The 144179-nt window shown below is 40.2% G+C and overlaps 1 protein-coding gene across 3 annotated transcripts; it reads left to right on the forward strand.

Moving 5' to 3' along the window:
• The first annotated feature begins 36459 nt into the window (after positions 1–36459).
• On the forward strand, positions 36460–102424 carry RNF145 (ring finger protein 145). 3 transcript variants are annotated; one of them, XM_060008442.1, is made up of 12 exons: positions 43515–43528; positions 52092–52200; positions 65981–66142; positions 66574–66685; positions 72292–72383; positions 80044–80279; positions 82752–82927; positions 86314–86454; positions 88974–89156; positions 96378–96525; positions 97424–97780; positions 100090–102424. In XM_060008442.1, the coding sequence occupies exons 5-12, from the start codon at positions 72335–72337 to the stop codon at positions 100471–100473; spliced, it is 1674 nt and encodes a 557-aa protein (XP_059864425.1). In that variant the 5' UTR covers positions 43515–43528; positions 52092–52200; positions 65981–66142; positions 66574–66685; positions 72292–72334; the 3' UTR covers positions 100474–102424. The 3 variants fall into 3 exon arrangements, with proteins under 3 accessions (XP_059864424.1, XP_059864426.1, XP_059864425.1); XM_060008441.1 differs by lacking the exons at positions 65981–66142; positions 66574–66685 and adding an exon at positions 36460–36778 and having other exon boundaries at positions 43325–43528; XM_060008443.1 differs by lacking the exons at positions 65981–66142; positions 66574–66685 and adding an exon at positions 38236–38299 and having other exon boundaries at positions 43325–43528.
• The last annotated feature ends 41755 nt before the right edge of the window (positions 102425–144179 follow it).

Raw genomic sequence — 144179 nt, forward strand, 5'->3', positions numbered from 1 at the left:
TCAGTTTCTGATCCCTCAACAAGGCTGGAGAATGCAAACTTAGGACTCCAATAAACAGTCACAGACATATCATTAGCACTGCTTTTTAGTCGTATTGATTATTATTTCTAATCAATGGTCAGCACATCTGATATCTGGTACTATTCTCTCCAGATGTCTTCTGTATCAACTGATTTGGACATGGTGCTTTTATGATCATGAGAAATGGAACTTCAGACATTACTTAATTAGGTGCCTCTTTGCTTTCGGTTTTTGTTTGTTTGTTTCAATAAGCTGCTCCAGTGATCCTTCCATTTCTGAGTTATATCCCACTTCCAATTGTGTTTTCTGAACTGCTCACCCTTTGATCATTCTGCTGGTTCCCTTATTATTAAGTTACTAACCGCTGACACCTGTGCATATCAGCATGTCTAAGAAATGCCTCTAACAGGTTAAGTATTATCATTACACCCATTGTGCAGATAAGGAAACCGAGACATAGTGAAGTGCTTAAGTCATACCAAGGAGTTAGTGGAAGATTTGCACCCAGATAGTTTGACTGCACAGCAAAATTATCCAATAGAAACATAATTTGAACCACATATGTATAATTTTTAATTTTCCAGTAGTCACATAAAACAAGTAAAGACAGGAAATATCCATTTTAATACAATTTTTATTCAACCCAATATATCCAAAATATTATAATTTCAACATGTAATTAATATAAAAAATTAATGAGATATTTCATCTGCTTTTCTTCATACTAAGTCTTTGAAATCCATTGTGTCTTTTCATTTCTCCAAAGAAGACATACAGATGGCCAACAAATGCATGAAAAGATACTCAACATCACTAATCATTAGAGAAATGCAAATCAAAACCACAATGAGGTATCGCCTCACACAGGTAAGAATGGCCATCATCAAAAAGTCTACAAATGATAAATGCTGGAGAGGGTGAGGAGAAAAGGGAGCCCTCCTGCACTGTTGGTGGGAATGTAAATTGATACAGCCACTGTGGAGAACAGTATGGAGGTTCCTTAAAAAACTAAAAATAGAACTACCATATAACCCAGCAATCCCACTACTGGACATATACCCTGAGAAAGCCATAATTGAAAAAGATACATGTACCGCAATATTCATCGCAACATTATTTACAATAGCCAGGACATGGAAGCAAACTAAACGTCCATCAACAGATGATTGGATAAAGAAGATGTGGCACATATATACAATGGAATATTACTCTGCCATATAACGGAATGAAATTGAGTTATTTGTAGTGAGGTGGATGGACCTAGAATCTGTCATACAGAATGAAGTAAGTCAGAAAGAGAAAAACAAACACTATATACTAACGCATATATATGGAATTTTTAAAAATGGTACTGATGAACCTAGAGGCAGGGCAGGAATAAAGACACAGACATAGAGAACAGACTTGAGGACACCGGGTGGGGGAAGGGGAAGCTGGGATGAAGTGAGAGAGTAGCATTGACATATATATACTACCAAATGTAAAATGGATGGCTAGTGGGAAGCTGCTGCATAGCACAGGGAGGTCAGCTCAGTGCTTTGTGACCACCTAGAGGGGTGGGAGGGACGCTCAAGAGGGAGGGGTTATGGGGATATATGTATACATATAGTTGATTCACTTTGTTGTATAGCAGAAACTAACACAACATTGTAAAGCATTTATACTCCAGTAAAGATGTGGGAAAAAAAAGAACTCCATTGTATCTTTTCTACTCAGAGCACATCTCAGTTCATACTAGCCATATTTCAAGTGCTCAGTAACCACAAGTGGCTGGTGGCTACTGTACTGGGTAACGTAGCTTTAGAGTATGCCTTTTCAACCCTTTATTCTGCCTCTCCCAGTACTTCTCTGTACTATTATATCTTCGTTATGATTTTGTAAAAGTTTCTTTGCCTTTCCCCATATTTTATTGTATTGGAATTGAAATAATCCATAACTTGGGCATGGAAATTTTTACAATCACACCACTCAAAAGGAAAAATTTAAACACCCCTTCCAAATACTTAGAATGCTATTATTGCATTCATAATTCATTTGTGGGGGAAAATGAAGTTGTTGGTATTCTTTAGTCTTTAAAACATCATAAAAAATAACTATAATTAGTATCTGTGGGTTCAAACTGGAATTTAACTCACTCAACATTTGTTGTGCACCTGCAGTATCACAAACTACCAGCTGGCAGAAGGAAGAAAAAATGCCCTGAAGGAGGGCAAGTATATGGGAGAGATGAGATCTGAGTGTAAACACATCTGTTACCTGCTTTTCCCGTCTCCTCCCTAGGGAAATTGCAGTCTTAATTGTCAGTGTGCACTGTAAGTCTTTTTTTTTTTCTTTTTATGTTTTACATCTAATTTCTCATATAACAATAGTGTTATATACTGAATTTACTTATACTACCAAGACAATCTTGGCATTTTGTAAATACTTTCTTTTTTAAAAAATTTTCTAGGGCTTCCCTGGTGGTACAGTGGTTGAGACCCCACCTGCTGATGCAGGGGACACAGGTTCTTGCCCCGGTCCGGGAAGATCCCACATGCCGCGGAGCGGCTGGGCCCGTGAGCCGTGGCCACTGGGCCTGCGCGTCCGGAGCCTGTGCTCCGCAACGGGAGAGGCCACAGCGGTGAGAGGCCCGCGTACCGCAAAAAAAAAAAAAAAAAATTTTTTTCTAATTTTATTTTATTTTATTTTTATACAGCAGGTTCTTATTAGTCATGAACTTTACACACATCAGTGTATACATGTCAATCCCAATTGTCCAATTCATCACACCACCACCCCCAACCCCCCGTGGCTTTCCCGCCTTGGTGTCCATACGTTTGTTCTCTACACCTGTGTCTCAATTTCTGCCCTGCAAACCGGTTCATCTGTACCATTTTTATAGGTTCCACATATATGCATTAATATACAATATTTGTTTTTCTCTTTCTGACTTACTTCACTCTGTATGACAATCTCTAGATCCACAAATGTCTCAACAAATGACCCAATTTCATTCCTTTTTATGGCTGAGTAATATTCCTTTGTATGTATGTACCACATCTTCTTTATCAATTCGTCTGTTGATGGGCATTTAGGTTGCTTCCATGACCTGGCCATTGTAAATAGTGCTACAATGAACATTGGGGTGCATGTGTCTTTTTGAATTATGGTTTTCTCAGGGTATATGCCCTGTAGTGGGATTGCTGTATCATATGGTAATTCTATTTTTAGTTTTATAAGGGACCTCCATACTGTTATCCATAGTGGCTGTATCAATTTACTTTCCCACCAACAGTGCAAAAGGGTTCCCTTTTCTGCACACCCTTTCCAGCATTTATTGTTTGTAAAATTTTGATGACGGCCATTCTGACCAGTGTGAGGTGATACCTCACTGTAGTTTTGATTTGTATTTCTCTAATGTTTAGTGATGTTGAACATCCTTTCATGTGTTTCTTAGCAATCTGTATATCTGCTTTGGAGAAATGTCTATTTAGGTCTTCTGCCCATTTTTGGATTGGGTTGTTTGTTTTTTTGATATTGAGCTGCATGAGCTGCTTGTATATTTTGGAGATTAATCCTTTGTCAGTTGCTTCATTTGTAAATATTTTCTCCCATTCTGAGAGTTGTCTTTTCGTCTTGCTTATGGTTTCCTTTGTTGTGCAAAAGCTTTGAAGTTTCATTAGGTCCCATTTGTTTATTTTTGTTTTTATTTCCATTACTCTAGGAGGTGGATCAAAAAAGATCTTGCTGTGATTTATGTCAAAGGGTATTCTTCCTATGTTTTCCTCTAACCGTTTTATAGTATCTGGTCTTACATTTAGGTCTCTAATCCATTTTGAATTTATTTTTGTATATGGTATTAGGGTGTCTTCTAATTTCATTCTTTTACGTGTAGCTGTCCAGTTTTCCCAGTACCACTTATTGAAGAGACTGTTTTTCTCCATTTTATATCCTTGCCTCCTTTGTCATAGATTAGTTAACCATAGATGCATGGGTTTATCTCTGGGCTTTCTATCTTGTTCCATTGATCTATGTTTCTGTTTTTGTGCCAGTACCATATTGTCTTGATTACTGCAACTTTGTAGTATAGTCTGAAGTCAGGGAGTTTGATTCCTCCAGCTCAGTTTTTTTCCCTCAAGACTGCTTTGGCTCTTTGGGGTCTTTTGTGTCTCCATACAAATATTAAGATTTTTGTTCTAGTTCTGTAAAAAATGCCATTGGTAATTTGATGGTGATTGCATTGAATCTGTAGATTGCTTTGGATAGTAGAGTCATTTTCACAATATTGATTCTTCCAATCCAAGAACATGGTATATCTACCCACCTGTTGGTATCATCTTTAATTTCTTACACCAGCGTCTTATAGTTTTCTGCATACAGGTCTTTTGTCTCCCTAGGTAGGTTTATTCCAAGATATTTTATACTTTTTGTTGCAATGGTAAATGGGAACGTTTCCTTCATTTCTCTTTCAAATATTTCATCATTAGTGTATAGGAATGCAAGAGATTTCTGTGCATTAATTTTGTATCCTGCAACTTTACCAAATTCATCGATTAGCTCTAGTAGTTTTCTGCTGGCATCTTTAGGATTCTCTATGTATAGTATCATGTCATCTGTAAACAGAGACAGTTTTACTTCTTTTCCAATTTGTATTCCTTTTATTCCTTTTCCTTCTCTGATTGCCATGACTAGGACTTCCATAACTATCTTGAATAATAGTGGTGAGAGTGGACATTCTTGTCTTATTCCTGATCTTAGAGGAAATGCTTTCAGTTTTTCACCATTGAGAATGATGTTTGCTGTGGGTTTGTCGTATATGGCCTTTATTATGTTGAGGTAGGTTCCCTCTATTCCCACTTTTTGGAGAGTTTTTGTCATAAATGGGTGTTGAATTTTGTCAAAAGCTTTTTCTGCATCTATTGAGATGATCATATGGTGGTTTTTTTTATGTTTGTTTTGTTTTTGCGGCACGCAGGCCTCTCACTGCTGTGGTCTCTCCCACCGTGGAGCACAGGCTCCGGACGCGCAGGTTCAGTGGCCATGGCTCACGGGCCCAGCCGCTCCGCAGCATGTGGGATCATCCCGGACCGGGGCACAAACCCATGTCCCCTGCATCAGCAGGCGGACTCTCAACCACTGTGCCACCAGGGAAGCCCTATCATATGGTTTTTATTCTTCAATATGTTAATATGGTGTATCACATTGATTGATTTGCACATACTGAAGAATCCTTGCATTCCTGGGATAAATCCCACTTCATCACGGTGTGTGATTCTTTTAATGTGTTGTTGGATTCTGTTTGCTAGTATTTTGAAGATTTTTGCATCTATATTCATCAGTGATATTGGTCTGTAATTTTCTTTTTTTGTAGTATCTTTGTCTGGTTTTGGTATCAGTGTGATGGGGGCCTCATAGAATGAGTTTGGGAGTGTTCCTTCCTCTGTAATTTTTTGGAAGAGTTTGAGAAGGATGGGTGTTAGCTCTTCTCTAAATGTTTGATAGAATTCACCTGTGAAGACATCTGGTCCTGGACTTTTGTTTGTTGGAAGTTTTTCTTTTTTCTTTTTTTTTTGCGGTATGTGGGCCTCTCACTGTTGTGGCCTCTCCCGTTGCGGAGCACAGGCTCCAGATGCACAGGCTCAATGGCCATGTCTCACGGGCCCAGCCGCTCTGCGGCATGTAGGATCTTCCCAGACCGGGGCACGAACCTGTGTCCCCTGCATCGGCAGGCGGACTCTCAACCACTGAGCCACCAGGGAAGCCCTGTTGGAAGCTTTTTAATCACAGTTTCAATTTCATTACTTGTGATTGATCTGTTCCCATTTTCTATTTCTTCCTGGTTGAGTCTTGGAAGGTTCTACCTTTCTAAGAATGTGTCCATTTCTTCCAGGTTGTCCATTTTATTGGCATAGAGTTGCTTGTAGTAGTCTCTTAGGATGCTTTGTATTTCTTTGGCGTCTGTTGTAACTTCTCCTTTTTCATTTCTAATTTTATTGATTTCAGTCCTCTCCCTCTTTCCCTTGATGAGTCTGGCTAATGGTTTATCAATTTTGTTTATCTTCTCAAAGAACCAGGTTTTAGTTTTATTGATCTTTGCTATTGTTTTCTTTGTTGCTATTTCCTTTATTTTTGCTCTGGTCTTTATGATTTCTTTCCTTCTGCTAACTTTGGGTTTTGTTTGTTCTTCTTTCTCTAGTTCCTTTAGGTGTAAGGTTAGATTGTTTATTTGAGATTTTTCTTGTTTCTTGAGGTAGGCTTGTATAGCTATAAACTTCCCTCTTAGAACTGCTTTTGCTGCATCCCATAGGTTTTTGGATTGTCGTGTTTTCATTGTAATTTGTCTCTAGGTAGTCTTTAATTTCCTCTGATTTCTTCAGTGATCTCTTGGTTATTTAGTAACGTATTGTTTAGCCTCCATGTGTTTGTGTTGTTTACGTTGTTTTCCCTGTAATTCATTTCTAATCTCATAATATTGTGGTCCGAAAAGATGTTTGATATGATTTCAATTTTCTTAAATTTACTGTGGCTTGATTTGTGACCCTAGATGTGATCTATCCTGGAGAATGTTCCATGCGCACTTGAGAAGAAAGTGTAATCTGCTGTTTTTGGATGGAATGTCCTATAAATGTCAATTAAATCTATCTGGTCTATTGTGTCATTTAAAGCTTCTGTTTCCTTATTTGTTTTAATTTTGGATGATCTTTACATTGGTGTAAGTGAGGTGTTAAAGTCCCCCACTATTATTGTGTTACTGTCGATTTCCTCTTTTATAGCTGTTAGCAGTTGCCTTATGTATTGAGGTGCTCTTATGTTGGGTGCATATATATTTATAATTGTAATATCTTCTTCTTGGATTGATCCCTTGATCATTATGTAGTGTCCTTCCTTGTCTCTTGTAACATTCTTTATTTTAAATTCTATTTTACCTGATATGAGTATTGCTATTCCAGCTTTCTTTTGATTTCCATTTGCATGCAATATCTTTTTCCATCCCCTCACTTTCAGTCCGTATGTGTCCCTAGGTCTGAAGTGGGTCTCTTGTAGACAACATATATATGGGTCTTGTTTTTGTATCCATTCAGCAATCCTGTGTCTTTTGGTTGGAGCATTTAATCCTTTCACGTTTAAGGTAATTATCGATATGTATGTTCCTGTGACCATTTTCTATTTTTTCTTTTTTTTTTTTTAAGCGGTACGCAGGCCTCTCACTGTTGTGGCCTCTCCCGTTGCAGAACACATGCTCCAGACGCTCAGGCTCAGCGGTCATTGCTCACGGACCCAGCCGCTCCGTGGCGTGTGAGTTCTTCCCGGACCGGGGCACGAAACCGTGTCCGCTGCATCGGCAGGCAGACTCTCAACCACTGCGCCACCAGGGAAGACCCCTATGACCATTTTCTTAATTGTTTTGGGTTTGTTTTTATAAGTCCTTTTCTTCTCTTGTGATTCCCCCTTAGAGAAGTTCCTTTATCATTTGTTGTAGAGCTGGTTTGGTGGTGCTGAATTCTCTTAGTTTTTGCTTGTCTGTAAAGCTTTTGATTTCTCTGTCAAATCTGAATGAGATCCTTGCCAGGTAGAGTAATCTTGGTTGTAGGTTCTTACCTTTCATCACTTTAAGTATATCATGCCACTCCCTTCTGGCTTGTAGAGTTTCTGTTGAGAAATCAGCCGTTAACCTAATGGGAGTTCCCTTGCTTGTATGTTGTCATTTTTCCCTTGTTGCTTTCAATAATTTTTCTTTGTCTTTAATTTTTGCCAATTTCATTACTAAGTGTCTCGGCATGTTTCTCCTTGGGTTTTTCCTGTTTGGGACTCGCTGAGCTTCCTTGACTTGGGTGGCTATTTCCTTTCCCATGTTAGGGAAGTTTTCAACTATATTCTCTTCAAATATTTTCTCAGGTCCTTTCTCTCTCTCTTCTCCTTCTGGGACCCCTATAATGTGAATGTTGTTGTGTTTAATGTTGTCCCAGTGGTATCTTAGGCTGTCTCCATTACTTTTCATTCTTTTTTCTTTACTCTGTTCTGCAGCAGTGAATTCCACCATTCTGTCTTCCAGGTCACTTATCCGTTCTTCTGTCTCAGTTATTCTGCTATTGATTCCTTTTAGTGTATTTTTCATTTCAGTTATTGTATTGTTCATCTCTGTTTGTTTTTAATTCTTCTAGGTCTTTGTTAAACATTTCTTGCAACTTCTCGATCTTTGCCTCCATTCTTTTTTTGTTTGTTTGTTTGTTTAATTAATTTATTTATTTTTGGCTGTGTTGGGTCTTCGTTTCTGTGCACAGGCTGTCTCTAGTTGTGGCGAGCAGGGGCCACTCTTCATTGCAGTGCACGGGCGTCTCACTGTAGCAGCCTCTCCCGTTGCTAAGCACAGGCTCCAGACGCGCAGGCTCAGTAGTTGTGGCTCTCAGGCCTAGCTGCTCCGCAGCATGTGGGATCTTCCCAGACCAGGGCTCGAACCCATGTCCCCTGCATTGGCAGGCGGATTCTCAACCACTGCGCCACCAGGGAAGCCCCTGCCTCCATTCTTTTTCCGAGGTCCTGGATCATCTTCACTATCATTATTCTAAATTCTTTTTCTGGAAGGTGCCTATCTCCACTTCATTTAGTTGTTTTTCTGGGGTTTTATCTTGTTCCTTCATCTGGTACATAGCCCTCTGCCTTTTCATCTTGTCTATCTTTCTGTGAATGTGGTTTCTGTTCCACAGGATGCAGGATTGAAGTTCTTCTTGCTTCTGCTGTCTCTGTAAGTCTCTAAAGTACATTATAGGCAGACTTTTTTCCTTTATTTTAAAGATATATTTTGTCTTTAATTGGTATAAGGTTGTAATGGTAAAAGAAAACCCAGATCCCCAAGAATCCATATAGCATGATTGACATAAGAAAATTGAGAATGTACCTTTTTCCTAGATTGCCTCTTATAAGTCATACAGAAGAGGAAATTTTTTTAACACAGCTTTTTTTTTTAGCTAAAATTTGTTTTGATAAAGACATTAGTCTTTAATTAGAGTAAATTCAGCCTCTGGTATAAAGAACTAGACTTTGAATTTCAAATGTCTCTATGTGTTATAATTGCTCATGTAAAACTCTTACTACAACTACAGTTCATGTTATTGAGGACTTTAAAGTAAACAACAAGAGTTGAAATACTGTTTTCATACTGTCTACAGATAGAAGAAGATGGCATTCACTTTTACATAAATTTATAAACACTATTTTTAAAATTACAGTTCCATTGATTTTCCATTTGAGCAATTGTGTAATCACATAACTACAGCAGAAAAACTAAAGAAGAGAACGCTGAGAAATACTTTAAGAGAAAAAATTATTGTGTTTTGCTCAACCAATAGAAGAGACTTGTTAAATAGCAACATCAAAAAATAGTATATGTAGATATTGAATAAAATGGAAGCAATTTACTAATAAAACTCCCATTCATATAATGTATGTGTGTAAAACATCCTGAGAATATTTCTATCATGCTTCCATTTGAGCACTTTTATATCAGTTAACTAATAGCAATGAAACTAAAAGAGAATATAATCAAAATTATTTTAGAAGACAAAATTCTTACTGTGTTTCTGGATTATTTTAGTGGATGTGTCAACAACAAAAATACTGTAATTACTCTACCTACAAATATAATAAAATGGAAGCAATTTACTTTTAAGATTCACATTTAAATAGTCTACAGTTGTAAGACAGTATCTTAAGAATTATAATTCTATCTTCCATTTGAGGCTTGGAATGATCGTTTAATAGGAATGAAGCCAAGAGAGAAAATATCCAAATTACTTTAGGAGAAAGCAAAGATGCATTTTTCCTATGATTCTGATCTTCAGAAATAGGCTCATTAGAAGCTGCATCACTTCTGTTTTCAAGTTGTGTGGACAAAAACCAAAATCCAGCACTTGTCTAGAGATGTTTATTGTTGAAGTGAAGGATGTGCTGGGCCATGCTGTGAATGTAGTAAAAGACATTGAGCTGGGCTTCCCTGGTGGCGCAGTGGTCGGGAGTCCGCCTGCCGATGCAGGGGACGCGGGTTCGTGCCCTGGTCCGGGAGGATCCCACATGGTGCGGAGCGGCTGGGCCCGTGAGCCATGGCCGCTGAGCCTGCGTGTCTGGAGCCTGTGCTCCGCAACGGGAGAGGCCGCAATAGTGAGAGGCCCGCGTACCGCAAAAAAAAAAAAAAAAAAAAAAAAGACATTGAACTGTAAACTTTAAAATGATTAATATGGTGAATTTTATGTTATTTGAATTTCACCTCAATAAAAAATTTTGTTAATATTCTATGAAATCTCCACTGTCTGAAACATTCATTATATCCAATTCCAAGATCCCATCCATGTTCCTTTCTCCAATGACAGCAGCCCATTCTCCCATCTTCTCCAACCTTTTCTGTTTATTAAGTTCACTCATTCTTTCCTTCTAGGATTCTGTCCTTGGTCCTCTTTCTATCTCATGTTACTGGGTGACTTTAGTGGGTGATTTCATGACTTTCAACGTCCCCTTAAGTAGTGATGATTCACAAATTTGTGTCTTTCCTAAACTCCAGACCAGTGCTGGTGTCTTTCCTAAAGTCTGAATATAGCTATTCATTAGACCTTTCCACTTGTTGATTCTGTAATGCCTCAGATTCAGTTTACCTAAAACGTAACTCATCACCAACCAGATTCACTCTCCCAGTATATTTTTCCTGAATTTTACTCAGTTGCTCATGGACAGTATTTAGAAATCACCCAATACATTCCTTTCCTCTGATCTCTTTCCCAATTATAATAAGTCACCCCAAGTCCTGTCAGTGCTACCGCATTTACATCTCTCAAAGAGGCACTCTAAAATTTTATTAAACGTATATAAAAAGTATTAAAGATATGATATGAGTTGAATTGTGTCCCCTCAATTTGTACGTGGGAGTCCTCACATCTAGTACCTCGATGTCACCTTCTTTGGAAACAGGGTCATTATAGATGAGGTCATACTGGAGTAGCATGGCCCCCTAATCCAATATGACTTGTGACCTTATAAAAAGGGGAAATTTGGACCTGAACAGGCACACAGGGAGAGTGCCATGCGGAGAGTAAGGCTGAGATCGGGGTGATGCAGCAGAAGGCAAGGAACGCCAAAGATTGCCAGCAAACCACCAGAAGCTAGGAGAGAGGCATGGAGCAGATTCTCCTTACGGTCCCCAGGAGAAATCAACCCTGCCAACAGGTTCATCTTGGATTTCAGGCCTCCAGAACTATGAGACAATAAATTCCTCTTGTTTAAACCACCCAGGTGTGATACTTTGTTTCATCAGCCCTAGAAAATTAATGTAGTATGTGTGCTCTTTGACCAGAGTATTCACACCTAGTAATTAATCATATGAACATAATTGCACAACTGAATAAAGGACAACAACAGTGTTTATAATTGTATAACAGAGGAAACAACCTAAGTGTCTTACAGTGGAGACAAAGTTCATAAATTATGGCATATTCAAACAATGGAATGTCATGTAGCTCTTAAAATTGATGATGTGCATATAAAGCGTAAGACAGAAAGAAATTCATAATATAGTTAAGTTGCTTGAATGGGGCTACAGAAGTATATATATTACGAAGCTATTTTTTGTCATTTATATTTTGTGTGTTATAAATAGGAAAAAGTCTGAAAGTATATCAATGTGTTTACAGTAGTAGAATTTCAGGTAATTTAGTTTCCTCTTTTGCTTATCCATATTTTCTTAAGAGATGTGGTTAAGAAATTAACCTTTAAGTTTTTCTAGTTTTCTCTTTCCCCACTATCCTCTTATAAAGGTGCTGCTCTCTTTGCCTGAGTAGATTCACAATTCTTCTCTACCTTGGGAGGGAGGAAGGAAGAAAAAGAGAAAGAGGAGGAGGAGGGGAAGAAGGAAAGGGAAGTTAAATCGATCTACTAAAAAACTAAGAAAGAAAGATTAGGGAATTTAGAAAGCAAAATATCAGTGCAAACTGTAGGTATGAGGAGAATGTGGAAGAGAGAAAAGCACAGAGGAAGAATGTTCCTGGAGGGTTAGAAGATTTTTGAGCAGTGCAAGCTAAAGCTCAGAATTTCATTTGCATTGTTCTTAGCTGTTTGGATTGTACTTCTTTGAACACAATGTCATATAGTGAAAAGAGCCAATGAGTCTCAGATTTACAAAGTTTACGCTGTTTTTTTTTCTATAATAATAAACATATGGATTCCAGTGCACAAACTTAAATATGTAAGAAATGTGACTTTATTTTTCTATATTTGGACCTTAATTTTATTTTTTGTTATTATTCCACCCAGGGACAAAAACTTATCCTTAGATAATGTGAGTTTTTCTGAGATAATATTTAAGTGGAGGCAGGGTGGGGGGCACAAGCTGAAGTAATGTTGAGTCACATGTGGGGAACATCTGGGCCCCAGCTCTTAGAAAAATGGCATCTTCTGAGAGTGCCTCATCCCACCTTGCCTTTGGTCATCCGTCCACCTAGGATCCTGACTTTTCTGGTCTGGTGAGTCTCTTTGGTGGGCACACGCTGTTTTTAAGGCAAGGGAGACACTCACCGGGCTCCTGAGCCATACTGGGCCATGTCCACTTTATTCCCTTACACCCTGGCCTGTGGGTAAACTCTGGGATCTTGTCACCTCCTGGGCTCAATATGGGACTTGGGTAGGGAAACCATAGATCCACTTAAGCCATATAATGAGAGTCTGTAATTCTCAAATGCTTCTAGGGTTTTTGCCATTGTATTCCCAACCTTCTAGCCACCTCCCAATACAGATACCGCGAGTTTGACCTCTTTCCTCAAGGACACTTACTGATATTTAACTCTCTGGAATTATCTTAGATTCTCTCTCTCCCCTTGGTCCTGGGAAGTCTTGCCACAGTTTTGTGCTATCCAGATTCTTCTTAGGTCTTTGAGCATCCCTTCACTGTCTCTTTCTTGGACTTTTGTTCCATCTTTTGCCCATGAAATTTTCAGCTTCTCAGTGTTCCTTCTTTGGCCCACTGTCTCTCTCAGTTTTTCCAGGTTACCTCTTCCATTCCCAAAGATTTAACCACCACCTCTAGGTTAATGACTCCTGAATCTACAGTTCCAGTGCAAAATCTATGTCCAGTTGCTATATATCTCCTCTTGATCTCCCACAAGCCAATAACAACTCAACTAATCCCGAACTCTATGTATCTTCTGGAAACCTTTCTCCTGCATTTTCTTTCTCTCTCCTTCATTTGGTAGATACGATTATAAACTGCTAAAGTTACTAAGGAAAAGTGTTTAGTGCTCTGAGGATGTTCACTGGAGGTGCTCTTCATCTGTCTGGGATGGTGAGTAGGGATAAAACAAAAGGTTCTCTCACTGACATGTTACTGCCACCAGGATCTCTGTATCTGCATGGGTCAGGAAGCTGATTATGTCACTTCCTTGCCCCAGATCTTCAGGAAAAACATGCAGTGGTGCATTCAGTGGGGTGGCCACCTTGAAAGAGAGGAGTGTGTTTTATTATTGTTTAGAATTGTTGGCAATTTAATCATTATTGCTTTCAAATACCCCACAGATAGTGCACCCCCTTTTTGCCTGCACCTGGGGCAAACCACTCCAGTTGCCCTCTCCTTGATATACCATTGAAAATTTGAAAGTCTCCAACCTCCTCACTTATTTCATCTGCCTTTCAGGTAAGGATCTAAAGCTGCATCACTCTGTCATTTCTCACTTCTGTGTCTTTTGGCATGCTCTCCTCTCTGCCTGGAATTTCCTCACTCCATACACACATTTCACCTGGTTAAGATGAAGTTTAAGATTCAGATTAACATCATCTCCCCAAGAAGCCGCCTCTGTTCTTCCAACACTGAGTTGTGTGCACTGCTTGGGTTTCCGTAGTATCTTCTAAATACTGAATTCCTTCATTGTCCACATTGTACTCTAGTCTGTTTATGACTCTATCTTCCCCAATTAGTGTGCCCAAATTATTCATTTTCCTATCTCCATGATCTAGGGAACTACTTGTCACATGGAAGCCTTCAACAAAGTTTTGCTGAAAGAATTAAGAAATAACAAAATCATTATCACTTTATTTCTTTATTTTGGTTTTTTTCCAGTTCTATTGAGATATAATTGAAATACAGTACTGTATAAGTTTAAGGTGTACAGCATGATGATTTGACGTACATACATCATGAAAAGATGACCATAATAAGTTTAGTGAACATCCATCAACTAAAATAGATACAAAATAAAAGAAAAAAACATTTTTCCTTGTGATGGGAACTCAGGATTTACTCTCTTATCAACTTTCATATATAACATACAGCAGTGTTAATTATATTAATCACCTTCTACATTATATCCCTAGTACTTATTTCTCTTATAACTGGAAGTTTGTACCTTTTGACCACCTTCATCCAATTTCCCCTCACCCCCACCTCTGGTAACCACAAACTTGATCTCTTTTTCTGAGTTTGTTTCTTTGTTTTTGAAGTATACTTGATCCACAGCACTATGTTAGTTCCTGATGTACAACATAGTGATTTGATATTTCTATACATTACAAAATGATCACCGTGATAAGTCTTGTTACCATCTGTCACCATACAAAGATAGTACATTATTATTGACTATATTTCCCATGCTGTACATTTCATCCCTGTGACTCATTTTTGAAACTGGAAGTTTGTATCTCTTAATTTCCCTCACCTATTTCCCTAGTTCCCCTCATTCCCCTCTCCTCTGGCTACTACCTGTTTGTTCTCTGTATCAATGACTGTTCATTTGTTTTGTAGACTCCACATATAAGTGAAATAATATGATATGTGCTTTCTCCGTCTGACTTATTTTACTTAGCATAATATCCTCTAGATCCATCCTTATTTTTCCAAATGACAAGATTTCATTCTTTTTTAAAGCTGAGTAATATTCCTTTGTGTATATATTATATGTGTATATATATTATATATTATATATATGTATAAAATATCACATCTTATTTAACCATGCATCTGTTGATGGGCAGTTAGCTTGCTTCCATATCTTGGCTATTGTGAATAATTGTGCAATGAACACAGGGGTGCATATATCTTTTAGAATTAGTGTTTTTATTTTCTTTGGATAAATACCCAGGACTGGAATTGCTAGATTGTATAGTAGTTCTATTTTTAATGTTTTGAGGAACCTCCAAATGTTTTCCATACTGGCTGCACCAATTTACATTCTTATCAACAGTGTAAGAGGATTTCCTTTTCTCCACATCCTCACCAACACTTATTTGTTGTCTTTTTTTTTTTTTTTTTTGCGATACGCGGGTCTCTCACTGTTGTGGCCTCTCCCATTGCGGAGCACAGGCTCCGGACGTGCAGGCTCAGCGGCCATGGCTCATGGGCCCAGCCGCTCCGTGGCACGTGGGATTCCCCTGGACTGGGGCACGAACCCACGTCCCCTGCACCGGCAGGCGGACTCCCAACCACTGCGCCACCAGGGAAGGCCATTTGTTGTCTTTTTGATAATAGCCATTCTTACAGGTATAAGGTGATATTCATTGTGGTTTTGATTTGCATTTCCTTGATGATGAATGATGTTGAGCATCTGTTGGTCATCTGTATGTCTTCTTTGGCAAAATGTCTCTTCAGGTCCTTTGCCCATTTTTTAATTGGGTTGTTTGGTTTTTTTGGTGTGTTGTATGAGTTCTTTATATGTTTTAGATATTAACCCCCTTTATGAGTTATATCATTTGCAAATATCTTCTCCCATTCAGTAGGCTGCTTTTTCATTCTGTGGATAGCTGCCTTCACTGTGTAAAAGCTTTTCAGTTTGATGCAGTCCCATATGTTTATTTTTGCTTTTGTTGCCCTTTTCTGAGAAGACATACCCCGAAAAAGTATTGATAAGACTGATACTGAAGAATGTACTGCCTATGTTTTCTTTTAGTTTTATGGCTTCGGGTTTTACATTTAAAGTCTTTAATCCATTTTGAATTTGTTTTTTAATGTATTTTATATATTTATATGTTTTTATGTAATTATATTTTTAATATTAATTAGGAGTTAACACATTTAGTACCTCTGAAACGCTGGATGTATGAGTTTATGATAAAGGGTGTTTAGTATTATTCTTGGGACATAAGTTTTCAATTCTACAGAATACTTATTTTCATGTAAAAAAATGTTTGGAGCAATCCCTTAGTATCTCCTTCTACTTCCTTGGCTGATGCCCTTTAGAAGCCCTTATGTGAACTTTCCACACATCTATTTAAAGCCAGGGTTTGTCTCCACCCATGCTGCCTTGATTCTGAGACATCACAAAGTGGAAGATGTTTTTGAGTTTTAAAGAATGTTCTTCTCCAGATCTCTGCAGAGCTTTTGTTTTGGCAAGACAGTTACACTCAGTGACTCAAAGTTTGGGATTCAATTATTATTCCATTCATTTAATTCCACCAGTAAATGGTGATAGAATTCAGAACTCTGAGCTACAATAATGTGGAATTTTAAAAAGGTACTTAAAATCCTTGACAGCTGAAGCAGGAACATTTAAAATACATATGACAGGGAACCAAACTGTGTAATGTTCTCTCTGTCATCTTCACCAGATATGGAAATGATTCCTTATTCCAGGTGATAAAATACAATCTGTTCCTCTCTTCCCATTGCTGCCATTTATAAACCATCAAATCTTACAGAATTTTTTCTTCCCAGTGTCTCTCATAATTATCTCTTTCATTTTAACTATAGCAGCCTTGTGACTGTTCCATAACTTCAAACCATATCTTATGCACTGATTCTATAAATAGTATTCTAGTGCTGAAATATCAAAAAGAGCTGGAAGGAGTGGTATGCTGGTAAATGTATCACAACCAATTCTTTGGAGAAAGAAGCTCCATTTGTAGCACTTGCCAATTTCCATGGTTTAAATATCCCGACCAAGACAGATTTCAGACTATTAACTTGGTGTCACTGAATGAGGAATTAAGGAGAAGTGTACACAATTAGCTTTAATGAGCCAGTGTGTGCTGCTACAGATCAGCTCTGGCCTGCCACTGGCTGGAAGACTAATTTTTCTGAAGCACATTTAAAACAGGTTGCTCTCAAATTTAGGAATCTACCTGAGCTTCTACTGCCTACCATGGAAACAGCAAATATGATCTGTCCAATTTTCCTTATCACAAATATTATGCTAGACCACTTGATTGAAGACTGCATTAGTCATTTAAATGAGCTCCCTGCTTCCACTCTGGCCCTATAATTCTTTTCCACACAGTACCCAGAGTGTTCTTTTAAAAACCCTAATTTTACTGTGTCACCTTCAGGGAGGCAATGTGCCACACTAGGGACTTTTTCAGCAGTGTCCCATGGAGTGGTACAGTGCCCATACTCAGCACCTATGGCCTCTCTTTAAAATCCTCAGTGGTTTTCCGTTACATTTAGGAATTTGTATAGTATTTGTATTTGTATAATAGATTACTTAACATGACCTCCGAAGGTCTGTATGACCAGGCCCAAACTCCCTCTCCATCCAGCCCCATCTGTGTTTCTTTCCCTCTGATTCATTTTGCTCCAGGTACACTGGACTTGTTCAGTTCCTCCACCCCACAAAACTCTTTCCAGGATCCCACCTGGAACTCCCCTCTCCTTGTTCTTCTTTCCCTGGTAAGCCCTTTTTCTGAGGTTTCTGCTCACGACACATTTTCTTAGAGAAGCCTTCCTTGAACCCCTAATCTAAATTAAACTCCTTCAATTACTCTCTTTCATGGCATCATACTCTTTGTCTTCAAGGCACTATAGTGGGTTGTGTCAGTGTAAGATTTTTGGTGGCAGTTTTTGTGTCTAGAAAAGATTAGCAATGATTAGTTTGATTTTAAAATTTAATACTCCACCTAAGGTTATAATATCAAAAATCTCAAATAGCTCATAAAACTTAAGGGAGGAACCAGGATATATAGGAGTTCTGGCTGAAAAAAAAAATAGCTGTCAAACATGAAAAGATTGTTGCTAATCTTAAAAAAAACAGACATTTCAAGTTAATGATTTTAGTGCTTCTCTAAGTATGGGAAGATGCAAAAGTCTGAGCTAACTGAAATCATTCCTTAGATATGCATCTTAATTATCTAGGGCCGGCATCCTGTTTTCTCCATCATGAATTCCCGTCAGGGTGTACCGTTGGAGACACCTGCAGTGGCTGATGGCTTGATTGTGGGCAACATTCGTAGTTTACTGGAATGGCAGTCAACATTCTTTGTTTACTGAAATAGCTGGCAATATTTTTTGTCCACAAGCCTCTGAATTCAAAATAAAAATACATTTCTCTATTTATAAGTAGACAAGACTTTTTTTTTCCCCATAAATAAATTTATTTATTTTTGTCTGTGTTGGGTGTTCATTGCTGCGCGCGGGCTTTCTCTCGTTGTGGTGAGCATGGGCTACTCTTTGTTGTGGTGCCAGCTTCTCATTGCAGTGGCTTCTCTAGTTATGGAGCACGGACCCTAGGCGCACAGGCTTCAGTAGTCGTGGCACGTGGGCTCGGTAGTTATGGCTCCTGGGCTCTAGAGCGCAGGCTCAGTAGTTGTGGTGCACGGGCTTAGCTGCTCTGCGGCGTGTGGGATCTTCCCGGACCAAGGCTCAAACCGGTATCCCCTGCGTTGGCAGGTGGATTCTTAACCACTGTGCCACCAGGGAAGCCACTAGACAAGACTTTTTGCATTTACTTTTAAGGAGACCTTCATTAATGTGTGAGGTCATTTACAAACTTAATTTTAGCTTCTCAAACATTTTAAATTACATTTATAAATTTAGTGTAATTGTTATTTTGTCATTCAATTGTCTAACAAAAATAATTTAAGTAACTAATATATTAAACACATAAATATGGTGAATATTAGATTCCCTTAAGTATTTCAATACTGTCTTTAAATTTAGTAAAATGTTCTTATTAACTGAACTTAAAATCACAAATCAAATGATTGTTCAATTTATACTACAATTTGAAATCACAGGCAATTCTGTTTGATTTGCTAATATACAAAATTCTCCAAAACACTACAAGTATTCTAAACAGCAAGCATACCCCTATTACTCCTCTACTTACCACAATATATCAATATAATAAGTTTGAATTAATCAGTTATCATCATTTACTCCATTATCTCTAATTGCAATTCTAAACCTTCCTGGAATTACTTAGAGAACGAACTTACGGTTACCAGGGGCAAAGTGTGGCAGGGAAGGATAGTTAGGGAATTTGGGATTGACATGTACACACTGATATATTTAAAATGGATAACCAACAAGGACATACTGTATAGCACAGGGAACTCTGCTCAATATTCTGTAACAACCTACAAAGTCTTTTGAGAAAAGAATTTGAAAAAGAATAGATACATGTATATGTATAACTGAATCACTTTGTTGTACACCTGAAACTTAACACAACAATGTTAACCAACTATACTCTAATATAAAGTAAAAAGTTTAAAAAATATATATGACAGTTCAGAATGCACCCATACTTTTATAAATATAAGACAGTCATAGGACTTTCCTGGTGGCGCAGTGGTTGAGAGTCCACCTGCCGATGCAGGGGACACTGGTTCGTGCCCCGGTCCGGGAGGATCCCACATGCTGCGGAGCGGCTGGGCCCGTGAGCCATGGCCGCTGAGCCGCGCGTCCAGAGCCTGTGCTCCGCGGCGGTAGGGGCCACGGCGGTGGGAGGCCCGCGTATCGCAAAAAAAAAAAAAAAAAAAAAAAAAAAAAAAAAAAAATCTTCCTGGAATTAAAATGGGCAGATGGATGAAGCAGACAATTACACTAAACCAAGCAATTTGGGGTTATCTTTCAGGCAGGATGGCAATTAGGATACAAATTGACCCATGATTTGTCTGGGACTTAGGCTTTTGTGTTCTCCCAGCACACTGAGGCCTGTTTGTTCATTATAACAGGGATTCCGTAGCCAGAAAGGGTCCCATATCCACTTCCTTAATTCTAACCAAATTTGAGTCTATAGTCCCTCACCTAGGTTGTTTCACTTTATAATTGAACTTATTTAACCTCTTAAACTATCTTCTAAGTTAAATTATTTCTAAATTACCTTATTCTTCCTAGCTGGTCCAGCTCATCTCTTATTGATATTTAAATAGCATCCAATTGGATTTTCACATATCTCGTACAGTTTCTACAGCCCTGTTTAATGACAGAGATGGATCTCCATCTACAAACTCAGTTCTGAAAAAACTCTTACTTTTTAAAAATATAACTGACCTTAATTAATAATATGAGCCTCCATTCAACCAGAAATTAAAAACAATATTAGAATCATTACTCACCCTCCTTTTCTTCCTGGGGTCCCAGGGACTTACTTAGCACCACGACATTAGGGGAGGGGGAATATGGTCCTTGATTGTCATTCATTCAAGCTGATGACTGCTGTGAAGTCCCTTGTCACCTCAATTTCTCAGTAACAGCCTACACTGGCCTCTTCTGTCACCTTCTGGCTCCCACCTATAGGACCCTCCAGGTACAGCTCTGCCTGTCTTCTTCCATTTATCCCTTAGGTGTGGGGCAATCCATTCTGCTGCTCCTGCACCACGCTAAGTTATGGAAAATTCTCTGTGTGTATTATAATAAAAAAATATATATATATATATATATTTGGTTTTTGTTCCTGGTTCCTGGCAGAGAACTCCTAAAACCCTGGGAATTTCTGATAGGAATGTCTTTTGTTATTCATAACAAGCCCCTTTCCTGCATACCTGAAATTATGCTCATGAGGTGATTCTTGGCTTCTAGATAGCTTCAGGATGGGGGCTGGTCACTAGAGGAACCAACCACATGATTAGAAGGTTGGAACTTTCAGCCTCACCTCCAACCTTGGGGAGGGAAGAGGGGCTATATAGATTGAGTTCAGTCACCAGTGGTCAGTGACTTTATCAATCATGCCTATGTAATGAAGCTTTAATAAAATCTTCGGAGCAACAAGGTTTGGGGATCTTCCAGGTTGGTGAACAAACACATCCATGTGCTGGGAGGATGGTGCACCCAAGGAGGACATAGAAGCTCTCTATGTACGCCTCACACCACCCCCACCCCTTGCCTCATACCTCTGTTCCATTTGGCTGTTTCTGAGTTGTATGTTTATAATAAAACTGTAATGGTAGGTATAGAGCTTTCCTTAGTTTTATGAGTTGTTCTAGTGAGTTACTGAACCTGGGGAAAGGGGAAGAGTGGGAATGCCCAAATGTGTAATCAGCTGGGCAGTTGTGAGTAGCTTGGGGATCCCATTTGTGGCTGGCATGCAAAGTAGGGGCATTTTTGTTGGACTGAGCCACAAACTCCCTTAACTTATGTGTAGGCACTAATTCCACATAGTTAGGATCAGAATTGAATTGAATTGTTGGACACCCTGTTGGTATCAGAGAATTAGAGAATTGGTTGTTGTTGGAAAATGACAGGCTTGCTGTCAGCAAAACAATACTAAGCTTTTTTTGAGTTTTATTCCTCCGTGCCCTTGGATCACTTTGCTTTTCTGCACCAAAGAGAAGCACTGGCGACTAAGTGAGGCTTCAAAAGTCAAGTGCCTAGACCTATCACAAAGCCATTTCTACTCTGAGGTTGGTCGGCTTGCTGGGCTCCATGTGAGAAGGGGACCACCATTCTCTTCTGGTTTCATGCACCACAAACATACCTTGGATTTCTGTCATTCACCAGATCATGGGCTGGCAATGAGAGAGGATAGAGGCTCCTTTGCCCAGAGATCCAGCAACATCTAAGCTCTAATCACTTCCCATCTGATTCTCCTCTTCTCCAACCTGGAAATGTGCTAGTCTTTGGGCCAGGAAGATTTGCTTTGACTCATCAAGTATTTTCCAAAATCACTCTTCATGCCAGAGTTATATTCTGTGCCTCCTGAAGACTGGAATTTTAAAGACAAAAGCTGGGACAAGATTACTGTTAGTTATATATTGGGTTCTGCTGTGTCATACCTTTTCTGAGTCATTACATACAGAATACTAAGCTGAGTGAATGAGTAAGGACCAAAGGGGAACAGAAAATACTGGGAACAGAAACCACATTGATTAATGTTATCAAAATATTAACCCAGCATACACTTTCATGGTTTATTTGGCAATTGCAAATGTTTATGGAATATTATTATTTGATGTCAATCTTCCACTAGACTGTAAACACCATGAGGACAGAGATTATATCTCTCTTGCTCATGATTGTATAAAAAGCACCTAGATGGTACCTAGCACCCAGCAGAAACTCAATAAATATCTGTTGAAGGCATAAATGAATTTAAACTCCTTAAGTTGACGTTCAGTATGATTAACCAAATGATGATGACTTCCTGCTCTGATAAACTAATTTTACTTGGGTATTGACCAACTTTCCACATCACCTGAGTTAGTATGGTTACTAGCCTCTGTTTGTCACTTATTCAAGACTGGATCACTTCTTTGAATATCTTCTTTGCTAAAAATGTCCTTTCTCCACTCTAATAATTCATCATCTTCCCTACTTTCAGACTATGATTTAAAACTGACCTCCAAACAGCCTTCCGTGATTGACCTCACTCATATATTCACTCATTTTCATTCATTCATCCATTTAAAAATATATACAGAACAGTTGCTATGCCTTGGACACCATTCTAGGCATTGTGGATATAACTGTAATTAAGACAGAGGATGTGTCTATTCAAATAAACAAATATATAAATAAGGTATTTTCAAATAGTTATAAATGCTATTAAAACACAAACATAGGGCGGTGTGATAGAGAGTGACTGGGGAACAAAATTAAACAAGGGTTCAGAAAAGGACTCTGAGCTGAGACCTGCATAGTGGGAAGACGATATTAGGGTAGAGCATTTATGACAGCATTTCCAGCTTGAAGATGAACAGGTAAAAAGGACCTGGTACAGGCACAAGGTTAAGGTGTTCTGGAAAAGCAGGGGTGAGGGCGTGCCTGGAGCTGCATGAGCAAAAAAGAGAGTGGTAGGATTGAGGGCAGAGTGGTGAGCAGGGCCAGATCAAGCAGGGACTTGTAGGCTAAGAATAAGAGTGTGCATTTTATTCTAAATGTAAGCAGGTACTTTGGAGGCTTTGAAACTTGGGTGTGTCATTCTGATTTATGTTTCAAAAAACTAATTTAGCTGCTGGATTACAGATAGACTACAAAAGTGAAAGCAGAAAGACCAGGTAGAAGGTAATTGCAGTAACTCGAGAGATGATGATAACTCAGTGTGAGCTGGAATGGTAGTGAAAATGTAGAGAAATGGACAGATCAGGGATTTATTGATTGATTGATTGGCTCACTGATGGATTTGTTGGGGGTGGTAATGGAGGAAAGGGTGGATGGGGAAAGAGCAGAATCAAATTTGATTTCTACACATTTTAATTTGAGCAACTGGGTGTTGGTGGTGCCATATACTGAGATGGGGAAACAGGGAAGGAAAGATTAAGCTGGTAGTTTAAGATTAAGGGACATTCTATTTAGTTCATGTCTAAGATGTCTATTATAGACATCTAGGCGCAGATGTCAAGTGTATAGTTGAATATGTGAGCCTGGAGCCCAGTAGAAAGCCAGAGTATATAGTGGTCAAGAGAGAAGACTTTGGACCCAATTTACCTAGCTTCAAATCCTGGCTTCTCCTTGCTATGTGGGCTTGAACAATTTACTTAACCCCTTTGTGCTTCAGTTTCTTCATCTATGAATTAGGGATAAAAAGAGTACTCAACCCATAAGTTTGTTTTAAGGATTAAATGAATTAATACATATAAAGCACTTACTATAGGACCTGGCACATGGTAAGTATTCAATAAATGTTAACTACTATTATCAATATGTGGCTGGGATTTGAGTATAGGTGAGGGCTGGAGCATAAATTTGGGAGTCATCAGTGGAATTTCAAAATCATGGTATTAGATAATATTGCCTCAGGAGAGAGTGCATTTAGAGAAGGCAAGGAGACCCTGGGCCAAGACTTGGGTGGTTGCAACATTTTGAGCTGAGGCAGGGGAAACAAAGTTGCTACCAAAGAAGAGCAAGAAGGAGCCAGCCAGGAAGTAGGAGGAAAGCCAGCAGACTGCACAGTCACAGAACATGTACTGGGTTGAATAGTGTGTGTGTGTGTGTGTGTCCCTGTCCCCCCACCCCCCGCAGAATTCATGTCTATCTGGAATCTCAGAATGTGACCATATTTGGAAATAAAGTTTTTGTACGTATAGTTAGTTAAGTTCAGATGAGCTTTTTACTAGATTATGGTGTGCCCTGGATCTAAAGACTGATGTCCTGTATGAAGGCCACGTGATGATGGATACATCATCTATAAGCCAAGGGACACCAAGGATTTCTAGGGGCTGCCAGAAGCTAGAAAGAGGCAAGGCGTGAGTCTTCCCTAGAGCCTTCAGAGGGAGCATGGCGCTGTCAATACCTTGATTTTGGACTCTCAGCCTCCAAAACTGTTAGGAAATAAATTTCTGTTGTTTTAAGGCACCCATTGGTGGTAATATGTTACAGCAGCCCTGGAAATTCAATGCAGAAATCAAGAAATGGAAGTGTTTTCCAAAGAAGGATTGATGGACCCATGGGATGCTGCTGAGAAGTAGAATAAGATGAGGTCTGACAAGGGACCATTGGATATGACAACGGGGAAGTCTTTGATGCCCTTGCTTGGAACAGTTTCAGCTGAATATTTGGGATGGAATTCTGATTGGAGCTGATTGAGGGGAGAATGGGGGGTAAGGAAGTTGAGACAGTAGCTATAGACAGCTTTTCAGAATATGTTCACTGTGGGGATGATGGTAGTGGGGCGTGAAGTCAGGAAAACGTTTTTCTAAAGATTGCCAACCTAAGTATGTTTATATTGCTAGTGGCAATCATCCAGTAGGGAGAAAAGTTGACGGTACAGAGGAGAAAGGGAATTACTGCAGATTTTTAAGTCCTTAGAAAGCCAGGGAGGCTGAGATTCAGATCACTGGTAGAGAGCTGGTCTTTGATAGGAGCAGGGAACTTTCTCCCACTGTAGGAAGAAGGAAGGCCCAGAATATCATTCTAAAGCTGGTAGATTCCCAGTGGAAGGATGAGGAGTTTGATAGATTGTTTCTATTTTCTCAGCTACTCACTCAGCTGAAAGTGAGTGGAGGAGACAGAGGGTGGGTGGTATTGGAGGTTTGAGTAGAAAGTAGAGTGAGCCACTCTGGGGAATGAAGAATAACTTATCAGAATAATGCAGTGGGCTTGTGGAGCAGTGCTGAGGGCTAAGCTTTGAGATTAGTGATCGGTTGTGCAGTTTATCCAGCAATATCAGCTTCTCAGGTGCAGAGCTGATAGAGGGGAGAGAAAGTTAAGAACATTTACAGGCAAGAATTTAAATGGTAGACTATAGAATTTATGGTGGGTAAAGAGAGATGTAAAGACCTAAGAGGGGTATATAAAGAGTTGGTCTGCTCAGTGGATTGGAAGCTTGATGCTGAGAAGAACACGAGTGTAAGCACTATAAAAAACAGAATCAGAATGTTTGTAGGAGTGACCAGAGAGAAAGATGCTTGAAATAAAGGTTTTGGAAGTTGATGTTAAAGACAATTTGAGAGGTAACTATGGATGTAGGTGGGTTGGAGAAAAAGATCATTTAAGTGGGAGGGTTAAACTAGGAGATTGGGAAGGGGAGAATGGGAAACAATTGTTTAATAAGTATGGGGTTTCCTTTTGGGGTGATGAAAATGTTTTGGAACTAGGTAGAGGTGGTAGTTGTACAACATTGTAAATGTCACTCAATTTTTCACTTTAAAATGGTTGATTTCATCATATGTAAATTTCACCTCAATAATAATTAAAAAAAGAATAAAAAACACATGGATTATCTGTGTGGTTGTTGAAGTCACCAAGAATGAGGACATAAGCAGAGACAGAGAGGGACTCAGTGAGCCAGGTGTAAAGTTATCAGTGAATGGGGGAGAGAGACTAAGCATGAAGTCATTCCATTTACACTGTCCCAACGGTGTGTAACCCTATAAATTTGTTCCTCATTTGCTTCATGTTCACTCAACCAGATTTTAAAAGACTTAGCTATATACAATATCCTAAGCGGAAGGGAGAGAAGGTGAGAGATTCAAAAGAAAAATAAACATTGGTTCATACCTTGAAAGAGTTTATAATCAAGCAAAGGAGAAAATACACACAAAGTAAATTTAATACAAGGCATCATAAGTAGTCCATCCATCTAACATCAATAAGAGGCTTGAAGGCAGGAAGTATCTGTTTCATTTATATCATACTTAACATCTGCAGGAATTGTGTGTTCTGATTCATTTATATCCTATCTACCATCTAACAAATGGCTATGAATGTGCTTAATAAATACTGACTGACATTTCGTATCTTTATATCTTTGAATAGTGAAGTTATTAGCAAGATGAGCCAAAATAGAAACAACAATAATAACAATAACAATAGTTACTGCTGCTTTTCTTGTGCTAGGCCTTGTTCTAAGCAATATATGTATAGTGCATGTGTGTGTGTATAAAATTTAATCTACAAGGTAGGTGTTATTACATGGGAAATTAGGCACAGGAAGGTTGAATAACTTGCTCAAACTCACACAACTGGGAAGTGGCAGAACCAGGCTGTGAATCCAGGTGGAATAACTCCCGACTCCACTCTCTTAACCACCATCTCTATTTCCTATTTAAGAAAAGGCAATTTTCCACACTGTACTCTGAAGTCTATGGCCCAAGGCAAACTTTCTCAATTTGTGCAACCTTGTACAGACATCAAAGAGTGCTCACGGGGAATACTCCTGAAGTGTTACTCTCCTTCCGGTTTATATAGATAGTTTAGGGAAAACTAATACCAATGTATTCATTACCAAAGGGAGACCAGCGGAGTTTGTGTTCTAGACTCTGAGATGTGCCTCGTGAACAAACTCAATTAGCTCTCTGGTACAGTCAGTCCAACAGAGGTCAGGGTACAGTGTGGTCAGGGACACAACACAACCAACCCAGATGTGTCTGCGTTGAATCTGAGCTCTGTTCTTTTTTTTAACATCTTTATTGGAGTATAATTGCTTTACAATGGTGTGTTAGTTTCTGCTTTATAACAAAGTGAATCAGTTATACATATACATATGTTCCCATATCTCTTCCCTCTTGCGTCTCCCTCCCTCCCACCCTCCCTATCCCACCCCTCTAGGTGGTCACAAAGCACCACTGAGCTCTGCTCTTGACTACTTAGTTGTGTGACATCAGGCAAGTTACCTGACCTCTCTCTACCTCAGTTCCCTCACTTTAAGGATGGAGATAATTATCCTATCTACTTCCTAGGGTTTTTGTGAGATTAAGTGTGATAATTCATGTAAACCACCTAGTACAGAACCTAGAGCAGAGTGAATGCCCAATACAAACTACTCTCCTGCACAAACTCCTCAGCGGTGCTCCATTTCCTGTTAAAGTCCAAACTCCATAGTATGGCTTGGAAAGTCTTTCCTTAACTCCCAAATAGACCCCAGTTTACCTTATCTCTCCCCACTTTCCCTCTGTAAATCTGAGATCCTGTCATAATTGTATGCTTGTCATTTCTTGCATGTACTTCACTTTCTGGGCATACCTAGCAATATTCGTGATGTAGTCAAAGCACAACCCAATTTTGTCACCCACTAGCCCTTAGCATTTTTATTCAGAAGAGCTAATTTTGCCCTGCCCTCCAATGCAAACTTGGGCAAATCCCAAGACATCTTAATTAATGGACAGTGCTACTCATTTTAGGTCACAAATAACAGTCTTGATTTGTAATTAGAATGTGTCTAGTTAAGAGATTAGTTAAATACCTCCATCTCTGTTCAAAAAGTGAGAGTTCTCTCCATGTGTGAAGGCCTGTGGTCAACCAGCAGCTACATCAGACCCCACCTGGGTGGAGGCCACCTGAAGCTTTTTATTGAAAAGGATATATGGACATATAACAGAAAGTGATATAATTGATAGAAGAGGACTCACAGTATCACTGATTCTCTAATCGCTCTGGGAAACTACTGCATACAGTGACTAGAATAGGGCCCTGGCTGCAGAGTGCGCAGGCTTCTTCCACACTGGTTACTAGTTATTTTGTAGAATCTGAACAATCAGCACCCTACTGCTACTGCTACTTCAAGTAGAGGAAGCTAGCTGGCTTTTTTCGTTTTGTTTTGTTTTTTAACTGACTTATAGTTGATTTACAATGTCATGTTAGTTTCAGGTGTACAGCAAAGTGATTCAAATATGTATATAGATTCCATATATATGTGTTAGCGTATAGTATTGGTTTTTCTCTTTCTCACTTACTTCACTCTGTATGACAGACTCTAGGTCCATCCACCTCACTACAAATAACTCAGTTTCGTTTCTTTTTATGACTAAGTAATATTCCATTGTATATATGTGCCACATCTTTATTCATTTATCTGTTGCTGGACACTTAGGCTGCTTCCATGTCCTGGCTATTGTAAATAGAGCTGCAATGAACATTGTGGTACATGACTCATTTTGAATTATGGTTTTCTCAGGGTATATGCCCAGTAGTGGGATTGCTGTGTCATATGGTAGCTCTATTTTTAGTTTTTTCAGGAACCTCCATACTGTTCTCCATAGTAGCTGTATCAATTTACATTCCCACCAACAGTGCAAGAGGGTTCCCTTTTCTCCACACCCTCTCCAGCATTTATTGTTTGTAGATTTTTTGATGATGGCCAGTCTGACTGGTGTGAGGTGATACCTCATTGTAGTTTTGATTTGCATTTCTCTAATGATTAGTGATGTTGAGCATTGGAGAGTCTTGGAACTAGTTGACTCACATTCCTTTTATAAATTATGGCCATGGGGGAATTTGCCTTATACTTATGCTAGTCTCTGAATCTGTTGTTTTGGCACCTCATTTGTCACTGAGGTAGGAAGTGTTCCATCTTACCATTCTGAAATGTGTGTGTGAAGTATGTTCTCTCCTCCCCCTCTGTTTGCCTTACCTTTTACTCACCTATCTGACCCTTGTCTATTTTCAACACTTAGAATGTCTCTCCCTTCCTCTCACCCCATGACCCCATAGAATGGGCTAATCTCTTTTATTTGTATTTCCATGGTAACCTTTGCCTACCTGTCATAACCAATGCAGTCCACTTCGTATTAAAGCCATTTCTGTGTTTGTCCTTAACCTCATGAGACTGGAAGTTCTGGAAGGCAGGGACTCTTGAGATGTACTGTTATATCCTCAAAGTCTAACAAAATACAATTTAAATTATCATTAGTGATAGCATAAAAATCCTCAAATATCTTAGGAATTTATGTAATAAAAGATATGCAAGACCTCTATGCTGAAAACTTAAAATCTCAGTGGTGTCTTGGAAAACTCAACAAGCCAAAATTCCAAATTTGACTCCAAAATTGATAAGAAAATGCAAAGAGCCAAGATCCTCTTGAAGAAAACAAAACAGAAGAAAGGAAACCTGGTGCGAAGACTTGTTCTACCACATATCAAGACTTCTTCTTTAGCCAGAGTAATTGAAACTGTTGGTATTGGCACAAGCATAGACAAACAAATCAGTTGTTTGGAACAGAAAGTTCAGAAACAGAGCTCCTCAGATATGTACACTTGATTTATGACAGGGAAGGCTCTATGGAGAAGGAGGAAAACACGCTTAAAACAAGTATTAAACATAAAAATATTAAATTTAAATGAATAAATTATGTTCATCAAAAAAAAATACCACTTAGAGAATGAAAAGGGAAGCTACAGAACAAAAGAAGATTTTTGCAGCATATATAATTAACAAGGGGTTTGCATTCAGAATATACAAAGGATTACGAAACAAAAAGCAAAAGATAAATAACCCAGGAGAAAATTGGGTAACAGACTTGAACAATTCACAAAAGAGGAAATATAAAAGGCCACCAAATATATGAAAACATACTTGACCTCATCAGCAATTAGGGAAATGCAAGCTAAAAACTCCCCTGGAATGGCTAAAATTAACAGGACTGACAATCTTTTTTTTTTTTTTTTTTTTTTTTTTTTGCGGTACGCGGGCCTCTCACTGTTGTGGTGGCCTCTCCCGTTGCGGAGCACAGGCTCCGGACGCACAGGCTCCGGACGCACAGGCTCAGCGGCCACGGCTCACGGGCCCAGCCGGTCCGCGGCATGTGGGATCCTCCCGGACCGGGGCACGAACCCGTGTCCCCTGCATCAGCAGGCGGACTCTCAACCACTGCGCCACCAGGGAAGCCCAGGACTGACAATCTTAATTGCAGTCTAGAATATAGAGTAATAGGAACCCTGACAGAGTGCTGTTGAGAGTGTAAATTGGTGCAAACATCTTGGAAGACAGTTTGGAGTTATCTAAGAAAGTTGAACACCTGCGGACCCTTGGGCCAGCAGTTCTCTTCAAGAGAAATGTGTGCACATGTGCACCAGGAGACAACTGCAGAAGTGTTGATATCAGCATCATTCATAGTAGCATCAAACTGGAATTTGGGTGTTCCTGAATCCAAATGTTCATAAATAGAAGAATAAATAAATAATAGTGTTATACTCATAAGATAGAATTCTATACTGAAGTGAAAATGAATGAACTGCAGTTTCACCCAAGAATATAACTGAATCTCAAACACAATGTAAAGCAGAAAAAGCTTGACACAAAACAACAGTTACCATATTATTTCATGTATAAAAAATTCACCAACAGGCAAAGGAAACAACAGTATTTAGGGATTCATACTTAGGTGGTCAAACAAAGAAGAGAAAGTCACTATATTACATCAGAAAAATGGTTACCTTTGTGGTTACTGAGACAGTTTTGAATAGGAAAGACTACATGGAAGACTTCTGAGTATTAGCAAGGTTCTATTTCTGGATAGTAGTTAAATGGCTGTGTTTCTCAATAACTTGTTCAGTTGTACAATTGTGTTTCTTTGTACTTATCATCATCATTTTTTGTAGTTACTTCCTTATCTTCATAACAGCATATTATACTGATCAGCAAATTAAAAGGATTGAAGGCCTTGGGACTTTTTTCACTGCAGATAACAGAAAACACAACCCAAACTGGTTTAAGCAAAAAAGATAATTTATTGACTAATATAATTAAAGAATAGGGGGTGGACATGCTGGCTGCAGATGAGGCTTAGATCAGTGCTTATACACTGTGACCAGGTCCTGGTTTCTTTTTACGCCTCGGGTTCTTTTACTTCCTCTGGAAAATTTTCAGACTGGCTCTTCCCTTTTGGATCCAGGATGGCTGCCTGTAGTCCATGAAATTATAGGATTCCTTCTTTAGGTCTAGCAGGAAAGAGAAACTTTACTCTCTCAATAGTTCAGTCATAAGCCCTATTGTGTCTTCCCTGTTTGGCTTGACTTGGGTCATGGATCCTTCCCTGGACTAATCACTATGGGAGATAGGATAAACTGATGGATCCATCCATGGCCAATAACCAATAGGCTACATGGCTAGAACATTCAAGGTAGTATTAAAAAAAGAGAGAGAGAGAGAGAAATAGATATTGAGGAGGCAAAATAAGTAATGTCTATGACAATCAATATCCATTCTGTTTAGTTGGATATTATCATGCTTCAAAAGTAACACACAGTTTTATACTATTAACCATCTCAGGCTTACTCAGAATCAAGACAAAGAAGGTGGCTGGGTAGGATAGAGGTACACCAGCTGAGCTTAAATCTTAAAACAACAACAAAACATTTTTTTTCTCTGCTGATGTTAGAGATTCAAAATAGCCACAAGCGCTCAGACTGATTAAAAGCAAAGCTGGCTTGTAAGACATAACAATAAGGCAATGAGTGAAACTTGATTGGATCTAGGTTAGAAAAGATCTTGACTGGATCTTTGTTCTAGTTATCTGTAAAAGATATTTCAAGGAGAACTTGGAAAAACGGAGTATTGGCTGGACAGTAAAAGATTTAGGGACTTATACCTCATCTTCTTAAGTGTGGTAATGGCATTTGGTAATATTGGAAAAAGCTCTTATTTTTAGAACAGGCAGGCTAGAGCATTTAGGGGTGCAATGTGTTGATGTATGCAACTTATTCTCAAATAGCTTAACAAAAGACACACACATATAGATAAAGCAAATGCTCAAAACTTTAACAATTGTTGATTCTAGATGGTGAGTGTGTGAGCGATGATTGTAATATTCTTTTAATTTTTCTGTATATTTGAAACACTTCAAAATAAAAAGTTGGGGAAATAAAAAAAAAATGTTTGAGGGAAAATCTAAAAAATCTTGACCAAACAAAAAGCTGATGTGTTTCTATGCTTTTTCCTCCTGTAGTCTAGGTCTTAGTTCCACAAGAGGTAGAAAAAAATAAATTTATTTTGGTATTAAAACAATATACAGGGCTTCCCTGGTGGCGCAGTGGTTGAGAGTCCGCCTGCCAATGCAGGGGATACGGGTTCGTGCCTCAGTCTGGAAGGATCCCACATGCTGCGGAGTGGCTAGGCCCGTGAGCCATGACCGCTGAGCCTACGCATCTGGAGCCTGTGCTCCGCAACGGGAGAGGCCACAACAGTGAGATGCCCGGGTACTGCAAAAAAAAAAACAAACAAAAAAAACAATATACAAGTGCTATTGCTTTTCCAACTATCCATGAAAAATATTTACTCAGCACCAACTATGTGTATGCATCGCATTGTTAATAGGGAGTTATAATTTTATCTCTATCTGACTTTATTACAGAATAAATGTTGCCAACCAAATACCAAAGGCAGAAGGAAGGGAACTAATAACATTTACTGAGGGCTTACTTTGTACCAGGAATATTAGCATACATCGTTTCATTTATTTTTCATTATAACTCTGTGAAGTAGATACTATCATTATTCCTGTTTACAGATGACAAATGGAGGCGTTTGTATACTTGGCGCAGGGTCCCACATCTAACAAATAGGGGGCATCTGAATCTAAGAGTAAATCTTTCCTTGTCACTGCTGGTGGGAATGTAAAAATGGAGCAGCCACTTTGAAAAACAGTCTGGCAGTTCCTCAGAAAGTTAAACATTGAGTTACCATATAACCCAGCAATTTAATTCTACTCCTAAGTATATACCCAAGGCAAATGAAGATTTGTTCACACAAAAGCTTATAGTACATGAATGTTTATAGCAGCTCTATTTCTGAGTCAAGAAGTGGAAACAACCCAAATGTCCATCAGCTGACGAATGGATAGATGGAATGTGGTATACTCAAACAATAGAATTTTATTTGGCAATAAAAAGAAATGAAGTACCTATATATGCTACAACATGGATGGACCTTGAAAACATCATGCTAAGTGAAATAAGCCAGATGTGAAAGGCCACATCTTATATTACTTCATTTATACGAAATGCCTAGAATAGGCAAATCTGTAGAGACAGAAGGATTAGTGGTTGCCTAAGGCTAGGGGGAAGGGAGAGTGACCTCCTAATGGATGCAGGGATTTTTTCAGAAGGGAGATAGTGATGAAAATGTTCCAAGATTGATGGCAGTGATGGCTGCACAACTCTGTAAATATACTAAAACCCACTGAATTTTACAATTTAAAATAGGTGTAATGTATGGTATGTGAATTATATCTCAATTATATCTCAAAAAGAGTGACTCTCCCCTTTACTGACCCATGTTACCGGAGAAAACTATAGTTTTTCTCTTAGAATTGGCTTTCAAAATCAAACTGTGGAGGTGCCAGGTTGAATGAGATTTTATATATCAAGACTCTTCTATTCTAGAGAGTTAACTCTTTGAATTGGACAGAGAAAACCCTTGAAGTTCCCAGAAACCATCAGGAATGAATAAAATGAGTGAATAAGTGAATTCATGAAAGTTTTCCTTTCCCCGTATTTCCAATGTTGGCTATCCAAGTTCTTTGGATTTTGGCCCCATTATGTGAAGTCTGGTATATGAGCTTTTATCTCTGGATCTAAAAGGCAGGGCATAACTGGCCACCGCTTATCTGCAGGTTGGAACCAAAGGAGTATTTCTATGTGATTATTAGCAAGAGTTGGTTCTATAAGGAATTCAGAGACTTGCCTTTTGGAATGGCTTCAGCTGTAAAAAATATGCGCTCTTCCAAACTTGGAACTGACTTCCTCCTCCATGTTGAATACAGTTAGTGAACAGTAAGATAACCTTTAGAAACCTGAACTGTTTATGACTATTCCATAGTCATTAACATTCCACTTCTTTCCTTCTAGCACATGAAGCTAATTCCTTCTATGACTAAGCTGTGGCATTTGGGTATTTCCTTAAGCTTGGTTCCAGGTACTTACCATGTTTTTCTCCTGACCTTTCCTGATTGTGTGGGTTTGGGTGCCTCTAGAAAGTACTTACTCTGCACTGTGATTGCTTTCTTTTATTTGAGCAGTCCTCTCTAATACCCCACCCCCCTGTTCTTTTTCCCTCTGCTTTTCTCTTTAGTTTGATTTGGTTACCTGTTTCTGGCTATGTGGAGCTTTCCCGAAACTGGATTAGCAGCAATAACAGCAGTAACCCTTTAATTACCAGAGTAATTTTCTTTGCTTGTTTTGAGCTCCAGCGTTTTACAGGAAGCTGCTGTAAAAATCAAATGTGAAAAAGACACGTGACTTTTTCCTGCTTTTACCAGTCCAGAGAACTTACAGTGAGGGTTATAGGGCTTCGCACCAATGTGTTTTTCCCTTTAAAAAAGGAAAGGTGAGAGCTGAGGTAGGCGTCTCCTCCATTTAAACAAAACACACAAATCCAGTAACAATGCTAAAATAATACTGTCAAGGTTCTGTAATTCACCCTAGTAGAATAAATAAATCCAGTTCGAATCTGTTTATATAGGTTTTGACTTCATTGTAATCTTGTTTCTGGCCTTATGTTTTCTTGACTGAGTCAGTAGTAAAATTGTTAAAACAGGGAGGAAATCAAAGGAAAGGCCTTGCTATCTTGGGCAGTTTCCTACTCCAGTCATTAGTCATGTGGCCTCTGTAATTTCTCATTTACCAGGCTATATAAAGAGACTCATAAAACTGCCTCCTGGCAATGTAGCAGGCTTCACGATTAATCTTAAGTAGTCTAAGGCACCAGGATGAAAGGGGGCTATAAAGAGTTAACGCAATTCCCAGGAATTTTAAAAACTTGTTTTCTATAGAGATATCAAACTGGTGGAAGGGAAATTACTCTGAATTTGATTGATTGATGCCTACAGGAATTACATCTGCTAAATGTTGAGTTTGCATTTACAATTTTAGCCAGATACAAAGGTTGCTCAGGATTGGGGATTTATCATTTAGAGTACAGAAGCCAGAGGCTTGAATTTCCAAGGAGAGCCGGCAACACGAATCTAGGTTGAAGGATGTTAATTTCTTTTCTAACACACAGAAGTTGAGGCTTTACAATTTCAAGATGCTCCAATCTAGTGGCAACATTTTATCCACTATTAGGTGTGTATCTTCTGTGTATGTAGGCATTGCCAACCTCAAAGGCCAGACTGGTTTCTGGTAGCAACTGGCTCTCTAGGAACTAACCAAAGACAAAGCAAGGAACAGTGTAGGGGTATTTTTGGGAAGGGGCCGAGGGAGAGGGCATTTGTGGAGGGTCGTGGTGAGGCAGGAAAGTAGAAAAACTGGAGAATAAGGAGTCCTGCCAAAGCCCAGAAGACCAGCAACATCCTTGATTCATTCTGTGCACAACGTGTTTCAGGCTTTGTATCCTGGGTAAGTGTGGAACAGTTCCTGCTGCACAAGGTGTGTTCACATTTAAATTAAGGTACGAATGCTGGTCAGTGCTAGGGACTTGGACAGAACAAATGGATTTCCTAACCTTGGGAAGGGGGTGTGTACACTAATCTGTTTTTAACTGTGGACTAAAAGACAAACACATACTACTTGATTTCATACTACAGTAAAATTCTTTGAACAAATTCTTTAAACCAAGGGGTCGGAATACAGATAGTGAATAGGTCTAATTCATTTATTCATACATCCACTCACTTATTCAACAGAAGTTTATTGAGCGCCTATTCTGTGCTAGGCACTGCTGAGCCATCACAGATGTGGTCTCTGACGCTAAGGAGTTGACAGTCTAGGCCAGTCAGTAAGGGGGTTAAAAAAAATTCTGGCATCATTGCTACTCTGCGGCTGCATCGGGTGAGGATCAACCCTTCTAACTAACTCTCCCACGTGGTCCTGTCAGGTAAGTATAGGTGTGAGCGCGTGTGGCTCCTGATGTTTGGGGAGTGTGAAAGAGCACGTGTCAGAATGGCGCGTGTCACAGTGCGCGTGCAGATGTCGGCGTGGTACGCGTCTCCATTGCGGCGGGAGCCCGCCTGTGTGGGCTGCGGGAGGCTTGTGTCTCCCGCCCACTTACCGGAGGCGGCGCGGGAACCACCCGGCCAGAGAGACTGCGAGTGACCGCGTGTGCGCGCGCGCGCCCGTGCGGGGGAGGGGCGCGCCGCGCTGGCAGCGCCGCGCGCAGGCGCAGAGCGCGAGAGCCCGGCCACAGCCGCCGCAGAGCGCCGGGGGCTGGAGGAGTGAACGAAAGAGGCTATGGCCGCCGCCGGCTGCTGAAGAGCTCGGCCCGCGAGCGCCTGCCGCCGCGTACGATGGTGACCGCACGGGTCGGGCCGCTGCCGCCGCCGCTGCCACCGCCTCCCAAGACGCTGCATCCAAGGCCTGGCGCGGAGGAGCCGCCGCTGTGAGCCCCGCCGTCCCGGCCCCCGCCGCCGCCGCCCGAGGAGAAGAGGAGGGCAGGCGAGAGAGCCGGGGAGTTGCGGAGTCCGTCTGTCCGCCGGCGGCGCTGCCCCGCGGGGAAGGAGGCCGCAGCCTGAGGTGACCGAGCCGTCCGCCCCGGCCGGCCCATTCCTATCCCGGTGCCCGGTCCGCATGCCACATCCTCTCTTACCCCGCTTCCCCTTCCCTCCTCCCTTCCCCCATCCAGTCGCCCGCTCTGTCCTCTTCTCCCCCTTCTCCCCTTCCCCCGTTCGCCTCCCTCCTCTTCTCCCAAGCTTCGGCGGCGTCCACATCCCCTCTTCACCCGCAGCGCCCCTCTCTCCCTCCCAACCGCCAGTCCCTCCCGCCGTCCTCCTGGCCCCCCCTTAGGCTGTCTCCGACTCTGCCCTCCCCTCCCGGGGCCCAGCTTAGAGCCCCCTTTCCCGGCTCCCGGGCCTTGTCTGCCGCGTTTCCACCCTCCACCCTCCTGGAGCTATCTCTCATCTCCCCCGGCATTCCTAAGATGCCCTCACTCCGAGCGCTCCCCCATCGCCTCTCCAGTACCCCATTTCGGGGCCTTTTGTAAGCCCCTTCCTGAGCTGCCCCTTTCCTAGCTGCTCTTTTCTAGCTCCTTTCTTCCAGTTCCCACTTCCAACTTTCCTTCTTTTTCGTTTTTGTCCACTTTGCTCACAAGCTTCCCTCCCTCTTTTATTTCACCCTAGTCTTCTTCGGTTTACGCAGCCCCAAACTCAGCTTCTCCCCTTTCATTCGGTTTGAGGTTGTTTGGGGGTGCGGAAAGGCCTGCCAAGTCATTCTTCAATTGGGGACCCATTTGCTCTGCATCGCGTCTGTCAGTCCTTTTTTTTACAGTAAAAGGGGTCCTCATCCCTTTTTGTCCCCATCGCTTACTCTCTCGTTTGCCATCCTTTCTGCATCCCCCTCCACTTATGCTTTTACCAACCAAGGACCCCGAGACCCTTGCCCTCCTCCATCAATGGGTCCCCTTTCTGTTCAGGGATGAAGAACTTCGCCCGTGTCTTTCTTCAGAATCTTTTTGGTGCGTGGCGCGGCGGAGCCAGCACCCTTGGCCAGACAGGAGGGGAGCTCCCTGGCACGGGCCTCTCTCCTGGCAGAGTTTTTGTGGACGTAATCCCTTAGCCCCGCGGCAGCGCCTGCTTTGCAGCGAGCTGGGTTGGGGTTACTATAGTTCAAACGCAACTGAGATCAGCAGGCGTGGGGGGCGGGGGAGGAGGTGCGGGGAGAGAGGAAGGGGGCTTTGCAGTGAGAAGGCATCAAAGATTAATGGATGGCTTTGCATCTCAGTCTGCAGTAAACAGGAAACTAGTTTGAAAGGAAAGGAGAGGGACTGTGTGTCTTTTTATTTTTTAAAATACGGACTGTGCAGTTCTGGTGAATCTTGAATCCTGCCCAAAGGATGAGCTGTCGGTGCTGCAGTCATGACCCAGGCTGAGTGCCCAATGACAGAGATAGCAGTTTTTATTTCCTCTGTCTGGCTGCTTAAGTTGAAGGATGGCCCTTGTATTCAGAGTGGACTCCCTATCTTTGTCGATTTGGAGATGACCAGAAACCACAGAATTGCTAGTAGTTTATGTGGAAATCAGGTACATACAAAGTTAGCTAGCAATGAGTGGGAGTGGGGAGGACCAGCTATATTTAAAACGTGTGCCAATGCTTATGTAAGAAGTGCGTTCTTCTCCCTGGTATCTAAGTTTTTGGCTGAGTTTACTTATGATTTTAGGTTTTTGCTCTGCCCTCTGACATTTTCAGGGATATGGACAGCCAGAAAATCTGTCTTTCTGAAGATTGGCTTTAGCTGATGGTAGAATTTTGTTTTGTTTTTCAAATTGGATTGGACAAAGAAAGGGGATTGATGATGAATGATAGTTTTTCTTCTGTGCTGAGGGAAAAAGGTGTAAAAACTTTTGGCATTAAATTATCTAATACTCTACTGAATAATTTTAAATTGGATTATATGGCATTCTTTGTTTTGTCCAGGAGATGTGAATTCTGTTCATTTTTTGGGTAAGATAACATTTTCATTTCTTATTTAACATAATTCTTCAGCAGATGAGAAGAGCTATGACTTTAAAAACTTAGGTTTTTTTCATATTGTTGATGATTTGTTTGATTTCTTCATATTCAAAACCAAAATGTAGTGTTTTCAGGGAAGTGTAGAATGAGGCCCCCTGTGTTTCCTAACACAAACATGAAGGATGAACTGTGCAATGTTATACTTGTACAGGGCATTCTTGTGTTTGTAAGTAGCAATTTGCTGCTTCCAAGCCTGGGAATGTCATTTAATGAAATCGTTTGGTCCTCTTTTTGGTTAGCTTTTGTTGAGCCTTTTTTTTTTTGCCGTTATTGGAAAGAAAGGATGGATTTTTTTCTTTAAAGCTGTTTTACTGTGTAAAGTATCTATGAGTCGCATTTAGTTTTCATTACTTTCTGAGATGGTGTGGTGGAGTGTTACTTTCCCAGTTCTTTCCACATTTCAAGGAGGAAATTTAAAAATCATGCACATTTGTGACCTCCTAGAGGGGTGGGATAGGGAGGGTGGGACAGAGACGAAAGAGGGAGGAGATATGGGGATATGCCTATACGTATAACTGATTCACTTTGATATAAAGCAGAAACTGGTGCACCATTGTGGAGCACTTATACTCCAATAAAGATGTTAAAAAAAAATCATGCACAGAAAGCAAAATGTACGTAACTGCACAAGGCAGGAAGTATCTTATATATTTGGCTTTAGAGAGTGTCAGGCCTTTGAATTTTCTTTGCCTTCAGCTCTTGTGCTTATTTTTGAGGCTTATTTGGTATTGTTTTGGTTTTAAGAGAATTTTGAGCTCCCTCTGACTTAGAATATGCTCATTAGCACTAACAAATCTAAGAAAAAGATAAATTAGGCTTGAACCAAACATCTTAGTGGTATAATAATCTCTTTACCCCAGTAGAGAAGGCTCCATTTTTATTTCATGTTTTTAAGTTAGTCATTTGGCACGTGTGAGTGATTTCAGGTATCTGCAAGTAAGATATATTTCAACATTTTGTTTAGGTGTTGGTTTAGTGTGTGGTGCTGGAGTGTGGTGTATGGTATTTATCTGTGATGGTCACCACCCTATCATGTGGCACTTCTGCTGTAGAAAGGTTCAAAATGTGTTTTTTTTTCCCCCCTCTTTTGTTTCCACAGCTCTTGTGGGTAACATTTTAGATTTGGTTTTCTATGTGTTAAATTTGTTTCCTCCATGTCCCTCCCTATACATGGCCAGTTTGCCAGCGATGTACTGAAATATCACTCATATACAGAAATAAATGAAACATTTAGTAAGCAATATATTTGTTATTAAAGGGGATATTTCGTTCTCTGCAGGCAGTAGAGTTTAGGGATCTGTCTTGGACGTTCTTCTGTATCAATAGCTTTAGGAACCCAAGATTTTCTTTTTATTCTTCCGTTTGTGAGGCAGAAGTAGTGGTAATTAAGAGGGAATGTATACCATTCTGATAATGGCCTTTTGTAATAGAAATATGGTCCTCTGTAAGAACTGGGAGATTTTTTCCTTAGCATTTCAAATTTTGATTTCTAATGCAAGATTGGTTTAAATTTTTTCTTTACCCCTGTAAGAGCTACAATAAATAGTGAAGTGGGCACAGTTAAAAATAACGAAAACATTAAAAACGTACAAAGGCTCTAAGTCAGATGAAATACATATGGACCACGAATATTTAAAATTTATGTATGTATGTATGTATGTATTTATGGCTGCGTTGGCTCTTCGTTGCTGCGCGCGGGCTTTCTCTAGTTGCAATGAGTGGGGTCTACTCTTTGTTGCGGTGTGCAGGCTTCTCATTGCGGTGGCTTCTCTTGTTGCGGAGCATGGTCTCTAGGGCTGCGGGCTTCAGCAGTTGTGGCTTGCGGGCTCTAGAGCGCAGGCTCAGTAGTTGTGGCACGTGGGCTTAGTTGCTCCGTGGCATGTGGGATCTTCCCAGACTAGGGCTCAAACCTGTGTCCCCTGCATTGGCAGGTGGATTCTTAACCACTGCGCCACCAGCAAAGTCCTGGACCACAAATATTAACTCAGTAATTGTCTCTTTTTGTTGTTGTTGTTACTTACAAAAGCAGTAGTGATTTATATTGGATTCTAGAATATGGAAAAATACTTTTCCATTATAGAATAAAGCCTGTCAGTGATATTTTTACCTAGGTCCAGTCACACTGGTGACTGGTGGTTTATGAGAAAAATCTATCATTTGTGTATTTTGTTTTTGTTTTTTGCGGTACGCGGGCTTCTCACCGCTGTGGCCTCTCCCGTTGTGGAGCACAGGCTCCGGACGCACAGGCTCAGCAGCCACGGCTCACAGGCCCAGCCGCTCCGTGGCATGTGGGATCTTCCCAGACCGGGGCACGAACCTGTGTCCCCTGCATCGGCAGGCGGACTCTCAACCACCGCGCCACCAGGGAAGCCCCATTTGTGTACTTTGAAATGAACTCCAAGAGTGCATTCAGTTATCAGTTTGACCACCAGAGTAAGTAGTTACTTTCTGTGTATTTCCTTAAGTCATCTAGTTAGCTTAGGCACATTACATTACACTTTTTACCAAGAATTTATTTTTTCAAGTTGGCTGCTCCCCACCAAATAATACATGGGTATACTGAAACATTTGGCAAACAGAAAAAGATAGAGGGAAATAAAAACCACGCCAGGGCCACTGTTGGAAGGCTGTTAATGTGAATATTTTGGTGTATTTCTTCCCAGAATATATATTTTTTTCTTTATGATATCATGAGCTTTGAGAAATTTAGGTTCCTAAATGGCATAATTTGTAATAAATGTTGATTAGAGATTTTATTTCTCAGTGCTTTTTTCTCCTTAGGACACAGCTATTTGGTTGTGATTCTCTCACAATATTATCTTTTTCTTATGTAGGAAAATTATTAAAGCAGTTTTGTTCTTTTAAAGTAATCAGAATTATAGTTCTTATTTATAAAAATGTTAATTCTACATTATTGATAGGATATACATAACATTTGGGTAGTGGGAATGATATATAATAAATCAGTTTTTAAGTGATTGAAAAACTTATATTAATCGTTTGCTAAGTTGAGCTGCCTTTTTTTCCCCCAGCTATCTGAGCTAGGAAGCTATGAAAATTAGAGGGTGAAATGGAAATACTGACAAATATTTAACCATAGCATAGCAATCTGTCACTATAATTTTCTTCAGAAATCAATGTTTTCATTTGTCCTGTAATGTCTGAAATTACTGCCAAAGCTAGAAGTGTGTTTTGCTTTCTCAGCAAAGTTCTTAAAAGAATATTGTCAGAGCCAACAATCTAGAATTATCATTAGTCCTAAAATTGTCCTTTACCACTTTAGTTTGTTCTGTTCTCTTGTCTATAATTCCTTGGATTAATTTGCATCTGTATCATATAAAGCAGTATTACGCCAAATTGTCCTTTTAAATAGTAGATTGTCTGGGAGATCCTTCATTTCCTTTCTTTTTTTTTCTTCTCCCCATTCCACCACTAGTAATCAACAGCTAAGCAAAGACACAGGCTGCAGACTCACAATGCCTGACTTCTTCCATGTGCCAGCATGTTGGTGTGTCAGGGGAAGAATTTAATGAGCTTTTTCCTACTTTGAAGGCAGATTGTGGGAATTTCAGACTAAGAATTTAATTTTAATGATTCAAGGAAACAATGTTGCAAATAATGTTATCTTTACCTATATCATGAGTTCTCTGAACTGTATCTATATCACGTAAATTCAGTACTTCAGTTTTGATTTTAAGTAATAAGGAAAAGGATAGACTACGAGAAGCTGTGTGCTAAATGTGCAATCATGAAATGCTTGTTGAGTAACTTAGGCTTTTTCATGTAATAACTATTTAAAATTTGCCCTCTTTTTTAAAAGCTGCATAAATCTCAAAGATCTTTATAGGAGTGAATTTTTCTTTTCAAGGTAATTGGACAAAGGTTACAGTATTCTTATAGGGTGTTTTGTTAAATGCCTAAATTTGGAATTAGGAGCTTTTTTTTGACCATGCCGCGCAGCTTATGGGATTTATTTATTTATTTATTTATTTTTGGCTGTGTTGGGTCTTCGTTGCTGTGTGCAGTCTTTCTCTAGTTGCGGCGAGCGAGGGCTGCTCTTTGTTGTGGCGCGCGGGCTTCTCGCTGTGGTGGCTTCTCTTGTTATGGAGCACGGGCTCTAGGAGCACTGGCTTCAGTAGTTGTGGCACGCAGGGTCAGGAGTTGTGGTGCGCAAGGTCAGGAGTTATGGCGCACGGGCTTAGTTGCTCTGCGGCATGTGGGATCTTCCTGGACCAGGGCTCAAACCCATGTCCCCTGCATTGGCAGATGGATTCTTAACCACTGCGCCACCAGGGAAGCCCAGGAGCTTTTTATGATGAACGTCTGAACATTTCATCAGTCTTAAAGTTGAGCAGACCTGAGAGAGTCCATGTGAAAACACAATACAAAGCTTATTTCCTAAATATCTAGAAGTAGTAGATGTGTCTAAGGAGCTTTTTTTACATTGTAACATAGTTTTTGTGTAGTATGTGAGAATCCATTAGATTGATAAGAGGATATCTGAAAGCTATTTGAGGTGACTTATTTTTATATATTGTATCTCCTGAATTTTAGGTCTGCTCCAAGAAAAAAACATGGCTGCAAAGGAGAAACTGGAGGCAGTGTTAAATGTGGCCCTGCGGGTGCCAAGCATCATGCTGTTGGATGTCCTGTACAGATGGGATGTCAGCTCCTTCTTCCAGCAGATCCAGAGGAGTAGCCTCAATAACAATCCTCTTTTCCAGTATAAGTATTTGGCTCTTAATATGCATTATGTAGGTAAGTGTCTACAGCATCTTTCTTAAGCTTCTAGTGAGCATTCTGATTTATTTTATGTCTTTGAATATTCTTAAATTTGGGTAAAATGAAGTCCTTTTACATTGAGATGACAGTAATATAGTCGATGAGTATGAATCTTGTTTATAGTCTTATTTGTCTTACAACTGCACATGAATTATTAGGGGTAGAGGAAAACAGATAGTGTTGGATTTTACTGTATGAAACTAGAAGGCAGAAGAAAACATTTTATTTTTTAATTTATTTTTTTCTTCTAGGTTTATAAGATATAATTGATGTACATAGAAGAAAACATTTTAGATTTTAATATGAATAAAATAAATAACAGGAAATACCTTTCCAGGCATTTGGCCTGTTCTAATTTGTCATTATTTTGGGGTTTGGTAGTAATTCAGAAAGTAAGCTTTTTAAAATGCAGTATTTTTATTGTTCTAAAACATTAGTATCATTTGAAGATAAAGTATTCATTTCAGTTAAATGAAATACGGAAAATGATATTATAATATTAAAGTACTCCTTGAAATATAATTGATATGATTTGGAGTTAGTGGTAGAAATAATGTGGAAAGAAATTAGAGTTAAAGGTTAAAGAAATTAAAGTCAAGAGATAGAGGCAGGAAGCAGATAAAATCCATCTAGAATAAAAGTCATGATTCTTAATTTTTAGGTTAGTTTTTGTTTTATATGTAATGATAGTAACAATATATTTTCATTTAACATTGCTGTTTTATAATTCAAGATGTGGTGTGAATGATGTACTGTAGTGGTTTTATTAATATTTTTATTATTAGAATTGTCAGCAAGTATATCTTTTTAAAATTTGTGAAGGTTATCTTTATAAAATTGTTAAGGGTTGTCCTGTCTCTATGAGACTTATTTTAATCTATAAAAGAACTTTCTGCGTTTCAGAGCTTAGCCCTGAGAACCCCTTACAGCTCTAAGAGATTACCAAGTAAGCCATTGTGGGAAGGAGTATGGTATAGTAGAAAAGACAGTGCACGAGAGGCAGAACATCTGGGTACAATAACCTCATCTCTGTTAGTTGGCACTACCTTGGGAAAGTCTCTGAAATGAGAAGGTTGTTTTATGCTGCAAAACACTAATTCTCAGCCCTTTATTCAAGGCTTGTATGTTAGCCAATATATGGAAAATAATTCCAGTCTGTAGTAGAACAGTTGGGTACTTGGCTTAGAGTTTTAGCTTGATCAGCTAAAGTAATTCGTACTGTGGTTTTAAAAATGTGGTTATCGGGGCTTCCCTGGTGGCGCAGTGGTTGAGAGTCCGCCTGCCAATGCAGGAGACACGGGTTCGTGCCCCGGTCCGGGAGGATCCCATATGCCACGGGGCGGCTGGGCCCGTGAGCCATGGCCGCTGAGGTTGTGCGTCCGGAGCCTGTACTCCACAATGGGAGAGGCCACAACAGTGAGAGGCTCGCGTACCGCAAAAAAAAAAAAAAAAAAAAAATGTGGTTATCATATGTATTATTTCTGAATAGATTGAAATATTTATTATAAAAACAGCTGCCTAATAACCAGAAACATCAATTGCAGAAATTGTATGGGTCCTAGTACAGTTGTAGTTCATACTCACCAGCTTATAACTTTGGGAACTCAACTGAGCCTTCTTTTTTTTTTTAAGAATTTATTATTTATTTATTTATTTAAAAATACAGTTTTATGCAAATAAAAACAAAGGACAGATCATTGGAATTTCTGCCCTCCTTAAGGAAAGGCATCAATACTTTTACAAGCTTAGCCTCATTCAGATAGAATTTGGAGGCTTTCAGTCGTCTTTTATTCTTATTTATTTATTTATTTTTCGTTGCTGCCCGTGGGGTTTCCCTAATTGCGGAGAGCAGGGGCTACTCTTCCCTTGCGATGCGCGGGCTTCTCATTGAGGTGGCTTCTCCTGTTGCGGAGCACGGGCTCTAGGTGCACAGGCTCAGTAGTTGTGACACACGGGCTTAGTTGCTCCACGGCATGTGGGGTCTTCCTGGACCAGGGCTCAAACCCGTGTCCCCTGCATTGGCAGGCGGATTCTTAACCACTGCACCACCAGGGACGCCCCAATTGAGCCTCCTTAAATACATTTAATTACATGGTATGGTGGAGTAAGCTCAGTGATTACATGAGTAGATATTTTCAGCTTGAACAGTTTTTTGGTTAGAGTAACCTCTGTGTCAGTATTATGTAGTGTTTATGTAATGTTCCAGTTTACAGAATTTCACCCTTAAATAAATTTTTTAAATTGGTAGTTTATGGTTCATAAACCAAAAAGCATAAAAGGTACACAGTGAAAAGTGCCTTCCTCCTATCTCTGTTCCTCATCCACTAAGTTCTCACTTTGAGTCCCAACAAGTAGCTCTTTTTATTTCCTTGTGTATAATTCTATGGATATTTTTATGCATGTATAAGTAAATATAAAGATATATTGGTATATAAATGTAAGTATAATATAGAAGTACAAATGTATATATTTCCCTTTTTAGTACAGATGATAGCATAATACTACTCTTCTGAAACTTTTAACTTAATGATGTATCATAGAGCCATAACTGCTGTTTTTAGATATTTACTGTTTTTTTACGTTGACACTATCTGTTCTGCCAAATCTTAAGATTCTGATTAACTGTTGAGGCCTCACTCTCCCCCCAGCCCTCCAATTCTGTTTCATAGTGGCATAATACCCTTGTATGGCTGTACCGTAATTTATTGCACGAATTACTTCATTGGAGGACGTTTTAGATAGCTTCTGTCTTCTGCTGTTTCATTCAGTGTTGTACTAAATAATTTTGTATAGCCATCATTTCAACAGGTGCAAATATAGCCTTGGGATAAGTTATTAGAAGTGAAACTGCCGGGTTAAAGAGTATATATACATTTGTACTATTGACTGATACTGCTCTCCATAGGATTTTACTATTTTGTACCTCCACAAATGGTGGATGAGAGTTCCTGAAATCCTACATCCTTATCAAAACAGAGTTATCAAACTTTAGTATTTGGCTGCTCAGTAAGTGAAAAATGGTTGTTTTTTAATGTAGTATTAATTTGTATTTCTCTTATGAGTGAGATTGAATTTATTCACGTGTTTTAAAAAAACGTATTTCCTCCTCTGAGAGTTGTCAGTACATGTCCCTTGCTCACTTTTCTATGGGTTTGTTAGCCTTTTCTTACCAATTTATGGGAGTTTGGTATAAGGGAAATAAACCCTGTGTGATGAGTTGGAATTATATTTTCCAATTTCAGTTCTCTTGATTTTGCTTAAGATTTTTTTGACATGCAGAATTTATTTTATGTGATTGAATTTATCATTTTTTTTCTGTAGCTTTAGGATTTTGAATCAATTTAAAAAAGCCTTTTCTGTTTTTGAGTTTATAAAGAATTGTCATGTTTTATTGCATTATTTTTGTTTTTACATTTAAGTCTTTTGCTCCATTTAGAATTTATCTGCTTGTACAGTGTGTTTTATTCCATTTCTAAACATGTTTCTGTTTTTTTAGTTTCTTATTATTGAGGATTTAGATTATATTTTACTGTCTGATAGAATTAGTCTCTTCATTTTTCTTAATTTCCCTCTCTGAGTTTTTTTGTTATTATTAGTTTTCTATATAAACTTCAGAATTATCTAATCTTGTTCCAAAAACAACCCTGTTGACCTCTTTGCTGAGATTGCAAACTATTAAAATTTTAAGTTAGGATGAAGAGAGAACTTAAGGATGCTAACTCTTCCTTAACACTTGCTATCTTCAGATTTCTTCTGAGTCCTTCTGCGGTGTTTTAAAGTTTCCTTTATATAGGTCTTAGGCTTATCGTTAAGTTTGTTCCTAGGTATTTTATCTTTTTTATTACTATTATAAGTTTTTTTCCCCTTTATAGCCTCTAATTGTTTGTTATTAAGAGCTTAAAAATCAAGGTGAGCAGTGTTAATGTTTGTGCTTATGGAGTATAATTGTACCTTTGAACTTAGAAGCTTTCCAGTGTTGGTTCTGTCTGAGAACAACAAAGAAAAGTGACTGTCCAGATGTAATTGGTGGAATGTTAATTATAGAACTGTTTTGCAGCATATGAGATATAAAAAGGGGAATAGAAATAATATTGAAAAGGAAGAATGGGGCCATTTGTGAAAAGCCCTGAATACAGATGTTAGGTATTGTGCTTAATCTGGTAGCTAATGATGGGTCAGTAAGGAATTTAGAGCAGGTGAGCTGCATCTTAAAAATGTTGTATAGGGTAATGGGTTGGGGAGGGGAGAAACTGGAGGTAAGAAGACCAATTAGGATTTTAGGCAAGAGGTAATGAGAGCCAGAGCTAGCATGGTAGCAATAGCAAAGGAAAGAGTGGATGTGAGAATAGTTCTGTTGTAACTGCAGTCACTAAAATCATTAGTGACCTAACATGTAAAACTCAGACTTCATTTATATCCCTATTCTGCAGACCTTTCCATGTTTGTGAAGCTGTTGACCACTTTCTCTTTCTTAAAAATATTTCTGGATTCTTCTAACTTATTGACCATTCCTTCTGACTCTTTTGCTGTATTTTTTTCTTTGGACTTCTTTAGTCTTGATATTCCAGAATTTGTGTTTAATTTTCATCTTCTGTTGTTTGGGTGATTTCACATAGTTTTGGCTACAAATCTCTATCTACATTTTTCACAGCTTTTTTGAGCACCTTAGTCTATGGTAGTGTTCCTCCTCTTTGATGCCACGGTATCCAGTTCGTACCTCCACCATAGCACTTATTGTGCTGAATTCTAAGGGTCCATATGCTCATCTATCTTCCTAACTAGATTGTTAACTCCTTTAAGGTAGGATTGGGGTTGTCTGTTATCTCAGTATTCCCAGTACTGAGCTAGTGCCTGATGCTGAATAAATGAATTTCTAACTACCGTTAGATATCTCCACCTAAATATTCTACAGACACCTCAACTTATTACTGAACTCATCATCTTTACTTCAACTCAATCCTCTTCCTTCTTGTGTATTTCCTGTCTTAATAGCAAAGCCATCCTCTCAATTATCTAAGCTAAAAACATCAGAACCATCTTCACTTCCTTGTTCTCAACCACTCACCAGTAGATCACCACTAAGACCTATTTGAATATGTATCTCATAGCTGACCCTGCCAACTCTATATTCAAAGCTACTGTTTTATTCCATGTCCTCATTTTTTCCCCCACTGCTAAAATAATCCTTTAAATAGCAGAAATTTCTATATTTTGTTAGGAAGATTCATCAATGTTATTTTAAGCAGGTCATCATTTTTAAATACTGCCAGTCTTGCTTTTTAAATATGCATTACTGTTGGGTTAGCTTCATCATTATCAATTTAGTTTGTTGTGTTCTGTTTGGATAATCCTGTAGCATGAATAGTGATGCATATTTGCATCAGCAGTAGTTTTGTATTTTTCAAATAATTAGATTATGTATACAGTTGACCCTTGAACTGTGCAGGTCCACTTATATGTGGATTTTTTCAATAGATACGTACTACAGTACTACATGATCCACAGTTGGTTAAATCCGTGGGTGTGGAACTGTGGATACGGTGGGCCAACTGTAAAGTTACACTCAGGTTTTCTACTGAAGAGGAGGGGGAGGGGTTGGTGCTCCTAACCCCGGCATTGTTCAAGGATCAACTGTTTATTGTAGTTCAGATGATTTATTCCTACTGCTCTTATATCAGCATAAGTATTCATAATCTCTCAAAAATCTTCTTGTGTGATATATTTTATTATCACAGAATTATTTTTTCACTGGATTGTGAAAATGGGGGTATAGGTGAGCCATAGGGTTTTTGTTGTTTTTTGTTTTCTTACCTCACCAAAATGGTATCTAAAGGATCTGAGAACATTAGCCCAGGCTAAGCTCCTTATTATCATATTTTAGTCTTTATACTGAGGCTTTAGCCACCAGTTCTATCAGCATCATCTCCCAGTACCCTCCCAATACTCTTTCTGTTTACACCAGAATTTAGTCTAGCCTATAGAATTTACTGTCTCCTGAAAATATCCTTCGTGCTTTCATGGCTTTTGGACCTGCTGTGTTCTTTTTTCTTAGAATGTTTCCCCCTTTTCTTAGCCTAGTAAAGATCCTTTCATTCTTTGAGGTCCAGGTCAAACTTAATCACTTAACCATAGCCCTTCTAATTTTTGTTTAATAGAGCACCAGTAATGTATCATACTTTTGTTCTTGTTTGTTTTTTCACTAGACTGTGAATCTTTTTATTTTTTCTTTGGATTTTCCATGTCTAGGAATGCATATGGATCATACTTTACACATAATAATGTTGGTTGAATGACTGAATAATTGAAAGAATGAATGAAATGAGTATGTTCGATCTAGATGATCTAGAGTTCATTTTATGAGAGGTGCTGGAGAAGGGAAAGATAATATATGGAAAGGAAAATGATAGTTCATTAAAAGTCAAGAATTTAAGGAAACGTTTCATGCAATAGACTGATTAGAAAATCCTTCAGCCACAAACAGTAAAAATGCTTGCTAGATATAATAAATATCCTTTTAAATACTTCTAAGGTCCTGTGAGATAGGGATTAACATAATTATTTTGGGGAAATTATTTTAAGAAGTGAAAAGCAAATAGAAATATATATCTCTGGCTTCTGCTGGGTTGTTCTTGAAGTTAGGATGTGTGGGAAGTCTGTAGTCTCTAGCACCACTCCTGTTTGTTTAGCTTTAAGTATGATCGATTCAGCCTGAGCGAGACATTAGGTGCTAAGAAGGGACATCTGTGCCCTAATAAAGACTCATTCATAAGGGGAAAATAAACTAGGATCAGATTTTTGCAAGACATAGAATGTTACACTGAGAGGTTCAATACTTTTGAAGGTTTTAGAGCAAGAGGGTTGTGTCAATGAAAGTGATAGTTTTGGGAATATTACCCTGGTAACAAAGCATAGGATGGATAAGGATGGGAAGAGACAAAGAAAAATAGCAATTAGTATCAATAAATTATGACATTACAGAGCGGATTAAGATGGGGCATAGGGTCTGGAAAGGAGGGGTAACGTAAGAGATCTGTTGAGGAAGACTCAGTGGGACTGGGTGATAACAGGGGACTCAGGTTTGAGTCAGAGTGAATGGGATTTAGGAGAGTGAAAGAGGGTGAGGTGAGCTAGCTTGTTGAGGGAGGAGGATTTGTACTCATTGTATATGAGGACATTTAAGTGGAGTATATCTCAGGCATCATGAGCTACGAGATGTCTACTTAGAATAGGAAATGATTAAAGGTTTTTTGCTTATGTAGTGGGTTCTCAGAACTATCGTGTCATCTGGAATGGTATATTTGAAACAAGAAAATAGATTCTTTGAGCTAGATACTTTATATAGAGAATAGAAGTTGTTCAGGAACTAAATTTTCTATGTTCACTTGAGAGGGTGAAAAGAAAGTAGAGAGAAGGATTTAGAGAGTAAAAGGAAATCCACGTCACAGAGCCAGAGAATAAGTTTTTTGTTTTGTTTTTTTAAAAATGAAAGCTTATTTATTTATTTATGGCTGTGTTGGGTCTTCGTTTCTGTGCGAGGGCTTTCTCTAGTTTTGGCAAGCGGGGGCCACTCTTCATCGCGGTGAGTGGGCCTCTCACTGTCGCCGCCTCTCATGTTTCAGAGCACAAGCTCCAGACGCGCCGGCTCAGTAGTTGTGGCTCACAGGCCCAGTTGCTCCGCAGCATTTGGGATCTTCCCAGACCAGGGCTCGAACCCGTGTCCCCTGCTTTGGCAGGCAGATTCTCAACCACTGCGCCACCAGGGAAGCCCTAGAGAATAAGTTTTGAGGTCAGTTGCTTCAGATGCTGGGACAAGGATTAAACTTGAGTCTTAGATTTGTCAAGTAGGTAATTGTTGACTTTCAAGTTTCTTTAGAGAAAAGAAAAGGGGATTTGTAGAGGATCTAAGATTGTAAATGGTAAAGAGGGAATAATAGTTAGAAAATAGAGGCTTTGGTACAGATAATTTATAACATTTGTCAGTGGAATGAGAAAAATAGGTAACAGGAAAAGGAGAAATCTGTGGAGAGAAGTTTTTCTTTAAGACTAGGGAGAAGAGCCCTGCACATCCTTTGAAAAGAGAGGTGAGGATGGTGTCAGGGGAATGATTGAAGATATAGGAGGTAGAGGGTCCTTCGGAGTTGGAAAAATAAAATCTGAGTCACAGAAGGCGCAGTCATAGAGAGGGACAGTAAGACACTCAGTTCTTCTTGGACTAGAGAATGAGAGAAATGGCATAGAAGAAATAAGGAGACAAGGAAAGGTAGATGATGGAGTAATCCTCTTGTACCTTTGGGTGATATATATGATTATAAAGTAGAAAAATCTACAAAGGAAGTGAAAAATGCTTTATATTTTTAATAGAAAAATCCATACTGATTTTGCTGTCCTAAACTTGCTTTGGTAGTGAAGTAAAAAAGCTCAAAGTTGTTGAAACCTAATTGGGAAGTAATTTACTTCAAGCTCTTTTTATTATTGTAATTAACTGGAAGACTAAATTAGAATCGAATTTTATTTGTATTTCTCTTAACTTCTACTACAGGTTATATCTTAAGTGTTGTGCTACTAACCTTGCCCAGGCAGCATCTGGTTCAGCTTTACTTATATGTTTTGACTGCCCTGCTCCTCTATGCTGGACATCAAATCTCCAGGTAAGAATGTGAGCCATTTTTGAAATGTATGACTGAATTTAAAGTTTTCCTTTACCAGTAAAATACTTTTCATGAACACTGTTAAGAAACTGAGGCTTTGGTAGGTATCCAAAACAGATTTTTATTTTTGATACTTGTTTTCTAAATGAATATTATCATACAGGATTAATAGCTGGGGTTATGTCTCAAAATTTTTTTCTGCTTTTACAAACAGTCTTACTATGAAATGGACCTTAAGGGTATGTTTACAAAGATACCCATGAGCTTTTCTTTATTACCTGAGAAAAGAATATCCAAAGACAGGCTATAGGAACTATTTAACAATTATGGACTTCATTACTGTCATCATTTTAGGAAGTCGGTTTATGATGCATGAGTTATCAGCGTAAGGTGCAACCATGTATATAGTGGATGATTGATATAAATTATTTCATGAGGTTAATTGTATAGCTCAGAACTTCTGCCTCTTTAGAAGTATTGTCTGTTTGTCTTGGTCTGCTGGTCCTAAATTTTAAGACTCTGGTCTGCCAATGAATATGAGCTTCTTACTTTGAAACAATATTAAAATTGTTAATATTGTTAACAGTAAATGTAATGGGGTAGAATAAGTTTTGTGGGTACAATACTTCTTTTGTTTTGATTGAAATGTATAACTGTAACAAAATGTACTCCCAGTTCTAAGAAGAGTGGCAGTTACTTTGCATATATAACAAGATATAATTTTCTAGAGGTTTGAAACACAGATTTTGGTGTACGTTTGAAATTTAATCTTAGAAATAGCATTTTTGTATTACTAGAATTGAATGGTTGACTTTTAAAAAACCTTTTTCCCCCTGATTATAAAATTATACTGTTCGCTGTAGGCAGTTTTTGGGAAATATAGAAAATTTAAAGGCAGTAGCAATCACCTGAAATTATGCCACCCTGAGATAGACCTGTTAAGATTCTGTTATTTCCTTCCAGTTTTTTAATACCTTCTACTTTTCACCACTTCATTGGTGTCCCCCAAATATTTCCCAGAAACTCAGTCTTCTCAGATTCCTCTCCTCTGTTCCTATCTGGTTGATTTCCTCTGCTCAAAATGGTACCTGGAGGGTGGCATCTTACTCTTTAACTTCTGCGGCTATCCTTGCCCAGGTTATGTTCTTGGATGTCAGAATTGCAAAATATGGAGCTGCAAGAGCAGTGCTGCGTGTTTGTAATTGTCACAGTGTTTCAAATCAAGCTGCTTTACTCTCGGCTTTTCTAATTTCGTGTCACACAAGTATGTCCCTGTTTCTTAGCCTCCTTCACAGGACCAACTTGAGCCTTTTCCTGCAGCATCTTTCTCCATAGAGCCTAGACTAGGAGTCCAAGGGCCAGCACTGATTCAGACAACAGGATATCCTTCCCATTCCAGGACCACCAGCCCCAAACCCTGACACAGTCTGTTCCTGTGGCCTTACCCAGACACTTCTGAATCTCAGCTCAAGCTGGAGACACTAACCTATCTTAACTTATTCATTTTTAAATAAAAATGGTATCTACGGAGTATAATGCAGTAGTTAGAGTATGGGCTCCTTAGTCACCATTTTAGTGTGTAAAATGAGTGTTTGGGCACCTAAGAATGACATATCTTTTGGAAGAACGGATGGGGATTGGATAGGTTCAAATCCATGTTTCTCATTTACTGCTCTGTAACCTTAGTGTCACTTATCAGAAAGGTACATCCCAGTTTCTTCACCTGTAAAATGCTGATAATATTTTAAGGGGCTATTATAAAGATTCATTAAGATTAAGCATGTAGGGCTTCCCTGGTGGCGCAGTGGTTGAGAGTCCGCCTGCCGATGCAGGGGACATGGGTTCGTGCCCCGGTCTGGGAAGATCCCACATGTTGCGGAGCGGCTGGGCCCGCGAGCCATGGCCGCTGAGCCTGCGTGTCCGGAGCCTGTGCTCCACAACAGGAGAGGCCACAACAGTGAGAGGCCCGCATACCGCAAAAAAAAAATTTCTGACGCATCATAGTGCTCAGTGAATTTTAACTTCCTTATGTCTTGCTTTTATTATGCGGCGATGTTTTGTGAGCATTTTCCTGTGTTGTTAGTCTTTAAAAAATGATTTTTTTTCATGGCAGGGTATTCCATGGTATAGCTATATAATGCTAGCTTTTTAGAGTTGATAGGATTTTGATGATTAATCAAAGAAATCTGAAAGTTGAAGGTAGAGCTATTAAAATTGTTATTTTTATATGTTATTATAATTCCTGGTGAAAGAACAGTGAACCAGCACTTTCCCCTTATGTTTTTTTTGTTTCCATGAGGTTTAGTGATGTAGTGATGGCTAAAACCTTGTAGCTCTATTTTTATCTGCAGTATTATCATCCAGGCTTTTCTAGAGAGATCAAAATTCTGTTATGTAGGGATAAAGGGGACCCTAACAGTGTCAGAGATAAAGAAAGCCTTTTTCTAACCATTTTTCTTTGCCAATTTCAACGTTTTACTTTTAGTTTATAGGAATGTTTTTTCCAATATTTAAAGTTTGTTTTCATTATCAGAAAATTTATATTTATTTTAAACAGTAAAAAGAATTGTAATAAAATTTTACAGTGTGCAAAAATATTTCTTGTTTTTTATTTCATTTTGATCCTTCTTATAATCCTTTGAGATTTACAGATGAAAAAATTGAAATTGGCCAACATCTAGGAAGGCATGATCCCAGACTTTAACTTGAATCCAGGTTTTCGGATTCCTAGTTCTGTCCTGTTAGGGAAATAGCATGGTTAGTGGAAAGAAAATTAGTTTTACAATCAGTAGGATATGAAGTAGTTTCCCTACTTAGTAAATATGTTACCCTGGCAAGTTGATTCTTCGAAACTGTAAAGTAAGACAATGCCTATCTTATGGAGTTAGTTTTGATGTTAAACTAACAAATTTCAAGTTATGGAATATTTTAGTATTTCTCTTTTTAGTATAATTTACACTACATGGTACTATCTCAAAAAGATTAGCAAAGATGTGTTAATCCTTGAATTATTAATAAAATGTCACGTTTAATAAATTTTGTGTCTTGAAGGTGTCTCATTTATAGACTATTAAGGCTGAATTTTTTAGTTTAAAAAGCATAAAGGTTCATATTTCATGTGGCAGCTTCCTGAACAAGTATCTTTTTTAAAAAGTAACAGCTTTATTAAGATATAATTCACATTCCTGTTTCAAGTGTACAGCTCAGTGGTTTTGAATGTGTTCACAGAACTGTGTAAATCATCACCCCAAACAATTTTAGAACATTTTTATCACTCCAGAAAGGAACCCTGTATCCATCGGCAGTCACTTCCAATTTCCTACCAATCCCCTTCCCCTAGCCCTGTGCATGTCAGTCTTTTTTCTGTCTTTATGGATTGGCTTATTCTGGACATTTCGTATACATTGAATTGTATAGTATGTGATCCTTTGTGCCTAGCTTCTTTCACTTAGCATGTTTTCAAGGTTCATCCATGTTGTAGCATGTATCATTACTTCATTTTACTGTCCAGATCATATTTTGTTGTATGAATATAACACATTTTGTTTATCCATTCATCCATTGATGGACATTTGAGTTGTTTCTGCTACTTGGCTGATACGAATGAACATTTGTGGGTTTTGTGTAGGTGTCCTTTTTGTGTGGGGGGTGCATATACCTTGGAGTGGAATTGCTGGATCATATAGTATCTATGTTTAAACTTTTGGGGAACTACCAGACTATTTTCTAAAGTGGCTGCACTATTACATTTCCACCAGCAGTGTATGAGTGTTCCAGTTTCACCACATCCTTGCTAATACTTGTTGATATCTGTCTTTTTCAGTATAGCCATCATAGTAAGCGTGGAGAGATATTTCATTGAGCTTTTGATTTGCATTTCTCTGATGGCTAGTGATGTTGAGCATGTTTTCACGTGTTCATTAACCATTTGTAAGTTTTCCTTGGAGAAATGTTTATTCAGATCCTTTGCCCATTATTTAATTGGGTTGTCTTTTTTAAAAAATTGAGTTGTAGGAATTCTTTATATATTCTAGATACAAGTGCCTTCTCAGTTAAATGATTTGCAAATATTTTCCAGCAGTCACTCCAGTCTAGTTATATCAAGGTAGAGTGTAGTATGATCCTGAGAAGGAAAATCAATACTTGGATAATTTAAATAATTAATTTGATACGTCAAAAATTGGCTGTAGAAAAAGACATTTGCAAGTATTCCTTATATTGAAAGTTTCATAAACTCTTGAAAAGCTGGGTCTCTCTTTGCTTTAATTCATGTACAGGCGTACCTTGTTTTATTGGGGTTCGCTTTGATTTGCAGATATTGCAGTTTTTTTTACAAATTGAAGGTTTGTGGCAACCCTGCATCAAACAAGTCCATCAGTACCATTTTTCTTTCTTTATTTTTTTTTAAGAAGATGTTGGGGGTAGGAGTTTATTAATTAATTAATTTATTTTTGCTGTGTTGGGTCTTCGTTTCTGTGCGAGGGCTTTCTCTAGTTGCGGCAAGCGGAGGCCACTCTTCATCGCAGTGCGTGGGCCTCTCACTATTCGTGGCCTCTCTTGTTGTGGAGCACGGGCTCCAGACGCACAGGCTCAGTTAGTTGTGGCTCACGGGCCTAGTTGCTCCGTGGCATGTGGGATCCTCTCAGACCAGGGCTCGAGCCCATGTCCCCTGCATTAGCAGGCAGATTCTCAACCACTGCACCACCAGGGAAGCCCCAGTGCCAATTTTCTAACAGCATTTGCTCATGCTTCATGATTCTGTCACATTTTGGTAATTCTTGCAGTGTTTCAAACCTTTTCATTATTATATTTGTTATGGTGATCTATGATCAGTGACCTTTGATGTTACTATTGTAATTATTTTAGGTCACCACAAACTGCACCCGTATAAGATGGCAAACTTAAGAAAATGCTCTGTGTTCTGACTGCTCCACTGACTGACCTTTTCCCATCTCTCTCCCTCTTCTTGGTCCTCCCTATTCCCTGAGACACAATAATATTGAAATTAGGCCAGTTAATAACCCTACAGTGGTCTCTTAAGTGTTCAAGTAAAGGAAGCGTCATGTGTCTCACTTTAAATCAAAAGCTAGAAATTATTAAACTTAATGAGGAAGGCATGTCGAAAGCTGAGATAGGCTGAAAGCTAGGCCTCTTGTGCCAAACACTTAGCCCAGTTGTGAATATAAAGGAAGGGTTTTTGAGGGAAATTAAAGTGCTACTTCAGTGAACACATGAATGATAAGAAAGCTAAACAGCTTTATTGCTGATATGGAGAAAGTTTTAGTGGTCTGGAGAGAAGATCAAACCAGCCACAACATTCCCTTAAACCAAAGCCTAATCCAGAGCACGGCCCTAATTCTCTTCAATTCCCTGAAGGCTGAGAGAGGTGAGGAAGCTGCCCAAGAAAAGTTTGAGGCTAGCAGATGTTGGTTCATGAGGTTTAAGGAAAGAAACCATCTTCATCACATAAAAGTACAAGGTTAAGCAGCAAGTACTGATGTAGAAGCTGCAAAAAGTTATCCAGAAGATCTAGCTAAGATCATTAATGAAGGTGGCTACACTTAACAGATTTTCAGTGTAGACAACGCAGTGTTATATTTATAAGGAAGAAGATGCAGTCTAGAACTTTTATACCTAGAGAGGTCAGTGGCTTCAAAGCTTCAAGTGACAGGCTGACTCTATTAGGGGCTAATGCAGCTGGTGACTTTAAGTTGAAGCCGATGCTCATTGACCATTATGAAAACCCTAGGACCCTTAAGAATTATGCTAAAATCTACTCTGCCAGTGTTCTATAAATGGAATAACAAAACCTGGATGACAGCATGGTTTACTGAATATTTTAAGCCCACTGTTGAGACCTACTGCTCAGAAAAAGATTCCTTTCAAAATATTACTGATCATTGGCAATGCATTTGGTTGCCTAAGAGCTCTGTCAGAGATATATAACAAAATTGAATGTTTTCATGCCTGCTGATATAACATCCTTTCTGCAGCCCATGGATCAAGGAGTAATTTTGATTTTGATCTTCAAGACTTATTTAAGAAATATATTTCATAAGGCTGTAGCTGCTGAAGATAGTGATTCCTCTGATGGATCTGGGCAAAGTAAATTGAAAACCTTTTGGAAGGAATTCACCATTCTACATGCCAGTAAGAACATTTGTGATTCATGGGAAGAAGTCAAAATATCAACATTAACAAGAGTTTGGAGGATGATTCCAGCCTCATGGATGACTTTGAGGGATTTAAGTCTTCAGTGGATGTAGTCACTACAGCTGTGGTAGAAATAGCAAGATAACTAGAATTAGAAGTTGAGCCTACAGATGTGACTGAATTGCTGGAATCTAACAACAAAAACTGAAGCACTGTAGCTTCCTATGAATGAGCAAAGAAAGTGGTTTCTTGAGACGGAATCTACTCCTGGTGAAGATGCTGTGAAGAGTATTGAAATGACAACAAAGGATTTAGAATATTATATATTACATAAACTTAATTGATAAAGCAGCAACAGGGTTTGAGAGAATTGATTTTAATTTTGAAAGAAGTTCTACAGGCTTCCCTGGTGGCACAGTGGTTGGGAGTCCGCCTGCCGATGCAGGGGACGCGGGTTCGTGCCCCGGTCCGAGAGGATCCCGCATGCTGCGGAGCGGCTGGGCCCGTGAGCCATGGCCGCTGGGCCTGCGCGTCCGGAGCCTGTGCTCCGCAACAGGGGAGGCCGCGGCAGTGAGAGGTCCGCGTACCGAAAAAAAAAAAGTTCTACTGCCGGTAAAATGCTATCAAACAGCATTGCATGCTACAGAGAAATCCTTCATGAAAGGAAGACTCAGTGTGGAACACTTCATTCTTGTCTTTTTTTTTTTAACATCTTTATTGGAGTATAATTGCTTTACAATGTTGGGTTAGTTTCTGCTGTATAACAAAGTGAATCAGCTATACATATATGTGTATCCCCATATCCCCTCCCTCTTGCTCTCCCTCCCACCCTGCCAATCCCACCGCTCTAGGTGGTCACAAAGCACGGAGCTGGTCTCCCTGTGCTATGCGTCTGCTTCCCACTAGCTATCTATTTTACATTTGGTAGTGTATGTATGTCAGTGCTACTCTCTCACTTCATCCCAGCTTCCCCTTCCCCCACCCAGTGCCCTCAAGGCTGTTCTCTACATCTGCGTCTTTATTCCTGCCCTGCCATTAGATTGATCAGTAGCACTTTCTGAAATTCCATACATATGCGTTAGCATGCAGTATTTGTTTTTCTCTTTCTGACTTCATTCTGTGACAGATTCTAGGTCCATCCACCTCACTACAAATAACTCAATTTCATTTCATTTTATGGCTAAGTAATATTCCATTGTATATATGTGCCATGTCTTCTTTATCCAGTCATCTATTGATGGACACTTACGTTGCTTCCATGTCCTGGCTATTGTAAGTAGAGCTGCAGTGAACATTGTGGTACATGACTCTTTTTGAATTATGGTTTCTCAGGGTATATGCCCAGTAGTGGGATTGCTGGGTCATATGGTAGTTCTATTTTCAGTTTCTTCGGGAACCTCCATACTGTTCTCCATAGTGGCTGTATCAATTTACATTCCCACCAACAGTGCAAGAGGGTTCCCTTTTCTCCACACCTTCTCCAGCATTTATTGTTTGTAGATTTTTTAATGATGTCCATTCTTACTGGCATGAGGTGATACCTCATTGTAGTTTTGATTTGCATTTCTCTAATGATTAGTGATGTTGAGCATCCTTTCATGTGTTTGATGGCAATCTGTATATCTTTGGAGAAATGTCTGTTTAGGTCTTCTGCCCATTTTTGGATGGGATTGTTTGTTTTGTCGATATTGAGCTGCATGAGCGGCTTGTGTATTTTGGAGATTAACCCTTTGTCAGTTGCTTTGTTTGCAAATATTTTCTCTGATTCTGAGGGTTGTCTTTTCATCTTGTTTATGGTTTCCTTTGCTGTGCAAAAGCTTTAAAGTTTCATTAGGTCCCATTTATTTATTTTTGTTTTTATTTCCATTTCTCTAGGAGATGGGTCAAAAGGATCTTGCTGTGATTTATGTCATAGAATGTTCTGCCTATGTTTTCCTCTAAGAGTTTTATAGTGTCTGGCCTTACATTTAGGTCTTTCATCCATTTTGAATTTATTTTTGTGTATGGTGTTAGGGAGTCTTCTAATTTCATTCTTTTACATACAGGTGTCCAGTTTCCCAGTACCACTTATTGAAGAGATTGTCTTTTCTCCATTGTATATTCTTGCCTTCTTTATCAAAGATAAGGTGACCATATGTGTGTGGGTTTATTTCTGGGCTTTCTATCCTGTTGATCTATGTTTCTGTTTTTGTGCCAGTACTGTACTGTCTTGATTGCTGTAGCTTTGTAGTATAGTCTGAAGTCAGGGAGCCTGATTCCTCCAACTCCGTTTTTCTTTCTCAAGATTGCTTTGGCTGTTCGGGGTCTTTTGTGTTTCCATACAAATTGTGAAATTTTTTGTCCTAGTTCTGTGAAAAATGCTGTTGGTAGTTTGATAGGGATTGCATTGAATCTGTAGATTGCTTTGGGTGGTATAGTCATTTTCACAATGTAGATTCTTCCAATCCAAGAACATGGTATATCTCTCCATCTGTTTGTATCATCTTTAATTTCTTTCATCAGTGTCTTATAGTTTTCTGCATACAGGTCTTTTGTCTCCTTAGGTAGGTTTATTCGTAGGTATTTTATTCTTTTTGTTGCAGTGGTAAATGGGAGTGTTTCCTTAATTTCTCTTTCAGATTTTCCATCATTAGTGTATAGGAATACAAGAGATTTCTGTGCATTAATTTTGTATCCTGCTGCTTGACCAAATTTATTGATTAGCTCTAGTAGTTTTCTGGTTGCATCTTTAGGATTCTTTATGCATAGTATCATGTCGTCTGCAAACAGTGACAGTTTTACTTCTTTTCTGATTTGGATTCCTTTTATTTTTTTTTCTTCCCTGATTGCTGTGGCTAAAACTTCAAAAATTATGTTGAATAATAGTGGTGAGAGTGGGCAACCTTGTCTTGTTCCTTATCTTAGTGGAAACGGTTTCAGTTTTTCACCCTTGAGAACGATGTTGGCTGTGGGCTTGTCATATATGGCCTTTATTATGTTGAGGTAAGTTCCCTCTATGCCTACTTTCTGGAGAGTTTTTCTCGTAAATTGGTGTTGAATTTTTTCGAAAGCTTTTTCTGCATCTATTGAGATGACCATATAGTTTTTCTCCTTCAATTTGTTAATATGGTGTATCACATTGATTGATTTGCGTATATTGAAGAATCCTTGCATTCCTGGGGTAAACCCCACTTGATCATGGTGTATGATCCTTTTAATGTGCTGTTGGGCTCTGTTTGCTAGTATTTTGTTGAGGATTTTGGCATCGATGTTCATCAGTGATATTGGCCTGTAGTTTTCTTTTTTTGTGACGTGTTTGTCTGGTTTTGGTATTAGGGTGATGGTGGCCTTGCAGAATGAGTTTGGGAGTGTTCCTCCCTCTGCTATATTTTGGAAGAGTTTGAGAAAGATAGGTGTTAGCTCTTCTCTAAATGTTTGATAGAATTTGACTGTGAAGCCATCTGGTCCTGGGCTTTTGTTTGTTGGAAGATTTTTAATCACAGTCTCAGTTTTCAGTGCTTGTGATTGTTCTGTTTATATTTCCTGTTTCTTCCTGATTGATTCTCGGAAGGTTGTGCTTTTCTAAGAATTTGTCCATTTCTTCCAGGTTGTCCGTTTTATTGGCATAGAGTTGCTTGTAGTAATCTCTCATGATCCTTTGTATTTCTGCAGTGTCAGTTGTTACTTCTTTTTCATTTATAATTCTGTTGATTTGAGTCTTTCCCTTTTTTTCTTGATGAGTCTGGTTTCTCAATTTTGTTTATCTTCTCAAAGAACCAGCTTTTAGTTTTATTGATCTTTGCTATTGTTTCCTTCATCTCTTTTTCATTTATTTCTGATCTGGTTTTTATGGTTTCTTTCCTTCTGCTTTCTTTTTTGTTCTTCTTTCTCTAATTGCTTTAGCTGTAATGTTAGGTTGTTTATTTGAGATTTTTCTTGTTTCTTGAGGTAAGATTGTATTGCTATAAACTTCCCTCTTAGAACTGCTTTTGCTGCATCCCATAGGTGTTGGGTCATCGTGTTTTCAGTTTCATTTGTTTCTAGGTATTTTTTGATTTCCTCAGTGATCTCTTGGTTATTTAGTAGTGTATTGCTTAGCCTCCATGTGTTTGTATTTTTTACAGATTTTTTTTCCTGAAATTGATATTTAGTCTCACAGCTCTGTGGTCGGAAAAGATACCTGACACGATTTCAGTTTTCTTACATGTAGCAAGACTTGATTTGTGACCCAAGATGTGATCTGTCCTGGAGAATGTTCCATGACCACTTGAGAAGTGTATTCTGTTGTTTTTGGATAGAATGTCCTATAAATATCAATTAAGTCCATCTTATTTAATGTGTCATTTAACGCTTGTGTTTCCTTATTTATTTTGATTTTGGATGATCTGTCGTTTGGTGAAAGTGGGGTGTTAAAGTCCTCTACTATTATTGTGTTACTGTCAATTTCCCCTTTTATGGCTGTTAGCATTTGCCATATGTATTGAGGTGCTCCTCTGTTGAGTGCATATTTACAATTGTTATATCTTCTTCTTGGATCAATCTCTTGATCATTATGTAGTGTCCTTTTTCTCTTATAATCGTCTTTATTTTAAAGTCTGTTTTGTCTGATATGAGAATTACTACTCAAGCTTTCTTTTGATTTCCATTTTTTCAGTCTATATATGTCCCTACGTCTGTAGTGGGTCTCTTGTAGACAGCATATGTATGGATCTTGTTTTTGTATCCATTCAACCAGTCTGTGTCTTTTGGTTGGAGAATTTAATCCCTTTACATTTAAGGTAATAATTGATATGTATGTTCCTATTACCACTTTCTTAATTGTTTTGGGTTTGTTATTGTAGGTCTTTTTCTTCTCTTATGTTTCCTGCCTAGAGAAGTTCCATTAGCATTTATTATAAAACTGGTTTGGTGGTGCTAAAGGCTCTTAGCCTTTGCTTGTCTGTAAAGGTTTAATTTCTCTGTTGAATCTGAATGAGATCCTTGCTGGGTAGAGCAATCTTGGTTGTAGGTTTTTCCCTTTCATCACTTGAAATATGTCCTGCCACTCCTTTCTGGCTTGCAGAGTTTGTGCTGAAAGATCAGCTCTTAACCTTACGGGGATTCCCTTGTATGGTATTTGTTGCTTTTCTGTTGCTGCTTTTAATATTTTTTCTTCGTATTTAATTTTTGATAGTTTGAGTAATATGTGTCTTTGCATGTTTCTCCTTGGATTTGTCCTGTATGGGACTCTCTGTGCTTCCTGGACTTTAGTTTGACTGTTTTCTTTCCTGTATTAAGCAAGTTTTGAACTGTCATCTCTTCAAATATTTTCTCAGTCCCTTTCTTTTTCTCTTCTTCTTCTGGAACCCCTATAATTTGAATGTTGATGCGTTTACTGTTGTCCTAGAGGTCTCTGAGACTGTGCTCAGTTCTTTTCATTCTTTTTTTTACTCTGCTCTGCAGTAGGTATTTCCAATATTTTATCTTCCTGGTCACTTATCCATTCTTCTGCCTCAGTTATTCTCCTATTGATTCCTTCTAGAGGATTTTTAATTTCATTTATTGTGTGGTTCATCATTGTTTATTTGCTCTTTTGTTCTTCTAGGTCCTTGTTAAACGTTTCTTGTATGTTCTCCATTCTATTTCCAAGATTTTGGATCATCTTTACTATCATTACGTGAATTCTTTTTCAGGTCGACTGCCTATTTCCTCTTCATTTGTGAGGTCTGGTGGGTTTTTACCTTGCTCCTTCATCTGCTGCATATTTCTCTGTTTTCTCATTTTGCTTATCTTACTGTGTTTGGAGTCTCCTTTTCACAGGCTGCAGGTTCGTAGTTCCTGTTGTTTTTGGTGTCTGTCCCCAGTGGCTAAGGTTGGTTCAGTGGGTTGTGTAGGCTTCCTGGTGGATGGGACTAATGCCTGTGTTCTGGTGGATGAGGCTGGATGTTGTCTGTCTGGTGGGCAGGACCACGTCCACTGGTGTGTTTTGGGATGTCTGTGAACTTATTATGATTTTAGGCAGCCTCTTTGCTAATGGTTTGGGTTGTGTTCCTGTCTTGCTAGTTGTTTGGCTTGGGGTGTCCAGCACTGGACTTCTCTGGTCTTTGAGTGGAGCTGGGTCTTAGCGTTGAGACAGAGATCTCTGGGAGAGCTCTCGCCGATTGATATTACGTGGGGTCAGGAGGTCCCTGGTGGACCAATGTCCTGAACTTGGCTCTCCCACCTCAGAGGCTCAGGCCTGAGTCGCGGCTGGAGCACCAAGATCCTGTCAGCCACACGGCTCAGAAGAAAAGGGAGAAAAAAATAAAATAAAATAAAGTTATTGAAATAAAAAATAAGTAAATATTATTAAAATTTAAAAAGTAATTTTAAAATAAGAGAGCTGCCAAACGAATAAACAAGTCCACCAGTGATAATAAGCACTAAAAACTATACTAAGATAAGCATAAAAATCAGAAACTAGTCTGTCACATACAGCAAACCCCAAGTCTACAGTTGCTCCTAAAGTCCACGGCCTCAATTTTGGGAAGATTCCTTGTCTATTCAGGTATTCCGCAGATGCAGGGTACCTCAGGTTGTTTGTGGAGATTTAATCCACTGATCCTGAGGCTGCTGGGAGAGATTTCCCTTTCTCTTCTTTCTTTGCACAGCTCCTGGGGTTCAGCTTTGAATTTGGCCCGACTCTGTGTGTAGGTTGCCCTCTAGTGTCTGTTCTTTGCCCAGACAGGAGGGGGTTAAAGGAGCGGCTGATTAGGGGGCTCTGGCTCCCTCAGGTTGGGAGGAGGGAGGGCTACGGTAGTTATAATTGGAATGTGGGGCAAGCCAGCATGATGTTGCACCAGCCTGAGGCGCGCCATGCATTCTCCCGGGGAAGTTGTCCCTGGATCACGGGACCCTGGCAGTTGTGGGCTGCACAGGCTCCCAGGAGGGGAGGTGTGGATAGTGACCTGTGCTTGCACACAGGCTTTTTGGTGGCTGCAGCAGCAGCCTTAGCGTTTCATGCCTGTCTCTGGTGTCCACGCTGATAGTCGTGGCTCATGCTGTTCTCTGGAGCTCATTTAGGTGGTGCTGTGAATCCCCTCTCCTCGTGCACCCCGAAACAATGGTCTCTTGCCTCTTAGGCAGTTCCAGACTTTTTCCCAGACTCCCTCCCAGCTAACTGTGGTGCACTAGCCCCCTTCAGGGTGTGTTCAGGCAGCCAACCCCAGTCCTCTCCCTGGGATCCGACCTCCAAAGCCCGAGCCTCAGCTCCCAGCCTGGTCGGCACCGATCCTCTGTGCGGGAATCTCTCCACTTTGCCATCTGCACCCCTCTTGCTGTGTCCTCCTCCGTGGCTCCAAAGCTTCCCCACCACCCTTACCCCAGTCTTCGCTCGCGAAGGGGCTTTGTAGTGTGTAGAACCCTTTCCTCCTTCACGGCTCCCTCCCACTGGTGCAGGTCCCGTCCCTATTCTTCTGTCTCTGTTTTTTCTTTTGCCGTACCCAGGTACTTGGGGAGTTTCTTGCCTTTTGGGAAGTCAGAGGTCTTCTGCCAGCGTTCAGTAGGTGTTCTGTAGGAGCTGTTCCACATGTAGATATAGTTTGATGTGTTTGTGGGGTGGAAGGTGATCTCCACGTCTTACTCCTCCGCCATCTTGAAGGTCCTCCATCCATTGTTGTCTTATTTTAAGAAATCGCCACAGCCACCCCAACCTTCAGCAACCACCACCCTGATCAGTCAGCAGCCATCAACCTTGAGGCAAGACCCTCCACCAGCAAAAAGATTATGACTCGCTGAAGGCTCAACTGATGGTTAGCTTTTATTTAGCAACAAAGTATTTTTAAATTATAAGGTACGTACTTTTTTTTAAGACGTCATGCTATTGGACACTTAGTAGACTACAGTATAGTGTAAACGTAACTCTTATATGCACTGGGAAACCAAAAAATTCATGTGATTTGCTCTGTTGTGGTATTCACTTTATTGTGGTGGTCTGGAACTGAATGAACCCCCAGTATCTCCAAGGTATGCCTTTACTCATATAATGAAGCTGATTCTCCTTAAGTGAATAAAAACTAGTTTAGAATATGTTTATAAAATGGGTATAACTTGCATTTCACAAGAATTAAACTTTAGAAAATCCATGGGCACAGCTCAGTATGAACATTTAATATTAATATTCTAATTGAACTCATTAGAATTTGATAAATGTCAGGTTCTTTAATACTTAAAATTCTAAACTATGCTTTTCATTTTGAGTGATCTAAGGAATGTATTTTACAGCGTCAACCCTACTTTAAAATTGAGACAATCCAGAACTACAGGGAAAAAAAGAGAAATTGTACAAAGTGACATGACCATTACTGTGAGAGTGTTTTCATGGTTTACATCCACAGTTAAGTGTTTTTCTCTAAAATTTTAAACTTCATTATTCTTAAATGCCTTGTGTTATTGTTAGGTTTATGAACCAATGTATCAATTTTGTACATGTATGACTTAAGAGCCCATGGGTCTCAAATGATAAAAGTGTACTCTTTTTCATCCTTGTCTTGGGTGTGTAACTATGATTTCAAATGTAAAACTTTCCCAAGAGTTACTTATGTGTCAATACAGATAACTAGGTCTCCATTTTATGAAAGCTTGTGTAATTCAAAGCTATAGATGAGGGGTTGTCTCTTTTGGAACTGTTAGCATTTTGGGCTGTGTCATTCTTTGCTATGAAGCAGTTGTGTGCATTATAGGATGTTAACAACACCCTGTCTCTGCTAACAGATTGCAGAATACCCCTTCTGCACAATTGTGAAACCAGAAAGTATCACTAATTGCCAAACGTTGTCACCCGGGGAACAAGATTTTTTCATTTGAGAACTGTTGTTAGATAAAGGAATTGTAAAATGAATTTTATCATTATACACTCAACTCCTAATTTTGACAGGAATAAAATTGGTCCATTTCAGTGTCAGATATGTTCTCTTCTTTTGAACATTATCAGATCAAGGCACTAAATATTTAGTAGGTGGTCAGAAAGAAGCTGAAGAGAGAAAATAGGGTGGCCGTGTGGCAGAGAAGATTTAAATGATGAAACTGGGTAGATGAACTGTTCAATTGCTAGTACAATGCTTAGGGTGTGGTAGGTACTCAAATCCCGGTGTTTGAACATCTCGGAATTCCCTAGTGGCCCAGTGGTTAGGACTCTGCACTTTCTGGTTGGGGAACTAAGATCCTGCATGCTGCACTGTGCGGCCCAAAAAAAAAAAAAAAAAAAATCTCATTATCTGGGATCTCTTAAATTGAGCAGTGCCTTTTTTTCGCACATGTTGCGAAAGATAACTTGGAGGGCTCACCACTTTGTTCTGTGTACAAATAGATTAGGTTTCTTTGGAATTAATATTGTTTGAAAGCTTTAAGTGGCCAGAATGTACAGATTGTTCCTAGGTTGTTCAGTGACGCAGCCAGGTTGCTTGAGAGACGTAGAAATAAAGGTCTTTAATCAGCTGATGAATTGATAAGCTCCTAGGTTTTGTTGTTATTTATTTTTTTATAACTTGTATACTTCTCTTTATAGCAAGAGTTTTTCCTATTGTAAGCTATCCTTGGGGCTCTTTTTATACATCTTACACATTCCTTATGCCCCCAAATAGTTGCAACAACAGGAAAATAGCCTACCACAAGGGGTGTAGAGAAGTGGATTTTCAAAGTGTTCAGTTTACTGGTGCTCAGCGTTAATTGTTAGCATTGCACAGATTGCACAAGTGAGAAAAGAGGTTTAAGAAGGGGAAGATTTTATTCAGTTACAAGCAGAATGCAGGAATTCTTGTTTCTGACTAACTTAATGCATTCTACTCTTTAAATCTAAATTTAAAAATTCTGATACTGCTTTTGAACATTCCATCTGATTCAGTCTTAAAATAGGTATAAAATTCTGTTAAAAATAGAATTTCATGGCTCTTGCCTCAGAATAAATTTTGGCCTAAAATGACTCATGGAATTTTGGATAATTCTTTCTCTGGATCCTTCTTATTTAGGCTTACTGTCTTGTTTTTTACTGTTGTAAGTGACCCACTCCGTTGAAACTGAGTAACCAAGAGTTTTCATTGCCAGCATGAGATTCCCTGAAGTTGTACATCACTTAGATATAGAGATCTTTGTTAATGTTGCCAGTTTTGTTTTTTTTTTTCACCAGTTTTTCTGTATAGTTTGGGAGGCAGTGCTCAGATTCTTCTCTCAGAAGAGATAGGTAAGTAGTGGCTGCTTGGCAAGACGAGTAGTTTAGCCTCCACCAAAGCCACTGCCCTGGCTCTGGCAAGCCAAGCTCGGCCAACCCAAAGGGACTGCAGGCCTTCTGGGTCTGGCTGTCTTTACTGAGGTGGGGCCTATTGGTGAGTCAGCCAAACAGAGAAATTCTGAAGACTGTCTTGAGAGATAGGAGTTGAGCAAAGGGGAGAGGGTCTGAGGTGCCTAGGAAAGATGTTAATTTCTTTGGTAGGGTGATTGATGCAATGATAGGTCGGGCAGTCCTGGGAGAGGCTGCAGCATTGAGAGAGAGCTGTTCATAGGGTCTTAGAAGAGGGCAAAGTGGGAGAGCTAGTGGGCAGAAACTGCTTAAACTCAGGGTGTTGTCATTGTGGCCTAAAGGTTGGTGATTATTCTGGAATGTAGTCGTCCCTTAGTGTCCTATAATCTCAACAAACCACAGAGTAATGAAACATGGAAAGAGAAAAAGAACTAAAAAGAAAATCATAAAAAGAATTAGAAAGTTAAGAGGAAACTTTAAAAACAACAACAACAGGGCTTCCCTGGTGGCGCAGTGGTTGAGAGTCCGCCTGCCACCTGCAGCCTGCTGATGCAGGGGACACGGGTTCGTGCCCCGGTCCGGGAAGATCCCACATGCCGCGGAGTGGCTGGGCCCCGTGAGCCACGGCCGCTGAGCCTGAGTGTCTGGAGCCTGTGCTCCGCAACGGGAGAGGCCACAACAGTGAGAGGCCGCGTACCGCAAAAAAAAAAAAAACAACAACAACAAAACCACCAAAGAAACATAGGGTAGGATAAAAGAAAAGGAAATAGTTGCATTAAACCCTTTAAAATAACCCTATGAAATAGAATGAGAGGTAAAATAAGTGATATTTAAAATAAAAAGACAGAAAAAACTAGCTAAATGGAAAAATATGAATCTAGAAATGAAGATAATAGAAGATAATTTTTAAATAGAGTTGTGAATATAAAAATAAAAATTTAAAAGACCATTACAGCATTCTGTATTTTTTTCTTACAGCATTTGTCACAATTGTAATTTAATAATGGTTAGCATGAGTATTTGTTTAATGTATGTCTCCTCTCCTGGTTTGTAAGCTTCATCCTAACAGCAACTGTGTCTTTCTTGTCTACCGCAGTATTTTCAGGGCCTAGCAGTGTGCTAGCAACATAGGTATACAGCAGATTCTTTTTGAGTTAGAATAAAAACGTATAGAAAATATTAATTTTCCTTAGAAGTTTTGTTATGTGAAATTAGAATTTAAGGTAAGGGAGTAAAGAAAAAGAGGCTTTTAAAAAGAGGGTAAGCTGAAGTAGGCTAGGAAATAATACAAAACAATTAGCAAATGTCTCAGCAATAAGAAATTCTTGATAATGTTGAGTTTCCTGAGTTTCTTATGAAACATCAGTAATATGATGACAAAAGCAAATGTGAGAGAAAATAAGACAGGGAACCCAACTCTGTCATCTCCTCCCCTCACCCCTCTCTGTGAGAGAGCTCCTGGGACTGAGGTCCTTTTGGTCCATCTTTTGGCTTTTCCCCTTGGAGGTAGTGCTCTTGTAGGCCCCCCTTTTTTACTGAGGTGAAATTCACATAACAAAATTAACCTTTTAAAGCGAACAGTTCATATAGTACGTTCATAATGTTGTATAACCATCACCATTATCTAATTCCATTTTCATCACCCCAGAATGAAACCTGCAACCCTTAAATAGTTGTTTCCATTCCCCCTCCCCCCATCCCGTGGCAAACACCAACCTGCCTTTTGTCTTTATGGGTTGTCCCTGGCCTCTTTTTACTTTTTAATTTAATTTTTTTAAAGTCTTTATTGGATTTGTTACAATATTGCTTCAGTTTTATGTTTTGGTCCTTCAGCCGCTAGGAATGTGGGATCTTAGCTCTCTGACCCAGGATCAGACCTGCACGCCCTGCATTGGAAGGCGAAGTCTTAACCACTGGACTGCCAGGGAAGTCCCACGTGGCCTCTCTTTAAACTGGATCTATTTGAGAGGGATGTGCTATGGCCAAAAAGAAATTATTTGGCTTTAAAGGCCTAGGTAGTACTGGGACTCAGAGCTACATCTCTTTAAAATATAAATTTATTTCTTTAATAGCATTTTCAAAGACTTCGTAAGCGTACATGGTAGTTATGTGTCTATTTTATTTTAAACTTCATAATTCTCTTAATTCTTTAGCTTTCTATCTTAAAGCTATATAAAATATAATAATTACATTGACGGTTACCTATACTACTCTAGTAATCAGATATTTATATATAATTTGCACGTGTAGCGTTTGTGTCTCTCTACATTAAAACAGGATTTCAACCACTGACCTTCTGGAGTGGGTAATTCTTTGTTGTGGGGGCTGTTCTGTGCACTGTAGAATGTTTTAGCAACATCTTGGCTTAGGTGCCAGTAGCACCCCTCCACCCTTCCAAGCTGTGACAACCAAAAATGTCTCCAGACATTGCAGACTATCCCTTCAGGGGCAAAATCACCCCTGGTTGACAGCCACTGCATTAGAATCATTCCCCTTGAGAATTTGGCTTTCTCTTTACTAGAAAGAGACTTTATTTGTTAAAAATAATCCTCCTAGAGTTATAGAGGAGAATTGCAAAATCACCCAAGAAGCTTAGTCATTCATTGGTTTTTATAATTGTTCCCAAAACTGCTTTAAATTTTTATTTTAGTTTTTAATGTTGATTTTTGGCAATACTCTCCTTGCTGATTATGTAAAGGTCATTTCTTGTTTGGCTATGTTATGCTGAAGGAATTCAACTTGATTGCCTAATAGGAAGTAATTTCATGGAAAAAGTAAATACAGCCATCTGAGTTTTTCAGAAATACTTGAAACATTAAAACTATTAAAGTACAGTGAATAAAGCATTCAGCAATTGAAGAAAAGGAGAATTTTTTTTAACACAAACTTTCCTACTTTGATGTCAGAAGAACTTAAGACAACCATGTTCTACTATTACCACTGAACTTATTGATAATAAAGTAAATTCTCCCTTTTTGTGCTTCCTGCCTCTGCCCTAAAAATTCTGTTTTCTCATAGTGTAAAGACTCTTTGGCCAATACTTAAATCTTGTTATTTCTCAGTGATCAATGTTAAATGAATTAAATTTTAAAAGGAATATTTGATTTGATTTAAAATTTATCTCAAAATAAGTTTGTAGCCTACAAAATATTATAATTCTAATTATAGATTCCCTGTAGACTTGAAAGTGACAGTTTTTAAGGATTGTCCTGCTACAAGCTAGTTTGCTAGCTAGTTTGTGATTTTACCTGTAACTAGTTAAGTATAACTTGGGACAAAACTTTGGGGAAAAGAAGATGGGAGGGATGATGGAAGCTAGTCAAAAGAGGGGAAATTCAATGTAATAGTATTAGGTGTTATCAGTTAAGTAGTAGGGTTGAGAGATGGCATCTCAACTGGCTTTTTCCTGGGCATAAATTATTTAATAAGGTCGTGGGAAGAAAGAAAATCCCACAAAGTAGAGCCTTGGCTGCTTCTCTGCATAGTAAAATTCAGTTTCAGTAAATTCTCTTTCCAGTGCATGGACGAAGGAGATGAAGGCCATCCCTCTATAATTTTTTGTACCTAAAGTTTTCCTTAGTATAGATGTGGATAGAGGTGTTATTAACATAATACGCTTTTTATAAGAATGCTGTGCTATAGCAGCTTCTATCTCCCATATGTGCTTGGAATGTATCTAATACATTCTTATCATTTTACTTATTTAGGGACTACGTTAGGAGTGAACTGGAGTCCGCCTATGAAGGACCAATGTATTTAGAACCTCTCTCCATGAATCGGTTTACCACAGCCTTAATAGGTAAGTATTATAAAAGAATTAAAAGTGTACGTCGGAACCAACCAACCTTAATTACTATTTTCTAAAATTGGTTCATACTTAATACAAAAAACTGGAAAACTCAAAAGTTATTCATGATGACTTTCAAAACATAGCCATTGTTAAATGTTAGTCTTTTTCTTTCATACATAGGTGTTTCTTATTTTACATGTTTATGATCACATATAGCCTGTAGTTGCTTGTGTTTTTTTAAGGGTAATGTAAGTATTTGGGAAGATTAATTTTAAAATAAAGCTAATAATTACTTTGTAAGATTAAAATGAAATACGTAATGTCTTAGTACTGTTTACTGTTGTTGAAAGCCATTATCCTGTAGTCAAAAATAAAGTGCCAGAAACATCAAGAACTTGAGACATGATTGAAATATTCAGGTAGCAGAATGCTTAAAACAGAAGTGTTGGCTAGGACCCCAAAACAATATAGATACAGTCCAAAGTGAAATACTAGACCCTACCATGCCAAAGTTGCAAAAAACAAAGTGAGAGAAGACCTCTCACTGTTGTGGCCTCTCCCGTTGCGGAGCACAGGCTCTGGACGCGCAGGCTCAGCGGCCATGGCTCACGGGCCCAGCCGCTCCGCGGCATGTGGGATCTTCCCGGACCAGGGCACGAACCCGTGTCCCCTGCATCGGCAGGCGGACTCTCAACCACTGCGCCACCAGGGAAGCCCATAGTATGTAATTCTTAAATTCACCCATGTAGAGGGTGTTAAGAGGTTGAATGTTGGGATTTGAAGGAGGATTTCTTTAGGGAGCTGTTTTCTCTAAAATACCTGCTGGGCCCTTCTCATTTAGAGAATTTAGTGGTAGACCATTTGGAGACACATTTTTTTGTGGCTTAGTGGGGATACTACAGACTGGTGTCCAACCTAGGCCTGCAATATCTAAAGCTACACCATCCAAAACAAGCCACATGTGGCTTGTGAGCCCTTGAAATGTGACTAGTCCAAATTAAAATATACTGTCGTGTAAAACACATCCAATTTCTCAAACTTAGTACAAAAACGATGTAGACTGTCTTGTTAATTTTTTAATATAGATTGAATGTCTATGTGATAATATTTGGGAAATATTAGATTAAATAAAATATATTATTAATTAATTTTACTTTTTTTTTTACCTTTATAAAATGATGCTACCAGAATATTAAACATTATATATATGGCTTGTATTATAATTCTAGTCTGATATAAAGGCCAGCACTGGGCTGGCTGGCTGGCTGGCTGTTGAGTTTCTGACCGTGGAGTGAAAATGTCTTGAGAGGTTCTCCTGTATCATCTAATCTGTGTAGGCAAAGGATGTTAGTTTACTATGGACTAGATGAGGGCCCCAAGAGTCAATGGAATTTTCTTAGGTCCTCCCAAGACGGCCCTTAAAAAGGATGAGAAGACTCCAACAGGGATTGAATTTAAGGAGCTGAGGAAAGAACCAAAAACAGCCAGAGGAGGGTACATAACAAGCATCAAGGGTACTGCAGATGAGAGATCCACAGTGATGGGAACAATCAGAAGAATCCTTAAAAGTGCCCAGGAGAAAGGAGATCCATTTTAAATACGCCAACTGTAGGGAGCACCAATACCATACCATTGTAAGAACATAGTTCAGTAAGAATTTTCTACTTCCCTCCCTCTCCTTCCCTGCCTGCTTCAGTCGTGAGTAAGTCAGGAAAAGTGTGAGATTGTGCTGGCAGAGAAAGAGGAAGAAGATTGCCTTAACCTCTCTACTCCCTCTCACAATTGCAGGTTTTCTGTTATGCCGTAGGAGGCCTCAGCTGGAATAAAGGAAAACCCTCAACTTTAAATCAGTTTCAAAGTTTTGTTTGTTATTAGATTGAGATTAGATTAGATTAGATTAGATTGTATAACCTGTGCTAGATTAGAAAAGGTATGGGACTTGCCTTAGGGGCAGGAGAACACTCAGTTCACAGAGTGGCTTTTAAGACAGTAGGACACAAAAATAATGTTGCTTTATGGCTATATCCCATGAATTGGTATATTCAGTAGTGGTGACATCCAAGTATGAAAATATTTGCTAGGTTAGAAAACTCATAAAGTGTTCTCTTTTATTCTATAATGGACGCAATTTAGTATAAATCTGTATATTTCCTTAAATTTTTCCTATCAGTGGTTATGATAGTGTGTTTACTCAACTAAGATTCAATTAATTGGAAATAAAACAAAATCCGTAAACTATTAAGTAGCAATTTTCTTTAGACTTTGATTTTAAAGTAACTTTCTCCTCCTTTTCTTCCATTTCACTAATGAACTTTTAATGAAAAATTAAGTAATTTGAATATGCCATCATTTCTTAGGATTACAGACTTCTTGGAGATAGTTCTTACAGTGGAATTCTGAAATCCAAAGAGTACATTGTGATTTTGATTTATTCAGAATTGCCAGTTGGAATAGGCATGTCAAGTTAAACAACTTCCTTTTCTCCTGGAGCTATAGGAAAGATTTCCACTAACAGTATGACTCCTTCCTTCTTTCACCTAAATAAGAGGAGTAGTCTTCTCTTAAAGAGAATCACAGCATATGAGTCATAGTCTTCTGTGAAAGAAGATAAATTAAATGAAGCCTGTAACCCCAGAGCTGAACACCGAATGTGCTGTCCTAGACTTATGGGAATTTTCAGAGCTTAAAGGAAGTTTACAGCATGCTGAACAAGGAAATTTTTTTTTTTTTAAGAAGAAAAAAGAGAATTTTATTTGAGCCAAACTGACGATTATAACACAGGGAGCAGATTCTCAGAAAGCTCTGAGAATTTGAAAAAGGAAATTTAAATATCATAGCTGTGAGTACAGTGAAAGTAAGACATACCAGAATGAAAATTCCTAATCATTCTTAATATTAAAGCATTTCCTCTGAGTATTTTATTTCTTTCAGAGTTTTAGCTAATTTTTTAATCAAAGAAATATACTTACTTTTAAAACTCAAGAAATACCACAATTTTATGATGAAAATCGGTTTTCTCCTGTACCACTCCTCTCTACTCTCAGGTATCATTCCGCAGAGGCCTTTCTCCTTTCAACTCACCTAACTTTTCCCTGCTGTTTTCTCTTTTGTCCCCTTCTGGAAATTCTCTTAATTGGTAAGGTTCCTCCCACATTGAGCCCCTAATTTTCTTACTGTTCCATTTTCCTTTTTCTCTCTCTCTGTCTCTCTCTTTGTCTTACTTTCTGAGATTTCCCAACTTTATCTTACAACCCTTTTGTTGTTATATATTTTAATATCCTGGAGTTTGTTTTCTTTTTATTGTGACAGTCTTTTAAATTTCTTAGATATATTATTTACTTCGAAGCTTTCTTTTTTTTTTTTATGGTACGTGGGCCTCTCACTGCTGTGGCCTCTCCCGTTGCGGAGCACAGGCTCAGTGGCCGTGGCTCACGGGCCCAGCCACTCCACAGCATATGGGATCCTCCCGGACCGGGGCACGAACCCGTGTCCCCTGCATCGGCAGGCGGACTCTCAACCACTGCGCCACCAGGGAAGCCCCTGAAGCTTTCTTTTGTTCCTTGCGTTCTCTCCATTTGTTTTGGTCTTTGCCTTACCTGGGACAGCAGTATTTCTTAAGCCTGGATTAGAATCACCTGGTTATATTACATAAAAAATTATAAATACTGATGCCTAGACCCCATATGAGGCTGATAAACTGTAAGTTTTACTTAAATATCCTTGTGTGATCATTTGTATTAAAGTGAGTTATTAAGTTGTCGATTGGAATCTGTTTAAGGCTTACCAACGGGTATGTTTCACATTTGGTGTCAAGTGCGACTGGCTGTTTTTGGGGGGACCCCTAAGTGTGTGTATTTGTAGGTCTTTTCACTTGGACTTGGGTCAGTTTCCCCAAAGAAGAATCTTTCTGTCTCCTGTAGGGGAGGCTAGTGTCAGTGACAAGAGCTGGGTGGCAATAAACATGGCAGCAGTGTTTGGAGATCTAGAGTGGTGATCTCATCCTTCTGGGTGCAGACTTTTATTTTAATCTCCGTTTTTCATTTGGGCACTGCACCTCACCTCTGCCCTGAGCTGTGCACAGTGCCCAGGAGCCTATTTCAGCCTTTCTGGAGAGCAAAATTCAGTCTTCTTCTCAGGGTGGGGAAAGAGTAGTGGCCTGATAGTTGTTTTCTAGCCCCTAAGATTTTGTTGACTTATCTTACTAGGTGGCCTCTTCTCAGTTTTCTTTTTCTATTTCTTTCTTTTTTTTTTTTTCTGAGGGTAGAAAGTGAGATTTATTGAGTACACTGCGGGGGAGACCAAGAGGGGGTCTACGCTGGGGGAGAGAAACTGGGCTTCTTTTATGGTCCCCTCTGGTCACCCTTGGGTTAATGTTCCACCCGTTTGGTGGTTAGGGCTGGGTGTGTCATAGCTCTATCTGCCTGGAATGCCAACTGCTTGTGACTACTGATAATTTCCCGTTGGGGGGAGAGTGCATTTGTCTTATCTTAAAAGGACCGCCCCAGCCTAAGATGGCTGTTCTTTTGTTAAGCTCTACATTTCCCCCCTGTCAGATCAGCAGAGTCAAATCATTGACATCTGGGCAACGACATCATCTTGGGCTACTTCCTGCTGAGAAAGGGTGACATTGGGTCCCAGTTGGCTTTGCTGGTCGGCTGTGGGGCTGTGGGATTCTGTGTGAATAGAAATTTTGGGAGGGCTGTTTGAGAGTAGTCAACTGTATTGATTCTAGAGGTTGGAATCCTTGTCTTGTCACCATTTGTAGCTTGATGGAATGAAGTTGGTTTTGTAGCAACTTGTTTGACGTACTTGGTGACGTTGGTGGATCAGGATGGAAAGAGAAAAGAGGATCTTACAGTGTGCCTGGATTTGCCCCAGACGAGCTGCCGCTGCCGAATGCACCAGGTGTTAGAAGTGAGGAGTCCCAAAGCTAGGCCCAAAGGACACTACCACCCCATCGGGCAGGGACAGTCAGTCGATATGGGACTGGGCTTTAGGTCCGCCAGAGAGTCAGGATGTGCAATCCCTGGTCTCCAGGGACCTTAGACCATCGGCAGTGTTGAAGAGGAGAAAAGACTTTCCAGAATGTAGCCCTTGGGGTGACAGTGAGTCGGAGCCCGTCTGGAGACCTTGGGTCCCGCTGAGCAATAACCCTGGCCGGGGACCTTCAATTGCCCCAAGTCATTAGGCCGATCACTACTATTGGAAGACTGATTAGAAAAGGCAGACAGAGGCATTCCCTGTATGGGCCACCAAAATGCTGTGGAATGTGGTGATGGGGCTGGCAATGTGGGTGGTAAAAGAATTCACCGAGCCAGAAGTGAGCGTAGAAAGCGAGATCTATTGAGTACACTGCAAGGGAGCAGAGGGTGAGAGCAAGCTGTGGGGGAGGGGATCTGCCTCAGTTTTCTTTATTATTAGGTGTTTTTCTCTTTCTTAATGCCTTTATGAATGTTTTTCATGTGATTTGAATATCAGTTCTTTAAAGGCTAAAATTAGTACTTTGTGGGAAAAAATACCACATATGTTACATACAGTGTAGTAGATTGTTAATAAATTTTCAGCTTTGTATAAAAATAGTTGCAGTTTTTTAATTCTTCTAACAATAATATGGATAGAACACAAATTAGAATCTAAAAATATTGTTTTGCTTTTCATTGGCAAGAAGGAAGAGAATTTGACTGATTCCTAAATTAATTTGGAAGATGACATGTTCAAGAATTTCTAAGAAATTCTGAGAGGAGCAATAAGAGGAGACTTGTCCAGTCAGTGAAAAGGAATAGTGGGCACTGTCATCAGAGTAGAGCACTGAAAAAAATTAGCAAGTTCTGACACAGACACAAAATACATAGAAGATTCTGAAGTATACCAAAGTGGCATTTCAAATTAATGAGAAAAGAATTGGATGATTCCAATGGCTAGTTTTGAGACAACTGACTACACATCTGGAAAAACAAACATAGGTCTTTACTTTTTACCTTATTCTAAAATAATTTCCATATATATTAATTTTTAAATTAAAGAAAATATAGGTGATTACATGTATGATCTTGAGTAGGGGGAGCCATATAATTAACCATGGCACCAGAAGTAGAAACCATTAAGGAAAAGATTGATAGGTTTGACTCTTTATAATACAAACTTCTATACTATGAGAGAAAAAGTTATTAAAATACTCAAATGACAGATTGGGAAAATAGAATCATATGATAAAGGAGGTTAATATCTTGATCAAACAACAGAAGGCTACATATCCTAGTAAAAGAATAGACAAAGAATGTGAACAAACGTTTTGCCAAATAATTGCAAATGCGTTTACATGTTGATTGGACAAAAAGTTCGTTTGCGTTTTTCTGTAAGGTTACGGAAAAACCTGAACGAACTTTTTGGCCAACCCATTACTTATTGGTAATGTTCAGTGCTACTGGTAAACGACAAAATACAAATTTAACAAAAACTTAGAAAATATTCCTTGCCCTTCCCTTTCTTAAATTATTTTCACTGTTGACAGGTAGGTGAGAAAATGGGCACCCCTGTACACTGTGTGTTTTGTGTCTGTAGGGCAATTGACAGTATGTGTTAAAAGCCTTAAAAAATGTTTCTTCTGACTCAGTAATCCCACTTATAGGAATTTAGGCTAAGAAAATATTAGGAAATGTGCTCCAAGTAGTTTATACAATGATGTCATAAATGTACAGGCTTATTCATAACAAAGCATTTTATAATTATGAAACATTTGAAAATAGCCAAATGCTAATATTGTCATGTGCATTCAGTTTTTTAACTAAAAAAACAACAAAAGCCTTTATTTATTTATTTGAGAGATATATGCATAATATGTATTAAATGAAAAAAGTTGATTGTGTGTATGCTATAATCTCCTTTATATAAAACATTTGTGTATATTCACATGCATAGAATAAATCTGAAAAGGTAACAATATGAATAACTTTGAGCACTGCCTAGGTTTCAGATAAAATGCTAAGGCTTTACGTGCAATACCTTATTTAATGAACACGACATTAACAGTGCTACCTTTGGGTGACAGGATTGTAGGAGATTGAGGCTTCTTTTTCCTTTTTCCTTCTCTGTATTTCCTAACTTTTCTATAATCATGCATAATCCTCTGTGAGAAGAATTTGTTGTTTAAACTTCTCAGTTTTAACTTCTCATTATTGAGTCATTTGGGAAGGCTTGCATGGTCCTGTAGAAACAATTAAAGATTGAAAACCTCAGAATAAATCTTGTCACAGCATGATCTTGGACAAGTAACTGTATCTCTTGGATTTTATACTTTCACCTCTAGAGGAGAACAGTTAAATATTGAGGGCCTTTGTAAAAGGAGCTAAATATATTTAGTTGTAACTGAATTCTTTTTTGAATGAGACATTTTAAAAAATTGCCATATTATATATGTCATCTGGAATGTGATGAAGACCAGTGGATATTTGTGCTGCTTCTTTTAAGTTAGTCCTAGGGAATGGGTGCCCAAAATTCACAGAACATGTAATTTTGGTCAGATGAAATTAAAATTTGATTTAAAATATTATCTAAGAGATCCTAACTAAACTCCTTCAAAAGCTGTGTCATCATCCTTTTCAACAGTGTTTTGTTTTTATTTTGTGATTACCAAATCTCGAAATTAAATATGTTCTCCCCCCCATTTTAGGTCAGTTGGTGGTGTGTACTTTATGCTCCTGTGTCATGAAAACGAAGCAGATTTGGCTCTTTTCAGCTCACATGCTTCCTCTCCTAGCACGCCTCTGCCTTGTTCCTCTGGAGACAATTGTTATCATCAACAAATTTGCTATGATTTTTACTGGATTGGAAGTTCTTTATTTTCTTGGGTCTAACCTTCTAGTACCTTATAACCTTGCCAAGTCTGCATACAGAGAGTTGGTTCAGGTAAGACTGTGTAGATAAAATTCTACATAAATATTAAGTATATTAAAGATTTAGTTCACTTTTATTTCACAGTCATGGTCATGGTAACATTATGTTTGACAGTTTCAAAATAGTAACTGTTTTCAACCTAATTAGGAGCATCTGAGATTCTTTATTAAGTTCTATTGAGAGGCAGTAAAGTGAAGTAAGTGCTTCTCCAGAAGCAGATGGTCTGGGTTCTCACTCTGATGCTGCTGTTTACCAGCTGTGTAACCTGGGGTTAGTCACTTAAGTTTACTTATCTGTAAAATGGAGCTAATAATAACTGTTGTACTTAACGCATAGGGTAGCCGTGAGATTTGAATGAGTTCAGTGCCAGGTAGATGATATTCAGTGTTAACTATGATAACAAAGACAAGAATGATGTAGAATTGAATACCTAGAGGTCAAATCCTGTTTTTTTCCTGATTATAGCCCTACCGTGAGTACAGTTTTTTCCTTACGTTTGTTTAATAGACTGAGAAGTTAAATAGTTCTGGGCTATGGTATGACAGATTTCATTTAGATGTGGTGCTTGGACTGATTTTGCCAACATAACGTGCTTCTGTCTCTCCTACTTTTATCAGCCTTTGCTCTCAAACAGATTATTTCCAGACACAAACAGTAGGTATTGAGGAGATAAATAGTTCATTTGATTTAATCAGTGAATTTCAGTATATAAAATAGGTCTTAAAACTGACATTGGTATAAAGAGAGTATTAAAATGGGCATTCTCTCCTAGCTCTTTACTGTGTGCGTGACCCTAAGGTACAGGAAGCTTTCAGATTGGTCAAACTGATACTACTAAATGAATCCTTTCCTTGTTGTTATTGTTGTGGCCCCAGGGGCAGATTTTCCCAGAAAAATTTCCTAAGCTCTCGGCCTTACCCTGATTCTACTGATTTCTTCATCTTACATAATGATTAACTTGAGCAACTTTCTTGAAAGTAGATCTTCAGAGGAAGATGAAGTTATTTTCATACTCTCATTGAACAGTTTCTTCGTGGGGAAGGGTTGTTGTATGCAGGGTCAGAATGATGAATTTATGTATTTTTTATTTGAATTCAATCTTGTGGAACTACCCTGGTTTGTAAGAAGTGGTAGATATTCAGTAAATATTACTTGGATACTGTTTATTTAGTTACCATAAGGACAAAGCCTCCGTTTTTCAGTGTCATGTTTACCTTCTTGGTTGCCATAAGGTTCTTGTAGCACAAGGTGTTGCAGTTGAAAATAAAGTATAGGTTATGAAATTCGCGACCTGGAAAGAATTGGATAGACAAGAAGTGGAAACTGTCAGGTATTTTAGTGGTCTTTTCCTTGAATGGAAAGAAGGAAAAGTACTCTACCTCTCAGTGATTAGTTTGCTGCTAATAGTAATTTTGCAGCTAGCTGGACAATTTCCTTTTTCTTGCAATATTTTCTGGTTGGGAAAAAATGGGGGTTAATCATGACTCAGTTTTAGAAAAAATATTTGATTTACAGATGAAAAAATGTAAATTTAGAATAAGCTACAAGTCAGTGTATTTTTATTTAAGGTCTTTATAGTTTTTGAAAAATTCTGGTGTCACACCGAGCATTCAGGCAAGACCAATTGGCTGCTTAGGTTAGAGCTTGTAACCTACTTGGCAGAACCTTGTTGTGTTACCAGGGTCCAGTCCCTGGCTTAGTAACTCCAGAAACTTGGTTACAGCTGTACTCCTAGGCTGAATCAGATTATGAGAATTAATTCCTCCTAATCAGTCTCATAAGGAATTGTGTTATAAACTAGACAGCTAATTTATTGACTTATAGTAGTTTAATAAACTTTTTTTAGGTGTACCTTTTTCTCTGGTGTTAATACACTTGGCAAACCAAATCATTTGAGAAATGTTGCTTGATAAATACACAGTAGGAGCAAGGGGAAGTGATTTGTCTGAGGGAACAGACTTCCTGTCTTTGCTCCATCATAAACTTCTCCAATGATTATTCTGTCTTCCATCAAACTACTTCTCATCTGTGACCTTCCTGAATAAACTCTGGAAAATTCTTTTATATTTCCCTTCCTCCTAGCCCCTCAAGCAGTATTGCATTGTTCATGCTAGTCCTGATCATTTTGATTAGACATGAGTAAGTTTACCAAGGCTCCTCACACTCCCTTGACGTAGTTTAACTCTGACTGTGACTTTATTTTGACATTATCCCTGAACTCTTAGGGCAGTTTACTGTTGCCATTTGATGAATGTGTATCAACAGTTAATAATAATTCAAAGTCAGAAAATTAACAAAGACATGCTAATTCCTACTTGTATGTATAGAGCTAACTTTGAAGGAATTTAGTTGAAATAATCTTGCAAGAAAAGAAAAGCTACTCAGTTTTTCTCTTTCAGTACTTTAGGTTAAACTCTTTTGTGTTTAAATGTGTTTATTGAAGTGATACAAGGTGTTTTCCTAAAGTCCTATTTTCTTACTCAGGTAGTGGAGGTATATGGCCTTCTAGCCTTGGGGATGTCCCTGTGGAATCAGCTGGTAGTCCCTGTACTGTTCATGGTTTTCTGGCTCGTCTTATTTGCTCTTCAGATTTACTCCTATTTCAGTACTCGGGATCAGCCTGCATCACGAGAGAGGCTTCTTTTCCTTTTCCTCACAAGGTAATTAATAAGAGTATACGATACTATATATAACCCTAGGAAGAGAAAACTTTGATCTAGGAATAGTAAGTTTTTCAAATTAACTTTTGTCACTCTTTTTATAGTGCTTCATATTCAATTAAAATAGGATTTTCACTCAGTGGATGCCTAGGTCTGGCAGTGTAAGGAGGTGCTAATATAATAATGGTGGTATATTTGGCTGCACTGTAGACCGTAGTACAGCAAATGATTTGTGGAAAGGTATGTAGCAAATTGTAAAAATGTTTTTTCAATTTCAAGTTAAACTACTGGAAAAGAAATATGTTACTAAAAATAACTATCACTTTGAGTATTTAATATGTGCCAGCCACACTAATAAACACTTCTTCATACTTACTTTTATAGCAGCCCTGCAAGAAAGGTACCTTATTATCATTAGCATTTCAGAGGTAAGGAAATTGTACCAAGAGTAACTTGCCCAGGTGCCAGTGCCAAAAGAAGGGACACTCAAACCCCATCTGAGTCCAAATCCTATGACTTACCTATACACTTTCACTATGCCCTGTTATTTTCAATGTTTTGCTTCCGTATTAATATAGAGTCAAATAATGGTAAAATGAGTATATCATAGTATTTTACTATTTAACCTAAAGGAATTCTAAGACTTGGTTTCTAAAGTAAATTATTTTAAAAAAATCTTAAGTCATTAGAGTCCTTTTTCTACCTCATTATCTTTGTTGTGAGCTTATCTAGACATTTGTCACTGTTAAATTCCAAGTTTCCATCTCAGTCCCTCAGAATCTAGCAGATGGGTCTACATCTTCATTCCCTGGCTCATTGTCACTTTAAAAGGCAAGAAAGAAACTCTCCTCCTGGGAAGTATAGGCGAATACAACTTTAGAGTTTTAGTTAGTAGAGCTGTTGTTTCACAGCCATCCAAAATGATGGAGTGTTGTGCACCAAGTGGTGTAGGGGAGGAGAAGTTTAAGACAGATTTACTCTCTTTAAGGAGCATGTTACTTGTTAAGATTGAAAACGTTACAAAGTTAAACAGCAATAAAAATGTCATGGGGCGATACCTATTTTGACAAGTAAGTAAAATAAACTTATTGGTACTGAGTCAGATTTTGTACTTTCTGAGACTTTTAATTAAAAAGTAGCTTTTATAAACATGCAATAAACTGATATCAAACACATTTTAATGGCCAATTCATTGTTTCACTGCTATTTGTTTTTATGTAAGTATCATGGAGATTTTATGCAGAGTTTTAAAATGGTCCAAAAAGTAACTGAATTTAAAGAGAAAGAGAGATATACAGTTCAGTGGTTAGGATAACCTAAGTGTGGGACTGGGATTGGTCATGTTTTAAACCAGATTATTATCCATTGTGAAGCACAATCAAATGAAGCATAGTATAATGTAAGAGGCTTAACAAATCAGTAAGCTATGAATGAATTTGGACTTAACAAAGTAAGAAAATAATGCTGCAATTTTAGGTGAGGCTTAGATATCTTGCCAAAATAATTTTCTTCTTTATTCCTTTTCCATACATAGGATAGATTGCCCCTTCTCTATATAAGAATATTTTAATTTGGTGTTTTATAGAGAAGTTCCTGTGTGGTTCTTTCATTAATTTGTGTCTCTGTAAGCATTGTTCTTTGTCCTTCTTGATGCACTTGTGCATTAGGTTATGTGTGTATGTTGCTTTGCCAATGAACAACTTACTCTCAAAAAGGAGGATCACAAGTTTACCAGGATACCCTGACTAAAACAAACCAACAAAGCATGGCAAACAAACTGAAAAACAAAAAGAAGGGTTTTTTTGCAGCCAGGAAATAGAAACTAAAATCAATAAAATGTCTCATCGAGGAGAGATGGGAAGAAAAGTTTTATAAATTTCCCAGCCTCTTTCACTTCCCCAAAGCTAGGTTGAAACCTTTTGTTTTCTTTAGTATGCTCTTGAAAAATAGCACCACACATTTTTTTTTTCCCCACACATTTTTTTAAAGTAAGAGAAAAAGAATGTGCTCCTCTTGAAAATGTAATTAAATCATACTGTTTGGGTAAAAAAGATTTCTTTAAAAATAGACACAAGAATAGAGAAATTGTTTGGACATTCAGTAAAACTTTCAGACTTTTCCAATGGCAATGAAGTAAAATTTTTAGTGTTATTTTTAGCCATGATCCTCATATTTTTAAATTACTGGACAATTTGTTGAAACATGGTATATAATGATTTTTCTGAGAAAAATATCAAACATTTCAGAAATTAGACTTTTAAGAATGCCATAAAATTATTTATTCTTTAGCTGTCAACTACCATGATTGGTAGATATTTTGGCTCCTAATGGAAAACCAGACATTTTTTTCCTCATCATAATGCACAGTGGTCTACGTAAAATTAGATGTTTTCACATAAAAAGTAACTTAAAAACAGTTGTGTAAGAAGGATAACCGTGTAGCAGAGGCATGGAGCTACATAGTAAAGGGCAGATACTGATTTGCCTGAATGAATTCCTCATCCATGCAAGACATTATTCACTGAAATTTCAAAACTTGATACCATGCTTTGAATGTTTTTTTATTAGTTGCTTTGTAAATGCTAAATCCAAATTATTGGTACATAATATTACATATATTTGCAAAATACTTGTGAAATTATTCTCAAATGTGTTCAATAAAAGTATTGAATGTATTTCTATAAAATATGAAAGTATTTCCAAGGTTTAGTGCAAGTCCAGTTCTCCTTATTAAAAATTGCTATTAAAATTATTTTGAAATGATCTTGGGCTATATTCTTGGACATGCTTTTGAAATAACCCAGAAAAGACCTGCATTTACCTACGCCTAAATTAATTAAAATGTAAAGCACCAGTAGCATGGAAGACATTGTTGGAGTGAGAGGAGTCAGGGGCTGCAGAGTCTGCACAGGCCCTACCCCATAGCAGTTTGGTCAGAGAAGGAGTTTTGACAAGGAACCACATTAGCAGTACAGTCTGATCAATTTGAACAGCCAGAACCTTTCAGAAGAACAATGGGCAACTATATACATTTCTTTTGAATATTATCAGCATGTTAATTAGATTTTCTTAAGGTTTGAACAAGATTTAAGCCTTCAGAGTTTTACTACCTTTGAAGGAGATGATAGTTAATAAAAATAAAAAAGACTGTGTTTCAGATTTGGTGCTATGTGCTGAATATTTGCCAAAGAGTTAGAAAAATGAGGTTAGGATAATAATAAGAATGGATTTAAATTATTAACAGAGTGGTTAGGTGATTTCATCTCAAATTTTGGGTGTTTTCATTGAGGATCAGATCAAGCTTGGTGGTTATTTAAAGGCCTAAGATGTTTCAATTCCAAATAAACAATTTTTATCGGACAATATTTCCCCCCCTTTTTTTCTAGTATTGCTGAATGCTGCAGCACTCCTTACTCACTTTTGGGTTTGGTCTTCACGGTTTCTTTTGTTGCCTTGGGTGTTCTGACACTCTGCAAGTTTTACTTGCAGGGTTATCGAGCTTTCATGAATGATCCTGCCATGAATCGGTAAGTTCTTCACCCTGAATAGCTCTAGACATTTAAATCTTATGTAACTTGAAGAAGGAATGATGAATTTCTTTGTTGATGAATTTTAGAGGAAATGGAATTTTGAGGACTTTTTTTTTTGGAATGGTTGCAATATTTAGATTAAAATACTATGAAAAAATAACTAAATTTCTGTGTATAAAAGATGTATTTTTATTATATCTACATAACAATGTATATTAGACACTTTCCTTTCCTAGATTTATTTAAGAGATTTTTGGATAGCTTGCTTTTTCCCATTTGACGTTTGTGTTGCTCTGCTAAAATCAGATTTCTAAATTCGATACTTTCTTAAAGATTTTTTTTTATGTTTGAACATAATTTTGATACTGATTGAAGTTTCAAAGGATGCATTAATGAGGATGCAGAATAGTTATTCCAGTTGTTATTAAATCACTAAGATCAGGTATTAGGAAACTACTTCTAGAACTTGTCATGATTTCTGTTATCTGAATTAACATAGAGGTTTAATGGTTTCATTTATATAAGTTTATGTAACCTCTTCTTAAAGTATTTAAATTTTTATGGACTATTTCATGATTAGTAGATGCTGAGTACCTTGTAAATTGAGGGGAAATTTTAATTTGTTGTGTATTAGTTTTTTAATGACAGAAAAGAAAAAACCTATGCTCTGTAATTTTCCTGCCAGTCCCAGCTAACACCTTTATAATGGAAAAAGGGAGTGGGGACAAGACAGAAAAATAATTCATGTTTAAGTTCACAGAATTCATACCATTCAGAAAGCACAAAATGGAAAATGACAACTTTCTTCCCCTACTTCCCATTTCCTCTCCCCAAAGGTAACAGCTATAGATGGTAATTTAAAACATTTCTTATAGGGAAAAGTATCTATAGTCTTTTCCACATACTATACACATTGTTCTGTACCTTATCTTGTCACTTAATATGGTTTAGATAGGTTTTTTGTTTTGTTTTTATGTCAACACATACACCTCATTCTTTTCGATGAATGCATAGTATTGCAAAAATAATGTATCTTTTTTTTTTTTTTTTGCTATTTAAAAATAATGCTGCTATGAGTGTCTTTGTTCATGTCTCTCTTTTTAAACCCTTAATTAGGAAAATTTTAAACCAGTAAAGCTGAGAAAATAGTAAAATGAACCCCTATGTATGTACCTGGCACCCATCTCCAGTAATATGGCCAGTGTTGTGTGTTGTGTGCCCCTGTCAATTCCACCTACCTTGTCCCATAACACCCCCTCCCTAGCTGCATTTGTTTGGAGCAAATCCCAGATATAATATTATTTTACCTCTAAATCTTTTAGGAAAAAAACATAACTACAATAGAGCATTCATTTCTGATAGAAGAATTCCTTGACATCAGATACCCAGTTGGTGTTCATATTTCCCTAATTATCTGTCTAAATTTTAAAAAACATTTTGTTTGCTCAACTCAGGATCCAAATAATGCCCATGTTGTAGTTGACTGGTATGCCTCTTAAGTCTCTTTCAATATTTAGTTTCCTGCTATCTCTTTATTTTTTCCCTTTAATGTTATTTGTTGAAGACATCGGATTGTTTGTCCTACTTAGTTTTTCAGTCTGGATTTTACTGATTGTATCCCCATGATGTCACATAACATGTTCCATTGTTCACTTTATCTCTCAAATCTGTGTGTGTGTGTGTGTGTGTGTGTGTGTGTGTGTGTATATCTTAAAAATCTATATCTATATATCTTAACTTTTGTAGTACATCCATAGGGTAAATTACTAGTAATATTATTGAATTGAAGGATATGTACATTTTAAATTTATTAGCAATTCTTCTCCAGAAACATTTTACCTGTTTATATCTCAACATTAGTCTGCCCATATTTTTTTACATTCCTTGTCAGTACTTGGGTCATCAGGCTTTGAAATATTTGCTAATTTGTGTATCTGAAAACTGTACCTGTCCTTGGCTCATTTCTCGTTTATTTGTAAGATTCTTTATAATTCAAGTCAATAGGATAAAAAGGTCTTAGGACTTTGTATATATTTTCCATATGGAAATTGAATTTCAAAAAAAGTATTTTTGTTTACGTTTCTGGTTCTTATGGTCTTCTTAAATAGACCTTCCCTACTCCAAGATTATAGAGACATTCACCTGTGGTTCTCTATTTTATAATCGGGATATAGCTCATGATGTAAATATGTATATAATTCAGTGGATATCTAAGAATGGTAGGAGTGTCTGACTCGTTAGCCAAGCCTGGTTTGAATACTTTTATTTATCTGAGAAGTTGCTTTTTTTTCTTCTCACTGTATGCTAAAATTATAGCTATTATGTTTTGCACATGTAGTGATACATTATGCTTGTATATTATTACACTGACATTAATATTCTGATCAAGTTCTTTTGTCGAAGTCAGAATAGATCACAAATATGTAATAACAGTCTAAGCCTTTGGATTATTTTCCCTCGGAATTAAATGTGATTCTGATTATTGTTTGTTTTTCCAAAAATGTGTGCTTTTCTAGGGGCATGACAGAAGGAGTTACGCTGTTAATCCTGGCAGTGCAGACTGGTCTGATAGAGCTGCAGGTTGTTCACCGGGCATTCCTGCTCAGTATTATCCTTTTCATTGTTGTAGCTTCTATCCTGCAGTCTATGTTAGAGATTGCAGATCCTATTGTTTTGGCGCTGGGAGCATCTCGAGACAAGTAAGAAACTTCCTAAAAGAAATTTTTGTCATATTGTTTACATAAGTTTGTTGTCTGAAGATCTAGGTATTGTTTAGAGACAAGATGGATAAATAATTGGTATTAGCTTATTAACAAGTTTACCTTTTTATTTTTTGTATGTATTTGACTTTTCTGTTTTTTTTTTCTCAACATTCTTGTATATAAAAAGTCACATTAAAGGCCAAGTAATTACAAATCAGCTTTTTCTTCTTCAGAGAAATGTAGTACTTTTTTATACTTATACAGTTTTAAAATTAAGAATGTAGAGCATAAAATTCAGCACAGTAAATATAACAAATAATATACAATTTTATTCTGTGCAGTGCTAAAGGAGAGGAAGCATTGAGAGAAAGGGCAAATGAAGGAGAGAAAAATAAAGGTTTCAGACAATCATAAAGATGGGCATTTATGGGGCTTCCCTGGGGGCACAGTGGTTGAGAGTCCGCCTGCCGATGCAGGGAACACGGGTTCGTGCCCCGGTCCAGGAAGATCCCACATGTCGCCAAGCGGCTGGGCCCGTGAGCCATGGCCGCTGAGCCTGTGCGTCCGGAGCCTGTGCTCCGCAATGGAAGAGGCCACAACAATGAGAGGCCCGCGTACCGGAAAAAAAAAACCAAAAAACGATAGGCATTTATGGAATAACAGTCTCATCTGATGGCGTTTTGCAACTAACTGAGGTTATAATGGGGGTTCTTGACACCTTATGGGACCAGCTGGATTCATATTCATCTCATATTACAGAAATTTTCATAAGGAATAAAAGTCAAATTATTTGGCTCTTTAAGATACTATGATGTAAATATGTATAATTCAGTGGATATCTAAGAATGGTAGGAGTGTAACCTACCTAATGGTAGGCTTATGGTAATTTATACAAGGATTTTCTATAAGGAATTGCTTAAAACTCAGTGCCACTATTTTTTTCCAGCATGCTTCTACATACTCTGATTATTGATTATTGAAATACCCGATTTAATTGCTTCCTTGGTGGTGCTTTATAAGTAAGGAAATTAACATTTTAATTATAGTTAATCAGATTTATCTTTCTATCCCCATATCCCATATTGCCAAATATTCTGAAAACTTGTCAAACCCATAGAATGGCTGAAAGAGTCAATTTAATTTAAATAAGCTCAAAGCTCTTGGATATGTTTCAGATAATTTTAATCATTATACTTATTTGAGATTTGGTTTTTAGGTTTAAGGTTTCTCAGCAGAAGCATTTAAGATGTTGAATTCAATGGTGAACTTAGTTAAATAGTCACTTAAATTGGGGTTTTGACCTAAGTACAGTTACTATTTTGTCATCTCTGGCAGTATCCTTTAGTATTATTAATTATACCAATTAAAAGACTGATATAATACAATAGAAAGTTTGGAAAAGAGAGAGAAATAAGACCATAATTTCACTGCCACAGGCACCAGTAAATTCAGTTCTGGGTCCTTCCAGGGTGCTGAACTAGCATCATTACTGGCTTCTTCCTCCAAGATCAAATACAGAGGAAATTTAGAGGGAAAGAAGCAAGACTGAGAAGCCCTGTGTGTTGGTGTGGAGTGGTTATTTTGGATTGGTGTCACTGTTGTTACTCGTGTCTGTAGCAGCATTAATTGGCCTGAGGCAAGAGAGGCTCTTGGCTGTGACAGGATGAGATAGGAATGAACAGTTACGGTTCTGTTCTTACTTCTCTCCCACTACTGCCTATGGTAATTAGAATGTACAATCAACAGTTAAATGGCAGTACTTTTTAAAACAAATGAAATGGAAAAGTTGTGAGAAAAATGAAACTTATTAGAGCTGACTTAAGAATTTAAAAGCTTGGATAGTTCTGTTAAAGAAATGGAAGCAAATGGTAAACATCCTAACTCAGATGGTGTTATAGGCAAGTTCTACCAAACTTTGAAGGAGCAGATATCCCTGTTTTAAACAAATGCTTTCAGACAATAGAAAGACTATCCCCCCACCCCTGCTCATTCTTTGAAACCAGTATAAATCCATATTGAAATCAAACAGACAATTTGAGAAAGATAAAGTTTATTTCACTCACAATAGGAGATACTGTGAAGTTTTTATAATAATTGGCTCAAGTATAGACAACTTGACCAATGGAACAGAGCCCCCAGACAGGTCCATATATATATGGGACTTTGGTGTATGGCCGAAGTGGCATGTTAGATGAGTGGGGCAGGTGGTTCTCTTCTGTAATGTAGCTGGAAAAAATTGGTTTCTAATTGGAAAAAGGTGGAATTGGATTCCTGTCTCACAGCCGTAAACAAAAGAATCAACTCCAGAATGGTAGAGCCTTAAATGTCAAAATAAAAAATTAAATCTGCATAGAGTAGTATATTTTGGACCTTCAAGTAGGAAAAAAAAATTATTAAACTGATGGAACTGGCCGTGAAAGACTGAGACTAAGAATGACTATGATTATGAAAGAAAAGAATGATAAATCTAACTATCAAAATTAATAACATTTTCTAAACCTAAAGGAAACTTGTATTAGAAATGATAGTTACAAACCTGGGAGAAGATATTTATAGTATTCACACTTCCTCAAGAATTACTATCAAGAATATATATGTAAATAGCTCAGATTGGTGAGAGAAGTGGATAAAATACATCATCAGCCTTTTAGTGAAAGCGGAAACAATGAATATGAAGAGAGCTTCAGTGTCTTTAGTGGTCAGAGAAATGTGAATCAAGACTGCTGTGAGATACTGTTTTAAACCTGTGGAAGTGGCAATGAATAAATAATAGAAAAGAAGGAAGGAAGGGAGAGAGAGGAAAGAAAGTCAGCTGATACCTAGGGTAGAAGAAAACATAGGTCCCCAGATATCCCACGTTTCTGGTGGGAGTGTAAATTAGTGTAATCACTTTGGAAAACAGTTTAGCATTGTCTCCTCCTACGTAGATACTCAAGACATTCTTGTGCATGTTCAGGAGGGACATGTAGAAGAATGTTCATAGCACAACTCACAATAGCAAAAACCTGGGAACAAATCATGTGCCAATCAAACAGGAAAGGGGGTGAATAAATGTGATAATAGTCACAGTGGAATGTTAAAAACATAGTGATGCATTAAACATTTTGAATGATTCATAGCAATATATAAAGTAAATCCCCAAAGATGACAATGTAGAATGTTTTGTTTTGTTTTGTTTTGTTTTGTGGTACGCGGACCTCTCACTGTTGTGGCCTCTCCCATTGCGGAGCACAGGCTCCCGACGCACAGGCCCAGCGGCCATGGCTCACGGGCCTAGCTGCTCCGCGGCATGTGGGATCTTCCCGGACCGGGGCACGAACCCGTGTCCCCTGCATCGGCAGGCGGACTCTCAACCACTGCGCCACCAGGGAAGCCCTAGAATGTTATTTTTATGTCAAAAACAGAATTTTAAAATACACTCTTTAGGAGTACATATGGATAAACAAAACTGTAGAAAGGGAAGCAAGCAAGAGAGTGAAGAGTACAGGACTCATGAAATGGTTTCATTGCGTGGAGGGAGGCAGGACATGGACTAGGCTGGCCTGCCACATGGTCCAGGGCCTCTTTTGTACGGGGAGATGGGTTCATGAATGCTTGCTACATTTCAGGTATTTAAAATAGCTAATTGGATTACGAACTAATAAAAAAGGGGGACGTGCACAGACCAATGACGATAGTGCATTCTGAACAGAGGATTGTGATTAATTCAATTAAGTGTACCAGGTTTGTAATTAATTCAATTAAGTGTACCATTAAAAAAGGAAATGGAAAAATTTCCTAATTCTCACATTAGGTTAACAATTAAATGGTAATATTGAAACTCTGCTTCTCTCTGTCGTTAAGGAAGTAACTATTAGGGGAAAATCCTCACACATCTTGGTGTTGCTAAGACTGGAGGTAATTTCCAGTGTTTAAACTTAAAAATGTGTCTCAGATAGTTTTAGCTGTAGATATAATTGTTACTTTTATCCAGGAATTTTATTACATTTGTTAGCAAGGAATTTTACAACTAGAGTCTACTGTATTCAAATGATATAGCAGAGTTTCAAATTCCGCTATTCGTTTTTGGTTTTGTTTTTTTTTTTTTTTGCGGTACGCGCACCTCTCACTGTTGTGGCCTCTCCCGTTGCGGAGCACAGGCTCCGGACGCGCAGACTCAGCGGCCATGGCTCACGGGCCCAGCCGCTCCGCGGCATGTGGGATCTTCCCGGACTGGGGCACGAACCCGTGTCCCCTGCATCAGCAGGCGGACTCTCAACCACTGCGCCACCAGGGAAGCCCCCCTATTCGTTTTATGTTTAATTTTAAATTAGATTTTTATTGAATTTTAACTGCTTAAATAAGGATAAATATGTATGTAATGTTTGTGTATATATAAAACATAGAAATCAGACGTAAGTTTAAAACTGTTGGCATCATGTTATATTTACTTTTCTTTGTATATGTATAAATATATGTTTGTATATATATGTAAATTATATAAGTGAATCACAGCTAGCTTGATTTTGAAAAATATATTTAAAGTTTTAGGGCAAATTGCCCTATTATAACTACTGCCTGCTTTTCTTTAAAAAAAGTAAAAGTTTGGAATCTCAAAGCAGGGCTACTGTGGCAGGTTTATATTTGTCCCTTAACTTCTCATAAGAAAAATGTGTGACAAGAAAAGATGTAAAACACTTTCCAAAGTACCTAGCTTTAATTTTAACCAGAATAATAATTTACTTTCTTATCAGACTTGCTAACGGTGGACAGTCCCACACAGTATAGCATTTAACTTAGTGTGGTTATTTTTCCTCCCACCTATGTTGTAGTAGAGTTAAAGGTAGGCAGGATGATTTATGTTACTCTTCTGTCTCCTTGAGATACTTCACATGGACTTGAGAACATACCACAGATGCTGATATTTAATTAAAACAGCATAATTATTGTGGCTATGAGCTTTAAACTATATTGGTTGAAATTCATGTTTCCTCGTAATGTTTTTAAATAATCTGTGTTTGTTTTTATTAGAGAATCATTAAATGATTTAGGACTTGATATTCAGTTTACATAGATTGTAATTGAGTTTTTTTAAGAGAGGGGATGGCTGTTTGGGGCTCACGCTGATTTCTTTCTAGATTTGTGATCCTTATGTTAAAAAATTACTCCAACTTTGGCTTTTATTTGCCAAGGAAATGGAAGTATCTAGCATCTTTTTTTTTTTCCTCTTTAAACCCCTTTTGGGGTAATAAGTCATTACATCATCATTTGTCTTATAAATGGGATATATAAAGTAAATAATAAACTTGTAGGGGGTGGAAATCATACCTTTTTTATTATTGCACAAAAAGATTTTTTCAAGGTTCTGCTTAAGGCACTTGTTGGGGGAGGGTTTTGTGTCATTTTTCTTTTAGAAGTTGGTTTACAATCTGTATTAAATTTGGGGTATATTTAAGGAATGAGCTGTTAGAATAGTACAATGTACGAAGAGCTAAATAAAAGAAAAGATTATGTTCCTTCTCCTTTTGCCATAACTAGGGGACTCCTGCTGTGTATTCCACTATTGACAAGGAGGATTCAAGTGGAATCAGAAGCTGAAATCTAAGTCTAAGAAATTTCTTGACTTGTTGGGTGTCTTAAAAGCATAAAGTTATACATGGAACAGTTCTGCTGTGTAATGACCACAATTAACTTTTGTCCTGCTTATATCATAGGGCTTTGCACTTGGGTGGATAGATGGGTAGGTAAGAAAAGGTAGTAATTGATGGAAAATAATTTGAAAAATATCAAGCAGAAATAAGTTTTCAAGTTTTATTTGGCACTTATTTCAAACAAGCCTCTGTGCTTAGGAGCTGGAGTTATCCTATTTTTGAGGAGATTAAATATGGGTGATAAGACTTTTTTTAAATGTGTGTATATATATAAAATATTTTTATTTAAATAATAAATATAAAATAAAAATATAAGTAAGAATGTTTAGGTGTATATGATACATAATGTATAAAATATTATATATAAATATCTATATATTGAAGCAGTGCTTCAATTTATTGTATGATTGTTTGGTACAGATGTTAAGAATTCTGAGAGGGTAGGTGATTCCTGGGGAAAGGATATCATTACCTGTATAAATATATTTGTTTAGCTTGAGCTAGTCTAAAGCGTTTAGAAAAGGAGAGAGTGGAATGCAGGCATTTCTGGTGGGATTTTTTAAGAGTGCTTGTGTCTTTTTGGGAAGAGAGTTAACCATCTTTGCTTGTAGTGAGGGACAGATGTTGGCAAGTTTGGACCAAAAAATTGGGAGTGATAGGGACTTCCCTGGTGTCACAGTGGTTGAGAATCCACCTGCCAGTGCGGGGACATGGGTTCAAGCCCGTCTGGGAAGATCCCACATGCTGCGGAGCAACTAAGCCTGTGGGCCACAACTACTGAGCTTGCATGCTGCAACTGCTGGAGCCCGTGCTCTGCAACAAGAGAAGCCATCGCAATAAGAAGCTCGCACACTGCAACAAAGAGTAGCCCCCGCTCGCCGCGACTAGAGAAAGCCCGCGTGCAGCAACAAAGACCCAACACAGCCCCCGAAAAATAAATTTAAAAAAGGCTTTAAAAAAAAAAATTGGGAGTGGAGGACCTAAAATGCCAGGCTAGGAAGTTTAGAGAAGGTATTGACAGTATTATGCTAGCAGAGCTTTAGAACGATTAATCTCTCTAGGAACAGGGGCTAGAAGGGAAGGAAGATCAGCTAGTAGGTCTTAAAGTGCAGTGGTTCATAGTTTTTCCCCAACCTCAACAGATGTGAGGGGTAATACCCCTGCTCATAGGAGAGCCATTCCTCTTAGTAACACTGCACTCACGGCTGCAGAGATTTTCATCCAGGGTGGTGCAGGTGAGGAGAGGACGTCACAATTTAAGACAGCACATTACTGTTAAAATTGTTGAAGTTTAATGCTATAAAAGCCTGACATCGCTTTGAGATTGCTTGGAATGGGAATGAGATTGAAAGCAAACTATTCAGAAAAAAAAAAAAGAATTGGTGGTACTTGTCAATTGACTGAGTATGGGGTGTTAAGAGAAAAGGTGCTTTGAAGCCTTTGACATGACTTGCCCTGAAATCTAGCACTGTGACTGGCATGGAGAAGGGTGTGCAGTAAAATGCTGTGAAATTGAAGCATGGCACAAGATTGGTTAGTGGTGCTGCTAGGTTACAGGCATGTTAAAAGGATACTTTTCTTTCTCTAGGAGTTTATGGAAACACTTCCGTGCCGTGAGCCTTTGTTTATTTTTACTGGTGTTCCCTGCATATATGGCTTATATGATTTGCCAGTTTTTCCACATGGATTTTTGGCTTCTTATCATTATTTCTAGCAGCATTCTCACCTCTCTTCAGGTAAGCCCAGGATTAATTAACTTTATATAATAACTGATTTTCTTACTTTTCCTTCCAGGAAAGGAATTAAACTTTTTCAAGATTAATGATGATAAGTGGTCTATTTAGGTGATTACTTCCCATCCTCTTTACTAGAATGCATTACATTATTTGAGCATAGGCGTTAGAAGGTAGGTTATTAAAATACTAAGCCTATCTGTCACTGTAGTTTTTTTTAATCAAGGTAATTAAACTTTGCAATATCTCTTTTTCAAAATGATATGATACAGAACTGTCATGTAAATCTTAAATAGATAAGTAACTATAAAATATTAAAAGATTTTAGTGCTTGTTTGGAGCACATTTTGCCCACTCAAAAATATCCATAGTTTCATAATGTATATAAATAAATGATACCTGTGTATGTATTACACGGACATGATATATACTTTACACGCACACACACACACAATGTTACCATGGAATGGATAAACTTACTGTAACTTAAAAGTGTATCTTGGCTGCCTAATCAGTAACAAGTAAAAGAAAAACGTAGCACTGGCAATAAAGATTTATTCATTGTTTCTTGTAGAAGTAAAGGTTCTTTGAAAGTTGAGGAATAGATATGAGTACAGAATTAGGAAATTTTAGATAGAATTGTGAGGGTTTTGGTGACCAGGGGAAAGAAGGAAAGAATGTCAGAGAAGACTGATTACTAATCAGAATCATTTTAGTAAAGTTATATCTCAGGGTACTTTTCAGTATCAAAGATCTGTATTACTGAGATCACCCACATTTTAATTGTACCAGTGTCTCCTATGGATATGAAATCTGGTATACTAAAGATATTAGTAATGTGTTATCACTTAAAGTCTAGGAAAAACTTTATTAGTGATTATATACATCTTTTTTTTTTCAGGTTCTAGGAACACTTTTTATTTATGTCTTATTTATGGTTGAGGAATTCAGAAAAGAGCCAGTAGAAAACATGGATGATGTCATCTACTATGTGAACGGCACTTACCGCCTGCTGGAGTTTCTCGTGGCCCTCTGTGTGGTGGCCTATGGCGTCTCCGAGACCATCTTTGGAGAATGGACAGTAATGGGCTCAATGATCATCTTCATCCATTCCTACTATAATGTGTGGCTTCGGGCCCAACTGGGATGGAAGAGCTTCCTTCTCCGAAGGGACGCTGTGAATAAGATTAAATCATTACCCATTGCTACGAAAGAGCAGCTTGAGAAACACAATGATATTTGTGCCATCTGTTATCAGGTAACTCATACAGTAAGAAGCCATTTGGGTGGTTCATACCATGTATCCCTTGCAACTTTAACCACATTATCCAAATTCAAGTTAAATTTCCAGGCAGAAATTATCTCCTGGGTAAAAAAAAAGTGGGCCTCAGATATTATTAAAGACCTGATAAAATATTTCCATTTTATTTCTAAAGTAAGTTTTAAATTTAGTTCCTCAAGTTCTAATTTATTGTTATTTTCAACATTATTGCTCACCCATAAATAAAGGAAAAACAGGTCAGGTGTATTTTATATTTACTCCTGAATATACACACATACACATACACACACACACACACACACACACACGCGCGCGCGCGCACACACACACACACACACACACACACACACATGTACTATCAAATACATATTATCATTCAGGAGTCAGCAACTTCTGAAAAGTGGTGTGCCAAGATTCTGACTCTTTCCCTCTGGTATTTCCAGGGTAGGGAGTAAACGTTCATTCACTTGACGTAGGTGGAGAGAGTATGCGCTTCCCTGTGGGCTGAGGTATATCTGAGGTGGATGCAGCCTCTGTGTGGAAGTGGGGGGCAGGAGATATGGCAGAGGCACCCAGTTGGTGTACATTATGGTTGGTCTCCCTGGCATCTTTGGCACGTGAGCCCTCAATAGCTGATGACTGCCTTCTAGCAAGAATTGAAAGATAGTATTTAAATCCGCTTGGAAATACAACAGTAACAAACAACAGGCCTAGAGTTTAGTCACCAGTCACCTGTGCAGGAGGGTGATTGAGTAAGAAGCTTTTTACAGCTAACTGTACTGTTGGAAGTATGGGCAGAAATTCTGGGCCACGGCACAAACTGTTCCTTTCAAATCACTCTTAAAAAGTGTGGGCTGGTGGGAAAAAAACTATAGATAGTGTCAATGAGTATACAGAGGAGGTACTTGCTCCAAGGCTGCTTTACAGTGTAGGTGGGATGTGTATGTGTTTGTGCGTGAAGGCCATCTAGAATAAGAATTTTTCCTAAGAGTAAAATTAAGCAGCCACTTTTTGATTGTTATTAGAGCATACTTTTGGGTACTAGCAAAATAATATTTTCCAGGTTGTTGTTGCATTTGCGGGGATTGAGGAGCAATGTAGATTCCCCCAAAGTTAAGTGGTCATTGTCTTCTTTTGGGTCCTTTGTGCTCGGTAGCCTTGTTGTATGCAGGACAAAGCATATCCAAGACAGATTTGTGGCACATCAACTTCAACAGCCTATGTCTAAATATACCATCTCTGGGATTTGAGAGTCCTCTTTTTGTATTTCCTGTTGTCACATCACTTTTTTTGAGGTGCTTGAACTACCTGCTGATATCACACTGAAAATAAAACTCAAATTGCTTACCTTCCTAGCTGGCTGCTCTTCCTTGGATGGCTTTCTGCTTAAAAGTTGACTCCCAGGTGTTACCAGTTCTTGGCAAGGAATTTCTATTATAGCCACAACTCCTTGTTTTGGGACTTTAAACAAAATTAATGGTTGATCAACCAAATGTATGTTGTTACAATTTAAACTTCATATCCCTAGCCTTCCCTCCCCAAATATATCTTATGCAAGGACTACTAGTGCAAAGTATACCATTTCTTATTCCAGTGGTTATTAAACTTAAGTGTGCATTAAAGTCACATGGGTGGCTTGCTTTACCTATGGATTTGTGAATGCCATCTTCAGATATCCAGTAGGTCTGGGGTGGCCCCAGAATATGCATGGTTAGCCAGCACTCCAGGTGATTCTGATGCACTTTGAAAAAACACTGGCTTATATCGTGAAAACTGGGATGTACATTGTCCCTAATGAAGTTTCCACTTCCTTGCCAATACCCTGGTGTTATGTGGCTGATTTTGTCTCCTTGCCAATAATCTCATCATGGAATAATGTGTTGAGCTGTGTTGAAGGAAAAAAGTGGAAAAAGTCCAATCTTCATCAGATTTCCTGAGGTTATAATTATACTCATGGAGACCCAGTGATCATACTGCTACAGTTTTATAACCTTTGTTTCATACTAAGTCTGAACCCCGTTACGAAGGTCGTTTCTTCCTCATTTTTGGTTTTTACTTCTTTTTAAAAATTGCTTAGCCAGTGGTTCATGTATTATTTGTATAAAGGAGTCTCTGATGGCAAGAAGATTATTACAAAAATATAAAATGAGTTTTATTCTAAGATCTGTGTTGCAAATTTTCTCTGGAGAATTTGTGAGAAAGAAATGTTGGAACTAGAACTCGAGCATAGCAGCAAAGATTTTAGATAATAGACATTTACGAATTATCTTTTTCCCCCGTTTTAGGACATGAAATCTGCTGTGATCACACCTTGCAGTCATTTCTTCCACGCAGGGTGTCTCAAGAAGTGGCTGTATGTCCAGGAAACTTGCCCTCTGTGCCACTGCCACCTCAAAAACTCCTCGCAGCTGCCAGGGTTAGGGGCTGACCCAGTTCCACAGCCTCCTGCTGGAGCTGAGCAAAATGTGCTTCAGGAAGGTACTGTACCCCCAGGCCAGGAGCATCCTCAGGGGACTGGAGTGCAAGAAGGTTCTAGGGACAATGACGAGTGCATTGCCAGAAGATCAGATAGCCAGGAAGGGACTTGTGATCCCAAGGAAAATCCTCTTAGCGCAAAAGATGCAGCACATCCTGTTGAGGTCAGCCTAGAAGAAAAGCAGCAGGAGTAATGCTTTGCTACTCTGGAGGAGAAGTTAACTCACGATGGAGTTCGTGCCCAGATTTGAGGAGTGAATGTATGAGGTGATTAGGCAGGAAACTTGACATTCCAAGGATCTAATCCAGGAAGTACTCTCAGTGGAGACCACCTGCTTTCATCCCCTTGACTTTGTGGGAGAAATTTTGCAAAGTATGCTAATCAAAATGTATTTATATATCCTATGCTGATGTTTGGTAGAGGTTTGCCAAGAAAATTCAACCTCAGCAACTTCAGAAACGGCCCCTGATTTGTAAGGGATAAATAAAATCAGATTTGAGTGTCTGAAAGGGGCTAAAGAAAGGAGGATAAAGAGCGTGAGGACACCGTGGGAGGAAGCAGGCAGAAGTGGAACTGATATTTCACTTTCTATGGGACAGGACCATTCTTGTTACAGAGTATGAGTGGTGACCAGCCCTTTTCTCTACCCCCTTTTCCCTCAGTTAATTGGAACTCAGTCAGGTGATTATTTGTACAGCACTGAAATGAAATCAAAGACGTAAAAGCATTGATTGTATTCAAAGATTGAAGCACGCTCATACTTCGTATGTGCTTTGGGGGAGGGGGTGGGTGGGCACTTGGGCCTTGCGGGTGCATTCATGTAATCTGAGACTCTTGAACTTTATGATGGAGTCTTCAATATTTTGATGTATATGAAACTTTTGTTAATACATCGTATACTGTGTTGGCTGTGTGAAGTAAACTAAAACTCTAATGAACACTTTGGAGTCCACGTTAGTATAGGAGACCAAAGTGGGAAGGGCTTTAGGGCACTGATAAAGGCCCTAAGTGTACTTTTCAATCCTGTGTAATGTTTAATTCTTGCAACTGAATCAAAACAGTGTTAAATTATGGCAATATTTGCACTTTGGGAATGAGTACATAACTGTATGATCACACTCTGCAAATGCCACTTTTAAAGCTGTTAATAGACTTTGCACCTTTTCTTTGACAAGGATTTGTCATATTTAAATTTTTACATTCATCATGGCTACAGGTAGAACTGGGGAGGGGGGGAATGTAATTTTTTATGGGAATTTTGATATGAAAAGAAACTAGTCATTTATTTATACAATAGGCTTGGCTCAAAAAGTGTTTTTCAGACTCGGTATTCCTAATGTGGGACGTGACTTTATTTTATTTTTAGTAGCAAATTTGGATGTAGACTGACAGACATAGCTGAATGTCTTAATAAATTTAAATTTGAAGATAACAATGTTTTATTTCTGTGATAATTATTATTGTAAGGTGTCTTAACGAAATTCTGTTTTCAGGAGGTTTTGCTTATCCAGCTGGGCTTCTGATATCTTGATCCCTGTCAAAAAATGCCCTGCAGATGGCAAAACATTTTGATTGAAAAGGATCAGTTCTTTGAAATCTTCTACACCAGTGGTAGCAAACCTAGCTCTGCATCAGAAGTATCTAGGGAACTTTAAAAAAAAATTACGCATTTCTGAACCCCACTTCAGACCTACTGAGTTAGCCTTTGGGGTGCCTGAGAATGTGCATTTCATAGCTTCCTGGGTGATTCTATCCAACTAGCCTGACACCAGCATGATTTTACAATTAGAAAGGAAGTGGCTAGACCAGAATGGATTTCTCCCCAGGTATAGCCGGAAGTTTCTCACCGTCCTTTTGGTGATCCTGGTCAGGCAGAAAACAGCAGATGGCACCCTCTGGTGGTAGTCAGGCTGTTGTCCAAAAACCTAGCAGCAATCTTGGATTTAAAACTGAATTTCAAAAAAAAACAACAACAACTGAATTTCAGCCCTTGTGTAAAAGGTACATATTCAAATATTAAATGTTTGGTGCCTTGTTTAAAGGAATAAAATTGCATATGAAGTTGAAATTATTTATGGCACAGCGAACTCGGCCATCCTTAAGCACCAAAGGACTGACTCTCTCATATAGACTTCGGGAAAAGTTCTCAGATGTTTTCATAAAACTGTTTCTTTGTCATAGTTTCATATTACAAAACAGTTTTTTTTAAATAAATTTATTTTATTTTATTTATTTTTATTTTTGGCTGTGTTGGGTCTTCGTTGCTGTGCACGGGCTTTCTCTAGTTGCAGTGAGCGGGGGCTACTCTTGGTTGTGGTGCACGGGCTTCTCACTGTGGTGGCTTCTCTTGTTGCGGAGCACGGGCTCTAGGCGTGTGGGCTTCAGTAGTTGTGGCACACGGGCTCAGTAGTTGTGGCTCGTGGGCCCTAGAGTGAAGGCTCAGTAGTTGTGGCGCACAGGCTTAGTTGCTCCGCGGCATGTGGGATCTTCCTGGACCAGGGATGGAACCCGTGTCCCCTGCATTGGCAGGTGGATTCTTAACCACTGCGCCACCAAGGAAGCCCCTACGAACCACTTTTTTTTTTTTTTTTTTTTTTTTTGCGGTACGCGGACCTCTCACTGTTGTGGCCTCTCCCACTGCAGAGCACAGGCTCCGGACGCGCAGGCTCAGTGGCAATGGCTCACGGGCCCAGCCGCTCCGCGGCATGTGGGATCCTTCCGGACCGGGGCACGAACCCATGTCCCCTGCATCGGCAGGCGGACTCTCAACCACTGCACCACCAGGGAAGCCCTACAAACCACTTTTTAACCTCCTAATAGCACAGAGACCCCAGCTGTACTTAACCAAGTCACATGAGCCTCTCAGCCCAGCAGCCTGGTGGGCAAATAACTCTCTTTATCAGTGCATATCCTTTTGTTTCAGTCAGGAGAGCAAGATTATGTTGTAGTAACAAAACCCCTCAAGATCTCAATGGCTTCAAAACAAAGGTTTACATCCCACACACTGCATCTGTGTCTGTTGGAGAGTGGGTGGGGTGCTGTATTTGGTGCAGGTACTCAGGGATCTAGGCTGTTGGAACAGTCACTGACTTGAACCTTCCTGATGGTCATGGCAAGGGAAAAGGCTCTGGAAGGCTGTCCTCTAGCAGTTACTTGCTCCTCCCAGCAGTGGATGCACCACCCCCTGGCCAGAGCTGTGGTCCCACCTGCACAAGAGGCTGCGGAAGTTCAGTCTTCCTCCTGGGCCTGGAAAGAGAACGCATCAGCTGTGCTGATGACTGCCACATCTCAATGGAAGCACCACTTAATTTTTTATTTACACGTTATTCAAAATCTGGGAGCACACCTGTGAATGATTGAAAATATACCAGTTGAGCATCTCTGACTTAATTTGTTCCTTGTTCTGATATGCTGGGACAGTAGCACTGTATAATGCCATCTGTCTTTCAAATTTCTGTTTTCTGGTCATTTTTTTTTAATAGTATTCAACTCACTGTCAGACTTCTGATTTAAGAAGAAGACATAAAGTTTAACCACCTAGTTTGTACTACTAAAGAGAAAACCAGAAAATTAGATTCAATTTCCCTTCTATGATACTTGATCAAATTAAGTGAGAAAATATCACATCCCTGTAAGCCCTGTCTGCTTAATGATCTCCACTGTTTTTCAGACAGTGTATATGTATTTTCTGTCATGATCAGTTCCCTCTTAAAAACTTTATCACCTTATGAACTCTGACATCAAAGTTAGTACTAAACAGTTGAAACTGTCATACTCGTTCAACTTATATTTCCACTTTGTGTTGCTTTTCATTTTTTTCATGTAAAACTGTTGTCCTAATGATCTAAATCATGCTATTTGCACAGCATGTCTCTAGAGGTCTGATTTTCCAACACTGAACATGTGGCTCCCTGAAATCCCTCATTAGGGCTTCCGTGTTTTCTCTTAAGAACATGCCCTGTTTTCATAAGCCTTTTACATTGGAAACACTCTGCTTTCTCAGAAGGTTTTGACATATGTCAAATTGTAAATTTAATTGGTTAATGGGGAAGGAAAAATTTTGTAGTCTCCGGTTTAAGTGGGAAGGCTTTTTTCTATGTCTGTGGTAATGGGACAAGAACCTTACAGAGACTTAAGTCTTACTAAATCATGTGCTGATCTTCGGGGCGGGGGGGGAAGCTGTAAAGAACAAGTTTTACATTCCAGTTGCTTCTACTCTGGCTTTCATATTAAAAATAGAATTTCTCCAGTTTTAGAATTGTGGCAGGTTGAAAACAGGAATTATTAGATTTTGATTATTTTTTTAAATGCTATATGATTTAAAAAATACTTTTCCCTAATTTTTTCAACACATTATTTGGAAAGTAAAGAATTAAAAAACCCAAAAATCACCCATAATCTCACTTTTGGAATTAGTCTCTTCAAGATGCTTTTATATTCAGTGATAGCAGAACTACCCCCATTGACAAGCACCCTGCCCACCCAGGGATCTCTTTCACATCTCTTTTTGAAGTCCAGTGCCTGTCATTAGCTTCTGAAATTCAAATACATTCCAAACAATTTTGTAGTTTATCAGTTAAGGCACACCTGTTTCTCCCACCTTTGAAGATAGAGAATACTCTTAAAAACAGGGTTGTATTTGTAGGTAGTACTTACTTAGAAAATAATCAGAAATACTAGGAGCAGTTTATACAATGAGTGATTGTGGCCACTCAGAAAAATACTTTCTTTCCTTCCTCCAGTGGACTGGACATTCGGTTGCAGTATGGTTGAGAGTAAAAGGTAGGACATGGCCAGTGAAGACAGTAAACCCTGCTATTAACCACACTCCTGGTGTCCTGTTCATCTTACTTAATCTCGCCGACACTGATCTTGGTGTTCTTTTCCTAACCTATTTTTTTATGAATGTTGGCTGTATGACCCTTAATTTTTATTTCTATTCTTAATAGATATAAGCAATTCCTTGCTTCTCTATTGTTTTATATGTTCTAAGGTAAGAGAGAATGGCCTCTGACTAGCTGGAAATAATAATCTCCATGAATGCAGATGAAATTCTGAGTCATTTCTAGATGGAATATTCTATTATTTTCCAAATGACAACTTGCCAAACTGAACTCATCTCTGATGGGCATCAAGCCTGCTAATTTCCTTTGACGATCCTTTATCAGTCCCCTTGTATTTAGGGAAATAGGCAGCAAAAGGGGTGAGAGGAGCTTTGAGTAAAGGCAGAAGCTCTGAGTTATCATTTTTACTCCCTTTCAAGCTGTATGATCCTTGGCCAGCCTTTGTTTTTCTGGACTTCAACCTCATCTGAAAAAATAATCTTTGAGGTACCATTTTGCTCTTAAGGCTTTGCCCATCTGTATTTTTAATCTTTACCGCCGATGGAGTGATGAGCTTTATGTACTTTTTATGTGCTACGCCAAATATTAAACTTAACTAAGTTTCAGTTTACTGCTGTGTTCTCAGTGCCTGGCATAGGGCAGGAGCCCTCTGCATACCTACTGAGTGAACAGAGGGACTTAGTACGTAGCTCCTTGTGTAAACCCCTTAGTTCAAAAATGGCAGAGACTTCTGTTAGTTCTAGAGGCAGAGAGCATAATGTTACGTATCAGCTGGAAGTAATTTCTGTGAGATAATTTTTGATTATCTAACCGAATTCGGATACAGAACTCAGAACTCGTAGAACAGAACTTAAAAACTTCAGTATTCAGGTGAAATCTGGGTTGATGAACTTTGCTTTGTTTTGTTGTTGGGCCTCAATGGTGCATTTTTAGATGATGTTTGAAGAAACCTTTTTTTTTTTTTTTTTTTTTTTTTGCGGTACGCGGGCCTCTCACTGTTGTGGCTTCTCCCGTTGTGGAGCACAGGCTCCGGACGCGCAGGCTCAGTGGCCATGGCTTACAGGCCCAGCTGCTCCGCGGCATGTGGGATCTTACCGGACCGGGGCACGAACCCGTGTCCCCTGCATCGGCAGGCGGACTCTCAACCACTGCGCCACCAGGGAAGCCCTGAAGAAACCATTTGATTTAGTTGCCAACCATTTAAAAGTTGCAAGACTATACATACAAATTTTCTAGCTTCTTTTGGAAAATTGGAAGAGCTGGCCCCTTGAAGTTACTCATTCCTGCCTGGTGGCAGTTGCCAGGAGTTGAGGTGGGTCTAGGGGGCTTTCTAATCCACCCCAGATACCCTCCCCACCCCTACCTGCTCTAGAAAATTAGATTGTAGTCATCAAACCCCTCTGTTCACATGAGAGATGCTGTAATTAATGGGCAAGTTTGGCTTCTCATTTAATAAAATCGTATAGTGCAAATATTCTGTATTGATCAAAATGAAAAATATGAGAACCAGAAGCAATGTGGATAAACCTCATTTGCCTTTAATTACATTAGTCATTAAAAAAAATCAATGACCAAGTGTTTCACTTGAACGTATTTTCAGTTTGGATCTACATCTGAATTTTGCATTGTTGATATCACCAAATTGTTACAGTGTTTCTCCATCTTTTTTAGGCATTGGAAGCAGGTGGAAAGCTTGTGAAAAATACAAGTGCCTGGGCCCACCCTGTAGCTTCTCATTGGGTAGGTTTGGGATGGAGCCTGAGTATTTACCTTTTTACAGATTTTGCAGATGATTCTGATTCCACTGGAAGGTGAGAGTGTTTGATCTGGAACAAATACTCCTGCTCTTTTGGTGAGGGGGGGCGGGGGTCCTTGTTTTTGGAACTACTGCTTTTACGGAAGAAGATTCTTAGAGAAGAAATAGACATGAAGATGTTTGCCTCTGAGGAACACTTGTGGTTAAGGATTGCAGCTGATGTAACAGTCTACAGGGCTTCTGCAGTGAAGCAGCAAAGCCTGGCTGGCACATCAGTGCAGGTGCACGCATGAGATCTGACCTAGGTTACTGACCGCTTTGTTTGATTAGCCACCCAGAAATGTCTGAAACTATTTATATTTGAAGGTAAAACATTGTCAGTTTCTTTTCCACAAGCATACAGAATTAAAGAACCATAGAATTTTTGGAGGTAAACCAGCCTTCAGAGATTTCGATCATTTATCCTATTTTATAAGAGAGCAAACTACCAACTCGTCCAAGGCCACACAGTTGATGGCAGAGCTGGGAACATTGCTTGGATATCCTGAATTCCAGTCTGGTGCTCTTTCTTTTATAATCTGCTCACCTCAAAACTATATCCAAATACCTGTGACTATTACGTTGCATTCACGAGAGCCGTTTCATTACATTTAAAGGTATTATATGTAAGCTTTAGTGAAAAGATAAAGCAGAATTTCTGGGATATTATAAAATTTAAAACTATCAAGTTGACATCAAAATTTTGGTGAATTGCTTAAAAAGGGAAAAGGGCAAGTAAATAAAAGTTGGGGTGCAGAATAAATCAATGTATGGCAAGCTACAGCCCATCAAGACATGGAAGTTGTAAGCTGCTGGCTGTAAGGTGTCCTTGTACCATTTATTTGGAAAATGCTGTGCATGTTGTTAGAACCACAAATCATGCAGACCCTGTGATCACACTGTGAGGACAGATGGAAAGTAATTAAGACTGGGAGTCAAGTCTTGGTTTGGAGAATTTTAAAATAAAACTGCTTCCTTCCCTAGATAAGTATTAACATAGCTCTGAGGGACAACACGTGAGGGATAGATGTAAATATATACATAAATCCCTGTCTTCTCTCTAGTTGTTTAATCTTTTCCAAAGCCTTCCCTAAATTACCCTGAAACTCCTCCCTCTCCCTTAAAAAAAAGCAGCACAGTTTTTTACATTTGTAAAAACCAAATGTGCTACTCAAACAGAAGTCAGCCTGAAAGATGGGAGCCTCTGTGTTTTCCTGTTGCTGACAGTAGAGGATTGATTCCTAAAAGGCCATGTGTGTGAGGAAGTATGTTGCCAAGGGAAGGAAACCAATTAACTGAGCTACTTTGTATCATGAGAACATTTAAAACTTTCAATCTGTATCTCACAGGCCCACAGCCTGCCTTCATGCCACTGCCATTTATTTTATGTTAGGGGTTTAGGTTTTTGTCATTTCTATCACATTTAAGAAAAAAAAGCAAATAATAGCTTGAAGAAATGATACCTAAGAAATGCATTTGCGTCTAGAGTGGAAAGTGAAAGGAGCAACCAAAGTACACTTGGTCATTTGGGAGGAAGAAAAAACCCCAACTTTTATTTAAAAAAAAAAAAAAGCAGTATTAACTACTTAGAAAAAGAGTCCTTTTACTGAAATATGGAGCAGACATTTCCTAGGTCACAAATGCAAACACAAACATTTTGCTTTGTCAGATGGATGTGCATACATTTTACATTACCTCTGAAGACAGAGGTGGAGGGAGTTCAGTGGACTCAGGTCCAGTGTTATGCCTTTAGAATCCAATGTGGAGGCACAATTAATAACACACCATGGACGTTGTAGGACATGGACTTTGAAGGTCCCCGGCTGACCACCCCCAGCATGGGGGTGAGGGGATCAGTGTGAGCACAGTCATTTCACTGAGCCACCCCATCTTTCTAGTGACTATTGCCTTGTATTTAAAGAGAGTTAGATAGGGCCTGAGAACCAGGGAACTGAATCCCCTCCCTTTTCCCTTAGGGTTGACCCCAAGGCATTATGAATACCTGCTTTCTAGTTAACTGAGCTCGTGGTCCATGTTTTCCAAATATCTGACATGTTTAATCCAAAGTAGCATTACATCCTCTATTTTTCTTGTAGTCTCCAGCAAAATAATGGCTATCCCTTGCCCTATGCCAGGTTCTCTTTTAATCTCTTTACACACACAAAAAACCTCCTTTGTCCCTTATACCCATCTGTTGAGGGTAGGTATTATCATCCCCATTTTCCAGATGAGGAAACTGAGGCACAGAGGAGTTCAATGACCTGCTCAAAGTCCAAAGTGCTAAGTACTTGAACCCAGGCAGTCTGGCTTCAGAGTCTACTTAATAATTACATTATGGTGCCTGCCTGTTCACAGATGCATGCTTTTAGAATTTTTCATTCTTATCCTTAAAATCGGTGGAGGTGATAAGGAAGACATCTCAGGGACTACCTCCTGGACACTTCTTTGTGCTGGGTACTTTGTAGGTTTCATTTGTTCAGTAGCTGACAGATGATCTCCAAACTCCGCCTGTGTTCTTTGATATGAATAACTGATATTTTCTCAGTTCTGTGTAAGGTGTTGTAGAAACATAGCTCCAACCAGTATCCCATCTCACATCCTCCCCGTTCCCCAACTAGTTTACCTTCCCTGTGTCCCCAGGGCATCTAATCAACACGTTTGTAAGTAACTCCTGGGCACCAGCCATGAGCTCAATGCCAGGTGTAGTCCCTGCCTTCTTAGAGCTTTCATAGTCCATTCAGAAGATATACAGTTAAATAAGAACAATAAAGTGTGATGAGTTCCTTTATGGGGGGCCCAGTTTCTCAGCTTACCTGTGGCTGTTTGTGAAGTCCATTGTTCTTAGTCCAAAGTGACTAAGGAGGGGGTTTAAGCTTGTTACTCCTGGATTCATTTTCCACCAAATGTGAGAAACCGTCAATATTTAAAATTGAAATAGTCTTCTTGCCTTCTGTAAGGCATATTGAAGCATGTTTTACTTCCAAAGACCAGCTTTATCAATGTTGTGGAGACAGGTTCTTGGAATCATAGAGCATCCCTTAGCATAGTGGTTCTCAAACTTTGCTGCACATTGGAATCCTCTGGGGTCCCCCCTTTCCCGCAGACATTCTGTTAGGCTGAGATGAGACCTGGACATCAGGATTTTGAAAAGCTTCCTCAGGGATCCCTATGTGCATCAAAGTCTGGGAATCAGTGTTCAAAAGATCAGCATTCTCTACTGCCCTGTCACTTGAATGCCCTGCAGTTGGATCTTGATGAGGTGGGGGCCTTTGCAATCAGGGTCCCTGGGTTTTGCACAATTCCCCCCACCCTAAACCTTCATATTCTCAATGTCCAGTCTTCTCTTGACTTAGCCTGGCAAGTGGATCTCTGCTGCCACCACCAAACTATGGACTCAGACTTGGCAAACTGGTACCTGGGGACCAAATCTGACTGGTAAACTTGTTTTATTTTGCTTGGACAGTGTTTCTAAAAAATTTGAGTTAATATTTAAAAATTAGGAGATTTCACATACAGAATCTGGGTTCCTGGGCTTCCCTGGTGGCGCAGTGGTTGAGAGTCCGCCTGCCGATGCAGGGGACACGGGTTCGTGCCCCGGTCCGGGAAGATCCCACATGCCGTGGAGCGGCTGGGCCCGTGAGCCATGTCCGCTGAGCCTGCGCATCCAGAGCCTGTGCTCCGCAACGGGATAGGCCACAACAGTGAGAGGCCCGCATACCGCAAAAAAAAAAAGAATCTGGGTTCTTGAGTTCTCTGGAAAAATCAGAAAGTAGAAGCCCACTCCCACTTGTAATATTCAACAGGAGCTTAGGGGCTCCTGCCCTTTAAGCTGGCATTGACTCCCCTGACCCCCTACTTCACCGAGTCCTACCAAGACGCCGTGATTTATGTTACCTTTGACCCCTGCAGGTCACATACTCAGGAATTACTCCATTTGACAGGTGCTGTTGCTCACCTTTTGTTGAACATTGATTACATATGCACAGCACTTTCTAACCACAGTTTGCTTCCTGCTTGAATAGTTTCTACCAAGGATCAGACACACACACACACTATCCAGGTTTATTATCTCTTCTTTTGTAATCACTTTTTCAGATCACTTCTAGCTCTTACTCCTTTTATACTTTCATGACCAGATAAGGTTGGTGGTATTTTCCAAAACATTGCAAAACTAAGCAGAAACCCTAACGCACGTGGTAGTCAAGGTTCTCAAGTTCAAATGCCTACAGGGGTCAGGGAGGTAACATAAAGGGATGAAGTGGGCTGGCTGGGGACCACAGAGACCTGAAGAGCTGTTTCTCCAACTGCGAGAGGCAGCCCTCCCACTACCCTCCAGGTAATGCAGCTCAAGAGCACATTTTACGATGAAGGAAATGGCCAATAGGGTAACCTTTAGCCAGATGTGGCTTGAGCACTTGAAACGTGGCTAGTGAGACTGAGGAATCGAATTTTCAATCTTATTTAATTTTTATTAATTTAAATATAAATAGCCACATGTGCCTAGTAACTACCACATTGGAGAGAGTCCAGCTGATTGTTGCTGAGCAGAAGTGAATGTGGGCCCAGATGTTCCAATCTCGCCAGAGCATCCAGCCGGGAATCCAGATTTTTAGTGAAGTCTCTTCCACTAAATTTTTTTTCATAGCCAACTTCTATTCCAAATTAAGGGTAATCACAGTTGGTTGGTTGGTTGGGTTCAGTGCCAGACCCAGCCTTGATAAAAGTCTTTTGTACATGATGATATTAAATGTGTGAGCTTTTATAAAATATGTGTACCTTTGAGGGATTCTTCAGGCATCTGAGGAATTTGAACCAGTAATTTATAATAGATTTCCTTGACTAGCAAGATAATTCCCTAATGAAAAGAGCAGCAGTGGAAAGAAGCTTAGTAGCTAAAACTTTGAAATTCTAAAGCCTCTAGGTGCAAGTTTATGTATTTACTTTGATCTTTTTTTAAATTTGTTTTTTAATAAGACAAATTCCTTAAAACATTTTACCTTTTTTTGTCATTACTATTTTGATGTAAATTTTAAACTTAAAGAAAAGTTGCTAGAATAGTACAAAAAAATCTGTGTACCCTTCACCCAGATTCACCAATTGTTCACATTTTGCCACATTTGCGTATCATTTTGTTTCTCAGTACACGAGTAATATTATTATTTTTTGAACCACTTGAAAATAAGCTGAAGATATAATGCTGCTTTACCCCTCAGTATTTTACAGCATATTTCCTAAGACAAGGATGTTTTCTCACATAATCACAGTAAAATGATCAAGACAGAGAATTTAACACCAGTACAGTATCATTATTTAATCCATGCTAGGTGATTGACAGGATTACTCAAATTTCATTAATTATCCCAAAATGTCCTTGATAACTAAACTGAATCCAGGATTAAACATTGCATTGAGCTGTCATAACTCTTCAATCTCCTTAATCTGGAACAGTTTCTCATACTTTTTTTTTTTTTACATCTTTATTGGAGTATAATTGCTTTACAATGGTGTGTTAGTTTCTGCTTTATAACAAAGTGAATCAGTTATACATATACATATGTTCCCATATCTCTTCCCTCTTGCGTCTCCCTCCCTCCCACCCTTCTCATACTTTTTTGACTTTCATGACATTTGTATTTTTGAAGAGAAATAAAAATAGTGATAGAGTATAGATTATGTATAGTAAACATTATAATTTATAATATATACATGAATATATAATCTACAACATATCTAACATATATAATGTGTACCATATAATGCATACATGAACATACTCATTAATTCTTTCATAATCTATAATCTATTGGGATTAGGTCTTCGAGTGAGAGGGAACAACAGCAAAGACAAAGTTCCAGAGGTAAGAGAAGACATAGTTGGTTGAAAACCTAAAGAAATTTTTTGTTTCTGCTGTCCAGTATGGTAGCCATACTGAATATCTGTACATATAATCTATTGTATAGGTGATAGATGATGTAAGAATTCATGAATCCAGACTAAGGAACATAAACATAAATAAAAGAATAGGGAAATCTCTTCTTTCAGTAAAATAATAACTAATACAAATGTAGGAAGGAATGACAGAATTATGGAATTATCATTTTGCAACCATTATAAGTAATAACCGATTCAGGCAAGAATCATCAATGAATATTAAAACTAGCGGAAGAAAGTTTGAAAAAGAAATTTATATAGCCTCAAAATATTGCTCCATAAATCATTTATTAATTAGAAAGGAAAAGAGAGTAACTTTAAGGCGGGTAAACCAAGTCATCAAAGTTAGTATCACCAATGATGGGGACCATGTGTCCCCAAAGGAACACTTTGTGGTTACAAATGGATACATGGAGCACAGGGATAGTTTCTGAGTTGCCAATACCATTCTATTCGTTGACTTGGATGGTGGTTAGCAAATCTTCACTCTATAGCTGTTTCTTAAACAATGTATATAATTGTATGAATGTTTCTGTATGTATATTACAGGTGACCCCCTGTAAGGCCAACTGGCCCGAGGCAGGGGAACACAATCAGATTCACAGGTTGCATCAGAACGAAATTCTCCGGACCACCCAGTTCCAGAAGCTGCCCTGGAGACATTCCGGACCACCCAGTTCCAGGAACTGACCTGGGGACTTTGAACCCAGCCCAGCCTTCCCGCCTTTCGAGGGGCGGGACCAACGGTCCCCCAGGATACCCGAAAAGACCACCAAATAAGAAATACCCTGCGCGCTCCCAGATTCACCACACCCCTTTCCCTTCTTCCCCTATAAGATCTTGCCCAACCCTCGCCCGGGTGCGACTTCTCTGGCCCCTTTCTCTCGGACCAGTGAACCTCGCCCGGGAGCGCTCCCTAATAAAGCTCACTTGAAGCTTTCCTCTGTTTCGCGGTGCCGTTTGTTAAGATCCGACCTTACAACCCCTGCACAATGAGGGCATGTATCACCATGTGTCTTTCGGTGTGATGCATTAAGGAAGGCACAACTTCATGTATGTTATATTTCTGTTAAAAATTAATCCTATTTATGAGAAAGCAGACCAACCCCAGATGACAGAACAATATTTGGTTTTTTACGACAAGCTTGCTTAAACCGAGGGTTGCATCAAAAGTTGCATTATCAAATAGCACCACTAGATGTCACTGTGGTTTTGCAAGTTGCACAAGTTTTAACTGTCAATAAAGAATATAAATTGCACCGTCGGGGGCTTACCCTGGTGGTGCAGGGGTTGAGAGTCCGCCTGCCGATGCGGGCGGTTCGGGTTCGTGCCCCGGTCCGCGAGGATCCCACGTGCCGCGGAGCGGCTGGGCCCGTGAGACATGGCCGCTGGGACTACGCGTCCGGAGCCTGTGCTCCGCAACGGGAGAGGCCACAGCAGTGAGAGGCCCGCCTGCCACCAAAAAAAAAAAAAAAAAAAATTCCTCTGTGGCCTGCCTCCTGACACCTTTGTGGACTGGCCACATTTAGCCAGTTCTAACACGTATGGCTTTTGAGAGGAGTACAAGTTAAATAACGGTACAGCGCTGGAGGAGGAGGTAGCAAGCTTAGATTAAAGCTTGTCTCTGCCATTACAGGCTGTACTGTCAATTCTTTGGCAGTCCCTGCCCTGTCCCTGGGCTTCATGTAAAACGAGGGCATTCAGATTGTCTGCTCCTAGTCTCCTCTAGCTCTGACAGTCTATGATTTTAAGTTGATATTTTCTTTTAAAAAACATTTATTTATTTATTTATTTGGTTGTGCTGGGTCTTAGACGCAGCCTGCGGGCGCCTTAGTTGCGGCTTACCTGCTGATCCTCACTCCACTTCCTTGAGTCCATCCAAAGCAAATCCTTCAGATGTTTGATGTTAGCTTGCAGGTCCTTCCCGTGTCACTTTTCCTTCTCCAGACTTTTCTGAGCTCTGAACTTATTTTCTCTCCCTGAAAGGCACTTCCCCTAAGTATGTGCCTTTCACTTACTCCAAATTATTATATGAGGCACCTCACTCTCCAGTTCTCAAATGTCATCTTCTCAGAGAGTCCTGCTCTGACAAATCTGGCTCAAGGCTCTCATCCCCAACGCCTCCTTCTATTGTATGTAGCCCTGTTTTTTGTACTCTTTATAGTAATCTGAAATTACTTTTTATTGGCTTACTTTTTACTATCTCCCCACAAAGCTGTAAGCTCCATGAGAATAGAGACCTTCTCTTTCTATTACTGTATGCTCGTTGGAACTGTGCCTTTCATCCTAAAGTTGCTCCATAAGTATTTATTGAATAAATTAACAAATTAATAGTATGACTCATACAATTTTTTATTGTGATATAGATAGCTAAACCTTGAACAACATGGGTTTGAACTGAATGGGTCCACGTAATATGCAGATTTTTTCCCAATAAATATAGTACTTGTATTTTCATTTTATAGATCTTTAAGTGTGGGGAAAAGTTTGTGTTCAATTAGAAATCACAATATGTGGAATCAAAAGAACTAGGGTTTGAGTCCTGATGCTATCCAAACTGTTTCAGCTTCATGCCCTTGGGTGAGTCATTTATCAATTCCTTTGTTTTTGAGGCGCAGATTAAAGTACTCCTATTTTTGACTGCATGGGGTTGTCACCCCTAATGCCCTCATTGTGCAGGGGTCACCTGTAATATACATACAGAAACATGCATACAATTATATACATTGTTTAAGAAACAGCTATGGAGTGAACATTTGTTAACCTGCATCCAAGTCAAGGAATAGAATGGTATTGGCAACTCAGAAACTATCCCTGTGCTTCATGTATCCATTTGTAACTACAAAGTGTTCCTCCTCCAAAAGGTAACTACTGTTCTCACTTATATGATAATTATTTACTTGTTTTTCTTCATAGTATTTTACCACTTAGACACACATGCCTAAGCCATGTAGTTTAGGAATTATGGAATTATATTGTATGTACTCTTCTGCACCTTATTTCACTCAAGGTTATGTTTTTAGAGGTGGGAACCCCAACACTGACAGATGTGGAGACCAGGTGACTTTTCCAATCTCTTCCAGCCCAGAGGGTCCACCATCCTTTGGGCACTGAGGCATGATTTAGCTGTAGGGGGTCTCGCCTGGACCTGGAGAATTTGGATCCTTGTAGTGGGATCAGGCAGTGCAATTCCGGGGGTGCCTCATTTGCTGGCACTACTTCCCCAGTTCCCTCAGCCCCATGACAGTGCCACCTGGGGACCAAAGCCAGCTCTGGATCCAGGGATGTGAGGCCAGGCTGGGTCATGGGCACCTCAAGAAAGTTAGTAACCATTTCTCTCTTTTTTTTTGGAACTTAATTTTAATTGTATAGAGGACTATAGCTGTTTTACAATGTTGTGTTTCTTTTTGGTGTACAGCAACTTGAATTACTTATACAGAGACATCTATGGATTCTTTTTCAGATTCTTTTTCCTTTGAGGTCATTGCAGTGTGTTGTGTCGAGTTCCCTGTGCTATACAGTAGGTCCTTATTGATTATCTGTTTTCTCTCTATAAGGGTATGTATGCTAATTTAAACCTCCTAATTTATGCCTCCCCTCATCCCCCACCTTCCCCGTTGGTAGCCATAAGTTTGTTTTCTAAATCTGTGACTCTGTTTCTGTTTTGTAGTTTGTTCATTTGTACCAAGTTTTAGATTCCACCTATAAGTGGTATCATATGATATTTCTCTTTGTCTGACTTATGTCACTTAGTATGATTGTATCTAGTTTCGTCTGAGTTGCTGCAATGGCCTTATTTCATTCATTTCATGGTTGAGTAATATTCCATTGTATATATGTACCACATCTTCTTTATCCATTCATCCTTCAGTGGATACTTTCGTTGCTTCCAATTCGAGGCTCTTGTAAACAGTGCTACAGTGAACGTTGGGGTGCATGTGTCTTGTCGATTTATGGTTTTCCCTGGATTGACACCCAGGAGTGGAATTGCAGTATCCTCTGGTAGCTCTGTTTTTAGATTTTCAAGGAACTGCCATACTGTTCTCCAGAGTGGCTGTTAGCAATTTACATTCCCAGCAGCTGAGTAGCAGGGATCCATTTTGTCTACGCCCTCCACAGCATTTCTTCCTTTTAGATTTTCTGATGACAGCCATTCTGACTCCTGAAAGGTGATACCTCCTTGTAGTGTTGATTTGCATTACCTTCCTAGTTTGCCATGTTGAGCAGCTTTTCATGTGCTTTATGTTTTTCCAAACAGTGGGAGTAAAATTTACCACTTGAAATCCGGTTCCTGAAATTCTGCCTTGTTCCGAAGTCATTTTAGATGACTAGCCCCAAGACACAGGTGTCATGTACAGTCTTGAGGGCCTTGTGAATATGCAGTGTTCTTTTTTAAAATTTTTTAATTTATTTATTTTTTATACAGCAGGTCCTTATTAGTTATCTATTTTGCAGTGTTCTTAAGCACGAGTTTTCAAGTTGTTGTTTTGGGAAATGACCACAAGGCAGCAGGATTTCTTCATGCCTCACTTTGTTTATTGGGGCAACCTGAGCCTTAGGGAGAATCCTTTTCCTGATTGGAAATTAGAGGGGAATGTGCCAGCCCAAACATTCAAGGACTTGTATCTCATTCCTTCTCCCCCGCTACCCATCATGCCCTGGACTAATTCCAAGCCCCGCCCAACTGCCTGTTGAGGATGCTGTCTCCTGCAGGTGGGGCGACTGTAGAAAACAAAAGGCTAGCTGTGGGAACCCCAACACCAGGAGATGTGGAGAGCAGGTGACTTTTCAAATTTCTTCCAGCTCAGAGGGTCCACCATCCTTTGGGTGTGCTAGGCATGATTTAGCTGTAGCCGGGCTTGCCTGGACCTGGAGAATTTGGTCCCGTGTAGCTGGCACCAGGCAGTACAAGTCTAAGGAGGCTGAACTTGCTGACACTACTTCCCCAGCTCTCTCAGCCCCATGACAGTGCCTCCTGGGGACCTAAGCCAGCTCTAGCTCCAGGGATGTGATGCCAGTTTAGGTCACTGGGACTCAAAAAATTTAGTAACCATCTCTCTCTCTCTCTCTCTTTTTTGTAACTTAATTGTATGGAGGAGTATAGCTGTTTTACAATGTTGCATTTCTTTTTGGTGTACAGCAACTTGAATTACTTATACAGAGACATCTATATTTTCTTTTTCAGATTCTTTTTCCTTTGAGGTCATTGCAGTGTGTTGAGTCGAGTTCCCTGTGCTATATAGCAGGTCCTTATTGATTATCTGTTTTCTTTATATAAGGGTATGTATGCTAATTGAAACCTCCTAATTTATGCCTCTCCCCTCCCCCACCTTTCCCGTTGGTAGCCATGAATTTGTTTTCTAAGTCTGTGATTCTGTGTCCATTTTGGAAGTTAGTTCATTTGTGTTGATTTTTAGATTCCACCACTAAATGATATCATATGAAATTTATCTTTCTCTGTCTGACTTATGTCATTTAGTATGATGATATCTAGGTCTGTCCAAGTTGTTACAACTGGCCTTATTTCATTCATTTCATGGTTAATATTCCATTGCTTATACGTACCATATCTTCTTTATCCATTCATCCTTCGACGGAGACTTTTGTTGCTTCCAAGTCGAGGCTCTCATAAACAGCGCTACAGTGAACGTTGGGTTGCATGTGTCTTGTCGATTTATGGTTTTCCCTGGATTGACACCTAGGAGTGGAGTTGCAGTATCTCTGGTAGCTCAGTTTTTATTTTTATTTTTTTAACATCTTTATTGGAGTATAATTGCTTTACAGTGGTGTGTTAGTTTCTGCTTTATAACAAAGTGAATCAGTTATACATATACATATGTTCCCATATCTCTTCCCTCTTGTGTCTCCCTCCCTCCCACCCTCCCTATCCTGCCCCTCTAGGTGGTCACAAAGCACCGAGCTGATCTCCCTGTGCTATGCGGCTGCTTCCCACTAGCTATCTATTTTACGTTTGGTAGTGTATATATGTCCATGCCACTCTCTCACTTTGTCACAGCTTACCCTTCCCCCTCCCCACATCCTCAAGTCCATTCTCTAGTAGGTCTGTAGCTTGGTAGCTCTGTTTTTAGATTTTCAAGGAACCACCATACTGTTCTCCAGAGTGGCTGTTAGCAATTTACATTCTCAGCAGCCACTGTAGCAGGGTTCCTTTTTTTCCACTTGCCATCCAGCATTTCTTCCTTTTAGACTTTCTGATGAGAGCCATTCTGACTCGTGAAAGGTGATACCTCATTGTAGTGCTATTTTGCATTTCCCTCCTCTTTGTGATGTGGAGCAGCTTTTCATGTGCTTTATGTTTTTCCAAACAGTGGGAGTAAAATTTACCACTTAAAATCCAGTTCCTGAAATTCTGCCTTAATTTGAAGTCATTTTAGATGGCTAGCTTCGAGACGCAGCTGACATTTACAGTTTCGAGGGCCTTGTGAATATGCAGTGCCACTAAGCAACGGTTTTCAAGTTGTTGTTTCGGGAAACGGCCGCAAGGCGGCAGGATTTCTTCATGCCTCACTTTGTTTACTGGGGCAACCTGAGCCTTAGGGAGAATCCTGTTCCTGATTGGAAATTAGAGGGGAATGTGCCAGCCCAAACATTCAAGAACTTGTATCTCATTCCTTCTCCCCCCTACCCAGCATGCCCTGGACTAATTCCAAGCTCCCAACCGCCTGTTGAGGACGCTGTCTCCTGCAGGTGGGGCGACTGTAAAAAAAAAAAAAAAGGCTAGAGGTGGGAACCCAAACACCGGGCGATGTGGAGACCAGGTGAATCTTCAGATCGCTTCCAGCCCAGAGGGTCCACCATCCTTAGGGTGTTGAGGCATGATTTAGCTGTAGGGGGGCTTGCCTGGACCTGGTGAATATGGATCCATGTAGTGGGGACCAGGCAGTACAAGTCCAAGGGGGCTGCAGTTGCCGGCACTACTTCCCCAGCTCCCTCAGCCCCATGACAGTGCCGCCTGGGGACCCAAGCCAGCTCTGGCTCCTTTGATGTGAGTCCAGGATGGGTCACTGTACCTCAGGAAACTGAATAACCATTTCTCTCTCCCTCGCTTTTTTTTTTTTTTTGCGGTACGCGGGCCTCTCACTGTTGTGGCCTCTCCCGTTGCGGAGCACAGGCTCCGGACGTGCAGGCTCAGTGGCCATGGCTCACGGGCCCAGCCGCTCCGCGGCATGTGGGATCTTCCCGGACCGGGGCACGAACCCGTGTCCCCTGCAAAGGCAGGCGGACTCTCAACCACTGCGCCACCAGGGAAGCCCGTCTCTCCACCCTTTCCTTATTTGTAATTTAATTTTATTTGTATAGAGGAGTATAGCTGATTTACATGTTGTGTTTCTTTTTGGTGAACAGCAAGTTGAATCACTTATGCAAAGACATCTATATATCTTTTTAGATTCTTTTTTCTTTGAGGTCGTTAGTGTGTTTTGTTGAGTTCCCCGTGCTACACTGTAGAAACTTATTATCTCTTTTTTCTATATAAGGGTATGTATGCTAATTTAACCCTCTTAATTTATGCCTCCTCCCTCCCCTACCTTTCCCGTTGGTAGCCATAATTTTGTTTTCTAAGTCTGGGATTCAGTGTCTGTCTTGTAAGTGAGTTTTTTGTATCAATATTTAGATTCCACCACTAAGTGATATCATATGAAATTTATCTTTCTCTGACTTATGTCACTTAGTATGATCCTATCTAGGTCTGTCCGAGTTCCTGCAAATGGGCTTATATCATTCATTTTAGGGTTGAGTAATATTCCATTGTTTATATGTACCATCTCTTCTTTATCCATTCATACTTGAGTGGACACTTTTCATTGCTTCCAAGTTGAGGCTCTTGTAAACCATGATACAGTGAATGTTTGGGTGTATCTTGTCGATTTATAGTTTTCCCCAGATTGACACCCAGGAGTGGAATTGCAGTATCCTCTGCTAGCTCAATTTTTAGATTTTGGAGGAACCACGCCCTCTCAGCATTTCTTCCTTTTAGACTTTCTGATGAGAGCCATTCTGACTCGTGAAAGGTGATACCTCGTTGTAGTGCGGATTTGCATTTCCTTCCTTCTTGGCATTGTTCAGCAGCTTTTCATGTACTTTGTTTTTCCAAACAGTGGGAGTAAAATTTACCACTGGAAATATGGTTCCTGCATTCTGCCTACTTTTCAAGTCCTTTTTGATTACTTATCCCATGACATTTTTGGAGCACAGGTGTCATTTACAACCCTGCAGGCCTTGTGAATATGCAGTGCCCCTGAGCATCAGTTTTTGAGTTGTTATTTCGGGAAAAGGCACAAAGCGGAAGGATTGCTTCAAGCCCCATTGTGGTTACTGGGGCACCACGAGCCTTCGGGAAATTCCTCTTACTGATTGGAAATTAGAGTGGCAAGTGCCTGTCCAAACACCTAGGGGTGGTGTCTCATTCCTTTTCCCCCTTCCCCTTCATCCCCCGGACAAATTCCAAGCCATGCAAAACTGGCTGTTGAGGGTGAACCTTCCCCAAGCGGGCAGACTCTAAGGAAAGAAGCTGGAGGGGGGAACCCGAGCACCAGGAGATGAGGAGATGAGGTGACTTTTCAACTCTCTTCCCGCCCACGGGGTCCACCATCCTTTGTGTGTCCCAGACATGTTTTAGCTGTAGGTTGGCTCCCGTGCAACTGGAGAGTTTGTACCCATTGAGTGAGGATCAGGCAGTATAACTCCAATGGGGCTGCATTTGCTGGCCCATCCTCACCAGCTCCCGCAGCCCCATGACAGTCCAGCCTTGGGACCCAAGCCAGCACTGGCTTCAGATGACGTGACACCAGGTTGCCTCACCACCCCTGAACAAATAGTAACAATTTGTCTCTCACTCTCTTTGTTTATGTACTTTAACTTTATTTTTATAATGGAATGTAGATGATTTAAAATGTTGTGTTTCTTTCTGGTGTACATCCACTTGAATCACTTACAGAGAGACAAATATATATTCTTTTTCAGATTCTTACCAGTCTTATATATTCTTTTTTGGTTATTACAGTGTGTTGAGTCCAATTCTATGTGCTGTACAGTAGGTCCTTATTGATTACCTATTTTCTCTATGTAAGGGCATGTATGCTAATTTAAACTTCCTGGTTTATACTCCCCCCCATTCCTTTCCCCTTTGGTAGCCATAAGTTTGTTTTCTAAATCTGTGACTCTGCTTCTGTTTTGTAAGTTTGTTCATTTGTATCAGTTTTGAGATTCCACCTAGGTGATATCATATGATATTTCTCTTTGTCTGACTTATGTCACTTAGTATGATTGTATCTAGATCCATCCGAGTTGCGGCAACTGGCCTTATTTCCTTCATTTTATGGCTGAGTAATATTCCATTGTACATAAATACCATATCTTCTTTATCCATTCTTCCTTCCAAGGAGAGTTAGGTTGCTTCCAAGCCTAGCATCTTTTTTTTTTTTTTAATTTATTTTTGTCTGCATTGGGTCTTCGTTGCTGCGCGCGGGCTTTCTCTAGTTGCGGCGAGTGGGGGCTACTCTTCGTTGCGGTGCACGAGCTTCCCATTGCGGTGGCTTCTCTTGTTGCGGAGCATGGGCTCTAGAGTGCAGGCTCAGTAGTTGTGGCGCACTGGCTTTGTTGCTCCACGGCACATGGGATCTTCCCAGACGAGGGCTCGAACCCGTGTGCCCTGCATTGGCAGGAGGATTCTTAACCACTGTGCCACCAGGGAAGTCCCGAGTCTAGCATCTTTTAAACAGGGCTGCACTTCATGTTGGGGTGCATGTGCCTTGTCGATTTATACTTTTCCCAAGATATGTGCCCACGAGTGGAATTGCCGTATTTTCTGTAGCTCAGTTTTTTAGATTTTTAAGGAAACTCCATAATGTTCCCCAGAGTGGCTGATAGCAGTTTACATTCCCACCATCAGCATAGCCGGGTTCCCTTTTCTCCACGTCCTCTCCAGCATTTCTTGTTTTTAGACTTTGTGATGATGGGCATTCTGACTGGTGTGAGCTGATACCTCTTTGTAGTGTTGACTTGCATTTCCCGAATATTGGGTTGGCCAAAAAGAGCATTTGGTTTTTTCGTTAATACCTTATGGATAAAGCTGAATGCCGTTTTTGGCCAAGCCAATCATCAGCGATGTTGAGCAGATTTTCATGTTTTTTAATGGCGGGTCATATGTACCTCTTGAAATCCGGTTCTTGCAGTTCTGCCTTTTCAAGTCCTTTTCAATTACTTACCCTAAGTCTTGTTTCGAGGATAAGTGTCATTTACAACCCTGCGGGCTTTGTGAATTGCAGTGCCCCTGAGCACCGGTTTTCAACTTGTTGTTTCGGGGAATGGCCACAAGGTGTCAGGAGTTCCTGAAGCCCCATTCTGGTTACTGGGGCAACCTGAGCCTTTGGGAAAGTCCTCTCCCTGATTGCAAATTAGAGTGGCCTGTGCCTGTCCAAACACTCCAGGGCTTAAGGTCTCCTCCCTTCCCCCACAACCCTCCATCCACCGGAAAAATTTAAACACGTGCGAAGCTGGCTGTTGAGTCTGTTGTGTTGCCCTAGTGGGGAGACTCTAAGGAAAGAGGTTGGAGGTGGGAACCCCACCATCAGGAGATGTGGATATTAGGTGACTTTTAAAATCTCTCCCCCCCCGCGCCCCCCCACCAAGAGGGTCCACCATCCTTTGGGTTTCCCAGGCATGTTTAACTTTAGGTTGGCTCCCCTGCACCTGGTGTTTTGGGACCCATGAAGTGGGGATTAGGCAGTAGAAATCCAATGGGGATTATCTGCTGGCAGAACCTTATCAGCTCTCTCAGCCCCACGGCAGTCTAGCCATGGGTCCCCATCCAGCTCTGGCTCCAGATGATGTGACAGCAGGTTGGGTCACTGCCCCTGAATGAATTTAGGAACACTTTCTCTCTCTCTCTTTAAGTTTATTTTTCTAATGGAGTGTAGCAGATTTACAATGTTGTGTTTCTTTCTATTGTACAGCATCCTGATTCACTTACAAAGAGACACCTATATATTCTTCTTCAGATTTTTGCCATTCTCATATATTCTTTTTTGGCTATTACAGTGCATTGATTCCAGTTCTATGTGCTATACAGTGGGTCCCTATGGATTAACTATTTTCTCTATGTAAGGGTATGTATGCTAATTTAAACCTCCTGGTTTATACCTCCCCCCCTCACACCACCCTTTGGTAAATATAAGTTTGTTTTCTAAATCTGTGACTGTTTCGTAAGTTTGTTCATTTGTATCAATTTTTAGATTCCACCTAAGTGATATCATGTGATATTTCTCTTTCTCTGTCTGACGTATGTCACTTAGTATGATCGTATCTAGGTCCATCGGAGTTCCTACAAATGGCCACATTTCCTTCATTTCATGGCGAGTAATATTCCATTGTATATAAGTACCACATCTTCTTTATCCATTTTTTCTTCCAAGGACATTTAAGTTGCTTTCAAGTAGAGGCTCTTGAAAGCAGGGCAGCACTACACATTGGGTGCCTGTGTCCTGTTGATTTATGGTTTCCCTAAGATACACCCCGAGCAGTGGAAGTGCTGTATCCTCTGTAGCTCTATTTTTTTCGATTTTTAAGGAAACGCCATACTGTTCTCCAGAGTGGCTGTTAGCAATTTACATTCCCACTATCAGCGTAGCAGGGTTCCCTTTTCTCCTGGCCCTCTCCAGCATTTCTTGTTTTTAGACTTTGTGAGGATGGCCATTCTGACTGGTGCGAGGTGTTACCTCTTTGTATTGTTGATTTGCATTTCCTGCATATTCGGTTGGCCACAAACCTGAACGCCCTTTGTGGCCAACCGAATCACTGGTAATGTTGAGCAGCTTTTCATGGGCTTTAATGCCAAGTCAAATGTACTTCCTGAAATCCAGTTCCTGCAAGTCTGCCTTATTTTCAAGTCCTTTTCAATTTCTTATTCCAATACATTTTTCTAGGACAGGTGTCATTTACTACCCTGCAGGCCTTGTGAATAGCAGTGCCCTCGAGCACTGGTTTTCCACTTGTTGTTTTGGGAACCTGCCACAAAGGGGCAGGATGCTTCAAGTCCCACTCTTGTTACTGGGGCAACCTAAGCCTTCGGGAAATTCCTCTTCCTGATTGGAAATTAGAATGGCTTGGTCCTGTCCAAACACCCTAGGGCTTGTGTCTCATTCCTTCCCCCCTTCCCGTTCATTCCATGCTGTACAACCGGCTGTTGAGGGTACTGTCTTAATCTGTGGGGTGGCTCTAAAAAAAGTCTAGAGGTGGGAACCCCAACACCAGCAGAAGTGGAGACTAGGTGACTTTTTAAATCTCTTCCAGCCCAGGGCATCCCCCATCCTTTCGGTGTCTGAGCCATGTTTTAGCAGTAGGTGGGCTTGCCTGGACCTGGGGATTTTGGATCCTTGTAGTGGGATCAGGCAGTGCAATTCTAGGGGCACCTCATTTGCTGGCACTTCCTCCCCAGCTCTCTCAGCCCCATGACAGCGCAGCCTTGGCACCCAAGCCAGCTCTGGCTCCAGGGATGTGATGCCAATTTGGGTCATTGCACCTGAAGCAATTTAGAAACCATTTCTCTCTCTCTCTCTCTCTCTGTTTTTTTATTGTTTTTTTTTTTGGAATTTAATTTTCATTGTATAATGGAGTATAGCTGACTTACAAAGTTGTGTTCCTTTTTTGAGTACAACAACTGGAATCAGTTATACAAAGATGTCTATATATTCTTTTTTGGATTCTTACATATTCTTATGTATTCTTTTTTGGTTATTAGAATCTGTGGGGTCGAATTCCCTGTGCTATACAGTAGGTCCTTCTTGATTATCTATTTTCTCTACATAAGAATATGTATTCCAATTTCAACCTCCTGGTTTATGCCTCCCCATCCCCCCCCCCACCCCCGCCACCTTTCCCCTTTGGTAGCCATAAGTTTGTTTTCTAAATCTGTGACTCTCTGTCTGTTTTGTAAATTAGTTCATTTGTATCAATTTTTAGATTCCACCTCTAAGTGATATCATACGAAATTTATCTTTCCCTGTCTGATTTATGTCACTTAGTGTGATCATGTAGGTACATCCAAGGTGCTGCAACTGGCCTTATTTCATTCATTTCATGGTTGAGTAATATTCCAGTGTATATATGTCTAACATCTTCTTTATCCATTCATCCTTCTGTGGACACTGTCATTGCTCCCTAGTCTAAGCTCTTGGAAACAGTGCTACAGTGAACGTTGGGGTGCATGTGTCTTGTCAATTCCTGGTTTTCCCCGGATTTACACCCAGAAGTGGAATTATTGGATCCTAAGGTAGCTCTAATTTTCTATTTTTAAGGAACCTCTATACTGTTCTCCAGAGTGCCTGTTAGTATTTTATTCCCAGCAACAGTATAACATGGTTCCCTTTTCTTCACACTCTCTCCAGCGTTTATTCTTTTGAGACTTTGTGGTGATGGTCATTCTGACAGGTGAGAGGTGATATACCTCGTTGCAGTCTTTTTTTGCATTACCTACAATTTCCGATGTTGAGCAGCTTCTGGTGGGCATTTTAAAAAATAATAATAAAATCACTCTGAGGGAAATTTACATCTTGATATCTGGTTCCTGAAATTCTGCCTCGTTTTGAAGTTGTTTTCTATAAATAACCCCAAGACACATGTGTCATTTACAGCCTCGAGGGCCTTATGACTATGTAGTTCCCCCAAGCACCAGTTTTCAAGTTGTTGTTTTGGGAATTGTCCACAAACCAACCTGATATCTTCATGTCCCGCTCTGGTAATTGGGGCAACCTGAGCCTTAGGGAAAGTCCTTTTGCTGATTGGAAATTAGAGTGGAATGTACCTGGACAAACACCCAAGGGCTTGTGTCTCATCCCTTTGCCGCTCCTTTTTGTAGTTAGGATTTGTATGACCCTAATAATTTGTGATATTGAGCATTTTGCCATGTCCTTTTTTTTTTTTTAAGTGTGAGTAAAATTTACATCTTGAAATTGTCTTCTTGAAAATTTGCCCTGTATTGAACTTTTTTGTCTATTACCGACCTCAGGACAATTTTTGAAAAAAAAATTTGTTTGTTATAGGTGTAGAGAATCTGGTTCCTTTATACATATACATATATCTATTCATCTTCAGATCCTGTTCCCATGTAGGTTATTACACAGTGTTGAGTAGACGTTCCTTGGTACAAGGTGGTCTTTGGTGATTACATATGTTACATGTGTTAGTATATGTATGTTAACTCCCGTATCCTAACTTATCCATTCCTCCCAACTTTCCTTTTGTTTAACCATAAGTTTGTCTTCTAAGTCTGTGAGTGTCTTTCTGTGTGAAAATATGTTCCTTGGCGCAGGCTCAGCGGCCATGGCTCACAGGCCCAGCCGCTCCACGGCATGTGGGATCTTCCCTGACCAGGGCACGAACCCGTATCCCCTGCATCGGCAGTTGGACTCCCAACCACTGTGCCACCAGGGAAGCCCCCTTGGTATCAATTTTTAGATAATCCCATAAATGATATCATAGGATATTTGTCTTTCTCTTTATGACTTATTTCACACAGTATGATTATTTCTAGGCTCATCTATGGTGCTGCAAAGGGCAATCAATGTTTCATTCTTTTTCCGGGCTTATATACCACTGTGTACATGTATCACTTATTCTTTGTCCATTCATGTGTCGATGGACATTTTCGTGGCTTACAAGTCTTGGCTGTTGTAAATATGCTGCAGTGCACGTTTGGGTGTCTCTGCCTTTTCAATTCTGGTTTCCTCAAGTTATAGGCCCAGTAGTGGGTCTGGCAGATCATATCATAACTCAATTTTTACCTTTTAAAGACACTTCCATTTTGTTCACATTAGTGGCTGTTAAAAGTTTACATATCTCCAACAGCATAGGAGGGTATGCATTTCTCCACAACCTCTTCAGCACTTACTGTTTGTAGACTTTTTGCTGATGGCCATTCTGCCTGGTGTGAGGTGATACTGCTTTGTTGTTTGGATTTGCATATCTCTAATTATTCATGATGTTGACAATTTTTTCATGTCTTTTTATTATTTTTTTTTAACATCTTTATTGGAGTATAATTGCTTTACAATGTTGTGTTAGTTTCTGCTGTATAACAGTGTGAATCAGCTATACAGTATACATATAACCCCATATCCCCTGCCTCTTGTGTCTCCCTCCCACCCTCCCTATCCCACCCCTGTATGTGGTCACAAAGCACAGAGCTGATCTCCCTGTGCGATGCAGCTGCTTTCCACTAGCTATCTATTTTACATCTGGTAGTGCATATATGTCAGTGCTACTCTCTCAATTCGATCCAGCTTAACCTTCCCTGTCCTCAGGTCCATTCTCTACATCTGCATCTTTATTCCTGTCCTGACCCTAGGTTCATCAGAAACATTTTTTTGTTTTAGATTCCATATATATGTATTAGCATATGGTATGTGTTTTTCTCTTTCTGACTTACTTCATTCTGTATGACAGACTCTAGGTCCATCCACCTCACTACAAATAACTCAATTTCATTTCTTTTTATGGCTGAGTAATATTCCATTGTATATATGTGCCACATCTTCTTTATCCACTCATCTGTCGATGGACACTTAGGTTGCTTCCATGTCCTGGCTATTGTAAATAGTGCTGCCATGAACATTGTGGTACACGACTCTTTTTGAATTATGGTTTTCTCAGGGTATATGCCCAGTAGTGGGATTGCTGGGTCATATGGTAGCTCTATTTTCAGTTTTTTAAGGAACCTCCAAACTGTTCTCCATAGTGGCTGTACCAATTTACATTCCTACCAACAGTGCAAGAGGGTTCCCATTTCTCCACACACTCTCCAGCATTTATTGCTTGTAGATTTTTCTAATAATGGCCATTCTGACTGGTGTGAGCTGATACCTCATTGTAGTTTTGATTTGCATTTCTCTAATGATTAGTGATGTTCAGCATCCTTTCATGTGTTTGTTGTCAATCTGTATATCTTCTTTGGAGAAATGTCTGTTTAGGTCTTCTGCCCATTTTTGGATTGGGTTGTTTGTTTTGTTGGTATTGAGCTGCATGAGCTGCTTGTATATTTTGGAGATTAATCCTTTGTCAGTTGCTTCATTTGCAAATATTTTCTCCCATTGTGAGTGTTGTCTTTGGTCTTGTTTATGGTTTCCTTTGCTGTGCAAAAGCTTTGAAGTTTCATTAGGTCCCATTTGTTTATTTTTGTTTTTATTTCCATTTCTCTAGGAGGTGGGTCAAAAAGGATCTTGCTGTGATTTATGTCATGGAGTGTTCTCCCTATGTTTTCCTCTAAGAGTTTGATAGTTTCTGGCCTTACATTTAAGTCTTTAATCCATTTTGAGCTTATTTTTGTGTATGGTGTTAGGGAGTGATCTAATCTCATACTTTTACATGTACCTGTCCAGTTTTCCCAGCACCACTTATTTAAGAGGCTGTCCTTTCTCCACTGTACATTCCTGCCTCATTTATCAAATATAAGGTGACCATATGTGCGTGGGTTTATCTCTGGGCTTTCTATCTTGTTCCATTGATGTATCTTTCTGTTTTTGTGCCAGTACCATATTGTCTTGATTACTGTAGCTTTGTAGTATAGTCTGAAGTCAGGGAGCCTGATTCCTCCAGCTCTGTTTTTCATTCTCAAGATTGCTTTGGCTATTCAGGGTCTTTTTTGTTACCATACAAATTGTGAAATTTTTTGTTATAGTTCTGTGAAAAATGCCAGTGGTAGTTTGATAGGGATTGCATTGAATCTGTAGATTGCTTTGGGTAGTAGAGTCATTTTTTCACAATGTTGATTCTTCCAATCCAAGAACATGGTATATCTCTCCATCTATTTGTATCATCTTTAATTTCTTTCATCAGTGTCTTATAATTTTCTGCATACAGGTCTTTTGTCTCCTTAGGTAGGTTTATTCCCAGATATTTTATTCTTTTTGTTGCAGTGGTAATGGGAGTGTTTTATTGATTTCACTTTCAGATTTTTCATCATTAGTGTATAGGAATGTCAGAGATTTCTGTGCATTAATTTTGTATCTGCAACTTTACCAAATTCATTGATTATCTCTAGTTGTTTTCTGGTAGCAACTTTAGGATTCTCTATGTATAGTATCATGTCATCTGAAAACAGTGACAGCTTTACTTCTTCTTTTCCTATTTGGATTCCTTTTATTTCCTTTTCTTCTCTGATTGCCATGGCTAAAAATTCCAAAACTATGTTGAATAAGGGTGGTGAGAGTGGGCAACCTTGTCTTGTTCCTGATCTTAGTGGAAATGCTTTCAGTTTTTCACCATTGAGGATGATGTTGACTGTGGGTTTGTCATATATGGCCTTTATTATGCTGAGGAAAGTTCCCTCTTTGCCTACTTTCTGCAGTGTTTTTATCATAAATGATGTTGAATTTTGTCGAAAGCGTTCTCTGCATCTATTGAGATGATCATATGGTTTTCTCCTTCAATTTGTTAATATGGTGTATCACATTGATTGATTTGCATATATTGAAGAATCCTTGCATTCCTGGAATAAAGCCCACTTGATCATGGTGTATGATCCTTTTAATGTGCTGTTGGATTCTGTTTGCTAGTATTTTGTTGAGGATTTTTGCATCTATGTTCATCAGTGATATTGGCCTGTAGTTTTCTTTCTTTGTGACATCCTTGTCTGGTTTTGGTATCAAGGTGATGGTGGCCTCGTACAATGAGTTTGGGAATGTTCCTCCCTCTGCTATATTTTGGAAGAGTTTGAGAAGGATAGGTGTTAGCGCTTGTCTAAATGTTTGATAGAGTTCACCTGTGAAGCCATCTGGTCCTGGGCTTTTGTTTGTTGGAAGATTTTTAATCACAGTTTCAATTTCAGTGCTTGTGATTGGTATGTTCATATTTTCTATTTCTTCCTGATTCAGTCTTGGAATGTTGTGCATTTCTAAGAATTTGTCCATTTCTCCAGGTTGTCCATTTTATTGGCATAGAGTTGCTTGTAGTAATCTCTCATGATCTTTTGTATTTCTGCAGTGTCAGTTGTTACTTCTCCTTTTTCATTTCTAATTCTGTTGATTTGAGTCTTCTCCCTTTTTTTCTTGATGAGTCTGGCTAATGGTTTATCAATTTTGTTTATCTTCTCAAAGAAGCAGCTTTTAGTTTTATTGATCTTTGCTATCGTTTCCTTCATTTCTTTTTCATTTATTTCTGATCTGACCTTTATGATTTCTTTCCTTCTGCTAACTTTGGGGCTTTTTTGTTCTTCTTTCTCTAATTGCTTTAGGTGCAAGGTTAGGTTGTTTATTCGAGATGTTTCCTGTTTCTTAAGGTAGGATTGTATTGCTATAAAATTCCCTCTTAGAACTGCTTTTGCTGCATCCCATAGGTTTTGGGTCATCGTGTCTCCATTTTCATTTGTTTCTAGGTATTTTTTGATTTCCCCTTCGATTTCTTCAGTGATCACTTCATTATTAAGCAGTGTATTGTTTAGCCTCCATGAGTTTGTATTTTGTATAGATCTTTTCCTGTAATTGAAATCTAGTCTCATAGCATTGTGGTCGGAAAAGATACTTGATACAATTTCAATTTTCTTAAATTTACCAAGGCTTGATTTGTGACCCTAGATATGATCTATCCTGGAGAATGTTCCATCAGCACTTGAGAGAAATGTGTATTCTGTTGTTTTTGGATGGAATGTCCTATAAATATCAATTAAGTCCATCTTGTTTAACGTTATCATTTAAAGCTTGTGTTTCCTTATTTATTTTCATTTTGGATGGTCTGTCCATTGGTGAAAGTGGGGTGTTAAAGTCCCCTACTATGAATGTGTTACTGTCGATTTCCCCTTTTATGGCTGTTAGTATTTGCCTTATGTATTGAGGTGCTCTTATGTTGGGTGCATAAATATTTACAATTGTTATATCTTCTTCTTGAATCGATCCCTTGATCATTATGTAGTGTCCTTCTTTGTCTCTTCTAATAGTCTTTATTTTAAAGTCTATTTTGTCTGATATGAGAATTGTTACTCCAGCTTTCTTTTGTTTTCCATTTGCATGAAATATCTTTTTCCATCCCCTTACTTTCAGTCTGTATGTGTCTCTAGGTCTGAAGTGGGTCTCTTGTAGACAGCATATATATGGGTCTTATTTTTGTATCCATTCAGCCAATCTGTGTCTTTTGGTGGGAGCATTTAGTGTATTTACATTTAAGGTAATTATCGATATGTATGTTCCTATTCCCATTTTCTTAATTGTTTTGGGTTTGTTATTGTAGGTCTTTTCCTTCTCCTGTGTTTCTTGCCTAGAGAAATTCCTTTAGCATTTGTTGTAAAGCTGGTTTGGTGGTGCTGAACTCTCTCAGCTTTTGTTTGTCTGTAAAGGTTTTAATTTCTCCATCAAATCTGAATGAGATCCTTGCTGGGTAGAGTAGTCTTGGTTGCAGGTTTTTCTCCTTCATCACTTTAAATATGTCCTGCCAGTTCCTTCTGGCTTGCAGAGTTTCTGCTGAAAGATCAGCAGTTAACCTTATGGGGATTCCCTTGTGTGTTATTTGTTGTTTTTCCCTTGCTGCTTTTAATATGTTTTCTTTGTAGTTAATTTTTGACACTTTGATTAATAAGTGTCTTGGCGTATTTCTCCTTGGATTTACCCTGTATGGGACTCTCTGTGCTCCCTGGACTTGATTAACTATTTCCTTTCCCATATTAGGGAAGTTTTCAACTATAATCTCTTCAAATATTTTCTCAGTCCCTTTCTTTTTCTCTTCTTCTTCTGAGACCGCTATAGCTTGAATGTTGGTGCGTTTAATGTTGTCCCAGAGGTCTCTGAGACTGTCCTCAGTTCTTTTCATTCTTTTTTCTTTATTCTGCTCTGCAGTAGTTATTTCCACTATTTTATCTTCCAGGTCACTTATCCGTTCTTCTGCCTCAGTTATTCTGCTGTTGATCCCATCTAGAGTATTTTTAATTTCATTTATTCTGTTGTTCATCGTTGCTTGTTTCATCTTTAGTTCTTCTAGGTCCTTGTTAAATGTTTCTTGCATTTTGTCTATTCTATTTCCAAGATTTTGGATCATCTTTACTCTCATTATTCCGAATTCTTTTTCAGGTAGACTGCCTATTTCCTGTTCATTTGTTTGGTCAGGTGGGTTTTTACCTTGCTCCTTCATCTGCTGCATATTTCTCTGCCTTCTCATTTTGTTTAACTTACTGTGTTTGAGGTCTCCTTTTTGCAGCCTACAAGTTCATAGTTACTGTTGTTTTTGTTTTTGGTGTCTGCCCCTAGTGGGTGAGTGGCTTGTGTAGGCTTCCTGGTGGAGCACACTAGCGCCTGTGTCTGGTGGGTGGGGCGGGGTCTTGTGTTTCTGGTGGGCAGGGCCGCATCTGGTGGTGTGTTTGGGGGTGTCTGTGAACTTAGTATGATTTTAGGCAGCCTCTCTGCTAATGGGTGGGTCTGTGTTCCTGTCTTGCTAGTTGTTTGGCATGGGGTGTGCAGCACTCGAGCTAGCTGGCCGTTGGGTGGAGCTGGGTCTTAGTGTGGAGACAGAGATCTTTCGGAGAGCTCTCGCTGATTGTTATTCTGTTGGGCCGGGAGGTCTCTGGTGGTCCAATGTCCTGAACTAGGCTCTCTGACCTCAGAGGCTCAGGCCTGACACCAGGCCGGAGCACCAAGACCCAGTCCCTGGTCAGTGTTGGAGTCCAGCCACTTGGTGGGAGGCGGTGAGTACTCAGCAGGGTGCAGGCCCTCGCCAGCATAACCATCCTATTTTAAATTTTGTCCGGATGCTTCTACAAAATGAAGATTTTTAAGAAGACTGATAGAAAGGAACTTTTTAACAAATATGTTTCTGATAGCCTTTAGATAATATCAGTGGACTGGGCAACAAATGACAAAACTAACGGGAAACCTGATTATTTCATCCAGATCAACAGGAATTAATGACATGGGACTGAATAAACTGGTAAATATGATTTATAACTTTATGACTTTGGGAAATATATTGGCTTTAATCTTTGTTTTTCGGAAAAACATTTTCTCTTCTGCTGTGACCTACAACAAGTTGATAAAGTATGACTTTGTAAACAAAGACAAAACTTTTATCTTTTTCTCTCTACTGGATCCTGTCAGAATTTGTCATCTCCACCTGGCTTTCCTGTGGACTTGATATTATGATAATCATAGTCTTATTTGTTTTTACTTCCAAATTCCAAGTGTCTCCCTGCTGCACTCTGTCTTTGTCAGTGTTACTATCTGCATTACTTATATCCTGTCTATTTTATAGTATTGTTGTCTCTTGCAGTACCCAGTGTGTAACCAGGCCTCCAGCAAAACTTCTGTGGCTAAAAATCTTAAGGAAGTACATCACTTTTATAACATAAAATAATTGTAATAATGTGATTCTAATTATGGGAAGGAGCAACAAGGGAAAATGTTGACTTTATCATAATTAGACAGAGGAGCCAGAGAATCTTTAATTATCAATAGGGCCTAATCCGAAAATTAGCACCTGGAGTGGCATATTGAGAATTTTTGCCTGACCTGGGATGGGCCTCCCAGCACCAAGGGACAAAATTTGATCATGAAATGTCTCCCTAATATTGGTCAAATTCCTGACCAGGAGGAGAGGATCAGTCATCAGTGATTGCAGCACTCCAACATGAACCGGTGAGCTCTGAGGAAACTCAGGATATGCAAATATAGGATACAGGTCCCAGATAGCTGTGGTACATATCAAAAAAAATGATTTTGGTGAGCCCAGACTCTTGCATCTTCCTATACATAAAAAAAAAAAATGCTAAATTCCTTAACTTGAGATGCGGCCTCCTGGGCTTGAAGCCCTCAAAATTCCTGAGGGCTGTGAATATTAAAAATATTCCTGTGAATATTTTTAAATCTACAGGTGTAAAGTAGACACTTCCAAAGCGGAACAAAAGACAAATCTCACCATTTGGAACACTGACACCAATGGCGGACACTCCCAGAAAGATCCATCTGACTGGGCAGTTAGAACGTTGTCATCCCTTTTTCCACAAGACTGTGGAATGGACATTGACAGTGGGGAATTTTAACAGGGAAGAGCTAAATAGGACTCCAAGTTCGATCTGTTTCTTTGACTTTAACCTTTGCTCTTTGTTGCTTTTGTTATTATAGTCATACATAATGGCCTGCCTCAGGGAACCCTGCCCCTCTGCCTGAATGTTAAACCAAAGTGTCTTCGTACATTCTGACCCTGTCTACCTGTGTATGGCATCGAGAAAGAAGAAATTGACACATCACCTCCCCGAGGCTGGCCATTCCAGGGGACATTTGCAAATCTTATGACGTTTTTACTTTACTTCCTCATCTCCTCCCCTTCTGTTCCATAAAAGAAGCTGGCATCCAAACCCCGATAAGATGGTTTTTCAGAGACACTAGTCTGCCATCTTCTCGGTCTGCCGGCTTTCCGAAATGAAGTCATATTCCTTGCCTCAACACCTCGTCTCTGATTCATTGGCCTGTCGTGCAGCGAACAGTGTGAGCTCGGACTTGGTAACACCCTCATGGTGCATCTCATATCCCACCCCAGTGTGGTCTTTCTGAAGCATAAATGAGACTGTGACTCTCTCCCTCCTGTGATTCCCCCCAAAGGTTTTCCCTCATTTGCTGTGGTGTCTGGTGAGACATCTGCCATTGCCCTGAGAGTCCCCGGCATCCCTACTAGACTGCTGTCTCCTTGGTTGCCTGACACTGAGCACCTCAGGAAGCCAGGCAATATGGCACAAAACCCCAGAACTGCTCACCTCAGGAAGGGGCTGGCACTGCTGCTGTGTGATCAAATAGAGCAGAGAAGGGTTCCCCAGCTGGGACACAAACACTGCAGGAGTGGCCTCTCCCTGAGCCATCGCATGATTCCCATGTGACCTGAGGGAAAGAGGGACCAAGACATGTGTTTTTTCCTAAGCAGGATGGTGTGGGCTCAGTCGTGTACTCCAAAATTCATATGCTGAATCACTAACCCACAGGACCCCAGGGTGTGGCTATATTTGGAGATGGAGTTTTTAAAGAGATGATCAAGGTAAAATGCAGTCAGTAGGGTGGATCCTAATCCAATAGGACTGATGTCCTACAAGAAGAGATTAGGACACATTTAGGCACAGGGGGAAACCATGTGAGAACATGGGGAGAAGATGGCTGTCTATATGCCAAGGAGAGAGGCCTCAGGAGAAACCAGCCTGCGGACAGCAACCAGGGCTAGAGATTGGTCTGTTGTTTAAGCTGCCCTGTCTGTGGTATTTGTTATGGCATCCCCGAGCAGACTCACACACAGGGTAACTCAGGGCTCAGACTGGACAGAGCCCACTCTCCATTCCCTTGCATGTGAGTTACAGGAACCTCAGGAACTGAGGAGGGGGTCCCTGAGGAGAGGCACAAGATAGAAGATTTTAGGCACAACATGACTGCATTCATGTTAAACGTGCCTGAACTACATTCACACTAGATGGTTTTGTTCTGTATGTACATCGACACCTTCAGTCTGAACTGCAGACCTTTGGCTTGACTACCTCCACTGAGAACATTAGCTTTACCGGCTGTGAACCACCTCCTATAGGATTTCCAGAACCACAGAGCATCGAAGAGATCATGCTGATGTGTAATCACATTTCACAGGACCCAGAGACTGTGTGTTGGTGTCCGGGTGACCCTCACGGCAGGGCTGCCTAGCTGCCCACAAGAACCCACTTCCCTTTTCCCTGTTCATGGCTCCCCTGCACCTTCCAGCCTTCCCACCCCTTGCAGCTGGGGCACAGTGTCTCCTGTTACAAAGGGGAAGTGTTGGAGGAGGTGAGGGCCTTGGCCAGTCTGCATGGTAGGACAGAGGGCTTGGTGCCCACATGGTCATCCCACCTTGCTGGTTGGAGCTCTCCACCCAGAAGCAGGGAGGAGAAACAAGGGGAACAGAGCCTGGGCCCTGACACCCACCTGCCCTGGACTCTCGCATGAAGGGGAAAGAAACACCTTGAGGCTCGGCCCATTTTGGGAGACACTTGGTTCCAGCAGTGAACCTTTGCCCTAAAAACCAAGGTACTTTACAAACCCCTCCCCAGCTGTCACAGAAATTAAGGCTTAGTCTCATCACACTTTTCTCAAACCACAGCTCATGCTGAGACCACCACTCAGGTAATGGTGCTTCAAAGCAGTTTCCTTGACAACCTGAACAAACCTGCTTGGTTTCCTTGACAACCAGGGAAGATTGGTTCAAAATCTCCCTAAGAAGATTCCTCCACAATCTCCCAAACTCTTCTCCTTCAGACATTCCTATTCTAGGTCTGATGAACCTAAAGTGACAGTGCCGTCATCACACACCAGAAAGCGATTCCTCCAAGACCATAGTTATTGGTTACATGATGCTATTGATGATGAAATCCCAGAAGAGCCAGCTTTGCAAGGTAACTACTTTTGGACTTGGCACTGGGACCCTTTCCACGGACAGAGTGGAGTGGCTGTTTTCATGGCCCCATGGTGGAAGAGCTCACCACGACTTGATCCTTTCCAGGTGCTTCTTGGGTCCTCATTCTCCCCAGACCCCCACTCACATGGTTGATGTCTGTGCCAGTCTATACAGGACCTTGGCAATCTCCTAAAATGAGAGGGTTATTTCATGCACAGATAATGGGTTGAATGGTGGCCCCAAAAGATGTGTCCCCCCAGAACACATGAACAGGACCGTATTTAGGAAAAGGGTCTTTTCAGATGTAGTTAAGGATCTCGAGATAAGGTCATCTTGGGTTAGAGTGGCCCTAAATCCAATGACAGGGTTCTGGTAAGAGACAAAAGAGGAGAGACACAGACACAGAGGAGAAGCCATGTGAAGATGGAGGCAGAGACAGGAGGGATGCAGCCACAAGCCTGGGGATGCCTGGAGCCCCCAAAAGCTGGAAAAGGCAGAAAGAACCCTATCCTGGAGCCTCTAGAGGGACTTTAGTTCTGCAAGACCTTGATCTCAGATGTCTGGTCTCCAGGACTGGGGGAGGATGAATTCCTGTCGTTTTAAACCACCCAGCTTGTGGTCATTTGTTAGAGAAGCTACAGAACAGTCACACAGACCCTGCTCTGTAGGATCCTGGAAATGTGGGTCTTACTTAAGGCAGGCAGAGGCTGGATTATGGAACCCATAGAGTCAGCACTGGGCCCCCAGAAATCCGAAAGCAGTGGTTGGACACCAGAATGTGGAGGGGTCAATTTGGAAGCCCTAAGGGTGCTGTGTGCACACGGCCTCCCTAGGTTCTTACACCTGTACATGTGGGGGGTAAGTATTTCAATCCTGATTCAGGACTTTTGATATCACCATTCAAGCTGCTAATTAAGAACCCGCCAGTTACACAGATGAAAACCTTATCAGTCAGGAAGAAGCTAGGGGCAAGATGGTAATAAAGACACAGACCTACTAGAGAACGGACTTGAGGACACAGGGAGGGGGAAGGGTAAGCTGGAACAAAGTGAGAGAGTGGCATGGACATATGTACACTACCAAATGTAAAATAGATAGCTAGTGGGAAGCAGCCGCATAGCACAGGGAGATCAGCTTGGTGCTTTGTGACCACCTAGAGAGGTGGGATAGGGAGGGTGGGAGGGAGGGAGATGCAAGAGGGAGGGGATACGTGTATACGTATAGCTGATTCACTTTGTTATACAGCAGAAACTAACACACCATTGTAAAGCAGTTATACCCCAATAAAGATGGGAAAAAAAGAGAAAAGGTAAACCCTATCAGGACACTTGCTACACTGATGAACAATTCTGAAGTTGGTCAGAGGTGGGGAATTTTCTCACATGCAGCCAGCAGCCTGCCTGCTGGCACCCACCTCAGCCCCACAAGGAGCGTCCTCATTGCAAAGCTGGTGTGGAGGTCTCTGAGTGAACCTTAGCTGAGCCCCAGGCCAGCTGCTCCTGAACTTTATCCACCCTGCCCAGGGAAGCAAACCTAAATATGTGTAAGGACCTTACAGGCTGGAGGAAAGGGCTTGGAGCCACGCCAGTGACAGCACGCTTGCTGAGTTGGCTCCCGCAGGCCAGGCAGGATGGTCCTGGCCCCGGGCGCTCTTCTGGAAGCTTTCCATTTATCTACCTGAGCTACCCCTGCTCTCCTGACCCCCACTGCCTTTTTTCTTGCTTCCTCACCTCTGCCCGGGGAGAAATTCCAGCAGCAGGTATGGGTGACACATCCTCTTCTTTAGCAGGTGGCAGCCTGGCAACTGCTGCAGAAAGTCCAGCAGAGCCCCACTCACACTGGGCCACCCACAAAGCCGTGGCCTCTCACTCCCTCCCACCAGCCCAGCCCTGAGACTGCTGACAGGGCAGAGAAAATGGCGTCAGGCACAGCTGCAGGGGCTCTTGCTGCCTGGAGCGGTGTTTATATTGACCTAAACCCAGGCACACCTGGGGAGGGCTGGCCCGCACGGTCAGGCTGCCCAGGTCAGCCAATCATCACCCCTCAGGGGCTCACAGTTGCAGAAAATGGAACTTGCTGAACCGGCCAGGTCCAAGGAACAGGTGTGGGCTCCTGAGAGTCAGGATAGACAAGGGGCTGCAGCTCTGGCTTCTTTTCTAATCATTTTATCTGGCCCATGAGTGGGAGACAACTTCAAGAAAACCCTCTCCTAATGAGAGGAACCCAGCAGTCAGGGAGAGGAGGGTTGGGTGGTGGGTGGAGACAGAGGCCTGGTGCCCCGGGTGCAGTGGAAGTCTCTGGAAGACCAGGTGGAGGGAGGCCGCACAGAGTGATGCCCAGGGTCACAGACCTGTCGCAGCTGCTGTTTGTTAGTTCAAGTCCTGCTCTGAGGTGCTCTGTGTCAGTTCTGAGCGACAGGTGGGCTTGGGGTGCTCTGCAATGAGGGTTACATGCATGGTTCCTGTGTGCCCAGCCCTGTAGTGTGCCTGCCCAGATGGCCCCTGTGCCCTTGAAGGGACCTGCCCACGTGAGCCCCGTGGGCTGCTGGGTGCCTTCCCAGGTGTCCTCCATATCCTGGGAGGGGCCTGCCCACGAGAGCCCTCTGTGCTGGGAGGGGCGTATGAATGAGTGTCCTCTGATTCTTTCCTGAGAATATTGGTGGAAGGGGGCATTCAAGTAACAGGGCAAACCACTTGCTCTGGATGTTCTTGTGGGGAAGTGGGGGCATAGCAACAGGGGCTCAGCCTACAAAACCCCAGGACCACTGCCAGATCAGCTCCAGAACCACTTCTGGAATGGCAAGGAGAAGTGGGTATTTCACCTACTAGGTTTGGAGGAAAGGGATGGGGTCTGCAGGTCTGCCCTCACCTTTGGGGACTTGCTGGGTGGCTTACACGAACTCAGCACACATTTGTGTGCTCACAGATTGGTCATGGCATACAGCAGGGATGCACAGGTGGGAGGGCCCCGCCTGCTCCAGTCACCTCATCACCCTTCATGCCCCCTCCTTCCCTCAAGGTTCTCTAGGGTGTCTCTTTCTCCAGTGACGAAGAGCAGAACCATGACATTTACCCACACCCCCAGGGAAGCTCATTAGAGCTCTGGCACCCAGCTGGGGGTCGGGTCACGTGGTGTTGTCTACCCTCACCCTCCAAAATGCCAGTGCCCAGAAGGGGAGCCGGGGTTCAGCATGAGCCACATGACTTGTGCACACAGCACAGGCGCAGGGGGCTGCCCCTAACAGGAGGCGGGAGGGTTTAGATCAGGGCAGGGAGCTGCTCACCAGCTGCGTTAACTTCCTGGGGCAGCTGTGACAAACGACCACAAACTGAGGCTCAGAACAACAGAAACCTGTCCTCTCTCAGCCCTGGAGACCAGACGTCTGAGATCAAGGTTTCCCAGTGCCACCTTCCCTCCAGAGGCTCCAGGGGAGGATCCTTCCTGCCTCTTCTAGCTTCTGGGGGCTCCAGGCGTCCCTGGGCTTGTGACCACATCTCTCCCATCTCTGCCTCCGTCTTCACCTGCTGTCTCCTCTGTGTCTGTGTCTCTCCTCTGGTCTCTTAGAAGGACACTGTCATTGATTTAGGGCCACCTTGATCCAGGATGACCTCATCTCCAGATCCATAACTAATTATACCTGCAAAGACCCTACTTCCACTAAAGGTTCCATTCTCAGATTCTGGGGGGCGTGATGTGGACATAACTTTTGGGGGGACCCCCCCCATTCAACCCACTATAGCACCCAGTTCCCAGATGCCAGCCGACCTTCTTCAGGACAGCATCAGGCTGGTGATGTTCTGTCTATCTGCACCGAGTTGTCTTTTGTTTCCTGTGGTGACAGTGAGGTTGGGTCAGGGGCGTTGCTGGCTGACCTCCTGGTCATTCCAGGGACCACGCTGGTCCTTCCCGGGAGTGTGCGATCACGGCCAGGGCTCCCTGTGAATACCCTACACTGACCACTCGGTGGTCAGACACCTGCATGGGCTGGACTGGTCCCTGGACCACTGCACCTTCTACCACATCCACAGCCTGGTGCACTGTGTGCAGGCCTATGACCATGACATGTGGACCGGCAAGATGGGTGGGTGCTCTCCTGCCTGCCACGTGGCCTCCAGCCCACCACAGACCCTCCAGTTCTGCTGTGGACACCCCCATCCAGTCATGGATCCCTGCTCCTGCCATGGAACCCCCATCCCATTAGCCTTCAAGAGGCCTTCTGGGAGGGGTGAGAACTTGGCCATGAAGAAGACAGGGCAGGCCCTAACTGCAGCAGGTGTAGGCAAGTACTGGAGGTGCTTGGGTATTTGTCTCCCAAATGCCCAGAATATGGGTGTCTGAGCCATGAGGGTTCTGACTTGAGGGGTCCACCTCCACCTGGGCTCACCTGGGGGGTCGCTGCAGGGAGAGCGCGTCCTTGAGTGATTTTCCAACTCTCCCCACTCCCAGCTTCACCCCCTGGGCCCCCCTGGCCCCATTAATAGTCTTTAAATTGTGTCTTTCACCCAACAGGCCTGCGTGGGAGATTTTAATATTGTGTGGGAGTCCAGCAGCCAGCGCCCATGTGTCCTGTGTGTCTTGGGAGGTGAAGGAGCCTCACTCTCACATTTCTGCCCCCAGTGTGCCTGGGGTTGGGGGCAGGGTGGGGTGGTGGCAGACCCAGGCTTTGTTCTGGCAGAAGCTCCCTTTCTGTGCACAAGTTTTCCCTCACTCCCGTTATCCTCACTGGAGGCTCAGGAGGCCACATCATCAGGGCACCTCCAGCACCAGGACCCCACTCTAGGGAATTTCTCAAGAGCAGGGACCAGGCCTGGGGGCTGAGGGGAGGAGGGAGCTGGCCTCTTTGTGATCCACGGGGGGCCAGGATGCCTCCTACCCAGGAGGGCCTAGGACTTAGCTTAACTCACCCGGGGTCTCCTACCCCTCCCCTGGTAGGGGGGCCCTTCAGATTCCAGGGCCCAAGACCTCCCCTGACTTCTGACCCTGACTGCAGAGTCGGGGACCCAGAGAACCCCTCCCCGGCTCCTTTTTCTTGGAGGCTCCCGAACTCCCTAAAGCTGTTACAATCTGGGTTTATTATGGTGAAGGATGCAGATGAAAATCAGCGAAGACAGAGGTGACGAGCAGGGTCCAGCATCCTTGGCTGTGGCAGCCCAGGGAAGCCCACTTGAGTCCTGAGATGCAGGGTTTACTGGGGTCTCTCATGTCAGTGTGGGGACCACCATGTGCCTAACCTTGGCCTCCAGCCCCCGGGGGGCTCAGGAAGCGTCACTATGCATCACGCAGTCAGCACAGACCAGCCTGGAGCGAGGCCCATGGAGCACAGACACTCCCGTCAGACTCAAGGTGACCTCCCGGAGTCAGGAGCAGGGGCCCGGCCTCTCTGTAGGTGGGTGAACCTGCACTGCACAGGCCCTGGTGCAGTGCCCATTCCGTGTGCTCAGCATGGGTGCACGAGGGTCAGCCAGTGCCTGTGTGCCTCAGCCTGTGACCTCTGACCACACTGTCCTGCTCTGCTCACAAGAGTGAGGCCAATGGAAGGACAATAGGGTTGGAAAAAAAGCCGATCACAGTCAGGCTGGGTGAGAAAGGGTCCAAGGAGCAAGAACCCAGCTGCCCTTGCCTGGTGAGCAGAGAGCTGACGTCCACCCTGCGGTCAGTCGTCTCCCCACATGCCACTGTAGGGCTGCTTTTCTTGAGTGCTGGGGCAGGATCATGCCTGTGTATACAGCAGAATGCACAGCAGTGCACATAGCAGGCCTGATGCCTGCCCTCGCCATGGAGTTGGGGTCTTGGTGATGGTGGAACATCCCGACAGGACACGGGGTCCACCCTGGGGAGGATGTTGGGGTGAAGCGTTTGGGAGCATCTGGAGGGGATCCTCACCTGTCTGCACAGGTGGATTGAGGACACCGACCAAGTCTGGGCAGGCGGGGGAGCCCAGGAAGGGTCCTGGGTCACCCCTGAGGCTGGACGAGGGGTGTGGAGCTGGGGGTGAGAGCGGTGGGGAAGAGGGGAGGATCGTCGGACAGTGTGGAGCGGGACCATCCGAGGCAGCGGGGAAGGTGAAGACTGTGCCTGATGGGAGGACGGAGAGACCAGCAGGCGACGCTGTAGGCGTGAGTATCAGGGCTGCTCCCTGCTGGGCGGCGCCTAGCCCCGCACCGCTGGAACCCACCTGGTGTCCCAGACCCCAGCCGAGAAGAGAAGGGAAGCCACATCTACACTGCTGAAAACACCAGTGCCGGGCATTCAGCCTGTCCTTCACCCAGCGGGGAAACAGGCAAATTGAAGTGGAGAGTGATGGGGTGGAGGTGGGAAATGTGAGTGCTGGGAGCCTGGAGAGGAGGGTTTCCGGAGGGGGTGAGGCCACAGGGCGCAGAAGAGGGACAGGGGGATGGGCAGGGGGACGGGCAGTGATTGTCCAGTGCTGGAGCAAGTCCGTCCTCTCTCAGGCCGGCCCCGCCTCTCCCGAAGGCTGGGTCTATTAACACAGGGGACCCTGGAAGGGGGTTTTCTGTCTGGCTGGTTCACTGAAGCTGGGTGTTTATGGGAACATGGGCCAGTCGGGAAGCCCCGGTGAAGACATTGTTCACTCTGAGGGAATGAGGCGGACACTCAGTCCCTGGTCTGTGGATGGTCTAGTCCGCTGGGTGTCATGTCTCTTCTTGGGGGTCACTGGGGCTTTATCCTCACTCCGTGGGGTACAGCAGGGGAGGGATGGACACGTCCTGGGCTCACTGTGCCTGGGCTCCTGGGGAGGACCTCTCCGGCCCACATGTTTACAGGCCTCAGTCACCCCTGCTCGACACCCCCTTCCAGGAACTCGGCACGAGGATCTGCCCTGTGAAACGGGTTGCCTGGGTCGGGGGGCTGGTAGGTCCCTTCTCAGATGGCCACACTCAGGTCTCAGGGTAGGTGCGGTGGCCTGTGGCCACTTACCGT

Source organism: Delphinus delphis, chromosome 3 (genome assembly GCF_949987515.2).
Source record: "Delphinus delphis chromosome 3, mDelDel1.2, whole genome shotgun sequence".
Classification (NCBI taxonomy): Eukaryota; Metazoa; Chordata; class Mammalia; order Artiodactyla; family Delphinidae; genus Delphinus; species Delphinus delphis.

Bases quoted from the DNA above. Each gene is read 5' to 3' on its own strand.
- RNF145 (XM_060008443.1), top strand. From the start codon at position 38,236: ATGACCAGAAACCACAGAATTGCTAGTAGTTTATGTGGAAATCAGGTA. The intron at 89,157-96,377 runs GTAAGAAACTTC...TTCTTTCTCTAG, and splicing joins CTGGGAGCATCTCGAGACAA to GAGTTTATGGAAACACTTCC. The intron at 96,526-97,423 runs GTAAGCCCAGGA...TTTTTTTTTCAG, and splicing joins GCATTCTCACCTCTCTTCAG to GTTCTAGGAACACTTTTTAT.